The sequence below is a fragment of the Oryctolagus cuniculus genome, chromosome 2, assembly GCF_964237555.1.
Source record: "Oryctolagus cuniculus chromosome 2, mOryCun1.1, whole genome shotgun sequence".
Taxonomy (NCBI): domain Eukaryota; kingdom Metazoa; phylum Chordata; class Mammalia; order Lagomorpha; family Leporidae; genus Oryctolagus; species Oryctolagus cuniculus.
The window spans coordinates 112,994,301-113,116,196 of record NC_091433.1 but is presented as its reverse complement, the minus strand read 5'-3'; the positions used below and the strand labels follow the sequence as shown (position 1 = coordinate 113,116,196).

Sequence of the window (121,896 nt, the reverse complement as noted above, 5' to 3'; positions counted from 1 at the left end):
AGAGAGAGAGAGAGAGAGAGAGAGGTCTTCCATCCTTCCATCCGCTGGTTCACTCCCCAATTGGCCGCAATGGCTGGAGCTGCGCCAATCCGAGGCCAGGAGCTTCTTCCGGGTCTTGCACGCAGGTGCAGGGATCCAAGGGCTTGGGCCATCTTCTACTACTTTCCCAGGCCATAGCAGAGAGCTGGATAGGAAGCGGAGCAGCTGGGACTGAAACTGGCACCCATATGGGATGCCAGCACTGCAGGCGGCAGCTTTACCTGCTATGTCACAACGCCGGCCCTGCTCTCTGCCTTTCAAATAAAATAAAACATAAAGAAAAAAAGAAAGAAAGAAACCCAAGTCATCTTTAAAGCTGTGCCCCTAACTGGAGCTGTGCTATCCCTGGACAAATACCACAGCAGACATGACTAAATAGGGAGATGCCAGCTGTGGACTCCTCATTAGGGGCCTAGCTCACCCAGGAGTCATCAGTCTTCTGGGAGAAACATCTGAAGAGTTGCCCTCCCGGCTGCACCAAAGGGCTGAGCAGGACATCAGACTGTTTAGCCCAGAAGCGGATGAATTTATGGCAGCACACTGTGTAACCCGGGAACCACAGAAACTTGCCTGTAACTTAATTATGGATAATATTCCATTTTAATGAGGACATTAAAAAGCTTTTCCCCTCTGTATCTCTACTCATCAACTTAGCTCTTCCACTTGTTCAAACTTGAATGAAACACCGTTTAAATAGTATTGCGTGCCAACCGACCCTGCCTGGGCGCATGTCCATCTTGGTCCTGCACCCACAGGGAACATCAGTACCCAAAAAGGCTCAGTTCCCACACTTCCATATTCCCCACACAGAAAAGTGACCAAGATGTTCACCTATGCTCCCGCACCCGGAAATGAACTTTTCATCCCTCCTCTTCTTTTTAAAGATGTGTTCATTTTGGGGCCGGCGCCGTGGCTTACTTGGTTAATCCTCCGCCTGCAGTGCCAGCATCCCATATGGGCGCCAGGTCCTAGTCCCGGCTGCCCCTCTTCCAGTCCAGCTCTCTGCTGTGGCCCTGGAAGGCAGTGGAGGATGGCCCAAGTGCTTGGGCCCCTGCATCCGCATGGGAGACCAGGAGGAGGTGCCTGGCTCCTGGCTTCAGATCAGCGTAGCTCCGGCCATCGCGGCCATTTGTGGGGTGAACCAACGGAAGAAGACCTTTCTCTCTGCCTCTCTCTCTCTCTCTCTCTCTCTCTCTCTCACTAACTCTATCTGTCAAATAATAAAAAAAAAAGATTTGTTTATTTTAAAATTCAGAGTTACAGAGAGAGGAGAAGAGGCAGAGATAGAGAGATCTTCCATCCGTTGGTTCACTCTCCAAATGGCCACAATGGCTTGGGCTGGGCCAGGACTAAGCTAGGAGCAAGGAGCTTCTTCCAGGTCTCCCATGTGGGTACAGGGGCCCAAGCACTTGGGCCATCTTCTACTGATTTCCCAGGCACATTAGCAGGGAGCTGGGTTGGAAGTGGAGTAGCCAGGACTTGAACTGGTGCACACATGAAATGCTGGCGTCGCAGGCAGAGGTGTTACCCGATATGCCACAACGTTGTCAGTCTTCTCTTCATTCCCTTTTATAACTGAATAATGTCTCATTATATGCATATACCACATTATTTTTATTCATTCATCCATTGTAGGCATTCAGTTGTTTTTATTCCTTGGCTATTTTGAGTATTGCTGCTATGAACACTCCTGCAAAAGAGGTTGTGTGAAAGTATGTTTTCAGGGGCCTGCACTGTGGGGTAGCAGGTAAAGCTGCTGCCTGCAGTGCCGGCAATCCCATGGGGTGCCAGTGTGAGTCCTGGCTGTTCTACTTCCAATCCAGCTCTCTGCTATGGCCTGGGAAAGCAGTGGAAGATGGCTTAAGTTCTTGGGCTTCTGCACCTGTTTGGGAGACCCAGAAGAAGTTCCTGGCTCCTGGCTTTGGATTGACCCAGCTCCGGCCATTGTGGCCATCTGGGGAATGAACCAGTGGACGGAAGACCTCTCTCTCTCTCTCTCTCTCTGCCTCTGCCTCTCTGTAGTTCTGCCTTTCAATAATGAAATAATTAAAAATAAATAAATCTTTTTTAAAAAAGCTAATGAAAAGTGAATAAAGTATAGATTTTAATAATAATAATGCATTGATGATTATGGTTTACTAATTTTAACAAATGTCCCACACAAATTTAAAATGTTAATAATAATTGGGGCCGGCACTGTGGCGTAGCGGGTAAAGCTGCTGCCAATAGTGCCGGCATCTCATTTGGGTGCCAGTTCAAGACCTGGCTGCTTCACTTCTGATCCAGCTCTCTGCTACAGCCTGGGAAAGCAGTAGAAGATGGCCTAACTCCTTGGGCCCCTGCACCCACATGTGAAACCCGGAAGAAGCTCCTGGCTCCTGCCTTTGGATAGGCACAGCTCCGACCACTGCGGCCAATTGGGGAGTGAACTAGAAGATGGAAGACCTCTCTCTCTCTGCCTCTCCCTTTTTCTCTGTGTAACTCTTTCAAATAAATAAATAAATCTTAAAAAAAGTAAACTTTAAAAATAAAATAAAATGTTAGTAATAAGGAAACTGGATGTACAGTACATAGGAACTAATTCAACTCTCTTTTCAATTTTTCTGTAAATTTAGAGCAATTTTTTAAAATAAAGTTTATCTTTAAAATTTTAATTCTCTATATGTGTATCTTTTCAAACCCAACCTTTTCATGAATCTGTGGGCTTATTCCTTCTCTTATAACTCACAATCCTGATTACTGGAGCTTAATAGTACCTCTTGGAATCCTTGGCATGAGGCCCTTAAGTTTGTTACTGTATTTTTCCTGCATTCTTTTCTGTTTTTGGAGTAACTGTTAGGATTTGTGTGTTCACTCAGACTTTTTAAATTCCATCCTCAACTCTTCATTATATTAAATCATTCAAGAAAAAAACACCTTTCAAGAATATTATCAATTTCATCTTCCCAAAGAATATATTCCTAATTTTTATACACTGGTGTTTGGATTGTTTTCCCTTAAACAGACTGTTTATTTCCCTTAGTTTTCCTAATACCCAGTAACCCAGCAGTAAGGGTTTGCTCAGACGTATATAAAACTTTTTATAAAATTTTTATTCTATTTGAAAGGCAGAATAAAGAGATATCTTCCAACTGCTGATTCACTCCCCAAACACCCACAACAAGGGCTGGGCCAGGCCAAAGCGTGGAGCCCAGAACTCAATCCGGGTCTCCCACGTGGGTGGCAGGGACCCAGGCACTGTAGCTGTCAGGGCAGCCTCCCAGGGTGCATTAACGGAAGCTGGAATGCGGAGAGAAGCTGGACCTGGAACTCGGGCATGCTGAGATGGGATGTGGGAGTCCTCAATGGCATCTTAATCACCGCACCAAGTGCCCACCCCAAACCTTTGAACTCAGTGTAGAGTGACCAATGGCCCCACTTTCCTGGACTCTCTCTTGTTAAACCTGAAAGTCCTGTGTCCTGGAAAACTCAATTCTGAGGAACAGGGGGATGGTCACTCAATACAAACCCTAATCCCCATGTATGAGTGGATTTCACATGTGTGAATCATGTATTGGAAAGCTGAATACATGTATAAAGCATGATTATGTTAGAGTTCATGCACTGTACTCTTGCTAACCACTTACGTGTAAATGAACTGGTCACGAACTCCTTATTTATTTATTTTTTTCAGTTTCCTTTGCCCGCTGAAATTTTGGTCATTTTTCTCTGATTCTATAATGATCAAGTATGGTTTCAAGCAGCCTGTTTTGCCCGTTTCTCCTCTGCAGCATCTAAACAAACCCAAAGACTGCTTTACCAAAAGTCCTTCGGGGTGGCTTCAGATTACAGGGCAAGATGGGGTCGCTCTAGGGCGCTGTGTGGGCTGGTGAGGAAGGACAGAGGGGAGGTTGGTGCAAGGGTGCAGGAGGGAGGAAGGGTCTCGTATACATGGGGCTCTCGACCAGAATGGGTTACTTAAGGCCTTAATGTTACTTATCCGAAATATGTCAGAGGGGCCGATGTTGTGGCAGGGAGCCACGCCAGCATGCCACGTGAGAGCTGGTTCTCCATGTCCAATCCAGCTCACTGCTAATGAGTCTGGGAAAGCAGCAGATGATGGCTCAAGTTCTAAGGCCCCTGCCAGCCACGTGGGAGACCATGATGGAGTCCCCAGCTCCTGGCTTCTACCTGCCCAGCTCTGGTAGTTGCAGCCATCTGCGGAGAGGACTAGCAGATAGATCTCTGTATAGTTCTGCCTTTCAAATACATAAATATATATATATATATATATATATATATATATTTTAAAAAGAGAGATACCAGAGACTGTAGTAGGCTGCTTCTGATCTGGCCCCCGACGACCCCTGCTTCTAGTGTTAATCCCACTGCTTTCGTGTGAACTGGATTTGTGATTAGATGATGTAAGATTGTGGCATGTATTGTTAGTGGACTGCGCTGCCTTCTTGGTTTGCATGCTTTGATAATGTTGAAGAGGCCCCTATGGTAGGCAATGGGCTGTCAGTAGAATCCTGCAGCTCTTAGTATAATGGTATAAGAAGCATAATGGTATAATATAATAAGTCTGCCTCCTTCCCACCCTTATTCCTACCGATCAAAGTTTGCTCCCTACACTTGATGTTTGTAGCCCTGCCAGAAGTCAGCTCCCATGCCATCCATGTTTTGCAATGGCAAGAGGGTCCCAGTCCCAGGAGTGGGACAATGGCCTGGCTGCACAGAAAAGCTGGAGAGGATAGCCTTCTGGTGGAGGGGCTGACAGGGGTGTGGGAACACAGGCCCCCCGAAGAGGGCAGGCCACAAGGAGAGCTGAGGGGCCATGCAGAATGGCGCCTCTTAGGGACGGAGAGGCAAATGAGGTGTTTAGTGCTGAAGTCTCCCCAGAATGTCCTTGGTGAGGTCAGAAGAGAGTTATGTAGGATGCCGGGACCCTGGGGGAAGAAACAGAGGAAGGCTAGGGGGCTGGCGCTGTGTCCCAGCAAGCTCATCAACTGCTGCAAAACAGGTATCCCCTATAGGAGCCCCGACCTGGCCCAGCCCCGGCCCTGGCCGCCACCTGGGGAGGAACCCAGAGGGTGGAATCTCCCTCTCTCTCTGTGTGTGTCAAATAAATTTAAAAAAGAGAGGCAGGAAAAGAGCAGAGCCTGTGGGGTATGATTGGCAGTTTGACCTACTCCAGGTCAATGTCTCTAGCGAAAGGCAGGTCTTCCGGAGTTCTGAGAGTCTCCTTCCTGTTGGGGGCGAACCTTCCTGAGAAGCGGCTCTAGGGCAGACCCTGAAGGATGACGTTCTGCATAAAGGGATGTGCACCCACCAAGACCTCGGGGTCACCAGGAGCAAGGTGTGCTTTGGGAATCCCAGTAGACAATGTCATTGAAGACCAACATTTCAGCCGACTGCATACCCCTGGGTGGAGAACTGGGGCTTTACTCCTCAGGCAACTGGCGACCTGTCAGCTGCTGCAGCTTTCATATGCACGCCATGGCGTTTCAGGGTGCAGGGAAGCGTTCTGGCGCCTGCAAGCTTGAGTTTGCACAGCTGAACCCACAGACAGGGAAGGGCCCAGCTGGGGTTCTCAGTCCGCGTCCACAGATCGGAGGACTCGAGTGTCTGTGAACCTCGGAAACCGCACGCCTTCGCAGCGAGGGCCTTCGCACCTTTCGTCCACTTTGCAAAGGGCCCGGACTCCGGAGGCGTAGTAGCGAGCGGGCATACCGAGAAAAGCAGCAACTTCGTTCGCCCTCTACCCGCCGGCGCGGAGGAGCGCAGCTCCACCGGGGATCCCGAGGCGGAAGCCACACAAGCTCGAAACCTCCAAACTCAAAGAGTCAGGAAGAGTTCAGGCTCCTCGGGGCATAGCCTGGAGAGCGAACGCACGCCAGAAATACCGGGTTAAGTCCTGCCCCGTTCTGTCTGTCCGCCACTGCGCAGGCGTCGGCTCCGCGCGGCCCCACCCCGGCGCGAAGCAGGGCGGGAAAGCAAGATGGACGCGTCCGTTTGAACGCCCCGCACGCCTGTCTGCGGTTAGCAGTCGTGTCCGCTGCTGCTGCCCATTCCTCCGGACAACGGAGGCGACACGGAGTGCGAAGCTGTGGCAGCCGAGGAGTCACCGTGCCGGACCCCGCCGCTGCCCTCGGGCCTCCTTGGCCCCCGTGCCTCCCGGGAGCAGCCGGGGCTCGCCGCGCCCGACGCGTCCGGAGTTAACACAGGTGCGGCCCGCAGCACGCAGCGCCGGGGAGTCTGCCGCGTGCGCCGCGACCCTGGCACGCGCCCCGCGGCCCACCCGCTCGGTGACGCGGGAGGCTGAGAGCCTGGGGATGTCCCTGAGGGGCGCCCGGCCTAGGAGCTGGGTTTTCCGGGGTGCACTTGGCGGTTCGTGGGGTTGAAGCCGGCGTCCCCAGAGCGGCCTCCGCCTCTAGTCTGGTCCCGTGCCCCCTCTGAGCAGGTTTTCTGAGACTCAGATTCTTATTCTGTTAATTTCCCCGCCCCCCAGAGATGCTGGGGACCTTTTGTGGAGTGTCAGCTCAAGGTCCCATTCGTATGCATTTGGATCTCTTCCTTTTGACAGGGTAGCTTTTGTACCCGGTAAGCAATGCCGATATTTCGATTTATAGCCTCTCGTTTTAATATGGCACTTTTCGTGTGTAGCGCTGTATGTTGCCCCTGCCACGAACACCACCTTTATAGAAGTTTGAGAAGTATAAAATACGTTGCCTTAATCCACACAGAAAGATAGTGTGCTGGGAAAGTCATTCGATAATAGTAACTCTGTGTGGTGTCCTCTCAAAGTTATAAAGTCACAGCATTGCACAGTTAAAGTCGCATAAAGTTACAAATTCTTTAATGTCAGTTACGCTGTTGGTTAGAACGTGGGAAGGTTGGCCGAATCTGTTTTTAAGTCTTGTTGTAAGTTAGAAGGCATATTTTTAGTTCCAGGTGTTCTCAGCACTGATTTATTTCTAGCAAGAAGAAAAAAAAAGTGTATCCTATTTTGTGAGGTATATTCTCAGGGGTAACACTTTATAAAATAGTAAAATAACTTTTGAGCTGCATAGAACTGCAGAGGCCTTGAGGTGTTTGTGTAGCCAGAAAGAGGTGAGAAATCAAGGTCAAATGCAATTAAACCGCTTTCATCTTGAGTCTTGTTTCAAACACTTTACAACCTGTGTGTAGTGCTGATGTTAAATATTTGTTTTAATTTCTGTCTGGGAGGACTGCCGCTTTAAATGGGGTGCTGCAATGCTGCAGGGCACTCTCCGTGTACTCCACTGTACAGTGTCAGTTTTACCAGCGGTCACTCACTGAATGTAGAGATGTTTATAGCAAGTGGAGTGCTGTATATCCACCACAGGTGAATCGACCTCTTTGTAGCAATAAACTGATTATAAACTCTAGAAACTGATTGGAATGTGTTTGAATTCATACAGAAATAATGTTGATATTGGGAACCCATGTCGAACTTCTATGAAGAAAAGGCAACAATGATTGCAGCCGGGGATTTGCAGGAATTTGTTCCTTTCGGTCGAGACCACTGCAAGCACCACCCTAATGCTTTGAACCTTCAGCTTCGCCAACTGCAGCCAGCCTCTGAATTATGGTCGTCTGATGGTGCTGCTGGCTTGGTGGGATCCCTTCAGGAGGTTACAATCCACGAGAAACAAAAGGTTCCATGAAGTTCCCCAGCATAGTTTTGAAATTGAGAGTGATATAATCAACTTGTAATTTAAGGTTATCTAGATGCAGCTGAGAACTGAGTATGATGCTACTTCTAGAGCGTAGAGGTTAAGGTTTGGCAGTTTTAATCAGTGCTAAAATAGACTCTTGTATTATGGTATCATAACCTTATTTACACATATTGTGTGACATGTGATTTTATAGAGTCAAGATTAATACTATCATTACAATTCATTTTAAATCTGTTTCATTACATATGTGGGGACCAGATTTTGTGCTGTTTGATGATTAAATGGTAGAGATTAGAAGTGGTCCCTGCTGCAGGAAACTTAGATGTTTCAAGAGAAGAGAAGAAATGCCACAGAAGAAGGTAACATAGTAGTTCTTAAAATAGGAGAACGAGATCTTGTGTGTGGGGAGAGCAGTCCTTCCTGCTTCATTCAATTTTCATATCCCTGTGGGATAAAATGTCTCAGGGATGGAAAGTCTGTGTGCTTAGAAATTGAAACCTCTTTCTTTTCCATTCATTTTTATGGGTGGATCCAGGAAAGAAAGTGAATGTATATGCAGCTGTGAAGCAGGGAAGTCTGCATTGTACATAAACTCCCTCAGGGATTCCTGGTACACCTCATGGTCCCCTCTCTAACCCTGTACAGTCTTTTCAGTGTGTGGTTTCACATGTTGACCTGTAGATAAGGTGTAATTTTCATTAGTTTATATTTTTGGCATAGTAACATAGAATCATAAAACATTTAATATAGGTAATGCTTGAGTAAGTTCTTGTTCATGAAATCCTGTGTGTGTGTGTGTGTGTGTGTGTGTGGATATACAGTATACATAGCTACATACTCTGATAATCAGTGCATTAAACCTTCTAAGAGTTGGGGTTGCACTGAGTTTTACTCCACAGGCAAATGAATCTTGCTGCAGACCACTGAAAAAGGAAAAACGAGTGCATGAACATGTCTTCCGTGTGTTGGTTTTAAAGGAAAGCTGGCAGCTAAGGAAAGGTGTCAGTGAAATTGGAGAAGAAGTGGACTATGATGAGGAGCTCTATGTGGCTGGAAATATGGTGATCTGGAGCAAAGGAAGTAAGAGCCAGGCTCTGGCAGTTTATAAAGCGTTCACAGTTGACAGTCCTGTTCAGCAGGTGAGTTGACTGGAATTTTAGTGTGTGATTCACGAGTTACTCTTTTAAAAATAAATTTTTGTTATGAAATTGAGCAGAAATGATAAAAATAGTATCATGATCCCAGCAGTTGGTATAGCGCATTCTAACATACAGTGAAGACAATGGCAGGAAATTTTATAATTTCATTTTATTTTCTATATCATCACTTCTTTATACTTTTTTACTCCTTTGTCGATGAAAATCTTTAAACACTTTGCTCTTGGGTATTCTATTTGTTGTTATCAACCAAAGTTTATAAGACACCAAAGCTATAAAATATTTTTAACATGTGATTATTATAATTTACTGAAAAATGTTGGATAAGTAAAAATTGAGCTCATAATGATACTCAGAAAGAAAAAAGAAATCTGGCTTGTAACCAGTGTAGTTGGCTGTCACACCCGTGTTCTGAAAATTGGTGATTCAAGGGAAGAAATAAGCATCTGCTGTGTCTTCTCAGGAAGGTGTGTGATTCATCTTTATTAGTCGGAGGAAAACTTACACAAGAAATCCAGCTAATGCACACAGAAGGAACGCTGGAATTAGAAGAACACCATTTTATAAACTCCAGTGTAATTGATTCAGGCCAGAATTGTAAATGAATACTAATACAGTAGGGTGAAAGAATGTTACCATGGCACTAAGCTATCACCCTGTGGATTACTTGCTAAACATGAAAGAACATGTAGGGTTGACTGGAGTGTAGGGAGACTTGTCAGGGACACTGGTTTGTGGTAGTTCAGCTCAGAGATGGGTGTCTTGGAGAAAGTGTTGACACAAGTGTGAATCAAAACTGAGGGAGAAGTGAAGGGGGCTAGTGATCTTTTAGATATCAGGGATAAAAGAGATCTTAGCATATTTATTTCAGGGACCAAGAGAAAGGGATTTTTGTTAAAGGATTTATTTTATTTATTTGAAAGACAGTTATATAGAGAGGTAAAGACAGATAGGGGCCGGCGCCGCGGCTCACTAGGCTAATCCTCCGCCTAGCGGCGCCGGCACACCGGGTTCTAGTCCCGGTCGGGGCACCGGATTCTGTCCCGGTTGCCCCTCTTCCAGGCCAGCCCTCTGCTGTGGCCCGGGAGTGCAGTGGAGGATGGCCCAGGTGCTTGGGCCCTGCACCCCATGGGAGACCAGGAAAAGCACCTGGCTCCTGCCTTCGGATCAGCGCGCTGCGCTGGCCGCAGCGCGCCAGCCGCGGCGGCCATTGGAGGGTGAACCAACGGCAAAGGAAGACCTTTCTCTCTCTCTCTCTCTCTCTCTCACTGTCCACTCTGCCTGTCCAAAAAAAAAAAAAAAAAAAAGACAGATAGGGAGGGAGGGAGAGAGAGAGAGAGAGAGAGAGGAGAGGGAGGTCTTCCATCCACTGGTTCACTCCTCAAATGGCTTCAACGGGTGGAGCTGAGCCGATCTGAAGTCAGGAGCCAGGAGCTGCTTCCAGGTCTCTTCGTGGGTGTAGGGGCCCAAGGACTTGGGCTATTCTCTGCTGCTTTCCCGGGCACGTTAGCAGGGAGCTAGCTCAGAAGTGGAGCAGCTGGGACTCGAACCTGCACCCATAAGGAATGCTGGCGGTTCAGGCTGGGGCTTTAACCCGCTGCACCACCGTGCCAGCCCCTGAGGATGGGATTTCATAAAAGGAGTTGAGGTGTAATAGGTGCAGTATAGATTTTAGATACTTCAGATTGTAGCACAGTTCTCTTGGATATTTCTCTTCCTGAATTTTCATCTGTTAATGTGCCATTAAAAATACAACTCAACAAAAAGAAAATCCAATTAAAAAAGGGGAAAAAAAACATTTTCTAAAGAAGATATACAGATGGTCAATAAGCACATGGAAAGGTGCTCAGCATTGCTAATTACTAGACAAATACAAATTAAAGCCGCAATGAAATACCACTGTAGGTTGGCTATTTTCCAAAAACCAGAAAAATATCAAGCGTTCATGAGAATGTTCAGAAATTGGAACCCTGTGCATTGATGGTGAGAATGTTGACTGCTGTGGAATGTTCCGTTAGGATTACCTCATGATCCAGCCATTGTGTTTCTAAGGATATACGCTGAAGAAGTGGAAGCAGGCACTCATACAGGTTATTTGGGCACTAATGTTCGTAAGAGCATTATTCATGATAAAAGGTAGAAACAGACTACACATTCATCAAGAGCTGATAAGTAAAACATAGCATATGCAAACTGGAAAAATTCAGCTGTAAAAAAAGGAATGGAGTTCTTGATGTGTGCTACAGCAGGGATGAACCTTGAAGACATTATGTTAAGGGAAACAAGCAAGACCCAAAGGGACAACTTCGGTGCAATTTCACTTATATGAGGTATCTGGCATAGGCACATTTATAGGGAAAGTAGAATACAGGTTAACCAGGGCTGGGGTGAGGATGAAATGGTAGTTACTGTGTAAGAGGTGAGGTTTTTGTTTTGGATGAGTAAAAAGTTTTGGAAATGAATAGTGGCAAGGTTGTACAATATTGTGAATGTATTTCATACCATCAGATAGTACAATTAAAAAATATTGAACTAGGCCGGCGCCGCGGCTCAATAGGCTAATCCTCCGCCTGCGGCGCCAGCACCCCGGGTTCTAGTCCCGGTTGGGGCGCTGGATTCTGTCCCGGTTGCTCCTCTTCCAGTCCAGGTCTCAGCTCTCTGTGGCCCGGAAAGGCAGTGGAGGATGGCCCAAGTGCTTGGGCTCTGCACCCGCATGGGAGACCAGGAGGAAGCACCTGGCTCCTGGCTTCGGAGATATTTTTCTAAAATGAGTCTAGGGACTGTTAAGAGTAAGACCAACTGGTAAGCTTGGAGCTAATAAATGCCAACTTGGACTCTTCAGATAGTCTAGTTTTGTGAGGGATGCAGGGTTTAAGACAGATTGTGCCACAGGCTTCTTTCTGGTAGGTTTTTTGATTGTCTTTTCTTCTAAAACTTAATTACGTACGTGGTTTAGCCTTCCTTACAGTATTTATCATTAATTAGTCTAATTTTCTTTCTTTTTTGTTCCCATGGTATACATATTGTGCTGAGGAAGAAACAAAGTTATTATGTAGATGCTATTAATAGATTATTATTTAGATCAATTTTGTTTTGATTTTAGGCATTGTGGTGTGACTTCATTATATCACAGGATAAGTCTGAAAAGACCTACAGTAAGTTTCTTTTTGAAATTTTTATTTCTCTTAACGGTGATTCTTGATTTTTTTTTAATTCAAAGTAAGTAGCCACTCACAACAGTGGTTAGTTAAGCCTAAGCATTTTATATTGTGTATTAAAGAACTTCTGTTAGGATTGAGCTCTTTAGGAAAAAAAATCCATAAACATTATACTTTGTCTTTTCAGGTAGCTATGAAGTAGAAAAATGCATATGTATATTGCAAAGCTCATGTATTAACATGCACAGCATAGAAGGAAAGGATTACATAGCTTCCTTACCATTTCAGGTAAACTTGAGTGTTTCAGATTGTTTGTGTGTTTTGTTGGGGAACATTTTTAATTAGCTGGTTTTAGAGGTAGGCCTTATGTCTCATGTCTTATAGAAATCAAGACTTTTTACTCAAATATGACAACTGAATTTTGACCGCTTTAGTAACTGGCATTTTTCTGTCCTTTGCATTAAAAACTTCAGTTATTTAAGGAAGTGAATTATGAAGTTTTCTGAGAGGTTTTGGTCAGTTTATATAAGAAATAATTTTGTTGATATTAAATAAGGCGTATGAATAATAGTGATTTTCCTGTTGCTCATTATCACTTAAACCTAGTACTAATGTTTAAATTTTATCATGTTGTCATTTTGACACTGATACTGGCTACTGACAGGGATTTCACATTGGACTCCTCTTTCTTAGATTTGGTTTTCTTTTAGAATTCCTTGTTAAAATTGTTTAAAAAAATACAGTAATCTTGCTATTTTATAAACTCTTACTAAATTGGGGGAAAATGTAATGTTTTGTAATGTTGCCTAAAAACATTTTATAGTGGATAGGTTCTCTATCTTTTCCTCTTTACATGATAGGTTGCAAATGTTTGGCCCACTAAATATGGATTGTTGTTTGAACGAAGCAGTTCTTCACATGAGGTGCCTCCAGGTCCACCCAGGTATTGGCCTTATTCTGTTAGCAGTTTTTTTTTTTTTTTAATTTTATTTATTTTAAATATAATTGGGGGTGGGGAGTGGAGAGAGAGAGAGAGAGAGAATCTCTTCCATCTGCTGGTTTACCTACTAAATGGATGCAACATCCAGGGCTGGGCCAGGCCAAAGCCAGGAGCTCCACCTGGGTCTCCCTCATGAGTGGTAGGGGCCCAAGCATCTTCCGCTGTTTTCCCAGGTGTATTAGCAGGGAGCTGGATTGGAAGCCGAGCAGCTGAAACTCAAACTTGTCCACATATGGGATGCCATTGTCACAGGCAGTGGCTTAACCCACTGTACCACAATGCTGACCCAGTTAAGAGTATTACTTGAGCTTTTGTGTGTTGGTTCTGAGATAAAGTATTTACTGATAATTCCCATGCTAACAGCAGAGATCTGTACTGATTTTTTTTTTTCCTCATTGTACATTGTGAACTCTACCCACTTGCCACTTAATTATCCACAGCTCCCTGTCCACCAGGATTAAAATTGAACAGGCAGGGGGCCAGCGATATGGTGTAGTAGGTTAATCCTCTGCCTGCGGCGCTGTCATCCCATAGGGACACTGGTTCTAGTCTCGGCTGCTCCTCTTCCAGTCCAGCTCTCTGCTGTGGCCCGGGAGGGCAGTGGAGGATGGCCTGAGTGCTTGGGCCCCTGTGCCCCCATAGGAGACCAGGAAGAGGCACCTGGCTCCTGGCTTTGGATGGCGCAGCACCGGCCATAGCGGCCATTTGGGGAGTGAACCAACAGAAGGAAGACCTTTCTCTCTGTCTCTCTCTCTCACTGTCTGTAACTCTACCTGTCAAATAAAAAAAAAAATTGAACAAGCAGATAGATTAATGATAAGAAGATTCATTTCTTAACTCTGCCATTTCGTTGTATTACTTTCTTTTCTTATTTTTTTTTAAAGATTTATTTATTTATTTGAAAGTCAGAGTTACACAGAGAGAGGAGAGGGAGGAAGGGGTGGGGGAGAGAGAGAGAGAGAGAGAGAGAGACAGGCAGACAGACAGACAGAGACCTTCCATCTGCTGGTTCACTCCCCAGATGGCCGCACTGGCCGGAGCTGCACTGATCCGAAGCCAGGAGCCAGGAGCTTCTTCCAGTTCTCCCACTTGGGTGCAGGGGCCCAAGGACTTGGGCCATCCTCCGCTGCCCTCCCAAGCCACAGCAGAGAGCTGGATTGGAAGAGGAGCAGCCAGGACTAGAACCAGCGCCCATATGGGATTCCGGTGCTACAGGCCAGGGCGTTAACCTGCTGTGCCACAACGCCTGCCCCTCATTAGAGCTTTCTTACCTTTAGCTTCTCTGTTAAAAGACACATACTGTCATTGATCTGTTACCTCGTAAGATTTATGCAGAAATTAAACAAGTTAAATGTATATATGCTTTGACATGCGGCCTGGTACATACTAGGTTCACAGTAAGTGGTGGATGCTTATTGATAATATGCTTACCTTATCTGCCTATAGATTGTGATCTCTTGAAAGGCAGAAACATGTAGTTCCTGTTACAGTGTGGTACAGGAGGTACATACTTGCTAAATTTTTAAAAAAATGACATAAGTTTTTAATCTTTCTGTTTTGAAAGACAGCTTTTTTTTCTTTTTAAAAAATCACTTAAAAATGCAGGCTTTTAATATGTTTGAAGTTTTTCTTTTTTTTTGGTTAAGTGCACTTTTTATGAATGTGTGTAAGAAGCTGAATTTCTTAGCTGACATAGATACTGAGGTCCAGAAACAAAGACTGTTACTCTGGTGGTTCCATACTGTGATGACAGCTGTTTGCAGATCTTCTGGGGCTTTATTGGTTCCCCCGTGGGTGGGTATGGAATTGTTTAAATGAGAGGAGAGATTTCTAGGAATGAAATACTCAAAACAGTATGTATAAAGTTTATAGACAGTTGCTTTTTGGAATGGTAGGCTTCTAGTTGGTTCTGTAATCTGGAGAAGATACTCCTTTGCAAGGAAGGTGCAGAATTCATGCAAACCCATAGTCTTGTGTTGGTGATTGTTTATTTGTTTGTTTGTTCCAGAGAACCTTTACCCACCATGTTCAGCATGCTGCACCCACTAGATGAAATAACCCCCCTTGTTTGTAAATCTGGAGGTAAGTACATTTTTATTTTCTTTTACATAAACTTTTTTGACTTGGGAGAAGGGAGGGAAACTAAAAAAGCTTTTATGAAAACTGACTTTTCTTAGAAAAATAATGTAATGTAAATATTTTATAACTTTTATTATGAAAGTAATTCATATTAAAGCAAGATCTTCTGTATACCATTTATTAACCAACAGTTACTTTAGTAAAAATAAGGCATGCAAATAAATAGGTTAATAAATGGCAGTATTCCCAATCTCTAGATGATTCTGTTTCTTAATAATTATTAAGTAAACAAGTGATACTTGATGAACTGAAGAATTTTTTTTTTTGTTGTTTGTTTTTAAAGAGAAGTAGGACCCATTTATACTGTGTAAATTTTAATGTTTTACTATCCTTGCTTGTAATAACATAATGTGCTGGGACTTTATTGGATATAAAGCCTAAACTATTTACTGTTTGGCCTTTTATGAAAAAGTTTGTTGACAATTTTATATTATACTACTAATGTTCCCTAACAATCTAAGTAAACATGTTAGAGCCTGTGATTAAATGGCATACAACCAACATTGGTCATGTTTTTGAAAGTGCTTGGTGACCCCAGGAATTACTCTTTCATAATGTCAGATAAGGCCCAAAACTGAAACATGGTACGATTCTGACTTTGTAAAAGGCTACAGAGTATGTATATTTGTATGCAAAAACAAAATGATAAAAGCAGAAAGAAAAACATTAATAGTAGGTATTTTGAGATGGTGGCATTATGAGTGATTTTAATTTATTTCTTTGTAAAAAAGCAATTTTTTATAAAGTGACCATTTGAAAAGAGTTTTCAATATTTTAACAGGGAGGGGAACATTTAGGAAACTGTCAAGTAAGGCAATGGAAACTAATCCATCAAACAGTAGAAGTAAAAGCTGAACTCAGTATGAAAACACTTTGCACATGTTGATGGTAAAGCAGAAACAGTAGTGTATTGTTCAGTACTGTTTGAACAGTTGTTACAGAGGACAGATTTCATACAGAAGAAAAGGACCCCTAAGGAAGTTAAACTTGGCAGATAGTTGGTTACAGTTTATACATAGGTTGGGTGTTGAAAGAGTCATGGACCTCTTACCTGTGGCTGCTGAATTTGATGAGGCATCAGAGGAAATCTTTAGAGTGTACTTGCATGTATTTGAAAGTGAAGCTTGTAATGCTCTCATCTTTAATATATTTTAAGGAAGATATACAAAGTAAATTTTTAAAAATTCAGTTAATCATGTGGGATAATGATGTCCTTTGTGCTTTGTTTGGCTTGGTTTCTTTTTATCTTGTGGAATTTTAAGAACTCGGTTCATAAAGATGGGTCTTGTGAAGCCCATTGTTGTGTATCTGATTGTTTCTGTTTTATTTTTAAGGTCTTTTTGGTTCGACACGGGTGCATTATGTTGTAGATCCAGCAATGAAAATTGTTTTCCTTAACATTGACCCCTCCATCGTAATGACCTATGACTCTGTTCAGAATGTGCATTCTGTGTGGACTCTCCGGAGAGTCAAGCCAGAGGTAAGGATAAAGGCACACAACAGGGCCGTGAATCCTGAACACCTTCCGGTGTTTTTGGAAGAATCGAAATAGATTGACCTTTTTAGGGAAAACAGATATCACATCTACCTTGCATTCTCACAAGGAAATTGCCCTTTTGTTCTAATTATTATCTTTGTGTTTACTTCTCTTCATTTGACTTAAGGAAGAGAATGCTGTTTTAAAGTTCTCTGAGCAGGGGGGAACCCCACAGAACGCGGCCACCAGCAGCTCCCTCACAGCACATCTCAGAAGCCTCTCCAAAGGAGATTCTCCCGTGGCTTCCCCTTTCCAGAATTACTCCTCCATTCACAGCCAGAGCCGTTCAGCCTCATCACCCAGCCTGCATTCCCGCTCACCTTCGATTTCCAACATGGCAGCTCTCAGGTGGAAGTGTTTCCTTGTTTTAAATAAGACAGCCCAAGGAAAAGATGACCTTTGCAAGCTTTGTCTTACATCTTGAAGGATTTAGAATTTAGAAGTTAGACTGCTCCTGGGTGTTTTTTTTTTAGGGAAAATAGCCATTATCCTATTTGTGTTACTTTAGCTAAGACTTCCAAGTTGGCTATGTCACTTTTCTTTGCTGAGTCCTATTTAGAAGTTGCCTATGCTTGTCCTAAGATTGGTTGCTTCATTTCTATTGATGAATATTAATTCTAAAAATATTTAGATATTCTTTTCTTTTCTTAATTTATATTAGTTTTTCTTTTGTTTTTGTTAACTATATGTATCTCTGGTAATATATTTGTATATTAATTGAGTTGTAAGTGCGATAGGGACATAATTTTTTGGTGGGTATATCATTATACAGGAATACAGATTAAACCTTTTTAAATAATAAAAGTAATTTTTGAGGAAGAAAGTGAACTAATTCTTAGTTTTAATTTAATTCTTCTTTTAAGAAGAATTCTAAATGTATAGAATACTGTGAAGTATGCCAATATGAACCATTTAAATAGTTCTTCCTTTAAAAACGTTTTAGGATTTTCTGACTGGGATTGTGCCATGAATATTCTGTGTGTAGAATTTTCAGAAGGTATGTTACCTAAGGCGGCATTGCTAAGTGTCACACACTGTTCTCCTCTGTTTATTTTGCAGTCGTGCCCATTCTCCTGCCTTAGGAGTGCATTCTTTTTCAGGAGTGCAAAGGTTCAATGTTTCAAGCCATAATCAGTCTCCAAAGAGACACAGTATTTCTCATTCTCCAACCAGCAATTCCAATGGCTCCTTTCTTGCACCAGAAACAGAGCCAATTGTTCCTGAGCTGTGTATTGACCATTTGTGGACAGAAACGATCACTAATATAAGGTTTGGAGCATATATTTTTATATTCAAAGAAAAATGTGCTAGAAGAAAATATTTGGTGTTTTGCTGAAAGCTTTATTATAATATAATATGTGTTAATACCCCTGAGAATATATAGAGCTATGTATTAAGGCCACTTTGGTTTCAGTGAGGATGTTAATGATATTAAAGTGATCATAGAAATACTGTTTTGCCACTTGATGTTTCTTCCTTATTTAGTAATATTAAGCTATCAGATTTGAGGTGTTTGATGTTTAGAGGATAAACTAATTTTTGCAAGATTAGGAAATTTAGGTTTTTATAGCATTTTTAAAATTTTGGAGGTAAAAAGAGTCAGAGCTTCTGCAGTGAGGCAAAGCAAGAGAGGTCAGATAATTGTAGAGCAAACAAGAGAGAACATTCCAAGAAGGAGGAGGTGCCAGGATTGCCTGGTGCTGGTCAAGTGTTCAGAGAGGAGTTTAAACAGAGTTTATCTCAGAGAAGAGGTACTGGGGTGCAGTGAGTTTGCTGTAGGATGGCTGAGTCCATGTCTCCAGTGCAGGAAGAAATTTAAGGACAAGGCACAGGCAAGGTGCAGCAGAATAAGATACAGTGAAAGTATAGGATTTATTTGCAAAGTGAAAATACACAATCAAGAGGGAATCCAGCAGGTGTTGGGATTACCCCTTTTCTGTGATCTTGAGAGGGTAAAAGAATTGAAAATTTATAGATGATGATGTTTGGAGTAGGGTTTGAGTACCACCTTTTATTTTTTTTCTCTCTCTCTTTCATTTATTTGAAGAGGGGGTAGAGAAAGAGAGATCTTCCAACTGCTGGTTCACTGGCCTCACTGGCTGGGCCTGCGGCTGCTCCAGGTCCAGGTCCAGGTCCAGGTCCAGGTCCAGGTCCAGGCCAAAGCCAGAAGTTCCAAGCTCTGATATGGGATTCTGGCATTGTAGGTGGCAGCTTACCTTGCTATGCCACAATGCCAGCTCCAACACCTTCCATTTTTTTTTCCTTTTTACAAAGTCCCAGAAGTGTCATAATGTTTCTTGGGAGTAGGAATGTCAGCAATGGTAATTTTATTATAATGTTGTTATAATTAGCTGTGTGGGTTGATGTGGGGACATAGTCAGCAGCCATGTTGGATATTTTCAGCCTGCAGTGTAAGGTGGAGGTTGGAGAGTGAGAGGTTTGGGTGGAGGAGGTGTGGTGATAGGGGTGGGCTGGTGACTTTGGGTCTCTTTGTTAGTTACTTCTTGGTGGTGGTGGTGAAGCAGGCTAGAACAAGGAGATAAAGACTAAGAAGTGAGTATAGGAGGCAAATGGACTGTTTACCATCCCCCCCAAAAAAACCTTTTATTTAGTGAGCACAAATATTATAAGTACAACTTTAGGAATATAGTGATTCTTCCTACCATACCCGCCCTCCCACCCCCACTCCCACTCTACCTCCTCCTCCCTCTCCCATCCCCAATCCCGTTCTCCATTAAGATTCGTTTTCAATTAACTTTATACACAGAAGACCAACCCTATACTAAGTAAAGATTTCAACAATTTCAACACATACACATACACACATAAACTATAAAAAACTGTTTGAGGACAAGTTTTACAGTTAATTCTCATAATACAACTCATTGAGGACAGAGGTCCTGCGTGGGGAGTAAGTGTGCAGTGACTGCTGTCGTTAATTTAACAATTAACACTCTTATGTGTGACATCAGTGATCACCCAAGGCTCTTGACTTGAGCTGCTAAGGCTATGGGAAGCCTTTTGAGTCCACAAACTCTGTATTTAGATAAGACCTTAAGCAAAGTAGAAGTTCTCTCCTTCCTTCAGAGAAAAGTACATCCTTTGATGGCCCCTTCTTTCCACTGGGGTCTCACAGAGATCCTTCATGTAGGACATGAAAAGATGCATGGTATGATTTCTATGTTTTTGAATTTGCTGAGATTTGCTTTATGGGCTAGCATGTGACCAATCCTAGAGAAAGTGCCATGCACTGGTGAGAAAAATGTGTACTTTGTGCCAGTAGGGTAGAAGGCTCTGTAGATATCTGCTAGGTCTGTAGTGTCAACTCTGCTATTTCCTTGTTGATTTTCTGTATGGTTGATCTTTCCATTGCTCAAAGTGGGGTATTGAAGTCCTCCATTACTATTGTATTTGAGTCTGTATCTCCCTTTAAATCCATTGACATTTCTTTTAGATAGCCAGGTGCCCTGTAATTAGGTGCCTATACATTTTTGATAGTCACATCTTTGTGTTGAATTGATCCTTAATCATTATATATTGTCCTTCTTTGTCTATTTTAGTAGTTTTTGTGTTAAAGTCTATTTTGTCTGTTATTAGGATGGCTACACCAGCTCTTTTTTTAGTTTCTGTTAGCGTGGATTATCTTTTCCATCCTTTCAATTTCAGTCTGTGTGTTTCCTTTGTTTTTCAGCATTTGTGTATTTTTTCTTTTCTTTTCTTTTTTTTTGCCTTGTTGCTTTTCTCTTTGTGTCTTTGTGATTTAGTGGAATGTCTGTACTTTTAGTGAGTTCCAAGAGGTGTGTGCTGAATGTGGCCTGGGTGCTCTGTTCAGTATTCCAGGGTGGAGGAGGTAGCCAATGTAAGGCCCCCACAGGGCTTTGTATCTTTCCTCTGGTTCTTTGGTTAGAGGAGGTTGTTCACTTCTGTTATGTAACCTGCCTGTGTCCTCACAGTTGTGGGACGCCCTGATGTTAGTCTCTGGTGTGTTAGGATTACATCGCCTTGCTTAACAAACTGCATCCCTAATCTGTAGAGATTTTCTTGTGAGGTGTCCCTCTGTTATGAGCTGCTATGTGTCTGTGCATTGCAAGTAGAAGCACGGAGCCTGCCCTGCTGGAGCCCAGCTTGCTTCTCAGTCATGGTGGAGGCAGGTATGAGCTCTGGTACATGGTGGAGCCCCACCTACTGGGGCCTGGCTTTCATGTGACCTGGATTGTCCTGTTGATGTACCGCCATCTTGGGACCCCCTCTCGCATGGACTGTTGAAAGGAGTCTGCCTTTAAATGGGGTTGAGGATATAAAACCAGCTGAGAGGGCATCTCTGGGTCAAAAAGAGTTTGTTTTGCTGTAATATATTACTAATAATTAATCTTTATGATATTTTACCCCTAAGTACCTTGTATGTGTATCTAAAAAGTAAGAACAGGTACAGGCATTTGGCATAAGTGATAAGGTGCTGTCTGGGACACCTGCATTCCATATTGGAGTGTCTGATTTGAGTCCTGTCTGCTCCGTAGTCCAGCTTTCTGCTAGTGCACACTTGGTTCAAGTAGTTCAGGTAGTTCCTATCTCCCATGTGGGAGGCCTGGATTGAGTTCTCAGCTCCCAGCTTTTGTCTGGCCTGGCCTGGCCTGGGTCACTGCAGTCATTTGAGGAGTGAACCAGTGGATGAGAGCTCCTTGCCTGTCTTTGTCTCTTTCTGTGTCTCAAATAGATAAAAATAAATAAATAGGCTGGCGCCGTGGCTCAATAGGCTAATCCTCTGCCTGCGGCGCCGGCACCTTGGGTTCTAGCCCTGGTCGGGGCGCTAGATTCTGTCCCGGTTGCCCCTCTTCCAGGCCAGCTCTCTGCTGTGGCCCGGGAGTGCAGTGGAGGATGGCCCAGGTCCTTGGGCCCTGCACCCTCATGGGAGACCAAGGGAAGCACCTGGCTCCTGTCTTTGGATCAGCGCGGTGCGCCGGCCACGGCAGCCATTGGAGGGTGAACCAACGGCAAAAGGAAGACCTTTTTCTCTGACTCTCTCTCACTGTCCACTCTGCCTGCCAATAAATAAATAAATAAAAGAATATTTACTTATAGAACAACAGTATCATTTTTTATATCCAGCCACATTAGTGAGTACTTTATATCACCTTAGTCTAACTTCATATGTCAGTACTTTCATTAATATGAGAGAGTGGGTAACAGGGACTTAGCAGGGAAAGCATTGAAATTACAGGGAAGAAGAAATGATTGGTGGAACAAAGAACCAGAAAGGAGCCCGAGGGGAGAGATTAGCCTTGGGGAGAGAGAAGTGATAGTTGATCAGATACATAGGGTAGGAGTTTGCATTCATACCTTGCAGCCTTGTTTTCTCTGTGAAATAAAAGGGAAATGCATCATCTTAGCAGGTGCTAGAGGGGCTTAGGAAGGCTCAGGGAAGTAAATATGTGAATAGTGTTGAGTAAGTTCTCTGTTTTTTTCCTCTTCATATATAAAATAGAATTTTCCCACCTTTTCTTTGTTTTGTTTTAAAGATTTATTTATTTGAAAGTCAGAGTTACAGAGGAGAGACAGAGTGAGAGAGAGAGAGATCTTCCATCCACAGTTTCATTCCCTAAATGGCTACAATGGCCTGGGCTAGACCAGGCCAACGCCAGGAGCCAGGAGTTTCATCTGTGGGTGGCGGGGACCTAAACACTTGGACCATCTTTCACTGCTTTTCCAGGCCACTAGCAGGCAGCTGGATCAGAAGTAGAAATGGGATATGAACTGGCACCCTTCCATGGTGCTGGGCATCGCAGGTGGTGACTTTTATCTGCTTTGCCACAACACTGACCCCAAATTTCCTACATTTAATAATCATCCTTCTTTGAACGCCTCATTAGTAAGTTGAATGTATTACAGGTCTGTATCTCAAAGAATTGTAATCTTCCGTACTACTTTAAAGAAAGAAAGGTATGGGGATTAGAGATCTGGCTTAGGAAAGAGATGTGAAGTGGGGACTGATCCTGAGCAGGAGAGAGGGCAGAAAGGATAGGGCAGGCTATAAAAAAATCTGACCCTGAATTTCAAGTCTGCGTTACTTTGTAGGTAGGTGACTTGCATAGTATGGAATTAAAAAGTCCACTAGTGATGATTATTACATTCATTGTGAGTTTTCCCAAAAACTGTGTGTAATGGGCTTAGAATTAAACTAAAAGGTATCTTAGAGATCATGAAGTTTAAGTCTTGTGTTTTTGTGTCTTCAAAGCCATTGTTTGATCCAAGTAGTTTTTAGATTTCTTGCAGAAGATGTCAGACTTAACGATCATGGTAGTTTTGGACCAATACTGACAATTACTTTATTACTGTGTCTTGCACAGGGAGAAAAGTTCACAAGCCTCAAAAGTGTTTATTACAACTGATCTGTGTGGACAAAAGTTCTTGTGCTTTTTAGTAGAGTCTCAGCTCCAGTTACGGTAAGTACATATATTTCCCATTGTTTCTGTTGTAAATAATTTAGGTTGTTCTTCTCTTTCTTTCTTTTTTTCTTTGATTAAGAGCTTTCTGAGTAGAGGGTACATTTCATCAAGTTGACATGTTTTAAGTGTACAGCCAAAAAATCTTTAGTAAATTTACATTTACTCAGCCATCACTACAATCCAGTTTAAAACCATTTCTGTCACCATAAAAAGATTCTCTTGTGCCCATTTGTGATTTCCAGCCTCAAACAACCATTCTGTAGACTTTCTGCCTTTATACATAAATATTTTCTGGACACTGAGTACATATCAACTGACATTATATAGTTTTTTTTGTGTTCAGCTCTTTTCTTTTAACCTGATGTTTGTTAGGATCCCCCGTGTTGTAACATGTATGAATACATCTGTTAAACTTTTTTTTTAAAAGAATACTTTTTTTTTTTTTTTTTTTTGACAGGCAGAGTGGACAGTGAGAGAGACAGAGAGAAAGGTCTTCCTTTGCTGTTGGTTCACCCTCCAATGGCTGCTATGGCTGGCGCACTGCGCTGATCCAAAGGCAGGAGCCAGGTGCTTCTCCTGGTCTCCCATGGGGTGCAGGGCACAAGCACTTGGGCCATCCTCCACTGCACTCCCGGGCCACAGCAGAGAGCTGGCCTGGAAGAGGGGCAACCGGGACAGAATCCGGCACCCCGTCCGGGACTAGAACCCGGTGTGCCGGCGCCGCAACGCAGAGGATTAGCCTGTTGAGCTGCGGTGCCGGCCAAAAGAATACTTCTTTAATAAGCTGTGCCATTTTACGTTCCCACAAGCAGCATATGTTCATTCCTCTTTATCCTAGAATACTAGGTATTGTCATTCTTGTGGGTTTGATTTGCATATCCATAATACCTTCTGATATTGGCTGTCTTCCCTTGTAATGATTCATTTGTCTTCTCAGGTGAAATGTCTTTAGATATTTTGTCCCTATATGTGGGGAGCAATCCGGACTAGACTAAGTTACTCGAATTAAGACTTATTCTATGCATCTGCTCTCCCACAATGTGGCGTTGGGAGAGAAGTAAACAGCTTCCGCACAGCTGCCTCCAGTTCAACTAATAAACTGTAGGACTTGCTCCTGATTGGAGGAGAGCAGCGTACTCGGCGTGTGGGCAGCCGAGTGAGGATTGGCGGAGGAGGACTATAAAGGAGGAGAGAGACGGCATGCACCGGGAACATCTATGGGGAACATCTAAGGGGAACACCTGTGCAGCCCCCGAGAAGGGCCGGCCGGCGGTGTGCCGCTCCCCTGCGGAAGTGGGGAATGTGGCCAGGGGGAACTGCCCTTCCACGGAGGTGGAAGGGATAGTAGCCAACCCGGGAAGAACCAGCAGCAAACCCGGGGAGGGCCGAGCAGACAAAAGAACAGCGCAGGGTCCTGTGTCGTTCCTCCACGAAGAGGGGGAGCGACACCTATATGTACCTTTTTACTTAAAATAATTATGTAGATAACAGGAAATTTCAAAATAATAGAGATGTCTTGTGTATCCTGGACCTTTTTCACCAAGAGGTACCATCTTATGTAACTACAATACATTATTAAAACCAGAGAATTGACATCACTGTGACCCATGTACCTTTTGTCAGTTTCCATCTATTTTATATGTACCCACTTGTGTATATGGTTTTACGTGACTCTTTTTCATGTGTAGATTTGTGTAAACACCACAAGAACCAAAATAACTCCTTAAAGATATCCTTTATTCTGCCCCTTTATAGTCACACACACCATAGCCCCCTGCATCTCTCACCCTAACAACACTAACCTATTCTCTTGAGTTTTCCATTTGAGAATGTATGTAAATGTAATAAAAAAGTACTTAGCCTTTTGAGATTATCTTTCTCCAGTAAGCATAATACTCCTAGGACTCATACAGATTGTTGCATATATCAGTAGTTTATTTATTTTTATTTTATTATTTAGCTGTGTGAAGTTCCAAGAGAGTAATGATAAAACCCAGCTCATCTTTGGCTCTGTCACCAATATACATGCAAAAGATGCAGCACCAGTGGAGGTAAATACAGGCACATGTCTGAAAACTATAAAATTGTTCATCATCAGATTTTTCTGCTGAAAAATCTGTTAAATTTTTCGGATTGAAAGATAAAAGTTTTTTCTTTTTTTAGAAGATAGATACCATGCTGGTCTTGGAAGGCAGTGGAAACTTGGTGCTGTATACAGGAGTGGTTCGGGTAAGGAATAAGTAGTTATGCCTTTAGTAGCACTGCCCCATTATGATTTTTTAATGTTACTTTAATGTGATGTTAAATTTTGTTACCTCCTGTCTATACAGTTTGCCAGAAGATTTTTGTTAAGAGTTGGAGATGAAGTTCTCAGTTTAGACTAGTCCTAATTTGGAATGTTAGCACTCATTGCCGTTAAATGCTTTGGCACTAGCTGGCACAGATGAGAATCCTTTCATGAGTAAAAGTAGATTGTTTTTATACAATTGAGTCTTCTGATCCAGCTCTCTGCTGTGACCTGGGAAAGCAGTAGAAGACGGCCCAAGTCCTTGAGACCCTACACCTGCATGGGAGACCTGGAAGAAGCTCCTGGCTCCTGGCTTCCAATCAGCACATTTCTGGCCATTGCGGCCAACTGAGGGGTGAACTAGCAGATGGGACCTTTCTCTATGTCTCTCCCTCTCTCTCTGTAACTCTACCTCTCAACTAAATAAATAAATCTTGAAAAAAAAAAAAAAAAAGTAGAATGTTGGAGCCAGCATTGTAGCCTTGAAGGTAAAGCCTATGATGTTGACATCCCCTATGGGATTGTGTCCTGGCTGCTTCATGTCCTATCAGCTCCCTGCTAATGGCCTGGGAAAAGCAGCAGAAGTCTGCCCAAGTGTTTGGGTCCCTGCTACCTACGTGGGAGACTCAGATGTAGCTCCTGGCCTCAGCCTGGCCAGCACTGGCTGTGTCTCACTCTTTCTAACTCTGACTTTCAAAATAAACCTTAAAAATAAATAAGTAAGTAAATAAAAGAAGTAAAATGTCACTAGTGTCTTTGGCTGGCTGCATCCCTATTCCTGCTGCATCCCTCATCCTGACTCTTGGAATAAATCACTAACTTATTTTCATTATTAGTTTTTGCAAATACATGTCACTGAAGAATGAGTTTTACTTTTCTTGCTCATGAATCTTTATATAAAGGAGATCATACCACGTGCTCTTTCCAACTTCTTATTTTTTTAATATTATACTTGCATATATTCCTTTAGATTTGCCTGTTGATGTATAGCTGCTGTTTACTCACTCACTGGTATGCAGTATTGTTTTGTTACACCAAAATTTTTATTTTATAATCACTAGGGTTTGTATTGTTTTTGATTCCTCTGTTAAATAGTCCCCTTAAACAAATCTTTATCTATGTCTCCTAGTGTTTAGAGAATATGCATGTATTTTTTTATTTTTTTGCCAGGCAGAGTTAGTGAGAGAGAGAGAGACAGAGAGAGAGAGAGAGTTATAGACAGAGAGACAGAGAGAAAGGTCTTCCTTCCGTTGGTTCACTCCCCTAATGGCCGCTATGGCCGGCGCTGTGCCAATCCGAAGCCAGGAGCCAGATGCTTCCTCTTGGTCTCCCATGCGGGTGCAGGGGCCCAAGCACTTGGGCCATCCTCCACTGCCCTCCCAGGCCATAGCAAAGAGCTGGACTGGAAGAGGAGCAACCGGGACTAATACCTGGCACCCCAACCGGGACTAGAACCCGGGGTGTGGGTGCTGCAGGCGGAGGATTAGCCAAGTGAGCCACAGCGCCGGCCAGAGAATATGCATATTTAAGTTGGCCTGGGGTACCAGGTTGTTTTTCAGAGGGTAAGTTGTATTAATTTACAGCTTCTCCCCCTACTGTTTGCCTCCAGCAGTGTGTGAGAGTTCTGAATACTTTACATTCTTGCAGATCTGTAGTACTGTTTGTCTTCTAAACCCTCAAATTGATGCCTTGCTGAGGGTGAATGCCTGGGCTCCCCCCTTGGCTTCTACTAAGGGGACTAGGAAATGCGGGGCAGTTTTTTACATGGTGTTTGGAGTCAGCTGATATTGTATAAAAGTTTTCTATCGATAGGTTATTCTTTTCCTAGTTTTTTGGGAAGCAGGATTTCTTGGGCCTTTGTTTTCTTTTTGTCTGCTGCTATGGTGTCTCTGGGTTGTCAGTTTCTCTTGTACCCAGGTCATAAAAGCCCAGGGAATTCATTTTCATGTCACTTTTTGGATCCTGAGGTATAGGTGGTCTGTGTTCTCTGTGTCCTGCAGAATCGTATGATTGTTTTATATAGAATAGCTAGGACCTTTGGCTGTGGTTTGGAAAAGTGTGATATCTTTCTATTCCATCTTGTCATGGCTGTTGGGATTTTGATAGGGATTGGATTAAATCTGTAGGTAAATTGGGAGGATGATTGTCATCTTTATAATATTTAGTTTTTTGATCCATAAACAGGATAAATCCATCAATATTTATGCTAGGTCTAATATATCTTTTCTCAATTTTATCTCTAAATATTTCACAGTTTTTCATGCTATTTAAGTGTTACTCTTTTTAAAATTTTAATTTCCAAATGCACTTTTTAAAAAAAAAATATTTGAAAGAGTTACAGAGAGAGAAAAAGAGAAAAACAGATCTTCCATTTGCTGGTTCACTCCCCAAATGGCCTCAGTGGCCAGGGCTGAAGCCGCAGCCAGGAGCTTCTTCTGGGTCTCTAACGTGGGTGGCAGGAGTCCAGTAATTGGGGCCATCTGCTGCTGCTTTTCCCAGGCCATTATCAGGGAGCTGGATTGGAAGTGGAACAACCTGGACTCAAGCTGACACACATATAGGATGCCAGTGCTGCGGGTGGCGGCTTAACCCGCTGTGCTACAGTGCCGTCCCCCCAAGTGTTCTTGCTGATATATAGAAATATAATTGATTTTTTTGTATTCAGTTTTATCCTGCAACTTTCATAAACTAACTTTTAATTCTAGTAGCATTTTTGTAGAAGCCTTCAGTTGCTTACTTTATAATTCTGTTGTTTGGTACATACACATTTAGTATTTATATGATTTCTTGGTAGTTTGGCCCTTTGTGTTTAACTAAAGTCTCTCTTTGTCCCTGGTTATTGTCTTTGGAAGTCCACTTAATAGCCATTCCGGCTTTATTTATTTTTTGACAGGCAGAGTGGACAGTGAGAGAGAGAGACAGAGAGAAAGGTCTTCCTTTTGCCGTTGGTTCACCCTCCAATGGCCGCCGCGGCCAGCGCGCTGCGGCCGGCACACCGCGCTGATCCGAAGGCAGGAGCCAGGTGCTTCTCCTGGTCTCCCATGGGGTGCAGGGCCCAAGCACTTGGCCATCCTCCACTGCACTCCCAGGCCACAGCAGAGAGCTGGCCTGGAAGAGGGGCAACCAGGACAGAATCCAGCGCCCCAACTGGGACTAGAACCCGGTGTGCCGGCGCTGCTAGGTGGAGGATTAGCCTAGTGAGCCGCGGCGCCGGCCTCCGGCTTTCTTTTTATTAGTGTTCACATGATGCATCTTTTTTTTCCATACTTTTAACCTATCTGCATCTTTATATTTTATTTGAATTTCTTGTAGTCAGCATATAATTGAATTGTATTTTTAAAATCCTTTTTGCCAATCTCTGTTTAATTGTTGTGTTAAGCCATTTACATTTAATACAATTAGTGTCTTGCTGCATTAAATCCACCACTTAGAACTTGTTTTCTCTTGTCCCTGTTCTTTCATCCTCTGGTTCCTTTTTCTGTGGATTCCCTAAACATTTTGTTATTTTCTAGAGTTTACAATGTATATGCATGTATATGTCTGTGACTTACCACTGCCTATTCTTATCAGCATGACACATTATAGATCACTTTACTCTATGATTTACATATTTATTTTGTAATGAAAGATTTATTTGAAAGGCAGAGTTAGAGAGAATTTTTCCATTTGCTGGTTGTTGGTTCACTCCTCAAATGGCTTCATCAGCCAGGGCTGGGCCATGCTACAACTGGATGTCCCATGTTGGTGGCAGGGCCCCAAGCACTCAGGCCATCTTCCACTACTTTCCCAGGAGCATTAGCAGAAAACTGGATTGGAAGTAGAGCAGCCAGGACTTGAACCTGTGCTCATATGAATGCCAGCGCAGAGCTTCCATCTTAACCCAGTGAGCTACGTTGCTGGCTGCTACCCTGTGATTAAGCTGTCTTAATTATTACTTTTCTACACATAGAAAACCACATTCGAAAAAGTTACAATTTTTCATTTCAAGTATAAAATATTAAATACTTTTAAAAATACGTGAACATTATTCTTATGTTCCCGGTATCCCTTCTGTCATTTCCTTTTCCTTTTGAATCATTCTCTTGTCATTCTTTTATTGCAGATCTGCTGACCCTAATTTCTTATGGTTCTTTTTCATCTGAGAATGTCTTTGTTTTGCTTTCATTTCCTGAAGATCATTTATTGGGACATAGAATTTGGGATTGACAGGATTTTTTCTTTGAGCATTTGAAAACTGCTATTTCTTTCTGGTTCTGTGGTTTCTGATGCAAGATCTATTGTTTTTGGTCTTGCTGTCCCTGGTAGTAACTCTCCTTTTTTTGTGTGCCTACTTCTATAAGCTTTTCTTTGTTTTCAGAAATTTTATTATGATATGTCTGGTGTGGGTATCTTTGGATTTAATCCTGTTAAGGATCATACAGCTTGTTGAAGCTACAGGTCACTCAGTTTGGATGATACTTAGACATTTTTTAACAAATATTTTCAACTCCATACTTTTTTCCTCTTCTGGTTGGTCTAATGAATAGTAATGAATATTCGATATTTTGCTGTTGTTCCGCACACAGGTCCCTGAAGCTGTGTTCATGTATTTGTCAATCTCTGTTCTTGTATGCTTCCTTGTTGTTGTAGGCTGAGGATGAAAGCTGAGGCTCCTCCCCCAGTCGCAGCAGCTGCACCGGTGGGTGGGAGGAGCAGTACTGCCCCCTGCAGTGATAGACAGGCTTCCACCTGTGTGGAGCTCTGCAGCTGCAGCTCCTGCTGAGGAGGCAGGAATGTGGGTTGGCTGGTCCACATCCCCTGGGAAGGGGCGAGGGTGCCACTCAATCTCCAGGTCACAGCTCCTGGGAAGGAGGAGCAGAGGGCTCTCTTAAGTTTTTTTCATAGTGTTTGCTTCAAGTGTGCAAGTGTGGTGTCCAGCTTGGTCACTCTTTTCCCAACACTTTGGCTAGAAAAAGCACGTTTTCTTATGGCGTCTCTTGCCTGTCTGTGGGCATGTCTGGATTGTAGGCCACTTGAGAATCTCAGACCAGATTTGTAAGAAGATGAAAAAGTAAAAACAAAACCTAGAGAATTCATCTTTGGGTCACTCCTGGGTATCAGTGTTCCTAACCAGTCTGTGTTTCTTACCTTTCATAATTCTCTGTTATTTGCATCATAAATTTTGTGCAGTATTTTTGTTTTCCTTTGGTAATTTGTGGGAGGAGTAGCATGGAATGTGCTTGCTTCACCTTTTTATGAACTAAGGATTTCTTATTCTTTAGTTGAAAGGCAGAGAGAGAGAGAGAGGAGAGACAGAATGACAGAGAGATTGATCTTCTGTCTGCTGGTTTACTCTTGAAATAACTGCAACAGCCAGGAACTCCATTTGGGTCTCCCACATGGATAGCAGAGGCCAAGTACTTCTGTCGTCTTCTACTGCCATCCCAGATGCATTAACAGGAAGCTGGATTGGAAGCCTTCGACTGGAACCACAATGCTGGCCCTCAACTGGCAGTTTTTATTAGCTTTTTAAAGACTTTATGTTTTCTCTCATTATCTTTTTTTTTTTAAAGCATAGAGAGAGACATTCATCCACTTGTTTGCTTCCCCAATGCCTGAAACAGCTGGGGATGGCCCAGACTGAATCCAAGAGCCCAGAACTCAATCTGGGTCTCCCACTTGGGTGGCAGGGACCCACTACTTGAGCTGTCACCTGCTGCCTCCCAGGGTGCACATCATCAGGAAGCCTGGATTGGACACAGAGCTAGGACTTGAACCCATGCACTCCAGTGTGAGATATACATGTTCCAAGTAGGATATTAATGGCTATGCCAAATGCCTACCCTTCATTTTTGTTTCCTAAGCTTAAGGATTTTATTTGGGCAACTTATTTTATTAGCCTTCTTTTTTTAAAGATTTATTTTTTATTTATTTGAAAGAGTTACAAAGAGAGGTAGAGACACACACAGAAAGAGAGAGAGGTCTTCCATCTGCTGGCAGCAATGGCTGGAGCTGGGGCCACAGCGTTGGTCCCTTTATTAGCTTTTGATTAATTTATTAATAGAAATGCTTATTGTTAAATTTTCACTTTAGTTTTGCACATCTTTTAGTCTTATCAAGTTTTCAGACTGGATGCGAATTTCTGTTTTGTTTTTCCTAAGAACCTTAAGGATAGCTGATAAATAAGGGCAGCCAGTTTGGATTATCAACTCAATCAATTTTTTAAAGATTCATTTATTTATTTATTTATTTGAAAGGCAAAATGAGAGAGTGAGAGAGAGATATGCTCCATCTGCTGGTTCACTCCCCAAATGGCAGAAATGGCCAGAGCTGGGTTGATCCAAAGCCAGGAGCTTCTTCCAGGTCTACCAAGTGGGTGCAGGGGTCCAAGTGGGTGCAGGGGTCCAAGCACTTGGACCATCTTCCACTGCTTTCCCAGGCGCATTAGCAGGGAGCTGGATCGGAAGTGGAGTAGTTGGGACACAAACCCGTGCCCATATTGGATGCCGGAGCTGCAAGCTGTGGCTTTACCTGCTATGCCACAGTGTTGGCCCCTCAACTCATTCTTTTAAGATCAGTGAAGAATTTATTCCACCTGATGTAAAGGTGTTTTGAGGAAGATATTTTCAAGATTTCAAGGTGGGAGACATATGGTGAAATGGAGAGTACAGTCTAAGTTAGGATAAGCCTGGGTGTTGTGGCACAACAGGTTAAGCCATAGCTTGGGATGGTTGGTAACCCATATCAGAGTGCCAGTTCAAGTACCCGCTCATCTGCTTCTGATCTAGCTTTCTGCTCATGCATCCTGGGAAGCAGCAGAGGATGTCCCTTGCAAGATATCTATCTTTACCTCCTTCTTGCTCTCTCTCCTTCCCTTCCTCTCCCTCCATCTGTCCCCCCCCCCTTTTTTTATAATCCTGCCTTTCAAATAAATAAATGGACCTTTTTAAAAATTGGGTTGGATTTAATTTCTTAAGCATCACTCAGGCTTGTTTTTAAAGAATTTATTTATTTATTTGAAAGGCACAGAGTTACAGAGAGAGAGGTCTTCCATCCATTGGTTCACTTTCCAAATGGTCACAATGTCTGGAGCTGTGCTGATCCGAAGCTAGGAGCCAGGAGCTTCTTCCACATCTCCCATGTGGGTGCAGAGTCCCAAGGAATTGGGCCATCTTCCACTGCTTTCCTAGGTGCATTAGCAGAGAGCTGGATTGGAAGAGGAGCAGCTGGGACTTGAACTGGCTCCCATGTGGGATGCTGGTGCCACAGGCAGCAAGCAGCTTTACCTGCTATACCACAGTGCCGGCCCCATCAGGCTCATTTTTTTTTTTTTTTAGCTTATTGGAATAATTGATATTGTTTTTCTTTGCATTGAGGATGAGTTAGTTAACAAGGTTGCTCCATATATCCTCTGAAAGCATAGTGTCCTGATGTCTTTACCACCAATAAGTATGTGGAATTTTACATAATGTCCGGATTATGTTAGCATTCCTCATTCTGCAAAGAAAGTCCTCAGTATTGAAGACAAAATTGGACCAAGAGAAATCATAGTAAGCTGTTTGAAGTTAAATGCTGGATTTGATCATTTGGTTAAATTTTAATTGTTTTTATTGTAGTTGTGGTTGGTGAATATAAACCTTGAAGTACCAAAAGAGTTACGTGTTTATTTGCCTTAGCATTTTATTCAAGGGTAAGATCTTTAAAGCCCGTATCTTTTCGCCACATGTTTTTATTGCTCCAAGGTGGGAAAGGTTTTCATTCCTGGACTGCCAGCTCCTTCCCTGACAATGTCCAACACGATGCCTCGGCCCAGTACTCCTCTTGATGGTGTTAGTACTCCTAAACCTCTCAGTAAACTGCTTGGATCGATGGATGAGGTAAGAAGTGGTAGAAATTGTCAGAAATTAATATTATTTTAATGAAGTTTGTCAAATCCTAGTTATTTTCATGGTTAATTTAATTTTAGCTAATACCTATAGAATGAATGTTTTTAGATGTCACTGGTCTAGTTTATATAGATTGACCTTTCCTGTGATAGTATGGTGGTTTTTGAAGATGCTAGCAAGATCAAAATGATGCATTCTTTTTTACTGAGGGATCTCACATTTTATTTGGGTGAAATGGATGCACTGTTTGTATAATAAATTATGCTTTCTTATTTCTTAAATTTCTATAAGTGAAGACTTATGAATGAGATCAGAAAGTGCCATAGTAGATTCTTTGATGGGCAGATACATTCTGATGAAATGATGAGACAGCACGGAGGCTTCAGTTCTGAGAAGCATGTCCAACTTGGCTTAGACTTTGAAGATACAAAGGGTGTCTGTAGGTAGAAAGGGGCCTGTGGGCCAGGGTGAAATCATACAGGATGGTATGAAGTTAGGAGAGTACAGATCATTTATTTTTAAAGTATGTTTATGTCTCCATCTGCAAACATACAACTACTCAGTACATCTGTAGATTGAATACTTAAAGAAGTATAAGTAGTCTCCTGGGTGTGCAGGGCCAAGGGCATGATAATATAATCTTTGAGCATTTTTTTGTGTGGTAGGTACTTTTGCAAGTGTTATATTGGTGTTAACTTGTTTAATCCCTAAAAACAGTATTATTCAGAAGATAAAGCTATCTGTGATCCTGCTTTACAAATGGGCCCACAGAAGTACTTGTCTGGTTACGTGTCTGAGCTCATAAAGCCATTAGGTGGTAGAACTGGGATTTATACTCTGTAAGGTGAAAAAGATGGTTTTGTTCTGAATGCGACTGTCAGGGCAGTTACTTGTTTCTGAGGGAGGACTTAGGAGTGTCAGAATCTGTTTTTGACAAGTTTATCTCAGGATTAAAGATCAGGAGCCAGTTAGCCTCTAAGTGAGGTTGACTGTTATCAGTGGAAGAGGTGTAAAGACGGCCTGTGCTAGGGCCATATGTGAGGAAGGGGGGAAGTGACGTGAGAGCCGGGAGAGGTGGGAATGACAGAGTTGCCAGCCAGTTGGCTTTGTGCTGCTGGGCTGGTGGGAGGTGCTGAGGGACAAGGCCCAGACTATCCCCAGCACCCTGGGTGGGTAACCCTGCTTCCCAGGTTTGGAAGCCCAGAGGAGAGTGGGCTGTATTTTAGAGACATCTGAGTGTACGTGTTTAGGAGCAGTTCAAAGGGAAGAGTATTGCTGACAAGTATTGAATAGTATCTAGACTTCATTTTATTTTTTAAACACATGCAATGTTGAGGGGAATTCGAGAACCATCAGAGCATGATTTGGAAGATTTTATAATGAAAAATGTTTTCCAGGTCATAGGGATACCATGGTCCACCATGTTGGCTGACAGCTTTCCTACTTTGGTAGACTGTATTATTAGACGAGGGCCAGGACCACTGGAGCTGAATTGATAACTGTTGGGGTAGAAGCAGGACCATATGAGATACATCTTAGGCTTGATTGGCTGTCAGTGTTGACCAGTACTCACCTGAAAATCTCCTGTAAGTGGAATTATGGGAATTCAGAGTCAGTGGACATGACGGGAGGTGTAAAATTGGAAGGAAATGCCTAAAGGTAGTAACTAAGATCATTTAAATGTTTTATTTACACATTTATAGTTATGCAAATAAATGGCATTCTCATATTTTCAAACATTTGCCTATAAGGGATATACCACTAAGTACTGGTGTCATTTCTTTGCTTTCCTTCCCTTGGGGTCTTATTTCCTCAATTTGTGTCTACCTTGGCTCCCTCTAGTTACACTGTAAGATGGCCAAGAGTGCTGCTGCCTTCTCTGACTCTTAGCTGTAGCCTTCCTTGCGCATTGTCAGCCCGTCACATGTGTTCCTTTCCACCAAAAATTGCATTATACCCAGAGCAGGAAAAGCAGGGTAAATATGCCCCACTCTGCAGTTCCCTTCCCTTGTAGGTCTTAGTTTTGTAGTCGAGGTTGCTTCCACAGTTTTCCAGCACCCTCAGTTGGCTGCTTCACTGTTTTGTCCTCCTTTTCTAGTTGTTTTCTGTGAGGATCCTGGTCTGCCACACAGGGTACAGCATTGTAGCTGAAGCGGAATAGTTCTGTTCTTTCATTTCTGCACAAATACTATATCTATTTTGTTGATGACTTTTGCAGGTTGTTTTGTTGTCTCCGGTTCCAGAACTGAGGGATTCTTCAAAACTCCACGATTCTCTCTATAACGAGGACTGTACTTTCCAACAGCTTGGCACTTACGTTCATTCTGTCAGAGATCCTGTCCATAACAGAGTGACTTTAGTAAGTATGATTTTAAAAGATAGCTTTCCAAGAAATATGACTGACATTTGTTAGAATGCAAAATGTTGTCTTAAAAATGCAAGGAAACATTTCACTTGATTTAAAAATCTGTGATGTATCCTTTTTTTCGTAATTTTACCTATAAACTAATTCTTTAATTTTCTGAAGTTTTACATTTTAAAAAATTATTGAAAACAAAAGCTTGCTTAATGAGTTAAATTGTATATTGACATGATTTTTGTCTTTCGTTAAAAGTCACCTTCTTTTGGTGATAACTCTTGATGTCTATACAAATCAAACTTTTTTATTAACATAAGAATTTTGATTAAGATATTCAGAGACTTGGAATGCTCAAATTCTACTTACTTCCTCTTTGTTTCTGCTCTTTCACTAGGAACTAAGTAATGGCTCCATGGTTAGGATCACTATTCCGGAAATTGCCACGTCTGAATTAGGTATGATTAAGTCAGATCTCACTTCTGTGCATTCTTAGTTTGTTTCATAAAATTTGGAGTAATTGCTGATAACCTGAATAATTGGAGTTTTAAATTTATTTAGTTGTTTTTGAAGCCATGGGGTCAAGTTTTTGCCTTGCAGAGAAGTCATGATGAGCTGGAGGGTTCTTTTCCACATCCATGTATATGTGCCATAAGGCTGGAGAATAGTTGAAGGAGGGTCCCGTTCTGTTGTTCTGTGACCAGATGTTGAGGAATACCAGGTAGTGAGATGAAAATATGTGGAGACATGCCCTTGCAAGAGGTCTGAGAAACAGGAAGCCTAAGTAACTGAAATCTTTCTTGGCAGATTTTATGACCTTTTTTAATCCTAAAATAAATTTCTCAACTTTGAGTAAAATGTGCACATCAGAATTGGAGTGTGTAGGTTCGGGAATGGGGCAGACACGAGTATTTTTTTTTTTTTTTTTTAACAGGCAGAGTGGACAGTGAGAGAGAGAGACAGAGAGAAGGGTCTTCCTTTTGCTGTTGGTTCACCCTCCAATGGCCGCTGCGACCGGCGCGCTGCAACCGGCGCACTGCGCTGATCCGAAGGCAGGAGCCAGGTGCTTCTCCTGGTCTCCCATGGGGTGCAGGGCCCAAGCACTTGGGCCATCCTCCACTGCCTTCCCGGGCCACAGCAGAGAGCTGGCCTGGAAGAGGGGCAACCGGGACAGAATCCGGCGCCCTGACCAGGACTAGAACCCGGTGTGCCGGCGCCGCAGGCGGAGGATTAGCCTGTTGAGCCACGGCGCCAACCGAGTCAGGAATATTCTAATACATACTAGAATCTGATTGATTTATTACTGAAATGTAACTTGGAGGACCCTAAGGAAGATTTCTGAGCAGAAAATGGTAAATAAAATGTTAGAATAGAATTTCCTTACAAATAAAAGAAACCAATGCTTGTATGATCCAGAAAAGCTCATGCTGTCTGTCAGTTTCAAAATCTACCTGTCAAAGTAAGGCATTGGCAGATCATAGACTAAAATAACTTAATCATTTTAGGAATTTTCTTCTATAAGTGTGGTAAATGATATTCTATGTTGGTATAGACTTTTTTTTTTTTTTTTTTTTTTAAGATTTATTTATTTGAACAATTTACACAGAGAGAGGAGAGGCAGAGAGAGAGAGAGGTCTTCCATCTGATGGTTTACTCCCCAATTGGCTGCAATGGCCAGAGCAGAAGTTAACATTGTTTATGCATGTGAGTTATGTAGTTCCCTTATGAAGAGTTCCTCAGAACCTCACGCAGCATCTGGTTTATACTTATTTTGGATCCACTGTGACGTACTTGTTTATTTGGTTTTCTAACATTTATTGCCCTTTGCTTCCAAGCTTTACTGTGTGTGTATATATAGTAATCAGTGATGGCCCCAGTGACAGTGAGAATGGGAAAAAAGAACCCTGTGGAGGGGATATGGGAATGCGAAAACATTGCCATCTGGGGTCATTTAGTACAAAAAACAGATCCAGGCCTCTTTGTGGCAGGGGCCACGTGTGATAGTGTAGCGCAATTGCTGATATTCATACTGATGCCTCTGAATCATTGAGAATGGTATAAATGTTATGGTATTTAATGTGTTTAAGACACAGAGCATGCGAAACATTTTAGGAACAGTGCTGTTGGAAATAATTAAAAGTTGCAATGCTTTGGTTAATAGGAATGTTCACTCATTTAGAACATCTTGTAGTGCTAGCTGTTCATCACTATTTATGGTAACATGTATTAACATTTTACTAAAAGATTAAGCAGTATTTCATACAAACATATTCTTGTAGAAACTTTTCCATAGAGTCACTTTTAAATAACTATTCAAACGAGTACATTTTTGTGAGTGAAAGGGGCAGCAATTATTCATTGCTGGGGCAGAGGATGTAAATCAGGTCTGTTTTTGATAAGCTGAGTTATTTGGTCACCTGATTGCTAATACAAAATTGATGGTCTAAAAGCTACTCTTAGACCTCTTCTTGCAGGTGCTGATGGATTCAGTAGTTGGTTTAAGTTTCAGATGATTAGGTGACATTTGCACCCGTTGGCTCTTTAATGGCAGTTCTTTATTTCATAGTAATTGTCCTTTACGTGGTGCTAGTTTAAAATCTTTCTTGCTGAAATAGGAAAAGAAATGCATGCAAAGGAAGCATACTAAAATTAATCCTTGCCTTTAATAGTACAAACTTGTCTGCAAGCAATTAAGTTTATCCTGCCAAAAGAAATAGCGGTTCAGATGCTTGTTAAGTGGTACAATGTCCACAGTGCTCCAGGAGGACCCAGTTATCACTCAGAGTGGAATTTGTTTGTAACTTGTCTCATGAACTTGATGGGTTATAACACAGACCGCTTAGCTTGGACCCGAAATGTAAGTAAATACAGCTGTTTTATTCAAGAGTTATTCTGTTACTAATGTAATATTTGTATAATTGGTGATATAACATTCAGAGTATTAACAGGCATACCTTATTCAAACTAATGGAGTAATACTATGATTTAATGTACCTAGATGAGGGGTCTTTAAAAAAGTTCATGGAAAATGTATACTTAAAAAATACATGGATTTCAAAATTGTTTTGCACCCAAACAAGCATCTTTTCATTTTTAAAAAGATCATTTAATTGACTTACTTGGCTTTTTAGCTTTTTAAAAATTTTTTTGAAATTTTTGTTTATTTTCATTTCATTTGAAAGGCTGAGAGACAGAGAGAGATCTTCTGTCTGCTGATTGATTCCTCATATACCCATATCATCTGAGACTGGTTCAGGCTAAAGCTGGAATCCTGGATCTTAATCTGGGTCTCCCACATGGGTGGTAGAAATTCAAGCACTTGCATTGGCAGAAAGCTGGAACTGGAAGCAGAGCTGGTACACTTAACTCAGGCACTCTCATATGGGGTGCAGATGTCCCAAGCAGCATCTTGCTTTTTTTTTTTTTTTTTTTTTTTAAGATTTAATTTACTTACTTGAGAGGCAGAAGTAGAGACTGTGAGAGAGGGTCTTCCATCTGCTGGTTCACTTCACAGATGGCTTCAACAGCTGTAGCTGGCCTGATCTGAAGCCAAGAGCTTCTTCTGTGTCTCCCATGTGGGTACAAGAACCCTACCACTTGGGCCATTTTCTATTGCTTTTCCAGGCCATTAGCAGGGAGCTGGATCAGAAGTGGAGCAGTCAGGACTTGAACCCCTGCCCATATGGATGCTGGAGCCACAGGTGGAGGCTTAAACTACTAGGCCACAGAGCTGGACCCTCAAGCAACATCTTAACTTCTTTGCCAAATACTCACCCCAAGCTTATTAAAAAAAAAAAAAAAAAGATTTAATTTATTTATTTGGAAAGCAGAGTGACAGAGAAGAAGAGACAACGAGAAAGAAAGAGCATGCTTCCATCTATTGAAAAAAAGAGAGTGTTTCCATCTACTGGTTCACTTCTCAGAGAGAGAGAGAGAGAATTTTCTATCTACTGGTTCACTCCCCAAATGGCTGCAGTGGAGCTGCGCCAATCCGAAGCCAGGAGCCTGGAGCTTCTTCTGGTTCTCCCACGCAGGTGCAGGGGCCCAAGGACTTGGGCCATCTTCTACTGCTTTCCTAAGCCATAGCAGGGAGCTGGATCAGAAGTGGAGGAACCAGGACTTGAACTGACACCCATATGGGATACCAGCACTGCAGGCAGCAGCTTTACCTGCTATACCACAGTACCAGCCCCTATCACTTAAGATTTAATAATATTTTAGTAGTTACTATATTTGAGTTTTATAATGCATACTTGACTCTTCTAATTTTTTGTAAAATGACTCCAAGTTTTGCTAAGATTACTAATAGTTTTGATTTTATTATAAAGAAGTTGAATCATGAGGTTCAGTCTGATTTGCTCAAAATTTGGACTAGAATGTGTCTTCTGACTCATGGCTTAACCATTTTTTTTTTTTAAGATTTATTTATTTAAAAGGGTGACAGAGAAGAGAGAGAGAGAGGAAGAGAGAGAGAGAGAGATATTTCATCTGCTGGTTTACTCTCCAAATGGCCACAACCACTGAGGCTGGGCCAGGCTGAAGCTAGGAGCCTGGCCACGTCTCCCATGTGGGTGGCAAGAACCTCATAAACGACCATGGCACTTGGGTCATCTACTACTTTGCCAGACACATCAGCAGGAAGCTGTTTTAGAAGAGGAGCACTCAACATGAGCCAGTGCTCATGTGGGATGCCAGTGTTGCAGGTGGCAGCTTAACCTTCTGTTCTAAAATGCTTGCCCCAACCTTGTTGTCTGATGACAAGACTGTCCTTTTACACGTCTGCTGTTTGGTGTGTGATGAGGAAGGCTTCATATGACAGGGATTTAAAGTGCTTTTCCCCAAGTGTCTTCTCTGTTAATGGTGTGGACTTGGGTTCTTCGCCTCATCCCAGAAGCGTCCTCACAGGTGCTAGTGGGTGATTTACAGCAATGTCAGGGTTGTGCCTTTAACATCGGTGACTTTTGAATTCATTCAGTTGATAAGTTTACAGTAATACATTAATGATTTTGTCTTCTCTTTTGGGGTTATTTTTCAGTTTGATTTTGAAGGGTCTCTTTCTCCAGTCATTGCGCCCAAAAAAGCAAGGCCTTCGGATACTGGATCTGATGATGTAAGCATTATTATCTTGTTCATCTAAATTAATTTTGGTTATTTATACTGGCCTCCCACTTCTGTAGTATTCCTGTAAATTTGTATTTCCAACATCTGTTGCTTTGTTTATTTTAATAACAAATAGCAATTAATTTGAAGGGTAGGTCTGTTGTGTTCTCTATGGTCATTTATTATTTTTGTTCTTAATAATCACTTAAAAATTACTTTAAACATGTATTTCCTCCTGATTTTAGTTGGGTCTACAAACATTTTATTGCCAAATGATCACTATGACAGCATTTACCTTTATATGTGGTGTTTTTCTAATTTAAGTTTTCTGATGTATCAGATTATCAAATTCATATTCTTAAGTGGTCCCAACACTTTTTTTTTTCAAAGATTTATTTGTTTTATTTGAAAGTCAGAGTTACAGAGAGAAGGAGAGTCAGAGAGAGAGAGAAAGAGAGCGATCTTCCATCCACTGATTCACTCCAGATGGCTGCAACAGCTAGCACTGAGCTGGGCTGAAGTTAGGAGCCAGGAGCTTCATTTGAGTCTCACAATGTGGGTGGCAGGGGTCCAGACACTTGAGCCATCTTCTGCCACGTTTGCCAGGCCATTAGCAGGGAGCTGGTTTGGAAGTGGAGCAGCTGGGTCTCGAACCAGTGCTCATATAGGATGCCGGCATCGCAGGTGGCAGCTTTACCCATTTATGCTACAGAGACGGTCCCCCCAGCATTCTTTTTTAATTGAGGTATAATTTATATAAGTGAAATCCATATATACATATGTGTGTGTGTGTGTGTATGTGTATGTGTGTGTGTATATATATATGTATGCATGTATGTATGGATTTAGTTTAAAAGGTTTTTTGAGAGACAAATAGAGACAGATAGAGTGAGCTTCTTTTTGGTGATTCACTCCCAAATGGCTGCAATCATCAGTAAGGGGCTGGACTGAAGCTGGGAATTGGGAACTCAGTCCAGGTCTCAAATGGGTAGCAGGGACCCAGCTATATTAGGATCTATGTTGGCAGGAAGCTGGATTTAGGAGCTGGTATCCAGAATCCAGCCCAGGCACTCTGATATGGGATGCAGGCATTTAAACTGGCGTCTTAATTGCTAGGTCATATACCAACCCTATGAATTCTTGACATGAGTTCTTTGCTGTATGTTTGTGTTGAGAATGTTTTATCTTGCTATGTGGCTTAACAGTGTCTTTTTATGGGCAGAATTTTAAATTTTGAGTGTCCAGTTTATCAAGTTTTTTCTTTGCTGTTCTTTTTGTGTCTGGACCAAAAGTTTTTTTAAGTTATCATAACACTGTATTAAGCCTTATAAAAACACCAGTAAATTCCAAGATCTGTAAATAGCATACCATATTCTGTGAGCACAATGTGATAAATCACAAATAGAAACCAAAGTAGACCAAATACTTGGAAAATGTACTATAATCAGTCTGAATATAAAACTCAGTTGATTATAATGTTACCAGCTCCAGTATCTTGCAAACACAGAAAAATAAATATACCATCTGAGTACAAGTAGACCTTCACTGCCTGCCTGTCTGCCTGTACTCCCACCTCTCATTCTGTGCTTTTGGCTTTATAAAACATAGCTCAGGATAATCTTAAAATTTATTTCTTAGTTCCTCCCTAACTAGTAGGATTTCTTCTCCTGAAGTTTTTTCCTTAAAAATGCATGACTAGATTTTTTTTTTCAAATAACTTTTAAAGGTGGTTTAATGTTTATTGCTGGCATCTGAAGATTGCTTGGTTATTTTGTAGTTGTTTTTCTGTTATGATCTTTTTCATATTCTTAGACTGACAGTGTGAACATGGAACTTGAATTATTTTAAGTGAATTTGTTTACCTTTTTAAATGATGACATAAGAAGGCATTGGTTAAAAGATTAATACCCTTTTTACTCTTCTCAGGACTGGGAATATTTACTAAATTCGGACTACCACCAGAATGTCGAGTCTCATCTTTTGAGCAGGTCTCTGTGTTTGGGTCCTTTGGAGGTTTCACAGATGAAGGATGAGGATTTTTCACAGAACCTCAGTCTGGATTCTTCTACACTTCTCTTTAGTCACATACCTGCAATTTTCTTTGTTCTTCACCTTGTCTATGAGGAGCTTAAGTTGAATACTCTGATGGGAGAAGGAATTTGCTCGCTTGTTGACCTCCTTGTTCAGTTGGCCAGGTAAATATAATCTGTGGATCAGTAACTGCCACAAGGTCCATGGGTAACCGTCTTTTCCATGATCTCATCTAGGAACCTTTTTGATGAGTTTCTGAACTCTACCTTATCAAGAAGCCAAGGCATTTTCTATCAGCCACAGAATTATTTAACAATACTGTTATATAAGGGTCTGCAGACCATCCTGGAGTATTTATTTATTTAAAGATTTATTTATTTGAAAGGCAGAGATACATAGAGAGAAAGAGGGAGGGAGGGCAGGAGGGAGAGAGAGAGAAGAGAGATTGCTTTTCCATCTGCTGGTTCACTCTCCAGATGGCTGCAGTAGCTGGGGCTGGGCTAATCTGAAGCCAGGAGCCAAGAGCTTCATCTGGGTCTCCCACATGGGTGTGGGGGCCCTAGGGCTTGGACCATCTTCTGCTGCCTTCTCAGGCGCATTAGCAGTTAGCTGGATTGAAAGTGGAGCAGCTGGGACTTGAACCAGTGCCCATATGGGATGCTGGCATTTTAGGCACAGGCTTAACCTTCTGTGCCACAGTGCCGTCCCCCATCCTGGAATTTTTAGTCTTTGACCTAAGATTAATGGAAAGTCATGAAAAAATGGGGATGATCTGCTCAGCTTTGCTTTTTGCAAAGACAACTCACTGGACTAGTGTAAGTTCTATAATCAGTCTGCTATTTCATGATAATGCTTATATTCAAATAATGCTTTATAGTTAACATAATCATAGTTTATATACAAAATAAGTATTATAATCCCTATTTTAATGATGAAGAAACTTGCTCAAATCTCTTTGAAGACCATGAGTGTTGTTTGCTGGTTGTGGGTTATTTTTATTCTGCTTTCCTTGTTGTATTCTGTGACTGTCCCTATCTTTCAAGCACTCCTAGTAGATCCACAGTAAGATAATTCTAGTATGTTTCAACAACCTTTTTAGCACCTTTTGTTTGGTCCTGAATTCCTTTTTAAAAAAATTTATTTATTTGAAAGGCAGTGTTAGAGAACGAGAAATAGAGATCTTTCATCTGCTGGTTCATTCTCTAAATGGTTACAACCGCCAGGCCAAAGCCAGGAGCCAATAAGTCAGTCCAGGTTTCCACATGGGTGGCAGGGCTCCAAGCACTTGGGCCATCTTTTACTGCCTTCTCTGGCACATTAGCAGGAGCTGGATCAGAAGTGGAGCAGCTGGGGCTCAAACTGGCATTCTGGTATGGGATTGTTGCAGGAGGTCACTTAACCTGCCACACCAGAATGCTGGCCTTTGGCCCTGAATTCTAAGGGTCATACATGGATGTTATTTGAGTCTTTGTGACCTTTTGTGATAATGAAGTTGAATTTGAAATGTTAACTTCTGAGTTACGGTTATAGCATGTTTGAATTTCTGTAATCTTCATTGAGATACTGAAATTCTTTTCTGAAACATGGCAATTTGTTTTTTGTTTTTTTTTTTTAAAGATTTATTTCCTTATTTGAAAAGCAGAGTTAGAGAGAGGGGGGAGACACACACACACACACACACACACACACACACACACGTCTTGCATTTGTTGGTTTTCTCCCAAATGGCCACAGAGGCCCTGGGCAGAGCCAGGCTGAAGCCAGGAACCTGATCTGAGACTATCCTTGTGGGTACAGGACCCCAGGCATTTGGGCCATCTTCTGCTGCTTTCTTAGGTGCGTTAACAAGGAGCTGGATTGAAAATGAAGCAGCTGGGACTCCAGCTGACGCTTGGACTAGATTCAGGCATCACAGGCAGTGGCTTAACCCATTGTACCACAACACCAGCCACTGAATCATGATGGATTTGACTGATTGTCCATTTCAATTATGACAAGTCATCACTGTCATGAAAATTCCATTGTACTTAAATTATTCCCAAATTCTAATCCATTTTATAAGATATTTTTCACATATATTATTTGATCTTTAAGACCAGAGTGAATTAGCTAGAAGAAAATACTGAAGGGGGCTGGTGCTATGGCAAAGCAGGTTAATCTGGTGCCTGCAGCACTGGCACCCTATATGGGCACTGGTTTAAGTCCTCCTGGTTCAAGTCTGGGCTGCTCCACTCTGATCAGCTCCTGCTAATGCACCTGGGAAAGCAGTGAAAGATGGTCATGCTGGGGCCCCAGCATCCATGTGGGAGACCTGGATGGAGCTGCAAGATCCTGGCTTTGGCTTGGCCCAGCCCTTGCTGATGCTGCCATTTGGGGAGTGGACCAGCAGATGGAGATCTCTCTCTTTCTTTGTCTCTCCTCTCTGTAACTCTGTCTTTCAAATAAATAAATCTAAAAAAAAATACTGAGGTTCAAGGGAGATGCCTTGCTGAGGATTGCACAGCTATCTAGTGAAAAAACAGAGGAGGAGCTAGACCAAAATTTTCTAATTTTTTCTGCACAAAATTTATCAAAAAGAGATTGCAGTTGTCACTTTGGACACTTTATAGTCCAGAAATAGAAGAAAGAGACTCTATATTTGGTTATTTTATTTCTTATAACTAAGATTTTTAAACGGAAAAGTTCAGATGACAAACCCTTGAACTCTGAGGGATGGGAGAATAAATACTGTAACTTTTTTTTGTGCTCCTATTGCTTTAGAGACTTAAAATTGGGACCTTACGTAGATCATTACTATAGAGACTATCCAACGCTCGTCAGAACTACTGGACAAGTGTTCGCAATTGATCCAGGTAAATATGCATGCCATTAGAGATTTCTGAACAGTGTAGTGACATTTGTATCTTTCTCAGTGAATAGTAGAGGATATATTTCTTACCCTTAGCCTCTAAGTTAAGACTTCAATCTAGACTTTTGCTATCCATTTAGCAATCCCTAGCCATGTCTTATTTAGGTTTAAATAAAATAAAAAATGTAGTTTATTTAAATAAAATTAAAAATGTAGTATGCTAGTCACCTTTCAGCTGCCCAGTAGGCACCAGCATTTGGTAGTTGCCATATTGAGCTGTGCAAATAGAAAACAATTCCATTGCTGCTGCACTGTCCTGGACCCTGAGCTAAAGGAGTTCAGAATCAGGACTCAGTTGTTAGAACTCAGTGTGTCTTCTGTTTTCTCACCTTAAGATTAGGCCAAAGATTTTGCTTAGATTCTCTGTTTGCCTTGGGCATAAGAATTTGCTAAATTTCTATCTAGGATGGGATAAAACAGAAGTCATTTAAATTCTACAAATTATAGTAGGTATAGCCAGTTATTTGCTATGGCAGAAAACATGAAGCATTTTGGGGAATATAGAACAATGTTGTTCTTGTTTCAAAATTATAGGTATTGTTGATCACCATCTCTTTAGAATAAAATAGTGTTATTTTAATGTATTCTTTTATCTTTATGAACACTAAATCTAATTTTAAAGGTCAAACAGGATTTATGCATCATCCGTCATTTTTTACAACTGAGCCACCAAGTATTTATCAGTGGGTGAGTTCTTGTCTGAAGGGTGAAGGAATGCCACCTTATCCTTACCTCCCTGGAATCTGTGAAAGAAGCAGACTGGTGGTTTTGGTATGTGTTTTGAGTGTTGCCTTCTTAAATTTTTTTCTTTTAAAATTTAATTTAAAAATTATATAGTAACGTTAAGCTTTTTTAATTCTTGATACAGTTCTGTGAATTTCAGCACATGTATAGACTTCATGTAATCACCATCATAATTAGGATATGATGCATTTGCATTGTTTCTCCCAAAATTTCCTCATGTGTTTGAAATTCTTCCAGTTGTTGCTTGATCAACAGTTCTTTGCATTCTGTTGCTGATTAGTAGTCGATCTGATGGATGTACCACAGTTAGTTCATCCGTTCAGGATAGGTGGGTTCTAGTTTTTAGCTATTGTAAGTACTCATACAGAATGTATAGGCTTTCTAGGGTAGTTACCTAGGGGTCAGATTGATGTGTCGTGCAGTCAGTGTATTTGTATACTTAGTTGTTAAAGGGTTAACCATTTTCCAGAGTGTCTATTCCATCTTAAATTCCCACTGGCAATATTGCAGAGATATTTCCCTGCATTCTTGTCTGTGTTTTTTTTAAAGATTTTTAAAGATTGATCTATTTATTTGAGAGGTAGAGTTAGAGAGAGAGAGAGGTCTTCCATCTGATGGTTCACTCCCTGAATGGCTGCAACAGCCAGAGCTGAGCTGATCCAATGCCAGGAACCAGGAGCTTCTTACATGTCATCTTCCATTTGGGCACTTGGGCCATCTGCACTGCTTTTCCAGGCCGTAAACAGAGACTTGGATTGGAATAGCAGCCGGAACACAAACTGGCGCCCTTATGGGATGCCAGCACCACAGACGGAAGCTTAGTCTACTATGCCATAGCACTGGCTCCTACTGCCACTTTTTTATTTTTGTCATTCTGATGGCTGTATTGTTATATCTCCTGGTGCTTTTAGTTTTCATTTCCCTACTTGCTGGGTGTTAGGAGCATTCTACATACGATGTTTGGTCAAATATATGGTTTGCTGATACTTTCTCATGGTTTGTAGTTTGTCCTGTTTTACCATTTTTTTAATGTTTCACAGAAAAAAAGAATTTAATTTTGATGAAACCCATTTATCAGTTTTATTCTTTTATGAGTATTACTTTTAGTGTTTTCTAAGAATTCTTTTTTCTTTTTAATTAATTAAAAAGAGTGACAGGGAGAGACTAAGATTTTACATCCAGTATCTCACTCTCCAAATGACTGTAATGGCCAGGTCTTGGCCAGGCCAAAGTCAGGAGCCAGGAGCTCCATGCTGGTCTGCCACATGGGTGACCTGTACTCAAGTACTTGGGCCATCATTTGTTGCCTTTCCAGGCACATTAGCAGGAAGCTGGATTGGAAACAGGCGAGGACTTGAACTGGTGCTTGTATGGGATGCTGTGGTGCAGTGATGCTACAGTGCCAGCCTCTGATAATTCTTTGTTTAGCTTCAGGTTATTAAGATTTTCTCCCATGTTTCCTTATGAATGATTTGTATTATTGTGATTAAATTTAGATCTTATCCACTTAGTTAATTTTTTTATATCTGGGTCTCCCATGTGGGTTGCAGGATCCAAATACTTGAGCCATCATCCACTGCCTTCCCAGGCACATTAGCAAGAAGCTAGATCAAAATTGGAGGAGCTGGGACTTGAACTGGCTCTGGAACTTGAACTCTGATATTGGATGTGGGCATCTAGAGTGACTGGCTATTTAACTGGCCTTGCCACAATGTCCATCTCTTTTCACTTAGTTTTTATTCTTTAAGTATTCCTTTATAACTTTCCAGCCACCCAGATAATTTATAAAAATATTTAAACAATCTACCTTTGTTGATAGGTTTTTGGTTTTGCATTATGCATTTTATTGGATTTTGTAAGGATTTATTTATTATCTGAAAGAGAGCTATCTCTTCCATCTTCTGGTTCACTCCTCAAATGTCTGCAACAGCAGGATCTGTGCCAAGCTGAAGCCAGGAGCCTAGAACTCCATCTGGGTCTCCCATGTGGGTGTCCAGGGCTCAAGCTTTCTATCCTCCATAGCTTACCCAAGCACATTAGCAAGGAGCTGGATCAGAAGCAGAGCAGCCAGGACTCCAGTTGTGACTCTGATATGGGATGCCAGCGTGGTATGTGGTGGTCCCACCTACTGAGCCACAAGGTCTGTTCTGTTGGTTTATTTTTTTAATGTGATATGTAGCTGATGGCGATATTTGCAGCAACTGGTACCAGATCCTCCATATGTGGCTTTTTACTGTTGAGTTGCTTATGTAAGTGGAGATTGTATTATTTGTTTACCATTTGCTAAAATGAAAGAAGGGAAGGTAGCATTTATTGGACAGCTACTATCTAAAAACTTTATGTGTATTTTCTTAGTAGAGAGAGAGAGAGAGAGAGAGACCTAATCTGTCTCTAGTTATTCCTTTGAATAATGTGATTTACAGCTAAAAAATTGAGATTAAAAATGTACTTTTGAGGGCTGGCGTTGTGCATAGTGGGTAAAGCCACTGCCTGCAGTGTCGGCATCACGTAGGGGTACTGATTCAAGGCCCGGCTGCTCCACTTCCCATCCAGCTCTCTGCTATAGCCTGGGAAAGCAGTAGAAGATGGCCCAAGTGCTTGGGAGACCTGGAAGAAACTCCTGGCTCCTGGCTTTGGATTGGGCCAGCTCTGACCGTTGTGTCTCTGTCTGCCTCTGCCCCTCTGAAACTCTGCCTTTCAAATAAATAAATGAATGAATCTTTTTAAAAAATGTACTTTTGTATTTACATTATGTACTAAATGTTTTGGACTCTTTTAAGAGAGCTTTAGCTATGTTTTTCCTTTTTTCATCAAAGCAAAGGCCAATACAGCTCTTTGGAGTTTATGGGGAAATGTTCTACCTAATAGTTAATCCCATCTACTTCCAAAATGGACTTGAGGCGATTAATATTTTAAAAATAGATGTTTGGTCGTGTGATGTCTTGGCATTATAGTAAAAGCCTTTGGAGTTTTCTTGGTGAGCAGTGGTCTTCTATTTTAAATAATTACCTTCCCTTAGTACATGACCTTAACTCATATAAATGTTTTGCAGATGTTTTGGGCATTACTTGTAAATGAACATATACATGAACTATAAAAATGAACTATAAAACAAATCAAAGCCACAATGAAATATTCCTAGATACCTGTTATATACTAGGATACTACACTTGATACTTGCTAGGATGATATAACAGTTTTTGAGGGGGTGGGCGCTGTGGTGTAGTAGGCTAAGTCTCCTCCTATGGTGCCAGCATCCCATATGGGTACTGGTTCTAGTCCTGGCTGCTCCTCTTCAATCTAGCTCTTTGCTAGAAGATGGCCCAAGTGTTTGGGCCACTGCACCCACTTGGGAGACCCAGAAGAAGCTCCTGGCTCTTGGCTTTGGATTGGCTCATCTCCGGCCTTTGCTGCCATTTGGGGAGTGAACCAGTGGATGGAAGACCTTTCTTTCTGTCTCTCCCTCTCCCTGTATGTAACTCTACCTCTCAAATAAATAAATAAAATCTTTAAAAAAAAAGTTTTGTGAGGAAATGGAGCAATTAAAACTGGTACATTGCTGATGTAACTGCAAAAATGGCATAACTTGTTGGAAAACTGGCCATTTCCTTTAAAGTGAAAGAAACTTGGTACATCTGTATGACGGAATACTACTCAGCAGTAAAAAGGAACAAGCTATTGATGCATGCGTGAATGTGGATGAATCCCAAAGGTGTTATGCTGTTAAAGAAGTAGGATGAGTTGTTTCCTGTGCTGGGTGTAGGACTAGGGGCTGAGTACAAAGGGAACAAGGGAACTTTTGAGAAGTGTGGAGTGTTCTGTGTTGTGAATGTGGTAGTAGTTATGTGATTGTGTAATAGTTTGTCAGACTGATAGAGTTGTATGCCCAACGTGGATGAATCTCTGTGTTAGCACTATTTCCTAGTTGTACCTCAATGATTTAAGAAATATTATGTTTTTCCATATTCAGAGTATTGCACTCTACATACTTGGTGATGAGAGCTCGGTTTCTAATGACGCCTCACAATATTTATCCAGAATAACTGTAGGTAAGTTGATATAATATTAGGTCTCTCAGAGCAAGTGTTTATAAATGCCGGTATCAGACTTCAAGTAAGAAAATTAAAATATTTGTGTTTGCTTTAGAGACCATTGCTTTTGTAGTACTCTTCTGATCTATAGTCTACAACTGCTTTTCAGATACCAGGATCATTTAAAATCTAACAACTCATGTTTTCTGTTGAAAGGACTATTTTATACAAGGAAATTATACTTTCCAACCTGACACAGTATTGCTTATTTTATGAATTTTTTTCGGAGTTATTGGCCAATGAATTCTCATTCCAAAATGTCTTATAAATATCATGTATTGATGACTGTGAAAATAACATTTTATTTTGTTGCCTTTTAGCCCCCCAGAAACCACAAGCAGAACAAGAGGAAAACAGGTAACTTCTGATCAGTTTGTGCTTTTCATGTTAAAAATTAAAAACAGTGTTACAGTTTACTTTTTTGTCTAACAACTTTATGTTTTTTTCTCTCATAGGTTTACTTTCAGGCATTCTACATCAGTTTCTAGCCTAGCAGAAAAATTAGTTGTCTGGATGACAAATGTAGGTAAGAGCTTCTCTGTTGCTTCTGGCTAGACCTGTTTCCTCCGTGCTTGCTAGGACTGCAAGGCATGAGGAGGGTAGGGGTTCTGCCTTTTCTTTTTTTTATTAAAGTCTCACAAGATCGAGGTATGATTCACTAAGTCATACTCTCCTTTTCCTGAGATACCAGCTTTTTATCTCTATGCGTGAGGTCTTTGTTTGCCATGGGACCAGTCTAGGTTGTGGATATGGAAACTGGTCTCAGAGTGAAGAGCTCTACTGCACACTCAAACTTGAAGCCATTGTGACGCTCAGATATCAGAAATGGTATTTCTGACAACATCTGAAAATCATTTTATAAATATTTTAGGACATTTTTGAAGGATAAAGGTCAGGGATTTTTGGTACCAACGTGAATATGCAGCTGGGCAGAGGGAAAGGGAAAAAAGATTTTTATTTTTATTTATTTTTATTTTGACAGGCAGAGTTAGATAGTGAGAGAGAGAGAGACAGAGAAAAAGGTCTTCCTTGTGTTGGTTCACCCACCAAATGGCTGCTACAGCCGGTGCGCTGCACCGATCCAAAGCCAGGAGCCAGGTGCTTCCTCCTGGTCTCCCATGCGGGTGCAGGGCCCAAGTACCTGGGCCATCCTCCACTGCCCTCCTGGGCCACAGCAGAGAGCTGGACTGGAAGAGGAGCAACCGAGACTAGAAGCTGGCGCCCATATGGGATGCCGGTGCTGCAAGGTGGAGGATTAACCTACTGTGCCATGCGCCGGCCCCTAGGGAAAAAGGTTTTTATATTCTCTGTTCCCCAAACCTGTGCTCTAGAGTTTAAAATTAAATAAAATACTAAGTAAATTTTTCCCAAAAATAAAGAACTAAAAAAACCAATAACAATTACAGATAGGAATGATAAAAAAGGGTGTCATATAGAATGATATGTTAAAAGGTAATACTTTTTTTCTTTTTTAAGGTTTATTTATTTATTTGAAAGGCATAGTTAGAGAGAGAGGGAAAGACAGAAGGAGAGAGAAGTCCTCCATCCAATAGTTTACTCTCCAGATGACTAATACAGCTGGGGCTGGACTAGGCTGAAGCCAGGAGCCAGTTTCTTGGTCCCCTTTGTGGGTGACAGGAGCCCAAGTACTTGGGCCATCTTCCGTTTCTTTTCCCAGGTCATTAGCAGGGAACTGGATGGGAAGTAGAGCAGCCGGGATGTGAACTAGTGTCGATGTGGGATACTGTTGTCACAAGCAGTGGCTTTATCTGCTATGCCATGACACCGACCAAATGAATCAATTTGTTATTTGTCACAATAGATGTTTACTAACTTGAGTCAGAGTATAATTGGGATAGTGGCAAGCCTAAATTAAAATTTTTCTCCCTTCCTTTCACCATAAGGATTCACTTTAAGAGATTTGGAAACACTTCCCTTTGGAATTGCCCTTCCTATCAGAGATGCAATTTATCACTGTCGTGAGCAGCCTGCTTCAGATTGGCCAGAACCTGTCTGCCTCTTAATTGGACGTCAAGATCTTTCTAAGCAAGCTTGTGAAGGAAACTTACCTAGAGGGAAATCTGTGAGTATCAACAGAAAGTTCAAAGTTCAGTGTTAGCCTGCAGTCATTTAAAGTAAAAATGTTCTTCATTTAAGTCTTTTTGCAAGTGTATGTATCAGTTTGTCTTTTATATTGTGTGCCAGATGGAATTTATAATTGATGACATCTTATTAACTTGAAATTGAACATGAGGATGGTAGATTTTGTGAGTGCTTTCTTTGCCCTGAGTCAGGACAGGCACTGTCAATCAACAGCAGTGACTGTCTCCCTACTTTTCACCCTTATTAGTTATAAGCTGCTATTTAATTATTACATTGCAAAAGGGAGAGCAGTATATCCTGAATTGGATAGTTAATGTGTAACTTTTCTTTTTTATATATTTTGATGTTGAATTTTTTGAATTTAACCTTTTAAATATGTATATTTGTTTAATTACATAAAACAAGCTCCAGGAATGAGACCCCCACCCCCCCGGAGTTTGGAAGATACCAAGTTATCCTTCCTGAAATACTGTCTTTATCAATCCTTAATTCTGTTTTCCTAAGAATGATATCTTCAAAGCTTGCAAATAGTGAAGAATTTCATTATTCTCCAGTTATTTCTGTTTTTAAATCAACCTCTCTTGAACTTAAAAATGAGGGCTGGTGTTGTCATGCAATGTGTTAAGCTGCTGTGTGCAGTGCCAGTATCCCATATGGGTGCTGGTTTGAGTCCCAGGTATTGCACTTCTGATCCACTTCCCTGCTGGGGAAGCAGAGAAAGTCCTTGGGCCCCTGGCTCCTGGCTTCAGTCTGGCCCTGCCCCATCTGTCATAGCCATTTGGGGAGTAAACTCATGGATGGAAGATCTCTCTGTGTGCCTTTCCTTCTCTCTGTCTCTTCCTCTCCCTCTCCCCTCCCTCCCACCTTCCCTCCCTCTCTGCCTGCCTCTCTCTCTCTCCTTCTCAAATTTATCTTTCAAATTAATACATAAATCTTTAACAACAACAAAAACTTAAAAGCAAAACTTTTAAAGCTTCTTCTAGAACTAGGCAACCTTTTCTTACTTTTTTTTTTTTTTTTGGCCAGGAAAAGTTAGACAGTGAGAGAGAGAGAGAGAGTTACAGACAGTGAGAGAGAGAGACAGAGAAAAAGGTCTTCCCTCTGTTGGTTCACCCCCCAAATGGCTGCCACGGCCGGCGTGCTGCGCCGATCTGAAGCCAGGAGCCAGGAGCCTCCTGATCTCCCATACGGGTACAGGGCCCAAGCACTTGGGCCACAGCAGAGGGCTGGACTGGAAGATGAGCAACTGGGACAGAATCCAGCGCCCCAACCGGGACTAGAACCCAGGGTGCAGGTGCCACAGGTGGAGGATTAGCCTAGTGAGCTGCGGTGCCGGCCCTAGGTAACTTTTAAAAGTAAATAGTAGCACCTCTTCAAGCAGGACTATGGAGTGATTATTCCACTCCTGATGACACTTTTGTTTACTTCATGTCTCTAAAAAAACAGTGGGATTTGACTTTGAATTGTTACATGTAACTGTTAATAAGCCACAGTATGTGTTAGGCTACTAATGCTTTTTCAGAGTCTGTGTTAAAATTTACTTATAACCCCAGAGTTACCTAACATGAACGTGTGTCAGAATCAGTGTTCATGGGGACCCTCTCTCCGGCAGGGTCCTGACATCTCTGAATTTGCAGCTAAATAGCAGATCTTACTTGAATTGGTGTTTGTCTTGTTTTAAACAGAAAACCAATTTTTTTCTAGTGTTGGCAGAAACTCAATGGGAATTAATCTTATGCTGAAGGAACATAAAACAGTTGTTAAAGGAGCGGGCCGGCGCTGTGGCTCAATAGGGTAATCCTCTGCCTGTGGCGCCGGCACACCGGGTTCTAGTCCTGATTGGGGCACCGGATTCTGTCCCAGTTGCTCCTCTTCTAGTCCAGCTCTCTGCTGTGGCCTGGGAGTGCAGTGGAGGATGGCCCAAGTGCTTGGGCCCTGCACCCCATGGGAGACCAGGAGAAGCACCTGGCTCCTGGCTTCGGATCAGCGCGGTGCACCGGCTGCGGCGGCCATTGGAGGGTGAACCAATGTCTCTCACTGTCCACTCTGCTTGTCAAAAAAAAAAAAAAAAAAAAAAAAAAGCATAAAATGATTTTTGAGAGAAAATGAAGAGATTCCTTGTGATTCACATCTGTGTTAGAGTCGGATTGAATTATCTGAATCTAGATTCCCCATATTAAAACTACTTGTTGGATTTAAAAGGATAGGATGACACTAAAGGAATTAACTTCTCAATTGTTCTGTTACTGTTCAGTCCTTTTCCTTCTAAGACATTTTTATTTGAAATAGATTTATATAAAAAAAATTGAAGCCAACTGTGATCAATCTATTGAAAGTACTAAAATATAAAGTATTGCCTGAGTTCCACCATTTGTTGGTGTATATCCTTCCAGAGTTCTTGCCTTTTGTTTCATTAATCCATAGACAATATTTAACTTAGTATATGTTCTTTAGTAAGAGTGAGGTTCATATTCCACTTGGACTAATTCAATTCCTTTTTTTATTTTTAAAGATTTATTTTATTTATTTGAAAGATAGTTACAGAGAGAGGTAGTGCCCGAGAGAGAGGTCTTCCATCCGCTGGTTCATTCCCCAGATGACTGCAACGGCCAGAGCTGGTCCAAAGCTGGGAGCCAGGAGCTTCTTCCAGGTCTCCCACATGGGTGCAGGGGCCCAAGGACTTGGGCCATCTTCTGCTGTTTCCCAGGTCATAGCAGAGAGCTGGATTGGAAGTGGAGCAGCTGGGGCTTGAACCAGTACCCATATGGGATGCTGGCGCTGCAGGCTAGGGCTTTAACCTGCTATGCCACAGTGCTGGCCTCTCAATTCTTTTTTAAAGCCATTAATTATTATTATTTTTTAAAGATTTATTTATTTGAAAGAGTTACAGAGAGGCAGAAGCTGAGAGAGAGGGAGGAAGGGAGGGAGGGAAGGGTCTTACATCTGTTGGTTCAGTCCCCAGATTGCTGCAATGGAGCTGGGCCTTTCTGAAGCCAGGAGCTTCCTCTGGTCTCACATGCAGGTGCAGGGGCCCAAAGACTTGGGCCATCTTCCATTGCCTTCCCAGGCCACACACAGAGCTGGATCAGAAGTGGAGCAACCAGGACTTTAACCGGTGCCCATCTGGGATGCTGGCACTGCAGGCAGCATCTTTACCTGCTACGTGACAGTGCCTGCCCCAAAGCAGTTAAGATATAGGCAGATATTTTACAATTTAGTTGGAAGTTTCCCTCCGTGATTTAGCCTCCTGAACTCTCAAATTTAAACTTTTCCTCTCAGTTAAATAGAGTGTTTCCAAGTAGGCAGCATACTACTTTTTGGAAAAGTTTGTATGCATTGTATACAAATACAGTATAGGTTGAGAACCCAACCCAGCTTTGCTTTGGAGTACTTGTTTTGTTTGTGTTGGTGTAGTCATGGTATATCAGCCTCATATTTAGTAGGTGACTGTTGACTGCTTTTTAAATTATTATAACAATAAAGTCTGTCACTTAGGTACTCTCATCAGATGTTCCTTCAGGAACAGAAGCTGAGGAAGAAGACGATGGCATGAATGACATGAATCATGAGGTTATGTCATTAATTTGGAGTGAAGATTTAAGGGTGCAGGATGTACGAAGGCTTCTTCAAAGCGCACATCCTGTTCGTGTCAATGTAGTGCAATACCCGGAACTCAGTGACCATGAGTTCATTGAAGAAAAAGAAAACAGGTAAAAGAAAACACTATTTGTTAGCCCTTGTTGAATTCTTTTTTATCATATTTGGAACCTATTGATACTTGTTTTTCCTTTGAGTTTTTAGCATTTAAAACTCTAGAATGGTTTAAAAGTTACTTTAAAGTTGAAATGTACCATGTGTCTTAAGTTTGCATACAACTTTAATAAACCATAAGTGTTTTCATAATTTGGCCTTTGAGGACATAATTATCTTGTTTAATTCAACAGTGTACTGTTTAGAAAAGGCAACTCTAAAACCATTTTGTTGGTGCTTATCTTAAGAATTTACAAACAAAGGAAAACACTGAACTCATTCTTCAATGTCTTGACTAGGAATAGTTTTTGAGTTTTGTTTTTAGTGTAGTTTAGATTTGTAAGAATGGGGTTTTTTATTGTTGTTGTTTGTTGTATCCTGCCACTAACACATGATATATCCATCCCTGGATAAATTGTGAGTCTCAGTAGGAACCAGCATCACATGCCTGTGACATTTTAGAGCTATTGTCCTGGGACACTACAATATAATTATTAAACTCTTTCCTGGGCCGGCGCCGCGGCTCACTAGGCTAATCCTCCGCCTTGCGGCGCCGGCACACCGGGTTCTAGTCCCGGTCGGGGCGCCGGATTCTGTCCCGGTTGCCCCTCTTCCAGGCCAGCCCTCTGCTGTGGCCAGGGAGTGCAGTGGAGGATGGCCCAGGTGCTTGGGCCCTGCACCCCATGGGAGACCAGGAAAAGCACCTGGCTCCTGGCTCCTGCCATCGGATCAGCGCGGTGCGCCGGCCGCAGCGCGCCGGCCGCGGCGGCCATTGGAGGGTGAACCAACGGCAAAGGAAGACCTTTCTCTCTCTCTCTCTCTCTCTCTCTCACTATCCACTCTGCCTGTCAAAAAAAAAAAAAAAAAAAAAAAAAAAAAAAAAACACTCTTTCCTGTCCTTTTATCTGCCTTGTCTCTGCCAGTTGTCATCTTCCTGCTATTGTTTTCTAGTTCTTCTAACTTCTTATAGTACTGCTTCAAGGGGAAGATCTATTCACACTTAACCACAGGCTAATGAAAATCTGAGTTAGTCCTAGTTTTCCTGTCACTGTTTCCTCTCCCTCGGTACCCAACACTGGACACTTGTAAATGAGGAGGTGGAGTGACACAGAGGTTGTGTGTAGAGCTTGCTACTTACTACTGTGTGTTGGAGTTGTGGAAATTACTTGACCTCTGCCATCTCAGTTGCTTCAAGTATAAGAATGAGCATGATTGTAGCATTTGTACTTCATAGAGTTGCTATGTGAGCTAGAAAAGCAGTTCTACAGTTAGGGAAAGAGCCAGCTTATGATAGCTTTGTCTGCAGAGAAACTGTTAGCCTATGAAGGGATACTTCTCTGTCTTCAGATCAAACTTTTCTAAGTATTTACTACTTACAAGTGCCCCCATTCCAACATTTCTGTTAGTTTCTGTCTTGCTTTAAGGGACTATCTAGAATAACATAGAAATGAGTTCGGGACTGCTGTATTAATTTTGTATTATAGCCCATAGATGCCACTTTAAACTTGAACATAACTGATACAATGATTTTAGTCCTGTAACTAAATCTAGCCATGATGTAGGTGAAACGAATTCTAAGTATCCTGTGGAGACACTATGAAATCCATTCACCTCCAGTAGAGACACCTCGATTGTTTCCTTGTGTATAGACCACGGAAGTGACGCTTGTGAGGCTGTATTGGCAAATGGTGAGAGGAGGACTTGCATGTACTGAAGGCAGTCAGGCTGAAAATAACACAGTGATGAAATGTAAAAAGTACCGTGTTTTCCTTTGATAAGGTTAGCAGCAATCAAAGTAGAGTTTTACATTTCTTTTTTTCTTGAACACTCTGGGAGAATTATATTGTTGTATAGACCAGTTGGTTTTCAGTGAAAACAAAGGAAATGTGTCTCCCCATTGGAATCTCTTATGGGAGCAAGAATATTAAAATGAGAATAATTGTGTTTGGGTGGTTCACTCAAATTTCTGTGACTTCATTCAGAATATTTATAAATCCCATTCTGTTATGCTTTCTTTTAACGTTTCACATACTTTTATTTTAATTTGTAGATTGCTCCAATTGTGTCAGCGAACCATGGCCCTTCCAGTAGGACGAGGGATGTTTACCTTGTTTTCATACCATCCTGTTCCAACAGAACCCCTTCCTATTCCTAAATTGAATCTCACCGGTATGTTAAGGTCTGGGCTTAATGAGAAAGGAAAATGATCGAGTACCTGCATAAATGGAGTGCTTTTGAATTTTTTGTTAACATCAAAGATATACTCCCTCCATCCCTGGTGATTTAAGATATTGTGAATAGTTGCCAGTAGTGGATATCAAAGCTCATTAAATAGTAAGTCAAGCTAAACATTGAAGGAAGCAGAATATAGCCCATTACAAATTTTCAATTTTTTAAAAAAATTTATTTATTTATTTGAAAGATGGAGTGGCAGAGGCAGAGAGAGGCCTTCCATCTGCTGGTTCACGCCCCAGTTGCCTGCAACGGTCAGAGCTGGGCCAATCTGAAGCCAGGAGCTTCTTCTGGGTCTCCCACTTGGGTGCAAGGATCAAAGCACTTGGGCCATCTTCCACTGCTTTTCCAGGCCATAGCAGAGAGCTGGATTGGAAATGGAGCAGCCAGGACTTGAATTGGCGCCCATATGGGTTGCTGGCACTGCAGATGGAGGTTTAACCTACTGTGCCACAGTGTTGGCCCCTAATGGGAATACTTTCAATATTTAAATTGTTCTCTGAGAGATAAAGTAACTGTGTCTGAATCTGAACAAATTATTGGTTCTTGATGTTCATTTTACTAGTCTTTAATTGTTTGTATGAACATTTTCATATGAAAGCTGTGTTAGGAGAATGGGCATTTAACCTAAGGTAGGATGCCTGCCTGCCATGTGAGAGTACCTGAGTTTGATTCCTGTCTCTGGATCCTAATTCAAGCTTCTTGTTCATGTAGACCCTGAGAGGCAGCATTTATGGTCCAAGTAGTTGGGTTCCTGCCACCCATGTGAAATACCTGGATTGTAATCCTGGTTCCTAGCTTCAGGCACACCCAGTCCTAGCCACTGCAGGCATTTGGGGAGTGAACCAGCAATCACATGCTCTCCTTCTCTCAAATAAGTTAAAAAAAAAAAATTGGGTTTAAGAAGAATAGAATCTGATGGACAATTGGCAAATGTTAAAATATATTAAATCCATGTGACTTCATACCCAAGTGATGCATGAGTTGGCATTAAAAAAATGCAGGAATCATTGTTTTTTTGAATATGTTTAATTGAATTTGCATTTGTTTAATTGAACTTAAAATGTGTTCATTACAGTGATATAATGTTTTATTCTTTTAATCATTCTAGTAGGTATGACAGTAAAGGGGAAAATAAGGTTATCTTGTCTTGATAGTACATTAATTTATGGAAAAACACTTCCTTAAAATAGTTCCTTGACCTACATTGATGTGACCTGTTACGTTTTTGTGTGTTGTTACTCTTATTGAAGAAAATCTGTTTTACCTTTCACCTTTCATTTTCTTCTATTTGTGAATGTTATGTCTCATGCATATGATGAGGGGATGTTTCAGAAAGATTACTTCCTTTTTCAATATTGATCTCTGCCTTTTTTGATAAAATATTAAGTATAGCTCATGAACTTGTTACCATTGTGGTATTATTTAATAGAGCAGTTGAGTTTGCTTTTAGGTACAAAAAGCTAAAGACAGATATGTTTTGCCTTGTGCTTGTGCTTTTTGTATATATGTGTATGCTACAAATAAGACACTATAGATCTGTTTGAAATCTATTTTATAAAACTTTTTAGAATTCTTTTAAAACTAGTTTCAAAGCTAGATAACTTTATGTAACAAAATATATTTTAAGTATTCATCTGTGACTTGAGCTGATATACCATATTCACAATTTAAAAAGAATTTAGTATTTGCCTACATAAAGTGTAGATCAAATCCAAAGGAATCAAGAAAAAAATTTAAGGTGCACATTGTATCATATTTTATTAACATTGCTCTTATATCCATTGACTATAAAGTTAAGTTTATTCTCTTTGTACTTTATAGGGTAACTCAAGTCTATAAAAGGATATTTTTAAAAAAGATTTATTTATTTGAAAGTCAGAGTTACACAGAGAGAGAGAGAGGTCTTCCATCCACTGGTTCACTCCCCAGTTGGCCTCAATGGCTGGAGCTGCACGAATCCGAAGCCAGGAGCCAGGAGCTTCTTCCAGGTCTCCCATGTGGGTGCAGGGGCCCAAGGACTTGGGCCATCTTCTAGAGCCGGATCAGAAGTGGAGCAGCTGGGTCTCGAACCAGCGCCCCTATGGGATGCCGGCACTTCAGGCCAGGGCGTTAACCCGCTGCATCACAGTGCCGGCCCCATAAAACGGTATTTTTTATGTAGCTATCTCTAAATGCAATTTGGCCTTTTTAACAATAACATATAATTAAATATCAATATATAGAGAAGTAGACATACATAGATGAGAGATATAGCAGATTTATGAAGGCCCTTGTCTCTTTTTAAAATACTATTTTCTCTCACTGTCCAGAGAAAAGTATGGGATAGAATATTTAAAGTTAACATCATTATCATCAATCACTTGTTAGAATCCAAGATTTATATAGTTAAACAGTAATTTTCACGTTGGTTTCTAATTAAGCTTTCGGCTGTTTGAAAAATTTCTAAGTAGTATCCTAATCAAAACTGCTTATAAAATTAAATCTGTTTCAGTTATCATACAGCCCCATGCATTTTAGCACAAAGGACAGTGAAATATTTTAAGCAGTTAAGATTTTTCCATCTTGGATTAAGTTTGACTTACATGTATGAAAGTTTAAGTGCTCACAAAGACTTAATATCATTCCAGATATTATGGGGTTGAGGGTTTTGAATGTATAGACGGTACTATTGTTCTCAAAGATCTAAATTTGACAGTTTTGGTTTTGTCAATTTTTTTCTCTCAATGTTAAACTTCACTTGGCTGGATAGGGCGTGCCCCTCCTCGGAATACAACAGTGGACCTTAATAGTGGAAACATCGATGTGCCTCCCAACATGACAAGCTGGGCCAGCTTTCATAATGGTGTGGCTGCTGGCCTGAAGATAGCCCCTGCCTCCCAGATCGACTCAGCTTGGATTGTTTACAATAAGCCCAAGCATGCAGAGTTAGCCAATGAGTATGCAGGCTTTCTCATGGCCCTGGGTCTGAATGGGCACCTTACCAAGCTGGCTACTCTGAATATCCATGACTACTTGACCAAGGTGAGAACTTGGGCTCCCAGCACCTGGCGTGGGGTCTCATCTGCCTATTGCAGTAGCGCCTAATTGCTCTGTTTACTCTTCCTTCTTTCTTGTTGTATGCCTAAGTTTGTTCCTCTCCTCGCAGGTTGAGTAATCTTTCTAAGTGTAAATCAGCGTGTGTCCTTCCCCTGCTCTCAAGGCAAGGCTCTTGCATTGCTCTTCCTGTACATTCTAGGAGTCCATGGGGGTCCACTCACTTCTGCAGCCTTACTTTGTACCACTCTTTTTTGCTTCTCACACAACAACCGTTGTTTTGACTGTTTTAGCTTCCTGACAGGTTTTTTCTGTATCACCTCAGGGCCAGTCCATGCTGTTCAACACCTCTGCAGACATTCTTCCTCAGCTTCATTCGTACCCTTCAGAGCCTTATTTTTTTTTAAAGCTGTGTGTATGTATGATGTAAAAACTCTTTTATAATTCACTTATTTAAAGTGTATAGTTCAGTGGATTTTAGTATATTAGCAGTTACGCATGCATCACTCCTGTTCATTTTAAAACACTATCTTTGCCCTACAAAGGACCTTGTACTTTTAGCAGCCACTCCCCACATTTCCACCCCATCCTGGGCAGCCACACATCTACTTTCTGTCTTCATAAGTTTGCTTATTCTGAACCTTTCATGTAGATGAAATTATATTGGTCTTTCTTGACTGGCTTCTTTCATTTAGCATGTTTTCGAGCTTCATGCGTGTTTTTACCGTGTGTCAGCATTTCTTTTTTTTTTTATTGTTGAGTAATATTCTGTATATAACATCATACTGGTACTTTATTTATGTATGTATCAATTGATGGGTATTTGTGTTGTTTCTGCTTTTTGGCTATTATGAACAATGCTGTAAACATTTGTGTATATGTTTTCATGTGATTGGTTTTCATTTTTGGAAGGTAAATACTTAGGAATAGAATTGCTATATCATGTGAGAACCCTGTGTCTCATTTTTTTTGAGAAACTACCAAACTGTTTTCCAGAGTGGTGGCATCAGTTTAACTCTTATCAGCAATACACAAGGGTTCTGATTTTTCTGAATTCTTGCCAACAGTTGTTATACTTTCTGTACTTACTGGTTGATGTGAAATAGTATCACATTGTGGTTTTGATTTACCTTTTCCTAATGACTGGTAATGTAAAGAATCTTTCTTTTTTTAAAAAAGATTTATTTATTTACTTGAAAGTCAGGGTTACAGAGAGGCAGAGGCAGAGAGAGAAAGAGAGAGAGGTGGCCGGCACCACGACTCAATAGTCTAATCCTCCGCCTGCGGTGCCAGCACACCGGGTTCTAGTCCTGGTTGGGGCGCTGGATTCTGTCCAGGTTGCCCCTCTTCCAGGCCAGCTCTCTGCTGTGGCCAGGGAGTGCAGTGGAGGATGGCCCAAGTCCTTGGGCACTGCACCCGCATGGGAGACCAAGGGAAGCACCTGGCTCCTGGCTTCGGGTCAGTGCGGTGCGCGGTTGGAGGGTGAACCAACGGAAAAAGGAAGACCTTTCTCTCTGTCTCTCTCTCTCTCACTGTCCACTCTGCCTGTCAAAAAAAAAAAAAAAAAAAAAAGGTCTTCCACCTGCTTACTCACTCCCCAAATGGCCGCAATGGCTGGAGCTATGCTGATCTGAAGCCAGGAGCCAGGAGCTTCTTCTGGGTCTCCCACACAGATACAGGGACCCATTTATTTGGGCCTTCTTCTACTGCTTTCCCAGGCCACAGCAGAGAGCTGGATCAGAAGTGGAGCAGCCAGGACTCAAACCGGCGCTCATATGGGATGCCCGTGCGCATGTGGATGCCGGCACTGCAGGCGGCAGCCCCACCCACTATGCCACACCGATATACCCTTCCCCCACTCCCTTTTTTAATGTTAGGTCATTTGTATAACTTTTTTAGAGGAATGTTTATTGAAAATCTGTTTATTTTTCTTCTTATTGTCGTTACAGTTGTTTAACTATACTGGGTATTAGTCCTTTAACAGATATGTGATTTGCAAAGATTTTCTCCCGTTTTCTGATTGTCCCTTAACTTTTGCATAGTGTCCTTTGAAGCCTGGAAGTTTTAATTTTGATAAAGTCCAGTCTGTTTTTTCCTTTAGTTGCTTGCTGTGCTTTTGTTGTTTTTTCTAATAAGTCATTTCCTAACTCTAGGCCACCAAGATTTACACTCATGTTTCATATAACTCTAGCTCTTGCATTTAGGACCACGATCCACTTAGAATTAATTTCTGTGTGTGATGTATGGAATGGATTCAACTTCATTCTTTTACATGTGGCTTCCTTGCTGTCTCAGCACCATTTTTTGAGAAAATTGTTCTTTCACTTGGGACCCTTCTGGGCACCTCACCTGTCACTGTGAGGGTTTTTGTTCATATCACTGAAGGGCCATGTCTTTGCTGTTCTGTCAGCTCTGCAAGCATTCTTTCACAGCTTGAGTGCCCCCCTCCTGCCATTTGTCCGCTCAAATTTGTACTCATTCTTTAGGTCCAATTATAAGTTAAAAAAAAATTACTTCATTTATTTGAAAGGCAGAGTTAGAAACGGAGAATTAGAGAGAGAGAGATCTTCTGTCCGCTGGTTCACTCCCCACATAGCCGCATGGCTGGGGCTGGGCCAGGCTGAAGTCAGGAGCCAGGACTTTCTTCTGGGTCTCTCTCCCATGTGGGTGCAGGGGTCTAGCAGTTAAAATGCTAATTGGGATGCCCATATCCCATGTCAGAACTTCTGGGTTCAGTTGCTGGCTTTGGCTCCTGACTCCAGGTTCCTGCTGATGCAGAACCTGGGAGACCATGGTGATGACGCAAGTAGTTGGGTTCCTGCCACCGTGTGAAAGACCTGAATTGAATTCCTGGCTCCTAGCTTTGACTTCCCAACTGTTTCAGGCATTGGGGAATGAACTAGTGAATGGAAGCTTTCTGTCTTTCCCTCTGTCTCCCAAATTTTTCAAATTTAATTTGAGATAAATATTTAAAAATTAATAAAAATAGTCCTTCATAATACTTGCTATGATTTAATTTTTATCATACTACTTTTTGATGGTGTATTTACTTAATTTGTATATATATATATTTTCCCCTTTAGGCCACTAACTCCGTGAGAGCAAGGAGCATGTCTGTTTAGTTTGTTACTGTATTACTTGTTACTGTGCCTGTCTCATAAAAGTACTTATTGAAAGTGGCAGATGGTATTTTATTTAAAACTACACACTTATTTTGGTAGGGAATCTTATGTTTCATTCTGTTTTCTGTCTTAGGGCCATGAAATGACAAGCATTGGACTTCTGCTTGGTGTTTCTGCTGCAAAACTAGGCACCATGGATATGTCAATTACTCGGCTTCTCAGCATTCACATTCCTGCTCTCTTACCCCCAACGTCCACAGAACTTGATGTTCCTCACAATGTTCAAGTGGCTGCAGTGGTTGGCATTGGCCTTGTATATCAAGGGACAGCTCATAGACATACAGCAGAAGTCTTACTGGCTGAAATAGGTATGAGATTAATAATGCTAAATTTTCATAGGCATACATTTCTCATTTTATATGAATCTAAGTAAAATGATAGGAGAATTATAAAAATTATTGAAAAACATTAGTAGCTTCTGTGAGCACAGAATGGTTTAGTACTAATAAAAAAAGCTGCATGTAACATTTTCCCAGGCTAAGGTTACTGTGCAGATTATTAGTCTGGGTATTTATTTGGTGAACCCATTACTGAGCTCGATGTTTAGTGAAGCACCTGTGGTCTGAATCATACACAAATAAGCATGCTGTTTATTCTGCTCGGTCTTTACCTGGCAAATGTCTAACAATGGCCTGCACTTGAAATTCGAAAAGTTGATTGGTTGCTTTAGTCCCTAATATCACAGTGTTCATTATGTTAGACAGTAATACTTCCAACAGAATGGAAGTGATTGGCTCTACTTCCCTCCTTTATGTGCCGGTCGGTTTATTGGTGGTGAAGCTAGAAATGGTAAGACATACACACTCAGTTAGCGTTTTCTCTGTTTCCATTGACTAAACTTTTTTGGAAATCTGTTGTGTTTTTTTGACGAATGGAAATGCTGTTGGTATTGTTGACATGTTCAGCCTTGTGGATACATACTTAACATATCCTGGTCTGACCTAGTCAGGATCTTTGCTACATCATTTCAGAATGTATTGTTAAAATATGTTATTCTTTACTATGATTTTATCTGTTGATCCTTGCCACAGTAAAGCTATGAAATAGATGACCACAAAACTGACCCAGGCAGCTCTGCTTCAGGCTGTAAATCTGCCTTATTCTGGGACCTAGGCTGGAGGTGAATTTCTCTTATGGTAATGACAGTTGTGAAAGAGAGAACTAGAGGATGGAAGTACATTTTAGGCCTTTTCTTACATTATGTCTGCTAAGATCTCAGGCTAAAGCAGATCACCTGGCCAGGTCCACGGTTGTTCAGTTTGTTAACCTACTAGGTAGTTAACATTCTTAGTCTTATCTTAATGCTGTCAGAATCCGGCTTGAACTGTGTTGCTCTCTTTTCTTTAGGACGCCCCCCTGGCCCTGAAATGGAGTACTGTACCGACAGAGAGTCATACTCTTTAGCTGCTGGCCTGGCCCTGGGCATGGTTTGCTTGGGGGTAAGGAGAGGCTGTGCCTTCCTGTATTGCAGTTACCACATCAGTGTGTTGAGACCAACACACGGATACTTAACTCAGAATTCCATTCTGCCTACACTGACGTAACCTAATTCTGAGCTCTTTCTTTATGGGCATTTCCAGAGCTCCAGATTTGCCCAGTGTAAGGAAACAGCACTGGAAAGTTCGAGTTTAAGATTTCTTTCCCCTTAGAATAGGTATATGTTCATGAGTGAACTAAGGGAGTGAAATTTCTTGAGAAGAATTCAAGATAAGAGAGTGACAGCCCATTTTGATAAAAATCAGAAAATACTGAAAAGTATATGATGGGAAGTAGTATGTGTCTGTGGTAGTTGCTAGAAATAAGCCTTAACACTTTTTTGTCATCCTAGTGTTACTAATTACTCCAGAATGTTGCTCAGTAGCATTTTCTTAGAACAAAATGCAATATTAAGTCAACCAGTCTTTAATTCTCTGCAAGAAATATGTACAGAATTACCAAAACATTTCATTAAATTCATTTGGAATCTGGTTCTCCTGAAGGATCGCCAATGCAGTATTATGATCAAGCTCAATGATACAAAGAAAGTTACAGTGTAGTGAGTTTTTCTTACATGCATTCTAAAAATCCACCCTTAGGATGCCCATACGTTGGGGTTTGGACTTTGCATTTGATGCATGAGCTAAAGAGCAATTGTATGGCTCCGTAGGAAATTATTATGCTAGGAAATGGGATATAGATTCTGGTTGTGATTAGTGACCCAATCCATTTGCCTAATTCTTGATGATTGATTAAGCAGTACTATGAACTGTTGAGTAAAACTACCTAGTTGTACATCTCATATTGTTACTTACTAGCTATGTAACCGGGGGCTTATCCCTCTGTGCCTCACTTTCCTCATTTATAAAATGGGATTCTTAATAGTAGCTGTTCAGCATGTGTGTAAGCTAGCTTTTTGTTATTTTAACTAAGATATCCAGAAAGTTCAGGTTCCTCGTACATAGCTGATAAATTTCCTTTACTATTAGTGTAATTAATTCGATTTTGAAGTTTTCATGTATTTTATAAAATGAAAGTACTTAAACTTGAACATATATGTATTATAATTTTTGTGAGAATTATTATTGATAGTTTCAGTTATTTTGGTAGGAAAACAGCAAACCCTGAGACCCAGACACCCTACTTTGAAGTTAGTTCATTCCTTTGTTTATCCTGAGTATGTGTCACATATCTTCTTCCCTAAAATTTTATTTCCTGTGTCGATCATTTTATTTTCCAGCACGGCAGTAACCTGATAGGGATGTCTGACCTCAATGTGCCTGAGCAGCTTTATCAGTACATGGTTGGAGGTCACAGGCGCTTTCAAGCAGGGATGCACAGGGAGAAACATAAATCTCCAAGTTACCAAATCAAGGTAAGTCCAAATCAATGTAACAGATGAAAATCTTGTGAGTTAGAATAGTATTTATACCAACATTGTCAATGCAAGGGATCTTCAAAAAGTTCGTGGAAAATACATATTATGAAAAAACTGTGCATGACTTTCAAAAGTTTTTTTGCACAAAAGCTTATCTTTTAATTCCATTTTCCATGAACTTCCTGAAGTACTTTTTAAAAAAATTTTTTTTAAAGATTTATTTGTTTGAAGGGCAGGGTGAGAGAGAGAGAGAGAGAGAGAGAGAGAGAGAGAGTGTTCCATCTGCTGGTTCACTCCCTAAATGGCCGCAGTGGCCGGAGCTGGGCTGAGCCAAAGCCAGGAGCCATGAGCCTCCTCCGGGTCTCCCACGTGGGTGCAGGGGCTTCGACCATCCTTCACTGCTTTCCCAGGCCATAGCAGAGAGCTGAGTTGGAAATGAAGCAGTCGGGTCTTGAACTGGCGCTCATATGAGGTGCTGACATTGCAGGCAGAAACTTCACCTGCTACACCACAGCGCCAGCCCCATGAAGTACTTTCATATGGTAGTTTTAGCCTAGGCTGATATTCAGAAGAATTTGTAATAATTCAGAATTCTTTCACATGAATACTCTTCTCTTTCAACAGGAAGGAGATACCATAAATGTGGATGTGACTTGTCCAGGTGCTACTCTAGCTTTGGCTATGATCTATTTAAAAACTAATAACAGGTATTTATTTATACCTTCTTCTCTGTTTCTCACCATGATAGTGTGACATCATTTCTGACCTCAATAATGAAATTATATTATCTGTTAATTTTTCCCGTGCTAGACCAACCTGATTTTCCTTCTCTCAAATATTGTAAGTTTTACATATTTTTTCTAAAAGCTGTTTGGCAGTATGTAGCCATTCCTCAGTAACTGTGGGGATTGGTTCCAGGACCCTCCAGGATACCAAAATCTGCAGATGCACAAGTCCCTTAGATAAAATGGTGCATTGTTTGCATAGAAACTGCAGCTCCCTGAATAGTTTAATCATCCCCAGGTGACTTACAGTACCCAGTACAATGTGGGTGCTGTGTAAAGTTATTATGCTGTGCTGCCTAGTGAATAATACCAGAGGGAGAGGTCTGTACGTGTTTCGTACACATGCAAGTTTTCTTTCTGAATATTTTCAGTTGGATCTAGAACACTCAGATGTGAAACACTGACTATGCTTGCTGGTATCTGTTCTTTCCTGTTTAGTAATTGTTGGCACTGACTTCCCAACAGCCCACATTTCTTTTCATTAATTTTGCATATCCTTGTGAAGACTGGTTAAGCCAGAAATGATTAATGTTGTTCTATTGTTGTTTACCATTAAAAAAATAGTTTCTGCTTCATTTTAAAACCTTCTGAAAACTGATTCTTTTACCTTCCTAACCCTTTCTAGTTGTGCTGTCACTAGAAGGTAGATCTTTGGCATTTATTTTGTACTTTGCATAGAAGATTGAGTTGGGTTGGAGAGATTATACCATATTTTGAGTCTTTTAATTTAAGAAATATTTTAAGATTCAAGAAACTTCTGTGTTCTAAATTCTTCCCTTAGTTAAAATAGATGTTTTTTCAACTGTTATTTAAATGAATGTGTGTGTCAGTGCTTTCTTGGCCTGGTGATATTTCTGTAAACATAATACATTCATAATAATTATCATGTTAGAGGATGTGAAATATCCTCCTAAAAATGTGGATCAGTGGATTGGCTTGGAAATGTGGATTGGGGTGGGGAAAATTTTTTTGAAATGTGTCTTGAGATTCTTGATTTGTCTTGCCCCTGTGTGGCACTGACCCTCAGTGACGTCTTCCACCCACAGATCCATTGCAGATTGGCTTCGGGCTCCTGATACCATGTATTTGCTGGACTTTGTGAAACCAGAGTTTCTGTTGCTTAGGGTATGGTGTTTTGACATTTTCATTTCTGTTAACATGAGGAGTTTGCCTGTGTTTCTGACAGTTACCTTGCAAATATACATATCTTTGTAGCAGAATCCTTTATTTTTCATCCTTCATGTATGTCTGATTGACAGTGTTCTTTTCAAATTTTCTGAAAATAACTTTAGGAATCTCAGGAAAGGTAACTTCATTGATATATAATACTTGGGATGACATTTCCACTGCTTACATTATTTTTTTAACTATGTTCTTACAGTTAAATCACTTATACTTGATGCTTTTTTTTTTTTTTTTAAGATTTATTTATTTGAGAGAGTTACACAGAGAGAGAGGCAGAGAGAGAGAGAGAGAGGGGTCTTCCATCACTCCCCCAAATGGTCCCAACTGCTGGAGCTTTGCCAATCCAAAGCCAAGAGCCAGGAGATTCCTCCAGATCGCCCATGCAGGTGCAGGGGCCCCAGCACTTGGGCCATCTTCCACTGCTTTCCCAGGCCATAGCAGAGAGCTGGAATGGAATTGAATCAGCTGGGTCTTGAACCAGCACGCATATGGGATGCTGGCACTGTAGGTGGTGGCTTAACCTGCTACGCCACAGCGCTGGCCCGTGCTTACGTTATTTAAAACTTGCTAAAAAGCAACAAATGACTAGAACTGTATTAACTGCTTTATTTTACCTTTTTTATTACTACAAAGAATATAATAAAACTAGTAGGATTGTGTTTAATGACAATAACAGTTTGAACTAATTGCCTAAAATTTTCCATCCTTTTTGTAATGTCTAAACTTAGCATATAGAGCCTTTAAATTATGATGTAGACAGTCCTGTGGTTCTCTCCTTTTTGATTTTTCTTTTATAGAGCAAGTTTTCAGACGTCTCCCCAACCCCTCTTAATGATGATCAACTCAGTTTTAGTGAGTAGTTTAGGTTAATGCTATTTACTTAGTTTTTAAAATTGTCATTCCTTAGGAACTGATTAGTAAATTGATTTGTTAATATTAGCAGTATTACAGAATCTGTGAATTGTGCTCAAATTAATTTCTGTTTGTTTTGTTTTTTTTTCAGACACTTGCTCGATGCCTGATTTTGTGGGATGATATTTTACCAAATTCCAAGTGGGTTGACAGCAATGTTCCTCAGGTAAATACACAGAATAAAAGTTACGTATCTTTCATAGGATACAATTCAGATTTCTAGTAGGATTTCACAAAGTCCTATAAAGTATTTTTTCTCAGAAGGTGATTTTTTTATTAAAGTATCTCTTGAAGATAAAGAAACTTTTATTTGAAGATTGTATACTTAAGCACAGCCTATTCTTTCATCTCTCGAAATCCTACTTTTTTGTTTGTTTTAAGATTTATTTATTTGAAAGGCAAAATTACGGAGGGAGAGAAGGAAAGATAAATAGAGAGATCTTCCATTGACTGGTTCAGCCCCACCCTCCACCCCCAAATGGCTGCATTGGCTGGGGCTGGCCAGGGAGCCTAAGGCAGGAGCTTGGAACTCCATCCAGGTTTCCCATGTGGGTGGCAAGGGCCCAAGCATTTGAGCCATTAGCTGCTGCTTCCCCAGGCTCATTAGCAGGAAACTGGATCACAAGTGGAGCAGCTGGGACGGGAACTGGCACTCATCAGATGCTGGCATCTCAGGCAGCAGTGTAACCCACTGTGTCCCAACACCAGTCCCTGAAAGATTATATTTTTGGGGCTGGCACTGTGGCACAGCAGGTTGAAGCACTGGCATCCCATATATAATATTAATATATTTTAATTATTGTATAATATATTCATTCAGTAAACGAAATAGTTAAAACTAAGTTGGCAGTTTTGTAAAAAATCAAAATCAGGCATGTAAGTAACCCTTGCCTTTATTCACCTTTTTTTTTTTAAAGATTTATTTTAATTTATTTGAAAGGCAGAGTTAGAGATAGAGACACACAGAGAGAGGTCTTCATCTGCTGATTCACTTCCCAAATGGCCAGAGTGACCGGGGCTAGGCCAGGCCAAAGCCAGGATCTGAGAGCTTCTTCTGGATCTCCCACATGGGTACCGGGGCCCAGGCACTTCGGCCATTCTTTGCTGCTTTCTGAGGTGCATTAGCAAGGACCTAGATCAGATTAGCAGAGAGCTGGAGCAGCCAGGACTTGAACTGGTGACCATATGGGATGCTGGCACTGCAGGCTGGGGCTTTAACCCGCTGTGCCACAGCATTAGCCCCTTATTCACCTGTTTGTCTAGTGCTCTTGGTTCCTTTTTATTAGGAAAATGTATTTACTCTTGAGAATGTTGGATAGTTTGTTTCTTGCAATATTTTCATAGGAAAAGTCTCAAAGAGAGGTTCAGAAACTTTATATGAACACCCGTATGGCCAACAGATTATACAATTAATATTATGTTGTATGAACTTGCTTAATTACATATCTACTTAAGCTATTCTTATAGCTAATCATTTTTGGTGAGTTTCAAAGTTGCTAATAGTTATATACTCCTTAATACTTAAGCATGTGTATCATTAATTAGAATTTATTATTTATTTACATTTTTTCCTTTTAAGATAAAATTTGTATCTCATGAAATGCACAAATCTTAAGTATTCTATTTGAGACTTAACTAATGCATGCCCCTGTGGAAATAGTCCTCTATCTTCCATGACCCTTCTCACATTCTGTGCCCCCCCACCCTTACTACAGCCAATATTGTTTTTTCCCCCAAATATATTTATTTTGTATTTATATTAATGGCATCATGTACAGTATGTGTACCCTTTTGTGTAGGACTTCTTTCGGCGTGATTTTGTGATAGTATTGTGTATATTAATAGTTCATCCTTGTTATTTTCAGGTAATATTTCATTGTATGAATGTACCACAGTTTTTCTATTTTCTTTTGTTGGACACCTGGGAAGCTTCCAGGTTTTGGTAATTATGAATCAAACTGAAAACTTTCAACACTTAGTACACAATAGCTGGAGCCCGGTACATCACTGTTGCATGGAAGGAGAACGGACTTGTCCATAGTCACCCAGCTAATAACAAGCCCAGCCCTTGGGACCATCAGCTCTTGAGATTTATATGTTGGACAAGACAGAGCAGATTGGTGGTCTTTTCTTGTTTGTTTCCTGTGTGCCTCAGCCTGCTCTTAAGTGATTACATTTCTCTCTTTGATTACTCCTTATATTTGGATTTTTTTTTTTTTTTAAGTTTAGGAGACCTTAGAAAGATAGCAAAGATCAGGTGCAAGAGGATTTATTTCCCTGCCACAGTTAACCCAAGTTCTTGATGAGCTTTTAAGGTTATGATCATGAGTGATAATTGTGAGTAAGGGTGGTACAGATTGGTAACAATAACTCCCACTTAGACACAGAGGAATTACTGTGTGCCAGGCATTAATAAGAGCTTGCAGTAGATCGTCATCTTATTCTCATAGAAACCTAGAAGGTGAGAACTGCTCAATTTCAGGTAAGGCACAGAGCAGTCAAGAAATCTGGCTGTGGTCACATTCAATATTAAGAGTATTCTGGGGGGCGCTGTGGCAGAGTGGGTAAAGCTGCCACCTGCAGTGCTGGCATCCCATAGGGGTGCCAGTTCGAGATTCAGCTGCTCCACTTCCCATCCAGCTCTCTGCTGTGGCCTGGCAAAGCAGTAGAAGATGGCCCAAGTGCTTGGGCCCCTGCACCCACATGGGAGACTCAGAAGAAGCTCGTGGCTCCTGGCTTCAGATTGGTGTAGCTCTGGCCATTGCGACCATTTGGGGAGTGAACTAGCAAATGGAAGAATTCTCTCTGCCTCTGCCTCTGCCTCTCTGTAACTCTGCCTTTCAAAGAAATAAATAAATCTTTTTTTAAAAGTTTATTTTAAAATAAGAGTATTCTGGAAAAGAAGGAAGAAAGATGGGAGTTGTTATCTCCCTAAGTTAATCAGCCAGAATAACAGCTTGCTTCATTGAGATTGTTAAAGAAAAAAGGTATTTCAAGTTTTTGAATTTATTATGTTTAGTGCATAAGACTATTGTAAGTGAGCCTTTTTAAAAATTTTTTTTTTTTTTTTTGACAAAGTGGACAGTGAGAGAGAGAGAGACAGAGACAGAGAGAAAGGTCTCCTTTGCCGTTGGTTCACCCTCCAATGGCTGCCGCGGCTGGTGTGCTGAGGCTGGCGCACCATGCTGATCCGAAGGCAGGAGCCAGGTGCTTCTCCTGGTCTCCCATGGGATGCAGGGCCCAAGCACTTGGGCCATCCTCCACTGCACTCCCAGGCCACAGCAGAGAGCTGGCCTGGAAGAGGGGCAACCGGGACAGAATCCGGCGCCCCGACCAGGACTAGAACCTGGTGTGCCGGTGCCGCTAGGCGGAGGATTAGCCTGTTGAGCTGCGGCGCTGGCCTGTAAGTGAGCCTTTTTAAAACATCCTGAAATGTTCTTCGAGTCTTCCAGAAAGGATTTTAAAAATGAATCTTTAATGTTTCACTTCTGCTCTGTATATTTGCATTCACATGTTTAGAAAATAGTTTATTTTTATTTGTGTTTTTTATAATAAAAGTATCAAATCTGGTTTTAGTTTTGTTTTTGATAAATTGTTGTTCACTACCTATTTTAAAATGAAAGGGATATATATCTTTCTAAATAGTAGTTATAGATGAGCATATTATTAGCTTAGCAGTTTTGTTAGGTTATTAGCCCAGTGAGTAACTTCACCTCTGGTAGGTAGGTAGGCAGGCTTAAGGCACAAACATCTTTGAAGAAGCCGATGACTCTGATTAGTTTTCTCTAGTTCTTTTTTCCTTTTCCCCCTGCCCCTTGTCCAGTTCATCAGCTTTGCATTTTGTTTGGTGTGCAATATTAATATGTTACTGATTCAGGGTCACTTAAAAAAGCTGGTGTTGTGGCATAGCGAGTTGAGTCACATCCTCTGAAATTAGCATCCCATATGAGCACTGGTTTGAGTCCCAGCTGCTGCCAGTCCTGGCCATTGCAGCCTTCTAAGGAGTGAACCAGTAGATGGAAGATTTCTGTGTCTCCCTCTGTATAACTCTGCCTTTGAAATAAATAAATCTTTAAAAAAAGGAATATACTTAAGTCTTCTATTTTATATTCACTCAGTCCAGTTCAGTTCTTAGATTTAAAATGTGATTGTGGGGCTGGTGCTGTGGTGCAGTAGGTTAATCCTCCGCCTGTGGCACCGGCATCCCATATGGGCGCCGGTTCTAGTCCTGGCTGCTTCACTTCCAATCCAGCTCTCTGCTATTGCCTGGGAGAGTAGTAGAAGATGGCCCAAGTCCTTGGACCCCTGCACCCGCGTGGGAGACTGGGAAGAAGTACCTGGCTCCTGGCTTCAGATCGGTGCGGTTCTGGCCGTTGCAGCCATTTGGAGAGTGAACCAATGGAAGGAGACCTTTCTCTCTGTCTCTCCCAGTCACTGTCTGTTACTCTACCTCTCAAATAAAATAAATAAAATCTTTAAAAAAAATGTAATTTCAAGGGTGCCAGCGCTACTGTACAGCAGGTTAAACCACTGCCTGCAGTGCTGGCATCCCATATGGGTGCCGATTTGAGTCCCGGCTGTTCTACTTCCAACAAGCTCCCTGCTAATGCACCTGGGCCATCAGTAGAAGATGGCCCAAGTCCTTGGGCCCCTGCACTCTTGTGGGAGACCTGGATGAGGCTCCTAGCTCCTGGCTTCAGCCTGGCCCCACCTCAACCAATTCAGTCATATGGGGCGTGAACCAGTGGATGGAAGCCCTCTCTCGCCCTCCCTTTGTCCCTGTCGCTGTCTGTCTGTCTCTAACCCTGCCTTTCAAACAAATAAATCTTAAAAAGAAGAAATTGCATTCAGTGTGAGTAAAATGTGGATAGGCCTTTAAAAGAAATGATTTGGTAAAGCTCATTTTATATAAATGTGCCCCTTATAAGCAATAACTTACTCTTTAAGTTACTAAACATTTGTAGCAAACGTTGATGTCCAGGTATTCTTGCTTTCTGTCTTGACAGATTATAAGAGAAAATAGTATCTCTCTCAGTGAAATTGAATTGCCTTGCTCAGAGGACTTGAATTTAGAAACTTTATCGTAAGTAATGTAACATTTAATACAAATTAGCTGTATTAGCATTTATCAGATAAGTAAATTGATACATACAATGTGTGACTCACACTGTCATTTATTTGAATAATTCTGAATCCTCTGTGTTTCTCACCATTGCCAGTTCTTCACAAGGTTACCTTTTTTAAAGCTTTTTTTTCCCCCAAAGAAACTGTTTATTTAGTGAGTACAAATTTCATAAGTACAGTTTTAGGATTATAGTGATTCTTCCCATAATTCCCCACCCCGCCCCTCCCCCCCTCAAGCTTTTTGAAGTGTAGCTGTTTCCCTCGGGAAGCAGTAGATGTAGCTTGTACACACGTGCCTTTCTGTCTGTTCCGTGGGAAATACGGGCAACATTTCAGTGACTCTTGCAGCAGTGCTGGGAGCCGTGTGCGGGAGAGGCAGACTTCATCAGGAAGAATCATGCGGTGCTTCTGCTGAAAGCAGACACCCGAGATGAGCTGGGGGGGGGACAGGCAAACTTGAGCATTCCCAGGAGGATATGAACTAGTGTAGAGAACAGGGACATGTATTATTTTTATCCCATGGTAATAGATAACAAGGAATTTCAAAGGAAAATAATGCAGGTGTGAAATTTCTTGTGTCTGTCTCCAGGCAAGCACATGTCTACATAATTGCAGGAGCCTGCTTGTCTCTGGGTTTTCGGTTTGCCGGCTCAGAAAATTTATCAGCATTTAACTGCCTGGTAAGAACAGTTTATTCCATTCTGTTTTCTTTTTTAACAAAGCCTTGCGATGCTTCTTTTAACTTTTAATTTCTGTTTTCTTTTTTCAGCATAAATTTGCAAAAGATTTCATGACCTATCTGTCTGCACCTAATGCTTCTGTAGTAAGTCTTTTCACAGTTCTCATTGGGGATAAATTTAAATCAGAAGAAAAATCACTATAATCCAGTTCCTTATGTATTGTCAAATATCTTACTGTTTATTTTTAGTAATGGAGGATTTGAAACATTAGTCCTTGTTTGTCTTCTTGTTCTAGGTTAGGTAAAACAGTATGCTCAGATGTTTAGTTCTTGTGACAACAGAATAAATAAGAAAGGCTATATATCTGTACATTGTCTTACATATCAGTAGTTCTGTCTCAGCACCAAATATTGGAAATTTCCTTTTAAAAACAATTAGTACTTTGCTTATTGCATATCCAATAGTATACAGTGGAGCTATCAAAAATCATGTTTTACAAGAATTATTTTTGAGCAAACATTGCTTATAATGGTTATTAGAAAGGTTACAAATATGGATATAGTGATGTCTCAATTTCACTTGAAAAAAAAATATACAGTGACAGGAAAAGTTTCAAAGAAAAAGAAAGCCAAGATATGAACACTGTTTCTTACTTGGAGGGAGGATTCCAAGTGGTTGTTATTTCCTTCTTGATACTTTTTTTTGAATATTCTGCATTGTACTTATATTTCATAATCAGAGAAGATATTTACAGATTTTTTTTTCTTTAAGTTACAATCATTTGTAACCTTCCGGTGGTGGCTAATTCAGGTCTGGTAGTAAAGACATATAACACAACAATTACAGTGATATCACCTTTTCACGTTTCAGACAGGCCCGTACAACTTGGAGACTTGCCTGAGTGTGGTATTGCTGTCTCTTGCCATGGTAATGGCTGGCTCGGGGAACCTGAAGGTGTTGCAGCTTTGCCGCTACTTGCACATGAAAACAGGTGGTGAAATGAACTATGGCTTTCACCTAGCCCACCACATGGCCCTGGGGCTTCTGTTTTTGGGAGGAGGAAGGTAAATGAGTATGTATTTTTTTTTTCCTCAATGAAAAAATTTCATGAGTGAGAGCTGTGCAGGTGACATTTGTACTTCCAGGCATCACCTGTTGTTCATAGCTATTTAAAGATTTCATCCTTCTATGAAACTGCTTTCTCATAAAGATCATTAACAGCATTGGTCACCAAAGTAACATGAAATGTTCTCAGTTTTCAACCTTCTTGCTTTCTTTCCAGCATCTCTCGTTCTTGACATGCTTACGCTTTGTAAGACTGCCCTCGTTTTTAATTATCTATATTGAATAAAAATACACAAGTCATAGGAGCACAGGGCTGTGAACTATCTACTGTATAAAAATCTGTTACCACGTAGATCAAGATGCAGAACAATACTTGCAGTTCAGAACACCTGTCTCTACTTCTGCTATGCTCACGCCAATCACCATTCCATTACTTCTCCCCAGAGAGAATCCACCTTAGATTGATGTTGCCTGTCGCTCCCCGTCTTCGTGGAGGAACGACACAGGACCCTGCGTTGTTCTTTCGTCTGCTCGGCCCTTCCCGGGTTGGCTGCTGGTCCTTCCCGGGTTGGCTGCTGGTCCTTCCCGGGTTGGCTACCGTCCCTTCCACCTCCGTGGAAGGGCGGTTCCCCCTGCCACATTCCCCACTTCCGCAGGGGAGCGGCACACCGCCGGCCGGCTCTCTCGGGGGCTGCACAGGTGTTCCCCTTAGATGTTCCTGGTGCATGCCGTCTCTCTCCTCCTTTATAGTCCTCCTCCGCCAATCCTAACTCGGCTGCCCACACGCCGAGTACGCTGCTCTCCTCCAATCAGGAGCAGGTCCTGCAGCTTGTCAAGTTGGTGAGAGGCAGCTGGGTAGAAGCTGTTGCCTCCTCTCCCAGCGCCATATTGTGGGAGAGCAGATGCATAGAATAAGTCTTAATTCCAGTAACTCAGTCCAGTCCGGGTTGCTCCCCACAGTTGCCTGTTTTGTTTTTTTTTTTTTTTTTTTTTTTTTAAGAGTCGTTCATTTGTTCATTTGAAAGAGTAACAGAGAGGGAGAGACAGGGAGTTCTTCTGTCTGCTGGTTCCATTCTCAGATTCTCACAAAAGCTCAGGCTAAAGCCAGGAGCCAGGAAGTCTATCTAGATCTCCCATGTAAATAGCAGGGACCCAAGTCCTGGGGTCATCGTCTGCTGCCTTCCCCAGTGCATTGGTAGGAAACTGGATTGGAAACAGAGCAGCCAGAACGCAGACCTGTGCTCCTGTATGGGATGTGGCTGTCCTGCTCTGCCACAAGCCTGCCCCATCCTGGTCTTGAAGTGAAATCATATATGTCATATTCTTTTACACCTACTCTTTTGCTCGATATCGTGTTTGTGAGATCCATGTGTGTTGCATATAGCAAGAGTTTATTTAAGTCTCAGTGTTGTACTCTGTTGTATGGCTATACTACAGAATATTGATTTATCTGCTATTGATGGATCTATTTGTGGCTTCTAGTTTGGGGCTATTATGATATATATAGATATAGTGCTCAACATCACCAGATAATAGCTACCATCATTGCTCCAAAATAGTTGTACCATTGTACACAACCATCAGCAATGTGTGATATTCCAGTTGTCCCATTTCCTCATTACCTCTTGTTAATTCTTATAGTCTTTTTAATTTTAACCATCTGGTGAGTATGTGGCAGAGTCTCATTGTGGTTTTAATTTCCACTTCTCTAGATTATATTGGACACCATTTTATATTTTTAGTAACCAACTGCACATCTCCTTTTGTGATGTCCAGGTCCTTTGCTGTCCATTTTTCATACTTTTAAAATTTGTGGGCAAATACACAAGCATAAAATTTATCATCTTTCTCTAGGAGAACAGTTCAGTAGTGTTCAGTTTTTTGAGTGTTGTATAACCAGTCTCCAGAATTTTTTCTTTTGGAAACTTGACATTCTGTACCAATTAAACAACTGCCTGTTTCACCGTCCCTTCACCCTGGGCATTCATTATTTACAATTTGTTTCTGTGAATTTGGCTATCCCACATTTTTATGTGTGTTTGTTTTTGTTTTTTAAGATTTATTTATTTATTTTGAGAGAGTTGCAGAGAGAGGGAGAAACAAGAGAGTGAAAGATTTTCCATCTGCTTGTTCATTCCCTAGATGGCCTCAGTGGCCAGCACCAGGCAGGCCAAAAACCAGGAGCTGGGAGCTTCTGGGTCTTCCATGTGGGTGGCAGGGTTTCAGATACCTGGGGTGGGCCATTAGCAGAGAGCTGGATCAGAAGTGGAGCAGCTGGGACAGGAACTGGCACCCATATGGGTTGCTGCCATTGTAGGCAGCAGCTTTAGCCTCTATGCCACTCCTCAACTGCCCCATAACAGCCAGGTCCAAGCCAGAAGCACAGAACTCCATCTGGTATTCCCGTGTGGATGATAGGAACCAAAGCACGTAGGCCATAGTCTGCTGCTTCTTAAGATGCATGAGCAGGAAGCTGGATGGGAAGAAGAGCAGCTGGGACTTGAATCAGCACTCTTTTATGGGATGTGGGTATCCCAAGTGATGGCTTGACCTGCTGTGCTACAATGGCCCACTGGTTGACATTGGTTTAATCCTAAGCTGATTTGTAGGAATTCTTTAAATTGTATCCTGATGGCCGGCACTGTGGCTCACTTGGCTAATCCTCTGCCTGCAGCGCCCACACCCTGGGTTCTAGTCCTGGTTGGGGCACTGGATTCTGTCCCGGTTGCTCCTCTTCCAGTCCAACTCTCTGCTGTAGCCTGGGAAGGCAGTGGAGGATGGCCCAAGTCCTTGGGCCCTGCACCCACATGGGAGACCAAGAGAAGTGCCTGGCTCCTGGCTTCGGATTGGCGCAGCGTGCCGGCCGTAACAGCCACTTTGGGGGGTGAACCAATGGAAAGAAGACCTTTCTCTCTGTCTCTCTCTCACTGTCTAACTCTGCCTGTCCATAAAAAAAAAAAAAAAAAAATTTGTATCCTTAGCCTGTGGTCAGATTTGTACATTGCAGCTATCTCCTTCTCTTTGGTTTACCTTTTCCCTCTTGAGAAAGTCTTTTGATTTTCTTTTTTAAGATTTATTTTATTTATTTGAAAGACAGAATGACAGAGAGAGGGGGAGACAGAGGGAAAAAGATCTTCTATTCCCTGGTTCATCCCCAAATGACCACAGCAGTTGGGGCTGGGCCAGGCTAAAGCTGGGAACGTAAAACTCAATCTTGGTCTACCCTATGGGTGGCAGGGGCCCAGGTACTTAGGCTATGTCCCACTGCCTTCCCATGTACATTAGCAGGGAGCTGGATCAGATACAGAACATCCAGGACTCGAACTGATGCTCTGATAGGAGATGCCAGCATCACAAGCAGCAGCTTACCCTGCTATACCACAACAGCTCCCTGATGACAGAATTATTGATAGTTTTCCTTAATGAGTTGTCCAAGAGATAATTTGTTTGCCTTTAAGGATATTTTTTTTTTAAGATTTTTTTATTTGAAAGTCAGTTATACAGAGAGAGAAGGAGAGGCCGAGAGAGAAAGGTCTTCCATCCCCTGGTTCACTCCCCAATTGGCTGCAACGGCTAGATCTGCACTGATCTGAAGCCACGAGCCAGGATCTTCCTCTGGGTCCACTACGCGGTGCAGGGACCCAAGGACTTGGGCCAACCTCTACTGCATAGCAGAGAGCTGGATGGGATGTGGAGCAGCCGGGACTCGAACCAGCACCCATATGGGATGCTGGCACTGCAGGCGTTGGCTTTACCTGCTATGCAACAGCGCTGGCCCCCTAAGGATATTGCTTTACCCTTACTTTATCTTCTAGGAGTTTTTAGCTTCCTGTGTTTACATTTGGATCTAAAATGTACCTGGAACTGGTTTTTCTATGTTTTCTTTTTTACTTTTCTATATAGTTTTTTCTAACTATTGAAAAATGTATACTTTCTCCACTTTTCTGCAGTACCAACTTTGTTATATGAAGTGTCCATATGTGTTTATTTGGGTGATTATGCTTTCATGGTATGTTTTTCTGTACTTGAACTAGTACCACCCTGTAATTGTTGTAGGGTTTTTTTTGTTTATTTTTTTAAAATTTATTTCATTTAATTGAAAGCCAGAGTGATGGAGAAAGAGGGAGAGAGAGAGAAATAGATCTTCCATCCGTTGGCTCACTTCCCAAATGACTGCAATGGCTGAGGCTGGGCCAGGCAGAAGCAGGGAACTCCAGAACTCCATCCAGGTCTCCCACCTGGGTGGCAGGGGCCAAGCATTTGACCATCTTTTGCTGCCTTCCCAGTCACATTCGCAGGGAGCTGGATTGGAACTGGAGCTGCTGGGGTTCACACCAGTGCTTCAGTATGTGATGTTGGCGTCGCAGGTGGCAGCTTGACCCACTGCATCATGACACTGGCCCCCTAATTGTGGTTTTTTAAAGTCTTGATATCCAGAAAAGTAAATTCTTCATCCTGGGTTTTTTCCCTTCAAATATGTGTTTTTCTGTTCTTGCTTCCTTATATTTTCCTATAAATGCTGCTATTTGTCATTTTCTGCATTAAATAAACTGATAAAATATTGGTCAGAATTGCATAGATTCTATATATGTGTTATAGAGGAATTTAATCTCTTAGCAGTGTTGTTTTCCAATCTGTAAATATGGTATATCTCTTCATTTATTTAGCTCTAGTGTATCTTACCTTGGCCCACTGCTAAAATTTCTGGGCATACTTCCTCCCCATCTTTAAGATTGAGCTAATTATTGGAACTCTCCAGAAATATGGAAAGTAAACATCATCAGAGAAGAGAAGTTTGTTAATGTGCCTTATGGAATTGTCTTTCTTTAATTATTTGGAATTTTTTTTTTTTTTTTTTGACAGGCAGAGTTAGACAGTGAGAGAGAGAGACTGAGAGAAAGGTCTTCCCTCTGGTGGTTCACCCCCCAAAATGGCCTCTATGGCCGGTGCGCTGTGCCGATCCAAAGCCAGGAGCCAGGTGCTTCTCTTGGTCTCCCATGAGGGTGCAGGGCCCAAGCACTTGGGCCATCCTCCACTGCACTCCCAGGCCACAGCAGAGAGCTGGACTGGAAGAGGAGCAACCGGGACAGAATGCAGCGCCCCAACCAGGACTAGAATCTGGGGTGCCGACGTCGCAGGCGGAGGATTAGCCAAGTGAGCTGCGGTGCCGGCCAATTATTTAGAATTAAGAATGGTTGAAGAAGTATCACTATCAATATTCTTTAAAAAAAAAAATTTATTTGAGCCATCTTCTGCTGCTTTCCCAGGCACCTTAGCAGAGAGCTGTAGTGGGGTTGGAGCAACTGGGATTCAGACTGGCACCACGTGGGATGCTGGCACAGCAGGCAGTGGCTTTACATGTTATGCCACTCTGCCAGCCCCAATATGAATATTCTTAATTCTCTATGATTTTTGAAAAGACTTTTTCCAAAAATAAGCCCTGCATTTATTGTATGCTCTTCTATCTTTCATCAGTCCACATTGTATGACCCCACTTACTCTTTCAAGATGAACAGATGTTTTCTTTCTCTGCTTGTCAAGGGACTTTTGTCTTGTAAATGGTTATGTGTCCTTTGTATCAGCATTTAAACATAGCATAGCTATATCAACACATTGAATTCCCAAATTTATAACACTTAATATTTCTTTTTGAATTTTCTTTTACCAAAATGGTTTGGAGAAAATGGCCTGTTTTATGCACATGCCAAAAGAGATGTCTTCCTTTGTTTAAATTTTGGTATCTCTTCTTCCTAATTTCTTAAATTTGGGAGTATATATGATGAATGCCAAGTTCTTATTTGATACTATAATTATGAAAACAGATACATGAAGATTTGGTTTTTGTGTGTGTGTTGTGCGTATAGTTATGATACGTATTTACATTGGAAAGCTACAAAAGTGGTTTTAGAAATGAGCATTGTGGTACAGTGGATTAAGTTGCTGCTTGAACACTCACATATCATATTGGAGTTCCTGGAATTAAGTCCCACCTCAGCTTCCGGTCCAACTTCTTGCTGATGTGTACCCAGGGAGGCAGCAAATGATGCTCAAGTACTGGGGTTCCTGCCGCCCACATGGGAGACCAGGATGGAGCTCCTGGTCCAGCCGTGGCTTTTGTGAACATCTGGGGAGTGAACCAGCAGATGGAAGTCTGTGTCTCTCTGTTGCTCTGCCTTTCACATAAATAATCTTCTAAAAAGTCACTTTATGTGATGTCCTGTACTGTCTATGTTTCAAAATATTTGTAAGGAAAACTCGAGAATTTTAATCTGATTTGCCTGCCTGCTATACTAAATTGGAGCAATGATAAAATAAGGAAAACTTCATGAGGTCCTTTGCTGAGAAAATGTGCCCTTATTTTTTTAAAAAATTATTGTATTAATAAGAAAAAGCAATTTAGGTGAATTGCTTTTATATTCATGTACTTTTTAATGTTAACTTTTGCCCTTTTCATTTAGTCCATCATTACAAAACAATACTCATATTTTACAGAAGTAGGAAAAATGTTTAATAAACCCATATTTTAAAGGTCAGGTTCATAATTCTATAAATAGGCAGTATAAAACTGGAGAAGGAAATCATAAACTTTATTCATGACTCTTTTTAAAAAAATTATTTATTCATTTATTTGAAAGTCAAAGTTAGAGAGAAGGAGAGACAGAAAGTTCTTCCATGCATTGATTCACTCCCTTAATGGCTACAACAGCAGGGACTGGGCCAGGCTTCAGCTAGGAGCCAGGAGCTTCATCTGGGTCTCCCATGTGTTTATCACGGCCCAAGCACTTGGGCCATCTTGTGTTGCTTTTCCCAGGCCATTGGAAGGGAGCTGGATTGGAAGTGGAACAGCTGGTTCACAAATCAGCACCTGTATGAGATGCTGGCATCACAACACTGGCCCTGCATGACTCTCTTAATATTTAGGATTGAATTCATGGTCCTTACTACTATCCTATTTTAGGTTAAAACTTTGCTTATTTAATTCAAGGACTGAAATTTACCAATTGTGGGGTGTTACTTCTTTCAGTACATGGTGGATAATCTTGAAATGGTTTGAATACTAACTGAAAAGTAAAACATTCACACCACTGACAAACTTGTTTAAATGAAGGCATCTCTTCACTTTGAGTCAGTACCCTGATTTCCTTATTCTCAAGAATGCCTGGAAGTGTGTGCATTGTAATTAATAACATCTGCCAAATTTGCCCTGCAGGTACTCCTTGAGCACATCAAACTCTTCCATTGCTGCTCTCCTCTGTGCCCTTTACCCGCACTTCCCAGCCCACAGCACTGACAACCGGTGAGTCTAATGATTCTGTCTTCAATGTGCTGCTATTCTTAAGTTCTCCAAGAGTATAATTTGGTTGTGTTTTGGTCTCATGGACTTATTTCCAAATTAACATTGTTATATTCTTGAACGTGGTTGTGTTCCTGGCTCAATCTTGTAAGAAGTGTCTTTTACAAAGTAGTAGAGCAGAAGGGAACTTTGGACATCTGAAGACTGACTAGTGTTCTACTCTTCTCAAATCTGTAGAACTGCTCTAAACTCAGAAGTGGCCCAAACCAAGTTATCGTCAGGGGAAAACTCACCAAGCAAAGGATAGTAGCCAAGGGAAGTTCAAGATAATACCTTTTGTATTGTAATTGTTTAATTCCAAGAGAAAAATTCCTCTGATTTAGTGCCAGTGTCTGTGAGTTCTTCCTTATTTCTCTCTTTTACATAAATGCAGAAGTGTTTTGTACAAATGACACTGAAGGGACAAAAAAAGCAAAATGCAACATAAAATCACAATTTAGAAGTGATAGGAGTAGAACCCCAAGCCATGTATAAGTAATCAGGCCAAAAGCTGTGTGTTTTTTAGCACGAAAGAACCACCACACTTCATTTCTGTAGAAGTTTCTGATATAGCAGGTCTCTCTTGCTTGTGAGGAAAGAGAAGAAAATAGCTCCTGTATCCCAGTGACAGCTGAGGTGACCACTCTGCTCAACTGATGGCACCTCCTGTTATCTGTTCAGAGAAGGGTCACAGCACTCTCTCTGGTAACTTCAGCCGTCATTTTAAAGCACAGTGTAATAATGTATAACCAGTGGCAGAAGAAAGAAAGCTGTTGTACAAAAGTAACCTTGATCTGGAATCCAAACTCTGGTGATGGGGTGGTGGGGTTAAGAATCTTTTTTAAATTAGTACATCTCTGACGTGTGGTCTCACACTTCTCACTTAGGAAAGCTTTTTGAGTTGTTTGAGTTGTTGGTTAATGGACAATAATGAGCCACATTCATATATTTCTGATTGTAGTGTTAGTTGACTTAGCTATTTAAACAAAGCAATTTGGTGATAAGCATCAAGAATCTTTATGTACAAGATAAATAATCAGCTTTTCTCTGACCTTTATTTTATTTTTAATAGATTTGTGGGAATGGTAGATTTCAGTGGGAAGAAGGAGGCTTTTTTTTTTTTTTTTTTTTTTTTTTTTTTTGACAGGCAGAGTGGACAGTGAGAGAGAGAGACAGAGAGAAAGGTCTTCCTTTGCCGTTGGTTCACCCTCCAATGGCTGCCGCGGCCAGCGCGATGCGGCCGGCGCACCGCGCTGATCCGATGGCAGGAGCCAGGAGCCAGGTGCTTTTCCTGGTCTCCCATGGGGTGCAGGGCCCAAGCACCTGGGCCATCCTCCACTGCACTCCCGGGCCACAGCAGAGAGCTGGCCTGGAAGAGGGGCAACCGGGACAGAATCCGGCGCCCCGACCGGGACTAGAACCCGGTGTGCCGGCGCCGCTAGGCGGAGGATTAGCCTAGTGAGCCGCGGCGCCGGCCTTTTTTTTTTTTTTGACAGGCAGAATTAGAGAGAGAGACAGAGAGAAAGGTCTTCCTTCTGTTGGTTCACCCCCTAAATGGCCGCCACCGCCGGCACTGCGCCGATCTGAAGCCAGGAGCCAGGTGCTTCCTCCTGGTCTCCCATGTGGGTGCAGGGCCCAAGCCCTTGGGCCATCCTCCACTGTCTTCCTGGGCCACAGCAGAGAGCTGGACTGGAAGAGGAGCAACTGGGACAGAATCCGGCGCCCCGACTGGGACTAGAATCTGGGGTGCCGACGCCGCAGGCGGAGGATTAGTCTAGTGAGCCACGGGGCCGGCTGAAGGAGGCTTTTATCCATAGTTTTTTTGAAAATTGAAATTTTGTCCTTATGGGATATTAAATGATAAACACTTTGAGTGTTTACAGTCTAAAATACAAATTTCAAAGGTAAAAAAATTTTTTTGGAAAATAAAAAGCACATACACACGAAGAAAAATATTATTATGATCTCAGCCATACATTTTTGATGTACTATATTTCAAGGAGATGTGGTTTATTTGTAAGTAGAAAACTGGCATCCTTTCTTCTGCTTCACAACCAGCCCTTCGTGGTAGGATGCAGTGGGAGAACTAGAGGGAGTCCCTGAGGTAGTGGAGGTGCCTGTACTAAGAGACCCTTTGCTGTGGGCTGAGTGGTCATTTCATTAGTACATGTTTTCATACTAAGACAGTTTTTACTTCCCTATAAAAACTCTTAACTGTGAAAACTCAGGTAAGGAACTCTTGAATCAAGGATCATTTATATATTTTTTTAAAAGAGAATTTTTTCATTACTTTTCTTCCTAATTAAAAAATTTATTTATTTGAGAAACAGAGAGATGGAGCTCTATTCACTGTTCACTCCTCAAATGCCCACAGCAGCTGGGACTTGGCCAGGCCAAAGCTGGGAGCTGGGAACTCAATCCAGGTGTCCCACCTGGTTGGCAAGAACCAAGCTTGAGCGGCCGGCCCTGTGGCATAGAAGTAAAGCCTGCTGCCTGCAATGCTGGCGTCCCATATGGGCGTTGGTTCAAGTTCAGCTGCTCCATTTCCAATCCAGCTCTCTGCTATGGCCTGGGAAAGCAGTAGAAGATGGCCCAAGTGCTTGGGTCCCTGCACCCACATGGGAGACCTGGAAGAAGCTCCTGGCTCCTGGCTTCGGATTGGCACAGCTCTGGCTGTTGGGGCCAACTGGGGAGTGAACCAGTGGATGGAAGACCTCTCTCTCTCTCTCTCAGCCTCTCCCTCTCTGTGTAACTCTGACTTTCAAATAAATAAATAAATCTTAAAAAAAAACAAACAAACAAACAAAAAAAAAAAAACAAAACACACGCTTAAGCCATGAGCTGCTGCCTCCCAGGGTGTACATGAGCAGGAAGCTGGAATTGGGAGCAGAGTCAAGACTGAAATCCAGGTACTACGATGCGAGTCGCAGGTGTCCCAGCTGGCAGACTAACTGCTAGTCCTATGCCCACCCCTGCATTGCATTGCCCTTGAATTTTGTCATCTTCCTTTAAGAGTGTTAACTGATTTGAAACTGTTTCTCTTACTTGGCTGTCTTTGATCGTGTGGCAACAGCAGCCTGTGGAGCTAGCTCATTCTGTCATCACTTGTTTATTGCCTGCTCTCTGCATCGTCTGGACAGGTATCATCTCCAGGCTCTCCGGCATCTCTATGTGCTGGCTGCAGAACCGAGGCTTCTGGTGCCAGTGGATGTGGACACCAACACTCCCTGCTATGCCCTCTTGGAGGTTACCTACAAGGTAACTCTTTTTCCCTGTTATCTTTTGTAATCCTATAACCAGTCTTCTGTCTTGGCAGGTCAAAATCTTTCAGAAGTGTTGTTCAGTAAAAGGTGGCAGTAATGAGTTGGCTTCTCATTAAAATGGAAGCTTCCAAGGTTCTTGTACATCTTATCAAGTCAGGCTCATTTAGTGTCTATGGCTGTGATTTTTTTTTAGGGGTTATCAGTTGCTCTTTTGTCCTTAGAGCTTATAATTTGAAAACATCCCCATTAATTTTACATGGCTGATAGTAGTGTTGTAAAAGCACTAATTGAGTTTAGCTATTTTTAGATTTGTAGCTAAATACTAGAAGGTCCAAAATTGTATATTTGGAAAGAGACCTTTCATTTAAATTCAGACATAGATTACAAGTCCAGTATCCTTCTTTCATTTCACAAATTATTAACTGTATTTTATGTTTCAAAACTGTGGTAGGTACAGGAGTGAAAAAACGAGATGATATTGTCATATTTCATTTCATTGAGCATGGATGTAATGGTAATTGAGGATATGGGTGGAATGGAGAGAAGTGCCCTTGGCCAGCTATGGGGGTTAGGGTGGCTATCAAGTGGACAGTGTTTGGGCTACAGCTGACCAGCTGAGAGGGGCTTGTTTCTAGTGGAGAAGACATGTGCAAAAACCCAGAGGCCTTGAAGTGCAACCCTTCAGTATTGATGGCCTGTGATGGGCAAAGCTTGAAGTGATGAGAGGTGACGAGTGCCCTCAAGGAATTTAGGCTGTAGTCCCTGAAGACATGAGTATCGGAGAGTATCTCATGCCCGTTAGTCTCTGGACAAACTGGGCAAGGGTTAGGTGTAGAGTAGTGCTTGTTTCTTTTTTGTAGTTTCCGCTGACTACCTTGTGAACTGTGACTATACTTTTACATTTGTAAAGGGCACTCAGTGGTATGAACAAACCAAAGAAGAATTGATGGCTCCTACCCTTCTTCCAGAACTCCACCTTTTAAAACAGGTAAGTTGGGCATGACTTAAGGATGCTTGTCCAAGGGATAAATTAAAACTGAACAGCATAGCCTTAAAGATAGCTAAATTAAATCCTGCTTTCACCATGTTTTGTAGAAAACAGGAAAACAGCAGTAGGAGGGCTAATCCTGGAGAACAGAAGAGGTCTTATCTTGGAGAGCTTTGCTGATAGATTAGATGGGCTCAAAGCGCTGAGGCTTGCATACTTTTTGTCTGGAAATGGAGCTTGTTAACCTCCAGATGTGTCTTTCCAGCTAAGTTGCTATTTCCCCTGAGAAGCATGAGCTTCAGTTTGTCAAACTAGCACGTTTCAGGTTGGGGCTGACTATGTTCACGTTCATCTCCACAGATTAAAGTTAAAGGCCCAAGGTACTGGGAACTGCTTATAGATTTGAGCAAGGGAACACAACACTTGAAGTAAGTATATTGGATTTCTTTATATTAAACCTTTTAGGAAGATTATAGGAAGTGTATAGAAGTATATGGGAGGGTATAGCTTATTATCTAGAATGTTAACTTGGCACTCTTTCATCTCATATAAGGTGGTATATAGAAATATTGTGTTAAAGTGGTCTGTATCCTTGAAAAAGGGTTTGCATTAGAAAATGAAAGTTTGAAGTTAGAAATCAAACCTAAATATTTTTATTTCTTCATTAAGAAATTTGAACTGACTTAATTTGGAGCAGTCATTGAATTATCTCTTGATAAATAATATAAGATTTGGTTTAAGGAAAGAGGATTCTATTGTAATAACTGATACTTGTCACACACATCTTCTTTTGTATCTCTTTATCATGCCCTTCTTAGAAGGTTCTCATACATTTAAGATTGTAATAGATTACTTAGGGTGGAAATAGCCGTATTCAAGTAATTACTTTGGATGTTAATATTAAGTCTTTATAAGTTTCTAGAAAGTTTAACAAGAATGTAAGTTTTTATGGTTTGCTCTCAAAATATATTTTCCCAAATGGTTTATACAATAGCTGTTTTTTATATTGTCTTATCTTTAGATTTGAGGCATTACTTTATTTCTGCTGTAAACCAGTAAGTGAATACTTAGTTACTCTAGTATCCCATGCATAGTGCAAAGAGGGCGTAAAGAATACCAAGTTGTGTAAGGTACAATACTATCATAGAAGCTCATTTTTGAGTAGAGTCAGAATGCCTTCCCTTTTAATAAGTGCCATGATTCTAGATGCCACAGACAGGCAAAACTTTAATTTAGATTCTCTTGTAGTGGATTGATTTAGGCAAAATACACACATGTATATAAATAGATATTTTAAGGATTTATTTATTTAATTGCAAGGTAGGTTTACAGAGAGAGGGAGAGACAGAGAGAGATCTTCCTTCTGCTGGTTCACTCCCCAAATGGCTGAAAAGGCTAGGGCTGGCCAGAGCTTAAGTTGGGAGCCAGGAGCTTCTTCCAGGTTTCTTACGTGGATGGCAGGGAGCCAAATACATGGGCCGTTTTCTGCTTTTTCATGCATTAGCAGGGAGCTGGATGAGAAATAGAGCAGCCAGGACTTGAACCGGCACCCATATGGGATGCTGATGTCGCAGGTGGCATCTTAGCCTGCTGTGCCATGATGCCAACCTATAGTCATATTCTTTAGTGGGAAATGGTAATAAAGACTTTGCATCTTGTAAACTTGGTGTTGGAAGCACCTTTCCAGTTAAGAACCGTCAATAATGCCTCATATTAAATTCAGTCATTTTTTTATTTCAGGTCCATCCTTTCCAAGGATGGGGTTTTATATGTTAAGCTCAGGGCGGGTCAGCTCTCCTACAAGGAAGATCCGATGGGGTGGCAAAGTTTGTTGGCCCAGACTGTTGCCAATAGGAACTCTGAAGCTCGGGCTTTCAAGGTAGGATACGTTGGTAAACTCTGGAAGATGAGAGGAAATACCTCCACATCCCACTGGCTTCCTCTCTTGTTGCTGTTGATTGGGTCAGACTGCGTGCTGTCCTAGGTTTAAAATACTGTAAGATTTACATTTAGTGGCTAGGAGCATCTGAGTATATCTTAACACTGTAAAAATTTAATTATTAATACTCCAATAATTAAAATTTACTTAATAGAAAAAAATTGAAGACTTTTGCAAGCTAGCACTCCAATTTTCTGAACTACCATTTGTTTTTTAAATCTTGGAGAGGATAAAATAACAGATTTAGTCTTCTTTTATCAATTTGCTTTATTATTTGCACAGTACTTGACTGCCAATGCGATGGTGTTTGAAATAAGGAAATAGTTAAGAGGGTGTGAAGAATTTCATACCTATTGGGGCGGAGTCAGTACCTGTTTTGTTCTACATTCTAGAACTCAAATAGGTTTTTAACACCAGAAATATATTCCATAATCTAGCATTAAAATTTTTGAATTTAACCCATTTTTAGGAATTCCATGAGCGAATATGAAAATATATTCCCCGAAGTCATCAGGAGCCTGTGGCAGACAGCTGAGGTAGCCAGGGGACAGCCAGATGACTGAGTTAGCATTTCCCAGGGAAGGAGACAGCTTATCTTAATTCAACTTGCATTTTATTTACTTATTGTTAGATTTCATTTTAGGGCAGTTGCTTATGACTGAGCCTTTGTTAGAATTCCCAGGGCTGGTGTTAGTGAATTTTGCTTAGCAGTATTCAATAGGTTGTCTATCAGCTACTGTAGAGGATTTTTGGACGAAATTAAATTAGTACAGTTGTTTCTTCTAAAAACTAGAGCCTATGTCAAAGACCCAAATCCAATTTGTAGAGAAAACAGATAAGTTCAGACTTGAGTTTGAATGGGGAAAGTATATACAATTCAGGACATCTCAATTTCCTGCCTGTTAGTCCAGAAATAAATTATGGATCTCAGTGGAAATAGTAATATTTTCATATTCCATTTTCAGCCTTCAACTTAGTATGATATTCTGTTTCTTTGTTTTATCAGTTTTTGTTGTGATGGTAAAATATGTGTAACAAAATTTCCTCTCATAACAGTTGTCAAGTACAGAAGGTCAGTGATGTAAAGCACATTCACATTGTTGTACAGTCATCACCACCGTCCAGCTCTAGGACTCTTGAGGACCTGAAACTGGACCCATTAAACACAAACTCCTCATTTGCCCTCCTGCCCCTGCAACCCCCATTCTACTTTCTGTCTCTGTGGCTGATTACACGAAGTTCCTCACCTGTATGGGATACAGTATTTGTTGTCTGTGACTGACTTACTCGAGTGATATTCCTTCTTCATTACCTCCTTGGTAGCAGTTACGCTTCCTAGTAGGCTTTTAATTAGTCAGTGAAGGAGGGAAAGTGTTTTGGGGTTGAGTTTTGTGAGAATGAATGTATTAGTGGACTTGATGAATTCTAACTTAGCAGAGTGATGGAACCCAAATGAGTTTGCATCATCTTAACTTGGTGGGAGCATTGTGTGAGGAGGAAGCCGCTTACAACTGTGTGTGCGTTACAGTTTAGGTAGTGAGGAAAATAATCCTTTATTGTCTCACGTGTATTATTCTTTGTTTTTTTTTTTTTTTAGCCAGAAACAATTTCAGCATTCACTTCTGATCCAGCTCTTCTGTCATTTGCTGAATACTTCTGCAAGCCAACTGTGAATATGGGTCAGGTATGCATTATATATGGTTTCTGAGCTCTAGCACTACAATTTGTTATTCTACCTGTTAACCATTAAAAACCTCTGTACTATCTGTATTTATATTGAGGTTGATGACATGCTCAGGCACACTGGTTACTTTTTGCTTGACGAATGTAGATTTTTCTGTAATAACTTCCTACCTTGATAGAAGAAATAACTTAAATTTTCTCACATTTTTCTGGCATAGTAGCTTAGCTGGTGAAACTGCTACCTGGGATGCTGGCATCTCATATTGGTGCCAGTTCATGTTGGCTGCTCCACATTTGATCCAACTCTCGGCTAATGGCCTATGAAAAGCAGTGGAAGACGACCTAAGTACTTGGGCACCTGCCACCCATGTGGGAGACCCAGAAGATGCTCTTGGCTTCTGCCTGTGGCATGGTCCCACCCTGGCCACTGAGACCATCTGGGGAATGAACCATTAGATGGAAGACCTCTCTCTGACTCTCCGTTTCTCTCTGTAACTCTGACTTTTAAATAAATAAAAATATTTAGAAATTTTTCCTTACATGTTAGATTTTTTAAAAGGATTTATTTATTTATTTGAAAGGCAGAGTTACAGAGAGGCAGAAAGAGAGAGAGAGAGAAAGGTCTTTCATGCGCTGGTTCACTCCCCAAGTGACCGCAACAGCTGGACCTGGGCTGATCCAAAGCCAGGAGCTTCTTCCAGGTCTCCCACATGGGTGCAGGGGCTCAAGGACCTGGACTGTCTTCCACTGCCTTCCCAGGCCATAGCAGAGAGCTGGCTAGGAAGGTGGAGCAGCCAAGATTTGAACCGGCACCCATATGGGATGCCGGCACATAGGCAGCAGCTCCGCCCACTACACCACAGCACTGACCCACAGGTTAGTTTTGAAAGGTTATAATTTCTTATATCCATTCTTGTACTGCTTTACATTTTCATGTTCTTTTTGTTGTCTTTGTGTGATTTCATTAGTTTTTCTTCCTACGTGTTTTACAACCCTTTTTTCTGTTGGTTGAATTCCATTTGTTCCTTGCTGCTTATTGATTGGATCCACCATGCAGACAGGGAAGGATGGGGTGTGGGAGTTAGATGATCTGGGATTTATAGCCTTTGTCTAGGAGTGTGTGTGGCCTTGGGAATGTGGTTTCCTCATTTCTAAAAGTGGAATCACCAGAATGTATCTTACAGTGCTTTTCTGATGGTTCGGTGAAGTCACCTTCCTCTTTCTTATTTGTTAAATTTTTACTACATGTTAGACACTCTGCTGTATACTCTGTGTAATTTTCTCATTTAATTCTTACCCTGAGGATAGGTACTTGATCATTCTGGGTTTAGAAATGAAACTGCCACTCAGGGCTGTTCCATGCCCAAGATCTCATAGCTAATGAGGCTGGGGTGTACACTTAAGGCCACTGGACTCTGATGGAGTCCAGTGAAGTGCATCTGCCTTTTCCCCAGCTGAACTTGAATCGAATCTATTGCCCTCCCCAAATGTGTTCTGCTCAGTGTTGTCACCTGCACCTTTGTGGACACTGTGCTCCCTGTCTGGATCCTGTCTCCAGCCCAAGCCAGGACGTATCTCTGTCCTGTCTGCTCATTTTACCCTAGTCCAGTTGTTTTCCACAACACTTATGTCCTCAGCTGTCCCTTGGGACTTAATTGTTGTTGTTGTTGTTCTTTAATGTTGCATGTACCAGGAATTTTTAAAGAGATGATTGTTTTATATCATAGAGTATAGATCTTAAGAATAGGCCATAGTAGCTGTGGTACAGTTGTTTGTTGAATTGATTTTGGACTGTACTTTCGTGTGCTACAAAAAGCTTCTGCATTTCCACAGAAACAGGAAATTCTGGATCTCTTTTCTTCAGTGCTCTATGAATGTGTGACTCAGGAGACTCCAGAGATGCTCCCTGCCTACATAGCAATGGACCAGGTATGAGCTCGAAACCCGTGTTCCGGGTGTCCTGCCAGAGAGCATGGCGTGTCTTCCTTCCACGTTCTTGTTCGCTTTTAGATCTTAGAAATGAAGCCCTACCAAAGGTCAAAGCTCTATATCTCTTCCAGAAGTTTAGAGTTTATAAGACAGAAGTACCCTTGGTTGGGAAGGGAGTCATCTTTTCCCCTTCTGTCTTTCCCCCACACTAGGAGAGGAGGAGAACATTTCCTGCCTCCTTTCTTTAGTGTCCTTAGGTGGTCTCTTGCCTCCCTGTTGGTGAAGCCACTTCCTGAAGGACTGAATGAACAGCAGGTGAATAAGTCACCTGTGAGGAGTTCAGGAGGGTACGGTGGTGTGGCAGGGGTCAGGTCAGGACTTATTCAGGGGTGACTGGCTGAAGGCCTTTGGTGTCTTAATTATTCAGAGGCTTGAGCCAAAAACGAGCTTGTTTGCTGTTGCTACTGCTACCTGAGAGCTGCTTAGGTGGGCTCCAGTTGAAGAAAGGGAGCCTGGTCCCTGTTCCCAGGGAAGGGCCCTGTGGGGACAGACTGCACCAGACATGGAATGCATCCTCCCACTGCCATTTATTTCTCTTAGGGCTACATTTACAGAATCCAGCTCTGAGAAAGAGAAGATTCGAGCATTGTGCTCATTAAATGGGTTACTGTTCTTTCCTCCTCAAGGCTATAAGACGACTTGGAAGAAGAGAAATGTCTGAGACATCTGAACTTTGGCAGATCAAGTTAGTGTTGGAGTTTTTCAGCTCACGAAGCCATCAGGAGCGGCTGCAGAACCACCCTAAGCGCGGGCTCTTTATGAACTCTGAATTCCTGCCTGTTGTGAAGTGCACCATTGATAACACCCTGGACCAGTGGCTCCAAGGTAATGCGAGCATTGCGCCCTTGTGCTTCTGACATATGCTGGACTCATATTGTTTCATTGGTTGGCAAGATACATCCCATTATAAACCAGAATGGCTACGGTTTAATGTTTCTAGCTAGATGAATTGGACTCTGATTATCTACTTCTACTTCTTTAAAAAGTAACATTTTACTCCACTTTTTAAACCATGTGCAGAGAAGGTGTATAGCGTTTTAAATATCGCTTGACTCTTGGGACCTTGCTTTTTTTCCCTGGTGTCAGTTCAGGTTTTCTTTCTAGAACCTCTGTTGTCTGTTTCTTAGGGGTGTGGCCTGTCACCTACCTGAGGCCTGAGTCGTTTTCTTCCCCTTTTTGTCCCTCTACCCTCTGTACACGTAGGACTTGATGTGTGTGTATTGTTCTCCCAGCTCAGAGAGCCCCTGGGGCGGCATGGAGCAGTGATATTTTGCCAGCAGATGCACTGGTTTACAATTTTGAGAAATGGCAAAGTTATTTGTAATAGTGTAAAAGTGATTTTCACTCATAGGAAGCAAATAAGTGTTGTATATACTTGAAATTGATTTTCAGTAGTCAACTCCAGGGTCTTTTCAGTTCATTCAAATGTTTCCAATAAATACCTCTTGTCAACCTGGTTTGGATAACTGCTAGCCTAGTAATATCAGTAACAGCAATTCTTGCTTGATTCTTTAAAGATATTAGTAGGCAGAAGAACCAGAGTTTGAATGTGTCGCTCCCCGTCTTCGTGGAGGAACGACACCAAGCCCTGCCTAGGCTTCATATCCGAGTCACGGCACCATTATGTCGCTCCCCCTCTTCGTGGAGGAACGACACAGGACCCTGCGCTGTTCTTTCGTCTGCTCGGCCCTCCCCGGGTTTGCTGCTGGTTCTTCCCGGGTTGGCTACTATCCCTTCCACCTCCGTGGAAGGGCAGTTCCCCCTGGCCACATTCCCCACTTCCGCAGGGGAGCGGCACACCGCCGGCCGGCTTTCTCGGGGGCTGCACAGGTGTTCCTTCAGCTAGATGTTCCCCTTAGATGTTCCTGGTGCATGCCGTCTCTCTCCTCCTTTATAGTCCTCCTCCGCCAATCCCAACTCGGCTGCCCACACGCCGAGTACGCTGCTCTCCTCCAATCAGGAGCAAGTCCTACAGTTTATTAGTTGAACTGGAGGCAGCTGTGCGGAAGCTGTTTACTTCTCTCCCAGCGCCATATTGTGGGAGAGCAGATGCATAGAATAAGTCTTAATCCCAGTAACTCAGTCCAGTCCGGATTGCTCCCCACAGAATGTAGTTCAGTTAAATCAAAACTATCCACCTGTGATTCTAGAAAATAAGTTTCTGGAGAAAATTACAAACCAGATGGTGAGGGATACGCATAGAAAGTAGCAGTTTTGAACTGTCTGTATTCAATAGCTGCTTCCTAGCTGTCCTTTCTTCTTGGGATTCAAAAGATGATATAATTTCAGAACTTTTAAAAACAGTCATATTTATTCTCATTTTTTTGGGAAAAATGTTATTAGTAGATTTTATTGTTTTAATTCAGTTTAGTGTTTGACCCCCTTTGCTATAGATGAGAAATAGATCCTCTACGATAAGATCTTTGTTATAGATAAGAAATTTGTCCTTAAATGTTGGCAGCTTCTCTGACCTGCAAGTTTCATGCAGTGAAATGAAACTTTGGTAGTGCCTGGGCGTTCTCTCAGTGTTCCAGTCGTCTTTTCCCCGGTGGTGCACTGGGTGCTTTTCAGCAGTGCTTGGGCCTCCATCAGATTTTACTTCCATTCTGACTTACTTTTTTTAGTGAAGAACCGTGACTTTGTAAAGACTGTTAAATAGTTGGTGTCCTATTTCACAGGTGCTGGCAGTGGCTTTGGGGGAAAACAAATTAATTGAAGTTGTAGAGCCCGTGTATCTGCATTGGGGAATGTTCATAATTGTGTCTCAGTAGAAAACAGATGCATTTGTGGACTTCTAGGATCAGTCATTCATAACCCAAACTACATTCACTGAATCTGAAAATTCAGTTTACTTATTATGTTCTTTGTTTTGCGTGTATTGCTCCTTAAATTGTAATCTTGGGGAAAATGAGTTTTGGGTTTCATAACTTAAAGTTTTGTTAACTATCTAATACTTTATTATAGAAAATGTAAAGTATAAGCAAATTAAAGAGTGGTATAATCAATCCTGTCATGAGTTTCAGAACCTCTGAACATTCTGCCATTCTTGTATCAGCTGTACCTTCACCAATTGTGACCCTAAGTTTTTTTTCCCAAATTGTGCCATTTTACTTTCCCATCGGCAGTGGAATGCCATGCAGTTTTTTGACACTATCATTGTTTTTAATTCTAATGATTATGCATATATCATCATCATTTTAATGTATATTTCCTTAACAACCAATGCACCTTTACTGTGCTTACTGGCTATTAATATACCTTTGTAAAGTATCTTTCAAATTTTTACACATTTTTAAAATTGGTTGTCTTGATTATTGAGTTGTAGGGCTTTTTACATATTCTGGCTACAAGTTCTTTCTTTCTTCTTTAAAGATATATTTATTTATTTGAAAGTCAGAGTTACACAGAGACAGGAGAGGTAGAGACAGAGAGAGAGGTCTTCCATCCTCTGGTTCACTCCCCAATTGGCTGCAGTGGCTGGAGCTGCGCTGATCTGAAGCCAGGAGCCAGGAGCTTCTTCTGGGCCTTCCCCTGCAGGTGCAGGGGTCCAAGGCCTTAGACCATCTTCTACTGCTTTCCCAGGCCATAGCAGAGAGCTGAATTGGAAGTGGAGCAGCCAAGACTTGAACTGGCATCCATATGGATGATGGCACTGCAGGCAATGGCTTTACCTGCTATGCCACAGCACCGGTCCCTGCAAGTTTTTTCTTAAATGTAAACGTTTTCTTGTAGTCTATACATTTTCTTGAAAACATTTTCTGATAAACAGGAGTTCCTGTTGATGAAGCCTAGTTTCTCAATTTGTTTTATGGTTATTCTTTCCAAGTTCTAAGAAATCTTTCCTACCCCAGCTCATGACAACTTTTTGTTATATTTTCTATTAAAAGCTTTACAATTTCAGCTTTTATAATCATGCATATGATTCATCTCAAATTAACTTTTTATGTGGTGTGAGGTAGCAGTTGAGGGTGATTTTTTAAAAAATAGATACATAGTTATTTTTAGGACCATTTGTGGAAAAGGCATTTCTTTCTCATTGAATTGCTGTAATGCCTTTGCTGAAAATTAGTCGACTACAAAGTGTGAGTAGGTGTCTGGAGTCAGTTCTGTACTGTTGATCTGTCTGTCCGTGTGCCAGTGGCACATTGTTTTCATTACATAGGTTTGTGGGTTTTTTTTTTTTTTTTTTTTTTTTGGCAGGCAGAGTGGACAATGAGAGAGAGAGACAGAGAGAAAGGTCTTCCTTTTCCGTTGGTTCACCTCCCAATGGCCACTGCGGCCGGCACGCTGTGGCTGGCGCACCGTGCTGATCCGAAGCCAGGAGCCAGGTGCTCTCCTGGTCTCCCATGCGGGTGCAGGGCCCAAGCACTTGGGCCATCCTCCACTGCCTTCCCGTGCCACAGCAGAGAGCTGGACTGGAAGAGGGGCAACCGGGACAGAATCCGGCGCCCCAACCGGGACTAGAACCTGGGGTGCCAGTGCCGCAGGTGGTGGATTAGCCTAGTGAGCTGTGGCGCCGGCCTGTGTTTTTTTTGTAATTTAATTTTTATTTTTTATTTTAAAGGCAGGAATGGGGGAAGGTGAGGGAAGAGAAAGAGAGAGAAAGACAGAGAGAGATCTTCCATCCACTGGTACACTCCCTAAATGTCTGAAACAGCCATGCTGAAGCTAGGAGCTGAGCTGTCTGGGGCTTCCACATGTGTGGCAGGGACCAAGTACTGAGTCATCACCTGTGCCTCCCAGGGTGCACGTTAGCAGGGAGCTGCAATTACCAGTGGAGCCGGGACGCGAAGCCAGGCCCTCTAATGCAGGATGCTTCCCAGGTCGTGTCTCAGCCACTGTGCTGGTGCCCGCCTCCATTGCTGTAGGTTTATGATCAGCTTTGAAACCAGTGTAGTGTCTTCCTGGCTAAAGCCAAATTTATAGTGTTAAATGTTTGAAATATAAAAGAAGAGAGGTCTTGGCTGGCGCCGTGGCTCAATAGACTAATCCTCCGCCTTGCGGTGCCAGCACACCGGGTTCTAGTCCCGGTTGGGGCGCCAGATTCTGTCCCAGTTGCCCCTCTTCCAGGCCAGCTCTCTGCTGTGGCCCGGGAAGGCAGTGGAGGATGGCCCAAGTGCTTGGGCCCTGTACCCCATGGGAGACCAGGAAAAGCATCTGGCTCCTGGCTTTGGATCAGCACGGTGTGCCGGCCGCAGTGCGCCGGCCACGGCGGCCATTGGAGGGTGACCCAACGGCAAAGGAAGACCTTTGTCTCTCTCTCTCTCACTGTCCACTCTGTCTGTCAAAAAATTAAAAAAAAAAAAAAAAAAAAGAGAGAGAGAGAGGTCTCAAATCAATAATCTTAAGTTTTTACCTCAAGAAGCTAGAAAAAGAAAAGGAAAGTAAACCCAAAGTAAGCAAGTACGAGCAGAGTTTTTGAAACTGAAAAACACTAGGGCCAAGTCAGTGAAACGAAAACCTGGCAGGCGAGGGAAAGCCATTGGAGGGGAGATGGGAACCACTGTGCTTGCCCTTCTTAATAGGCTGTTAAAGGATCTCTTCTCGTCTCCTTTAATTTCTCTTCTTCTACTGCTCCCCCAAATCCCAAGTGTTTCTTTTTCTTTTTTTCCTTTCTTCTTTTTCTTTTCTTTTCTTTTTTTTTTTTTTAAGATTTACTTATTTATTTGAAAATCGGCTACACACAGAGAGATCTTTCATCCACTAGTTCACTCCCCAAATAACTGTAACAGCCAGGGCTGGGCTGATCCAAAGCCAGGAGCTTCTTCCAGGTCTCCCTCATGAGTGCAGGGAGGGGCCCATGGACTTGAACCATCCTCTGCTGCTTTCTCAGGCCATAGCAGAGAATTGGATTGGAAGTGGAGCAGCCAGGGCTCAAACCATGGCCATATGGGATGCCAGCACTACAGGCGGTGGCTTTACCTGCTACCCCACAGTGCCCCCCCCCCCCCAAAGTGTTTCTACCTCCCAGGAGACTAACTTCCTCACAGTTGTGTTCAGTGGACTTTACAGCTCACTCCATCTACCATGTTGAGGTTTCCCTCAGCTGATCACTGTGTCAGGGAAATGAGATTGCCTTGATTGCCTACAGCAGTGGTTCTCAGTGGTTCCTGGTTCGGCAGCAACATCGCAGGGGGACTTGCTTTAGAAATGCAGTGTTTCTAGTCCCACCCCAGAGCTAGTGAGTCAGAAATTGTGGGGTTGGGGCCTGCCTGTGTGTTCCTAAGTCCTCTCAGTGGCTCTGGTGGACAGTGAAGTTTGAGATCTAGTCTTGGAGCTGAGGTCAGCCCCTCAAATGTCACACAGTGGAGGGAAGGGTGGTAACAAGTTGTCTGGGAGATCACCACAGTGACTGCTACCTCTTGATGACACTCAGCATTTGTAGTTACACATTTGTTTGTGTCCTTATTTATGTCATCTTTCTCTCCTCCAGAACAGGCCAGACTCTGCAGTAACAGGTACTTAGTCTAGTTTGCTGCAGTAGCCTCAATACACAGCATAGTACCTGGTTGATATATGACAAGTGCTCAGAAATTCTTGATGGAAGAGTAATAAGATTCAGGTATCCCTGGGCCTCTTGTTCCGCTGTCAGTTGCTTCCATTGAATTTGTGTTTCTTCCACAGCCGGGGGTGACATGTGTGTGCACGCCTACCTCAGTGGGCAGCCCTTCGAGGAATCTCAGCTGAGCATGCTGGCCTGCTTCCTCGTCTACCACTCGGTGCCTGCTCCGCGCCACCTGCCGTCTGTGGCACTAGAAGGTACTTGCATAACTAAAGCTTCTTTTCAGGACCTCCATTACCAACAGCCTTAGGTTTTTACTTTCTTGGTAGGAAAAGTTTCCATTGAGTTATGTTCTCTAGCTCGTCATTAATGATTCATTGGCATCGATGAGAGTTTTTTCTGGAAAAAAAGAACCTGTCAACTTTACACATGTGTAAACTTTCATTTATAGTCACCCAAGGATGGATTCTTCATGGAACCCCAAACACTGGTCTGCACCATTAGACTAGATGTTCATATTATCCTCTGTTAATCCATTTTTTAAAAGATTTATGGATTTATTTGAAAGGCAGAGTTACAGAGAGATGGGGAGAGAGAGAGAGAGCTTCCATCTGGTGATTCACTCCCCAGATAGCGGCAATATCCAGGAGCCTGGAACTCCATCCGTGTCTCCTAGGCACGTTAGCATGGAGCTGGATCAGAAGTAGAATAACTAGGACTCAAACCCGTGCTCATATGGGGTCCCAGCATCGCATCACAGGCAGGTGTAACCCACTGTGCCACAGTGCTGGCACTTATTCCTTTTTAAACTAAACTTCAATTTTCAATTTTTTTTTCTTTGTAAGATCCTGTCTTTATTTATTTTATTTGCAAGATAGAGACAGACAAAAAGAGCTCCTATGTGCTGGTTTACTCCCCAAATGCCCTCAGTAAAGCCAGGAGCCTGGAACTCAATCCAGGTCCCCCATGTGGGTGGTAGGAACCCAGTCAACTTGAGCCATTACTGCTGTATCGCAGGTCTGCATTAGTGGGAAGCGGAAGTCAGGAATCAGAGCAGGAATTGAATCCAGTCACTCTGATGTGGGATGTGAATGTCATAAGTGGCATCTAAGCTGCTAGCCAAATGCCCATCCTGACTTTACCATATATATCTGTGTGTGTGTGTGTGTGTGTGTGTGTGAAATCTTAAATCCTAAAATTATAAAGCTTTAAATGAACAAGTGCTTAATATTGTATGTGTTTGACTTTTTTCATAAGAGGATTTAAAAATTAATAATGTTGGCCGGTGCTGCGGCTCACTTGGCTAATCCTCTGCCTGTGGCGCCAGCACCCTGGGTTCTAGACCCGGTTGGGGCACTGGATTCTGTCCCGGTTGCTCCTCTTCCAGGCCAGCTCCCTGCTGTGGCCCGGGAGTGCAGTGGAGGATGGCCCAGGTCCTTGGGCCCTGCACCCCATGGGAGACCAGGAGAAGCACCTGGCTCCTGGCTTCGGATCAGTGAAGCACACCGGCCTTAGCGGCCACTTGGGGGGCAAACCAAAGGAAAAGGAAGACCTTTCTCTCTGTCTCTCTCACTGTCTAACTGCCTGTCAAAAAAAAAAAATAATAATAATGTTAGCATTTAGCTGTTTTTTAGAATACAGAAACAGTTTGTCCAATAAACTGAATAATAAAATGATGAGTTGTGAGCATCTTTATTTGTATCACTTTCACTGTCTCTCTTTTAAATATTTTATTTATTTGAAAGGCAGAGAGAGAGAGTAAGAGATCTTACATCCATTGGTTTACTCCCCAAATGGCTGCAACGGTCAGGGCTGGGCCAGTCCGAAGCCAGAAGCCAGGAACTCCCTTTCTGTCTCCAGCATGGATGGCAGGGACCCAAGAACTTGGGCCTTCATCTGCTGCTTTCCCAGGCCTGTCAGCAGGGAGCTGGATCGGAAGTAGAGCACCTGGGACTCAAACCAGCACTCTGGCTGTGGGATCCCGGCATCACCAGTGGCAGCCTGATGCACTCACATAGTGCCCTCTCCTTGGGCAGCTTTCAAACTTCAGGTTGCCCAGGCTGCACTCGGGATGAATTAAGACATAATCTCTGGGGTACTGAGACTGAGGATCAGTGCTTCCTGGAGGGAGAAGCTGGAGCAACTTCTCTGTTGCTCATCTGCAGCCCATATTCTTTGTTTTAGGTAAAAAAATCGAGTGCATGAATTAGGAATTAAAATATAAGAACCACTCAGAAGTCACTTAAGTAGTAATTGAAGGTACTGATTTTCCCTTCTATAATTAAACAGTATTATACAGATTTCACATATAACTAGCTCACTTTCTGAAGTACAGGATAGATATGTTTGGATTTTTTTTTTAAACTTTTTATTTATTTGACAGTGTAGAGTTATAGACAGTGAGAGAGACAGAGAAAAGTCTTCCTTCCGCTGGTTCACTCCCCAAATGGCCGCTACAGCCGGTGCACTGCGCAGATCTGAAGCCAGGAGCCAGGTGCTTCCTCCTGGTCTCCCATGTGGGTGCAGGGCCCAAGCACTTGGGCCATCCTCCACTGCACTCCCGGGCCACAGCAGAGAGCTGGACTGGAAGAGGAGCAACTGGGACTAGAACCCGGCTCCAGGCCGGCGCTGCAGCTCACTAGGCAAATCCTCCGCCTGCGGCGCCGGCACACCGGTTTCTAGTCCCGGTCGGGACACTGGATTCTGTCCCGCTTGCCCCTCTTCTGGTCCAGCTCTCTGCTGTGGCCTGGGAGTGCAGTGGAGGATGGCCCAAGTGCTTGGGCCCTGCACCCCATGGGAGACCAGGAGAAGCACCTGGCTCCTGGCTTCGGATCAGCACGGTGCGCTGGCCGCAGCAGCCATTAGGGGGTGAACCAACGGAAAAGGAAGACCTTTCTCTCTTTCTGTCTCTCTCTCACGGTCCACTCTACCTATCAAAAAAAAAAAAAAAAAAAAAAAAACCCGGCACCCATATTGGATGCCGGTGCCTCAGGCAGAGGATTAACCTAGTGAACCATGGCACCGGCCCCGATATGTTTCGATTTTTATCATTGCGTGAGGAAAATGTCATCATTTAAATATTGTCTTTGGCTGATTGTTCTCAAAGGGAAGAATGTCTGCTTTAAAACTGTGTTTCTTGAGCCGGCGCCGTGGCTCAATAGGCTAATCCTCCACCTTGCGGCGCCGGCACACCGGGTTCTAGTCCCGGTTGGGGCGCCGGATTCTGTCCCGGTTGCCCCTCTTCCAGGCCAGCTCTCTGCTATGGCCAGGGAGTGCAGTGGAGGATGGCCCAGGTGCTTGGGCCCTGCACCCCATGGGAGACCAGGAAAAGCACCTGGCTCCTGGCTCCTGCCATCGGATCAGCGCGGTGCACCGGCTGCAGCGGCGGCCATTGGAGGGTGAACCAACGGCAAAGGAAGACCTTTCTCTCTGTCTCTCTCTCTCACTGTCCACTCTGCCTGTCAAAAAAAAAAAAAAAAAAAAAAAAAACTGTGTTTCTGCCATTTCCTTGAAAGGGTTGTATAATTTATTCGGTGATACGACCTTTTGCTTCATTTCTGTTTCTTCAGGAAGCACAAGCTTTGCCGAACTGCTCTTCAAGTTTAAACAGCTGAAAATGCCGGTGCGAGCTTTGCTGCGATTGGCTCCTTTGCTGCTTGGAAACCCACAGCCAATGGTTATGTGACGTTTCTGGTGGGACACTCACCTTTGAGTGAGGCTTCAGCACAGAAGTATGACCAAACATGAAAGCTAATGGAACATTTACAAGTTGTATAATATGACTAGAGGGAGAGGAGCTGCACAAACCTCAGTGTATTTTAAAATCTTTGTGTTTTAAATATTCCAGAGACTCTGTTGCTGTCATTTAACATTATATGGCATATAAAGTTGAGTTAAAATTACTTTTGTAAATAAATTTTTTGGGTTTGTTTTCAGAACTCTGGATGGTTGCTTCAGTTTTGGACTTGAGGGAACAGACGGTGGGCGCTGGGGCGCGTGTGGGTGTGTAGAGCGCCTGACGGGCGGGCGGTGGTGTCGGCGAGGTGGCCGCCGCACAGGGCAGTTTTGAAAGAAGCTGCGCCATGAAGTCTCGCTCGTGGCAGCAGGAGCAGCGGAGCTTGCATGTTTCCTAACGTGTCCCAGTTGTCCTGTCAGAAATCGTTTGTCTCTCCTGTGACAGTGCCAAGCATTCTGAGACGTGAGAACCTCAAGCAGGAGAAAGGACAGTTACACCCCAGTTACACCCCAGTTACACCCCAGTGCAAAATTGTCCAGCATGAAGTTCTGTGGACTGAATTGTGTCCCACCAGAATTGTATGTTGAAGTCCCAAACGCCAGCACAACTGTTTGGAGACAGGCTTGCACGAGTAACTAAGGTTATAAACGACGCCATAAGGATGGAGCCCTAATGCAGGAGAATTGGTGGCTATATAAGAAGAGGAGGAGAGAGCCGGATTCTTGTCTCTCTGGGTCTGTGCCGTGGGAGGGCACCACGAGAAGCCAGCAGTGCCTCTCCAGGAGCCCCGTCAGCCGGCACCTCCTCCGCCCGGACCTGCAGCCCCCACTGTGAGAAGCACATTTCTGTTCTTTAAGCCCCCCTCAGCAGGTAGTATTTTGTTATGGTAGCCCAAGCAAACTCATACGTGAAGTCTGTTCTGAATAGATAAAATACGAAATTCTCACTGTGGAGGGTTCTTCAGAGATTGTGGTGTTTCTTTTTTTCTTTTCTTTTTTCTTTTGTTTTTGTGTGTGTGTGTGTGTGTTTTTTTTTTGACAAGCAGAGTGGACAGTGAGGGAGAGAGACACAGAGAGAAAGGTCTTCCTTTGCCGTTGGTTCACCCTCCAATGGCCGCTGCGGTCGGCGTGCTGAGGCCAGTGCACCTTGCTGATCCGAAGCCAGGAGCCAGGTGCTTCTCCTGGTCTCCCATGGGGTGCAGGGCCCAAGCACTTGGGCCATTCTACACTGCACTCCCTGGCCACAGCAGAGAGCTGGCCTGGAAGAGGGGCAACCGGGACAGAATCCGGCGCCCCGACCGGGACTAGAACCCGGTGTGCCGGCGCTGCAGGCAGAGGATTAGCCAAGTGAGCTGTGGTGCCGGCCGAAATTGTGTTTTAAAACAAAAGACAGCCCATTTCTACCCAGGATTTAGAGAACGTCCATCAGTTTCCAGATGAGGTATTGATGAAAGACATTCACAGAAAGGCGTCTCCAGCTCCAAGTTCCTAGTACAGGAGGAAGAGGGCTCCCGGCTGTCCAGATTCTGACTTGCGCCCTGGGCTTCTTGATCCCAGCGGACCAGAAGCTGCATGAGCTTCATCCATCGACTTCCTATTTTCTCCACATCTGGAATTGTGCTGTTTGGGCCTTTAAGTACAAGTTGAAGCGAAAAAGTATGTTTCCATTGCAGCTTTGGCAGTGGCCCATGCGGATCGGCCTCTGCAGGAGAGCTTTCGTTCAGAAGGCATGCACCTTGAGGCAGAGTTACTCCCTCTAGACACTCGGTGTTTCACTGTTGTGTCTGCTGCCCCCAGGCTTGCTCCCACTGTGGCTGACTGAGAGGCCGAAAGAGGTGCCTCCTTTCACACTTAAATAGGTTTTCTTCTAACCAAAAATTAAAGAAAAAATTAACTTGCTATATTCTGAAAATGCCTTTGAATCAAGAGTTAAAGAACTCAGTGTCCAGCTGGCGCCGCGGCTCACTAGGCTAATCCTCCCCCTGCAGCGCCGGCACACTGGGTTCTAGTCCTGGTTGGGGCCCCGGATTCTGTCCCGGTTGCTCCTCTTCCAGTCCAGCTCTCTGCTGTGGCCTGGGAGTGCAGTGGAGGATGGCCCAAGTGCTTGGGCCCTGCACCCCATGGGAGACCAGGAGAAGCACCTGGCTCCTGCCATCGGATCAGCGCGGTGTACCAGCCACAGCGCGTCGGCCGCAGCGGCCATTGGAAGGTGAACCAACGGAAAAGGAAGACCCTTCTCTCTCTGTCCACTCTGCCTGTCAAAAAATGAACTCAGTGTCCAGACAGCTGTTGCTGTCCTCACTCTCAGTTGTTTATGGTCAGTTGTGCACTGTCCCCTGAATTAGCGACACCTTGAGAGACAGATATTCACACATATACTAACTCACATATTGGGGAGAATTGTCAGTAGAATATTGTCAACAAAAGCAAACCAGGCTTTAGAAAGAGGCATACAGAAAGACTGCGGACATCTGGAAATGGCATCTGTTGGTGTCGGGATTAGCGGGCAGGTTGCAAAGAGGACTTTCTGGGCAGTCTGCCCTGGGGCAGGCATGCTAGGATCATCGAAGAAACCAAGTCAGTCACAGGCCCTCAGATCCTGAGAGTGTGCTCTTGCCAGCCTCCTCAGAGCCCAGGCACGAAGAGCTGGAGAACCGTGGCAGGCTGTGAGGTGTTAGCCCAGAAGCGGCACGGGTCACTTCCAGTTACAGTCCGCAGGCCAGAAGTCATCACACTGCTCCGCCTCCTGTCCACCGCGGGAGGAAAGGCTGTTGCTGGAGAGGTCAGCAACCTCTGTTATGTCACTAGCAGTCCCCTGTCTTGTCTTTTCTGTTGCAAAGGCAGAAATACATGCCATTGCTTCCCTAGCCAGAACGAAATAAACTCCGCAATACAAGCACACATACCCTCAGAGATCACCCTTTCTTCTCCGGTGGTCACTGGCATCTGTGCCTGCCCTTTGAAGCTCTGACACAGAGGTGGAGATGGGAGCTTAGTAGCTACGCCGAGGCAAACACACCAGGCCTTAGCAGGAGACTGTTGGCTTAAACCCTGCAGAACGGGCCCTTTGTGCCTGATCGTAAACTAGGCCACCGTCCCGCCCTTGGTCTGGAATCCAGTGCACTCCACGGCTTACAGTGGGAGGCCTGTCCCAGCTCACAGGGTCTCCTGACATCCCTGAGGATGCAAGAAGTGGAGGTTTCTCATCTCAGTCTGAAGATCACAATGCAAACCGCTCGGTGGGAGGCCAGCATTTTGGCTAAGTGCACAGGTGAGAGTGGAGCCAGGATTTGGATAGAAGCCAGGGCACGTGGGAGCTGAGGCAGGAACTGCAGAAGAATGGGTGGGTGTTGATTCTGAGGGAAGTCCAGGGCGGTCCCGCCCCTCGGAGTTCCCACATTCTGATACTGACCAAATTTGTGGGAAATGTATTACTGTGTGGAGAGCTCCCCAAACTCTGGGGGAAGGGACAGAATCTGATCACCTCTGTCTAGTACGTGTCGTTTTCAAGCAACAGTGGAAGGCAGTGGAGGGGAGGCTGGAGCAGTGGCTGCCCTGATGAGTACACTGGGCTAGAGGCCTCCACACACAGGCACCGTGCTCAGTCTCTTCCTGCCTACGACGGCTGCCCAGGAGCCCCCTGTTACGATCACAAACTACAGAAAAATTCTTTTAAATGAAAAATCCCAGAAATGATCCTGTTGCTTGTGTTTTGCATGGACTGGCCTGTGCATAGTCCTCTTGCTTTGCTCTATCTTGAGTGCATGGATGAAAGAGGCCGGGATGAGGAGTAGAGGCTGTTGAGGAGGGGCCGGACTCCCAGACAAGGGGAACCGTTGATCAGGCACCTGCGACAACGGTCAGCCTGGAAGACCCCTTAGATGGCATCTGGTGCTGCTCCTCATTCTACAGTGGAGACCCCTTGCGGCTCGGGGAGGTGGCTGTCCCAAAGCTGCATCACTCCCCATCAAACCGTCACCAGGCTGGGCTTCCCAACTACTGCCTCCACCACCCCTGAGCCCCATCATTCCTGCCTGCCTTTTTAGAAGGAGGCAGTGCCTGGGCGCAAGTGAAAGGGGCTTGGCTGATTCATGAACACATTTGAAAAGCCGACAAATGAACTCTTCTTCCTCTGCGCATCTTTGGAAAAACAAAGGCCTTCGTATAATTTCTTGGCGTTAGAATCACTGAACTAGTCTCTGTGATGCTTTCTTAGTCACATAACCCTCTTAACTTAAAATTTTCTTTTTCTCAACGAAAAATACTTCCTTTTGGCTTGCGTGGTACATTATAACATGAAATTAGAATTTTAAGATAAGAACTTTATTCTAAATTTCGTGAAGTCTACAAGGAGGTGCCGGATCTGCGTCTCCCCTGCTTTTACTCCAGTCCATGTGTGAGTGGCCCCTGCAGCAAATCCCCAGGCAAGGCGAGGGTGCCCTCTGCAGTGTCGCCTCATTCCCAACTTCCCTGTCTGCTGCACTAGTTGGTTTGTGGATCATCTCACTACTCGCTGTGCATGGGCGTCTTTGCCGTCTCCTCAGCTTTCTCCTTGGCCTTGAACTGCGATTCCCCTGCAGTGCCAGCCAGGTAAGCATCTGCTAGCGGGAGATGCTGAGTGAGTCTGGAACCTGGAGGAGGCTGAGCCATTACTACTCTCCTGTGCTGGCCACAGCAGATACAGGGTAGATGCTACTCCCGACTGCAGGAAGGTACTACCAGTGGCAACACGTGTCCCCGCCCCTGAGCCGCTGGCGGGTTTGCGGAGGCTTCTGCATCCTCTGCGTGCTCCACCTGCCTCCCGGATCAACATGCTTTCTGCATGATTCCTGAGCCAGCCCTGGGATGCCTTGTGGGATGCCGTGACCCAGATGTAAACTCTGCCCCCTCCCTGAACCCCTCCACTGCCCACTTCTCAGGACCCAGGCTTTGCTTGTAGAACTTTGGCCCGCGCCACTGGCCTCCCCGCACTTGGGATGCTGCTCCCTTTCCTTTTCTACCCCCAACCCTCAGCTGCTCCTCTGGAACCCCAGCCTCTCCGCAGTCCTACCACCCTGCGCCCTCCAGCTGGGATGGCCTCACAGCCGCAGGGCTGGTCTCCCTGGGTGTCAGTGCTGCCTTCAACAGATACGATCAATCCACATGCCACGTGGACAGGAAACCGCGTGTGTGGCTATAAAGGGCCCAGCTCGTGTGGCTTTCTTACAGAGCTTGTTTTCTAAAATGAAGGACTGTCAGAAACCTCGCTGTTTGAATTCCTATCAGTACACATAGAACTGGTTGCCTGGACAGTTCAGGTCGCTGCCGTAGAGAGCTTCCGCCTGCATTCCCAGCCAGGGTGCAGCATGTCAGGGGTTCTGGGCAGGACATTCTACATCTGTTTCCAAGGACCAAGAAAGGGGCCCCCGGAGAGGTCGCATGTGTCCGTTCCCTTCCTTTCCTGCTTGTCCCACAGCAGAAAGGACCCAGCAGATACTGGAAGACCCCTGGGCGCCTGGAGCCTCTAACAGCAGCCGAGAGAAGGGCACACCGGGCCTCTGGGTCTGAGGGAAGCAGCTGCTGCCTGTCTGTGGTGGGCGGGAGCCTTCCCTGACTTTTGTCTGGGGGGACGAATGGACATGAGCTGAACTAGGGTAGAGAGAGAGGATTGGCCAGCAGAGATGGGGGAAGGGGTCTTGGGCCAAAGGAGCCCCAATTGGATGAGGGAACAGCAATGGGGGTGGGTAGCTGGGGTCAGCAGTGAGGATGGGAAGGTGGTCAGCAGGAGCAGAGCTGTAGTTCAAAGTTTCTCTTAAAGTGATCCAGCCCAGTGTGTTAGGAAGACAGGTGCCAGACTTGGACACCAAACCTTACCCAGGAGGGATGATCTTTCCAAACCAGTGGAGTCTTAACCTCATGAAACCCTGACATTTAAGGGGGGCTGGTAGACATCTGCTTTGGTCTCCATCAGGGATCTTGGATTACAAATGGCGGAAACTCAGCTCTAAAAGCTCAAGTAGAAGAAGGGCATTTAGATTAGCTCAGGTAACTGGAAAAGGCCAGCGCTTGGGGCCTTGGGCTCAGCTGGATCCAGGGGTTTAAATGATGTTGCTGGACGGGGCCACTCTCCACTGAGCGGTTCAGTGCTGCTTTCCTGTGGACTGGTTTACTCTCAGGCACGTTTTCCTGGGGAATGGCTGTTTGTAGCTCAGGTGCAGGCAAACCCTTGGCATTAGGGTCCAAGTCTAAGAATGGAGCCCAAGGCCAAGGTGATGTCCAAGTTCACCCTGGGTCAGTTCAAGGAGTGCAATAGCCAGAGGGGCTCCTTTTATTCTTTTCCGCAACACTCAGCACTTAGGATGTTTGGTACTCATTACTTCCACTACTGCGATGTCAGCTGTGCAGGAACCGGAAATCAACTGGCGTCGTTCCCTGCTTTATCCTTCATGCCTGGAACTAGGTCTGATGAGCTGCTCACGTGAATGAGTAAATAAATGAAATGCCTGCCCCTGAACAGGATGGAATCAGCCCATCTGAACCATGTTGACCACCAGTGGGGGAAGAGAGGTCCCCTGAGGGCAGTCCTGGGGCTAGGGAGAGTGGATGCAGAGCAGGCAGCCCCTGGGGACAGCGCTGTCCTTATCCCAGGCTCCCCCAGTCCAGCCTGGGAAGCAGGGAGTCCACAGACCCTGTCTCTAGACCAGAGTCAGACTTGGGGAAGTGCAAGGGCAGAGAACCACACCTAGCTTGGACTCGGGCCAAGGGGCCTTTGAAAGCAAAGCCAAACTCTCCGTAAAGCAAGGCTGCGTTTCTAATACAGGAGGTGCTGAGATGCGGCGGGAACAGACCAGAAAAGTGCCTGTCAAACCTTGCTCAGGGCAGGGCTGTGGTCTATAAGTGACTGAAGGGGGAGGCACAGGTGGAGGAGGTACTAGGGAGCAGGAAGCGGGGAGAATGGGCAGGGAGGGAGACACAGCAGCCAACAACCTCTGCGCAGGTTCTGTCCTGAGACCAGGTCCCAGACGAGGACAAACTTAGACCCCTAACGTCACTTTGTAAGCAATGCTCCCATTGACCCTGACACCCGTGTCCCTGCCAATGGGCCAGTGCTGCTGCTGACTGCCATGACACTGGAGGCTTAGCTTTCTTGGCTTCTTCTGCATTCTAGCCCTGGAAGTGAGTGCAGGGATGTGTGTGTGGCTCTTCCATCCCGCTGACTGTGGAGTCCAAGAAAGGGGAGCCCGACCAGGGCTGACCTCTGAGCAGGGCTGCTCAGAAGGAGCCACCTGGGGCTTCCTGGAGTCCTGGCTTTGGGTCATGGCAGACCGGGAGGGAGGGTAAACTCCGAGCTGCCTGGGGCTTCTCCCTCACCTGGATCCAAGGGAGAACTGACTACAGAATGCATGTGCTCTTGTTCAGACCTGGGGGCTCTGTTAGCTGAGGACTGGCATGACTGGTGTCCAACCTCCCAGGGCCTGAGTCCTTGGTGTGGGAATGAGAGCCTGTGTGCTCTGTCTCATTGGTTCTGGATTCACCACCTGAGGACAAACCACCCCGGACCAGACTATTCCCAGCCCCAACTTCCGAGGGCAGCCTCGCGTGGACCTCACAGATCATGAAACTGTCATTGTTTGCTGCTAGAAGGTTCCAGATGACTCGGAGAGCAAATGCCAGATGCTTGTGGGATACAGAGGGTTGCATGGCAGCTGTGTTGCTGGCTGTGACGTCCCTGGGAATGTTGGAGCTATTAGGAGATGTGACAAAATCAATTCTTCCCATGGGAAGAAAAAAATTTCTGTCTGACCACTGCAGTTATTTTTCCTGTAGGAAGCTCAGTTAATACAATTTCCTACCTAAAAGTGATGTACATAGAGAGAGCTGAAAAACCTGAGCAGGGCAAATCAAGCTTCAGAAACCTGCCCGGGCCCCTGGGTCACGGTTAATAGCCTTCCCTGGGCTTGGCTGCACAGACCGTCCCAGCACCTCCCCTCCAACATGTGTTTCCTGGGCTCTTAGGAGGGGTTTGAGCTTGTGCCTTCCTTTTCTTAGTGTCAGGCTCACAATTCCCACTCTCCTTTTCCAAGTTTCCTTGGAACACCTGCCTTCCCCACCCTCCCCCTCCCCCCGACTTGTTCTGGGCACCTCATAGTCATTTGAGTCTCATCACTTACAGTGTAGAGCCAGGTGTCGCTTTGGGAGTCAGTCTGAAGCTCTTTTTTGTTTAGTAGAGTTCAAATTTATTAATACAAGTCGTATGGCAGATCCCAGTCGTGTCCTATTTTTAATATTTATTAAATATGTGTGTGTCTCTTGGTCTGTTTTCTTTGCTCTTGGCGAACTGCGTCGGCTCATGGCTCTCAGCATTTAGGACAGCTCCCGTTTGCTTTGAGCCAATCTTCACAGGACACCTTGAGCCCTCTTTTCCAACCTCGGCTTCTGCTTGTTCCCAGCTTTGCTCACGCCCTGGGCCCTGACCGCTTCTCGCCTCTTCTCCTCCTTTCCTCTTCTCACTACAGAAGCTGGTTGTGTCCGTTTTGTCAGATCGTATGATTGCATACGGTCTCGCCCCTCTCACTCCCACTTCCGTTTCAGCCTCAGGTCTGCGCGCCAACAGTCTCCCTGCCCCCATCAGTGCTGTGGCTGAAGTTGCCCAGCCGTCTCCACCAGACAAGGCCTCCCTGGACAGTCCAGCCCTTGGCTCAGGACGAGCTCTGAGCACAGCTTCCCCCGAGGCCCTGTGTGTCTGGAAGGGGCCCTTCCCCCTGCTTGCCGTGTGTCTCTCCCCTTCCTGTCTCCTCTCCTCTCCTTGCCTCTTCCTGTTGTTGCTTTGGCTTCTTCCTCCAAGTTCCTCTTCCGCTGCGGGGCCCGGGCTTCTTGCTGGACTTCCCATCCCTTCTCCGTCTTCCTGTCACTTGTGGCTTCTGCTCTGAAAGTCTTGGTTTCCCCTCGTGCCCCTCCAAGTTACTGCCGGACCCCTCCCAGGACAGCCAGGAGTCAGGGGTCTTTGCTGGCCGACATCCATGTGAAGCCTGGGGGTGGGCAGCGTACGTTCAGCTGGTCTGACACCCCGGGGACGGGCTGCTGTGGCCCAGGCTCTCCCTGGACTCTGGCAGGGCTAGAGGAAAGCTGGGGGCCAGCTGCTGCCCCTCTGCCAGTGCCTGGAGCCGGGGAAAAGGCAGTCACTTCCTTGTTGGGGGAGGGGGTGTCAGGGTGGGCAGGAGCTACAAAATAAGAGAAGTGAGATCAGGCAAGGTGGAAGGCAGACCACCCTGAGCATGAGATCGCCCCGTGTATCGCGAAGGAGCTAGAAGAGCAGCTGTCCCCCCTCACTGCTCGTGATAACAAGGCCCAAGAGGGACCTCACGGACTGCTCTTTGTCTTTGGAATTTTGAGATTCCTGACATCCGTGGTGGTTCTCACATACAAAGCCTGCAGCTGAATTAAAGTTTACACCAAACTAGGTTGATCCAGGGCACACGTGAGCTGCTTTGCTCTCTCCCGTTTTCTTTCCTCGCTAGGATCAGAATAGGCTCGGTCGCACCTGCAGCGTGGCCAGGGTGCTCACGGGATTATTCTCGTGCAGCTGTCTCCCCGCACTTCGGTACATCCAAATACAAAATGAAATCTGAACCCGAGAAAGTGCTCTCTAAAGAGTGTGATGCTAGACAGGTGACCGTTTTCTATGACCGCGTCGCCTATCATGTCCTTCTGCACAGTTCTGTCCATGTCTTTCCTTTGGTTTCCAGCCATCTTACTTCTCCAGAGGCCAGAGGGCCCTGGGAGCGGCTTCTGCCCCTGATGAGATGAGACCCTCAGCACGTCCCCCGAGGGCCCAGCCGGCACAGCTTTGCTTCATACGGGAGCACAGCACTAGACGTGGGAGGACATGTTGGAATTTATCTGCCTCTTTCCTCCCAAGAGCCAACGGTGGCAGCAGCCCCGAGTCCGGAAGGGAAGACCTCAGTGTTTTCCATGGATTTATGTTTACAATTTTCAACTCAGACCAGAACTCTACAGAAGTTGTTATCTAGAGTAGCGTTTCCAAGAGGGCTTCCCAGAAAGTTGGATGTGCAAGTGGAGACCACGTATGGGTATGTGATTCTGTCATCAAGTTCATTGGGAGAACTTGGATATAAAACACTTTATCACAGGAGTGCTCAGCGCCCTCTCTGGCAGACATGAAGACGCTGTGACCGGGACACCGCAGACCCACCTCCTCATGCCCACTCACTTGAGGGACCCATACTCACCTGGCCATCAGCAGCCCCCATGGCACCACCCGCGGCGGCGTTCCCAGGCCTGGGAACCTAGGGGGCGCACTGGCGCTCCCGGCTCCAGACCCAGTGATGTGGATTCTGGGCCTGGATCTGAAAACAAAACGCAGAGTGGGTGAGCCCTGGAGGGAGGGGCCCGTCCAGTCCCCGTCATGTTCCCTGGGCGCCCCCACAGACCTCCTCGCACAGCTCTGCGGTGACCCAGGCGCGGTGGTCCATGGCGTGGAAGAACTCCACCTTCAGCTTCAGGAACTCCTTGTAGAGGTCTGGCCAGTGCTCCTTACCCAGCAGGAACTGGAAGATGCTCCGCTTGGACGTGGGGTTGTCCTCCTCCATGTCGGAGGCTATGTAGCTGCCACAGGAGACGAGGAGAGGCAGCCTCGGGCGGTGCAGGAGAAAGAGGCCCCGCCGGAGGGACCCCGCGCCCAGGGGGAGTGTGTCCAGGAGGACAGTCTGGGGACGGCTTCTCTGCTGGGGACCCCCTAGAAGGGGGCCTTGACGCTGAGCCTGTGGGACCCATCGGTCCCCAGGGTTGTCATCTCGGGGAGCTCAGTGCCCTGGGCAGAAAGGGCGTTTCCCACCTCGTTCATTATCTCAGGACCGTTTCCTCCCCCAAACGGCCACGTGATGCCTGGGATGATGGTCTGGGGCTTTGGGCACATGGGCCTCTGCTGAGGCCCCCTGGTGGGGTGCTGGAAGCATGGGGTGTGGGGATTTGCACAGATCTGAGAGCTGGTCCCCCAGGGGGCGCTCACAGAGCCAGGAAGAAGTGGATCCTGTTGTAGAGGTGTCCGGGCAGCCCCACGCGGCCAAAGTACTCCACCACCATGGCCAGCAGGTACTGCGGAGACAGGACGGTGAGGGGCTGGGCTGGGCAGAGGGGCAGGGAGCACCCGCCGCAGCTCCCTCCAGGGCCTCTGCAGGCACGGCCTGACCACCCCCAGCCCAGGCCGGGGGCGGGGCCTCCTCACTTCCGGGCAGCAGGTACCTTGTCAGACACTTTGAGGAAAATGTCAGCTTCCAGGAAGCTCTGGATGACGGGGTCCTCTGCAAGGGAAGGAGGGATCGTGGACGCCGTGGAGCAGCCCTGGGGGGTGGGGGAGGGGGGCTGAGCCTGGCACTGGGGGCAGAGGATGACCTGGACCGCCTCATGTTCCCCTGTGCCCTGGGAGAGAAGCAGCTCCCTTCCCTCCAGGACAGAGATGCGCCTGAACCCCACCCACAGCCACTGCTCCTTCCTGGGCCACATCCTTGTGCACCTCGAGTTTCCATGGTGGGGCGTGAATTCTGTTCCTGACTCTCTCATGTAGTCACCTTGGGATGTGATGCATTTGTTCACTGCACAACGCGACCCCGTTTTCCAGAGTTCACAGTCTGCCTCCACTCAGAAGCTTAAATGGGGCTCTGGCCTCGTGGTGACAGTCACCACCGTGCTGTAGCTGTGGGAAGCTTCCCTGCGTGTGTGGTTAGTGAGCGCCTGGGCAGGGCTCCAGGGCATCACCGCTCCCTTTCCTGGGTCTCCTCTCTCCAGCAGGTGCCTCTGTGGTTAGAGTTGTCCCCAGAGGGGCCATTTTCCAGTGATGCCCTGAGAGGGCCAGCTCCCGGGGTCCCTCTCCTCTGACCTGGGACAAGGGCATTTGTCCAGCAGGCAGGACGGAAGGGTCGTGGCCCCTTTCCCTGACTCGTCTCCACTCAGCCTTGGCCTCAGAAGAGTTCAGAAGCAGAACTGTCCGTGGCGATGAAGATGTTCAGTCCTTGCGGCCGGCGCCGCGGCTCACTAGGCTAATCCTCCACCTAGCGGCGCCGGCACACCGGGTTCTAGTCCCGGTCGGGGCGCCGGATTCTGTCCCGGTTGCCCTTCTTCCAGGCCAGCCCTCTGCTGTGGCCAGGGAGTGCAGTGGAGGATGGCCCAGGTGCTTGGGCCCTGCACCCCATGGGAGACCAGGAAAAGCACCTGGCTCCTGGCTCCTGCCATCGGATCAGCGCGGTGCGCCGGCCGCAGCGCGCCGGCCGCGGCGGCCATTGGAGGGTGAACCAACGGCAAAGGAAGACCTTTCTCTCTGTCTCTCTCTCTCACTGTCCACTCTGCCTGTCAAAAATAAAAAAAAAAAAAAAAAAAAAAAAAGATGTTCAGTCCTGGCACTGTCCAGTACGGCGGCCACCAGCCACATGTGCCTCCTGAACCCTTGCAGCGTGGCCAGCGACACTGAGTTTTAGACATTTATTTCCCTCAGTTTAACTTAAAAAGCTACGTGTGGCTAGTGGATGCTACGTGGGACAAGCATGACCTCAGTGCTGTCCCCAAATCTGCCGCGCTCAGTCCCGCCTCCTCTGGGCCTGCTGTCACCTCTGCTGTACCTCCTGCTTCATGAAGTCTCCCGCTGTCACCCACAGCTACCTCTGGGTGTCAGGGCCTCTTAAAGAAGCTCCTTCGGGGCCCTCATCGCTGGCTGGCAGCCTACTTCTGCACCTACTGTTTGGTTTTTGCCTCCTCCCACTTTGATCTCACTTGTCCTTCCAGCACTGCAGAGATTTGAGATTGTCCCTCCCCACCAAGTTCAGGTGTGAGGACCTTCCTCCCCAGATTCATTGTCAATGTTGTTTGGAGGTGGCCATCTTAGGAGGCCGTTAGGATTAGGGGATGTCATGGGGTGAGGCCCTCCCCGTGGCTTTATAGGAAGAAGGACCCCAGCTAGCATGCCTGCTCCTCTGTGTGCTGCCCCCTGGGGTTGTGGAGGCCCCACCAGGTGCCATCACCATGCCCTTGGGTTTCCCAGCCTCCCAGCCTTGAACTAAACGAGCATCTGTTCTTGATAAATGACCCAGGCTGTGCTTTGCAGTTCCAGCAACCGCAAATGTACTGGGACGGCTCTGCTCTCTAGGACGCTGAGCAGTGGGAATCCAGGAGTGGGTCTTGGTGGCTCAGCCGGGAAGCAGCCACCATGCCACAACAGAACCAGGGGTCACTCTGAGACTTCCTTGGTGGTCGGAGAGTGGGCTGAGCCACTGCCCTCCATCCACGCAGTTCTCAGTTCAGAAGGGCCCCCGGGCACGCTGCCTGCTCACAGGGCACACCTAGAAGCCGGTAGAAGGCCTCTTGGTCCTCCGGGCGGTAACTGGGTCTTCTCCTCTTGTTCATTCTGAGTTTTGTGCCCTCGACATGATTGACAGTCCATATGTTCTTCCTCTGCCCCCTCTTCCTCCAGGACTTCAGCTCTGAGACAGCTTCTAAGGCGGCTGAGTCAGAGGGAACACAAGGCCCCCGTGAGTATGAAGGAGACCCAGCTGGGAGGTCCCGGGCCTTTCTCTGACAACTCATGCTGAAGACCAGGCCTTGCTTTGTGAGGGCGAAGTGCGGTCACTGGGCCGTAACCACCCCTTCGTGTGGGGACAAGGAAGCCGAGGTATGACCGAGGACACGCACCTGGCTGGGCACCCGCCGATTTCCTCGTCTTCCGGTCCCTCTTCCCCCTGAATTCTTGCTCAGGCTCAGCGACCGAAGAGGCAGAACTGGAGGCCAACGGGCTGCTGTCCTGTGGGTCTGCAGGGAGAGAGGTCCCCGCCCGACACAGCAGGCCCTCGGCCGGGCTGTGCTGGACTCCTCGCCTCTCCCTCGCCCTGAGGGCGGCCCTTGCCATCTGAGGACACGGCTGTGAGGGAGATGACCGCATTCCATGCGCACCTGTCTACAGGGCCCAGGATTTACCTGTGCTCCCTGGGCAAAGGCTGCCCTCCGGTGCCTCTCGTAGTGCATCATGGTCCCTGGAGGACACTCCTGTGGACACAGGTCTGGTGTCTTCCATGGCTGCACAAGTGAAAAAGAGAGGGACCTCCTGACTCACCGGCCACACCTTTGTGCTCCCCCGCAGAACTCAACTCAGGAGAGCAGAGGGAAGACAGTGAGCGGTGCTGGGCTGAGACGTGCCTTCATCTTCACTCACACAGCAAGCAGGGCAAGGGGCCCGCCGCTGCCACGCACCTGCCCTCCGGCCCAGGCACACCCTTTTACCTGACCCTTCTTTGCTGGGTTCTGCTGGCTTTGAGCAATCTCCAAGGCAGCTGATATGGATCTCATAGAGATCCCGTCTTCTCTGAATATATATATAAAAAACATGAAAACCTTAAATCACCTGCTTCTTATGAAAAACATTAATTATTAGAATTGCAATAATGGCAGCTAAGAGTGACTGATTGCTTATTAAACTTTGTTGGCCTGTGCACTGAGACTTAACCACATTTCGTCCTTATCATCTGAGAGGTAAGGTTTATAACACCCCCGACTTAAAGGTGAGAAGACAATGGCTTGTCGTGAGTGTGTCCCTTGACCATGGCTGCTGCACTTTGATGTGGGATTAGTATCCATGTGTGACAAGTGCTCAAGGGAAGAGTGGCTGGTGGCAGCAACATTGGGCCTCAGTCATGTTTCCAGTAGGGTCAACTGGCTGACCTCACACACTTTATTATTATTATTATTTTTTCATCAGCTCTACCTAAATATCCTTAGGAACCACTGTAAGTTCATGGGCAATCAAGCCTGGCCCCAAAATACTCCCAGAGTGGCCTGTTCTCGTCTGAAATGGCCCAGGAAGCTGGCTGAGGCCGTGCTGGTCCCCCCACAGGAAGGCAGAGCCACTTCATCCCCCCGCGATGTCTCCCTCTGTTCTCTCTGCTTCCCACTCTCCCCAGGGCTCCCAAGTTCCCGAGGCTGCTGTCTGGTCCATGTTTGCATTTGTCATTCTGCCCTTTGCCTGCATCTCTCCTGTTCTGTCTCCCCTACAAGTTCAAGAGGGCACACCCACGTGAACCCTCCTACAACCCCAGACACCTTGGAGGGGCGTGAGTCAGATCCAAGAGAGCCCACTGCAGAGCTGAGTCATGTCCAGTCCGAATGAGTACCCCGAGAGCTCTCCTGAGATGCAGGCCCTCAAGGCTGGGTTCATACTTACCAGAGCACAGCCCTGTGGCCGAGTGAGAACAGCCCTGACCGTATCCAAGTGTCGGGTCAAATGCCTCCCAAGATTCCGGAGCCTCTGCCGTGATTCACTGATGACGTCACCCCATTCCACCAGGCACTCAAGGGAAAGGCCGTGAGCCCCAAGGGAAGAGGCTTCAGCACGAAGTCACCCTTCTAACCCCAGCGTGACCCCCACTCTTAAAAACAGTTCATTCATTTTAAGTTATTTGAAAGGGAGGAAGGGAGAGAGGGGGAGAAAGAGAGTTTTCATCCACTGGTTCACTCCCCAGATGGCCACAACAGCCAGGGCTGGGCCAGGTTCAATCCAGGAGCCAGGAACTGAACTGGACTCCATCTGGGTGTCCCACGTGGATGGCAGGGACTCAAGTACTTGAGCCGTGATCTGCTGCCTCCAGAGTGCACATCAGCAGGACCCAGTTCAGGCACTCGGATATGGGAGGTGGATGTCCCAAGTGGCAGGTTGCCCATGGCACCACAACGCCTGCCCCCGAGACCAGCCCCCGTGAACCTGTGTTTAATCAAATCCACTTCATGATCCTAAATGAAACGACACATCTGTAAATAAAAATTAAGATAGCTTATTTTATTCCTTTTTTTCTCATGTGTGTCCAGCTACCATTGTATTACAATCAAACATTTTTACTTCTTATATTTTGAACTAAAGCTTTGCCAGGGGCCGGCGCTGTGGCATAGCGGGTAAAGCCGCCACCTGCGGCACTGGCATCCCATAAGGTTTGTTGAGTTTAAAAAATAGTATCCATGGAAATATACTTTTAATTTTAGCACAAAAATATTAATCTTTACAAATCTTTTTTTTTTTAAGATTTATTTTGTTTATTTGAAAGAGTTACAGAGAGAGGTAGAAACAGAGAGAGGTCTTCCATCCCCTGGTTCACTCCCCAGATGGCCGTAGTGGCTGGAGCTGCGCTGATCTGAAGCCAGGGGCCAGGAGCTTCTTCTTGGTCTCCCACACGGGTGCAGGGGCCCAAAGACTTGGGCCATCTTCTACTGCTTTCCCAGGCCATAGCAGAGAGCTGGATGGAAAGAGGAGCAGCTGGGACTAGAACCGGCGCCCATATGGGATGCCGGCACTTCAGGCCAGGGCTTTAACTTGCTGCACCACAGTGCTGGCCCCAATCTTTACAAATCTTAATCTTTACTGTGAGCATGCATCTCTATATAAATAAGGCCTTCTGTTTTAAACATTGTCTGTATGCATTCATGTATCTCTAAAAACACATGACCATATTCTTAAAACGTCTGTGAACTTACTGATTAATACAAGAACTGAGCTGTTAGAATCACTCACATGCACCTGTGTCCTCCTCCCCTAGCCTGCCCATTGCACCCCCGCACCTGGTGTTCAGCCATGTCTTGTATTTTATGTTTAGCATTCCTGTGCATGGTTCTACAATGTCTTGGGCATAGATTTTTGAACTGGAGCTCTTGTAGAGTGTGAATATAGAATCTTCTGGGAGCTGCTCTCTTTCCCCAGTATTTTGTTCTGCAGGTCCAACCCCACTGTTGCAGTTTACTACAGTCTTCCATCTTTACTGCTGCAAAGTATTCCATTGTGTGACCATGTTACAGTTCATTTATCCATCCTTCAGAGGCAGATATTCGGAGATTTCTGTATTACGAGAAGCCACGCTATGAGCTATCTCTCATTAACTCTTTTGTTCTTGTCTGTCTGATACTAATTTCTTCTGGGTATAGAACTGTTTTTTACTCTTTCATGTATTTCAAGCATGTCCACCATTGCTCACTGAAGGCGCTCTGTTTAGGAAGGCT

At 43.7% G+C, this 121,896-nt stretch overlaps 2 protein-coding genes across 4 annotated transcripts; one reads left to right on the top strand and one right to left on the bottom strand.

Moving 5' to 3' along the window:
- The first annotated feature begins 5,982 nt into the window (after positions 1-5,982).
- On the top strand, positions 5,983-105,080 carry ANAPC1 (anaphase promoting complex subunit 1). 3 transcript variants are annotated; one of them, XM_070068804.1, is made up of 48 exons: positions 5,983-6,245; positions 7,464-7,700; positions 8,699-8,860; positions 11,982-12,033; positions 12,224-12,324; positions 12,897-12,979; positions 15,045-15,118; positions 16,510-16,655; positions 16,840-17,060; positions 17,772-17,981; positions 23,057-23,152; positions 25,116-25,206; positions 25,322-25,384; positions 33,164-33,298; positions 35,526-35,666; positions 36,061-36,121; positions 38,333-38,520; positions 40,699-40,773; positions 42,690-42,958; positions 45,555-45,646; positions 46,325-46,473; positions 50,417-50,495; positions 50,858-50,894; positions 50,993-51,063; positions 52,442-52,620; positions 56,136-56,350; positions 58,441-58,559; positions 61,375-61,646; positions 64,914-65,148; positions 66,188-66,279; positions 67,557-67,691; positions 68,319-68,401; positions 69,526-69,604; positions 70,668-70,742; positions 75,583-75,659; positions 76,290-76,380; positions 76,470-76,523; positions 77,251-77,444; positions 84,656-84,742; positions 87,919-88,036; positions 88,952-89,029; positions 89,390-89,457; positions 90,770-90,908; positions 92,566-92,652; positions 94,485-94,580; positions 95,267-95,465; positions 101,265-101,399; positions 104,712-105,080. In XM_070068804.1, exons 2-48 carry the CDS (start codon positions 7,488-7,490, stop codon positions 104,825-104,827), a joined length of 5,832 nt encoding a protein of 1,943 aa, XP_069924905.1. In that variant the 5' UTR covers positions 5,983-6,245; positions 7,464-7,487; the 3' UTR covers positions 104,828-105,080. The 3 variants fall into 3 exon arrangements, with proteins under 3 accessions (XP_069924905.1, XP_002709632.1, XP_008252254.1); XM_002709586.5 differs by having other exon boundaries at positions 25,319-25,384; XM_008254032.4 differs by lacking the exons at positions 5,983-6,245; positions 7,464-7,700; positions 8,699-8,860 and adding an exon at positions 11,094-11,208 and having other exon boundaries at positions 25,319-25,384.
- Positions 105,081-113,060: 7,980 nt separating this feature from the next.
- On the bottom strand, positions 113,061-120,139 carry LOC103347509 (putative speedy protein E7). The gene is made up of 10 exons (XM_008254017.4): positions 120,077-120,139; positions 119,140-119,221; positions 118,837-118,935; positions 118,555-118,671; positions 118,206-118,367; positions 116,119-116,177; positions 115,886-115,971; positions 115,308-115,482; positions 115,107-115,223; positions 113,061-114,077 (listed from the first exon to the last, which is right to left on the bottom strand). Exons 3-9 carry the CDS (start codon positions 118,931-118,933, stop codon positions 115,164-115,166), a joined length of 756 nt encoding a protein of 251 aa, XP_008252239.1. The 5' UTR covers positions 118,934-118,935; positions 119,140-119,221; positions 120,077-120,139; the 3' UTR covers positions 113,061-114,077; positions 115,107-115,163.
- Positions 120,140-121,896: the final 1,757 nt, after the last annotated feature.

Excerpts from the sequence above, each read along its gene's own strand:
- LOC103347509 (XM_008254017.4), bottom strand. The coding sequence starts at position 118,933 with ATGGAAGACACCAGACCTGTGTCCACAGGAGTGTCCTCCAGGGACCAT. Across the intron at positions 116,178-118,205 it reads GGCCTTCTACCGGCTTCTAG|AGGACCCCGTCATCCAGAGC; the intron begins GTGTGCCCTGTG and ends CTTCCCTTGCAG. Across the intron at positions 115,224-115,307 it reads CCGCAGAGCTGTGCGAGGAG|ATCCAGGCCCAGAATCCACA; the intron begins GTCTGTGGGGGC and ends TTTTGTTTTCAG.
- ANAPC1 (XM_002709586.5), top strand. The coding sequence starts at position 7,488 with ATGTCGAACTTCTATGAAGAAAAGGCAACAATGATTGCAGCCGGGGAT. Across the intron at positions 12,034-12,223 it reads TAAGTCTGAAAAGACCTACA|GTAGCTATGAAGTAGAAAAA; the intron begins GTAAGTTTCTTT and ends TTGTCTTTTCAG. Across the intron at positions 69,605-70,667 it reads CAGAGTTTCTGTTGCTTAGG|ACACTTGCTCGATGCCTGAT; the intron begins GTATGGTGTTTT and ends TTTTTTTTTCAG.